Source organism: Thamnophis elegans, chromosome 3 (genome assembly GCF_009769535.1).
Source record: "Thamnophis elegans isolate rThaEle1 chromosome 3, rThaEle1.pri, whole genome shotgun sequence".
Classification (NCBI taxonomy): domain Eukaryota; kingdom Metazoa; phylum Chordata; class Lepidosauria; order Squamata; family Colubridae; genus Thamnophis; species Thamnophis elegans.
This window is the reverse complement of record NC_045543.1, coordinates 122637374-122781552: the sequence shown is the minus strand read 5'-3', so window position 1 is coordinate 122781552 and position 144179 is coordinate 122637374. Positions and strand designations below refer to the sequence as shown.

The 144179-nt window shown below is 39.6% G+C and overlaps 4 protein-coding genes and 1 pseudogene across 4 annotated transcripts; all 5 read left to right on the top strand.

Moving 5' to 3' along the window:
* The first annotated feature begins 161 nt into the window (after window positions 1-161).
* On the top strand, window positions 162-4840 carry LOC116506242 (annotated as a pseudogene).
* Window positions 4841-11215: 6375 nt separating this feature from the next.
* Window positions 11216-21836, top strand: LOC116506240 (chymase-like). The gene is made up of 6 exons (XM_032213889.1): window positions 11216-11248; window positions 12559-12571; window positions 14907-14984; window positions 16683-16821; window positions 20621-20754; window positions 21750-21836. The coding sequence occupies exons 1-6, from the start codon at window positions 11216-11218 to the stop codon at window positions 21752-21754; spliced, it is 402 nt and encodes a 133-aa protein (XP_032069780.1). The 3' UTR covers window positions 21755-21836.
* A 21352-nt stretch (window positions 21837-43188) lies between these two features.
* On the top strand, window positions 43189-62554 carry LOC116506239 (granzyme A-like). The gene is made up of 5 exons (XM_032213888.1): window positions 43189-43249; window positions 43696-43840; window positions 45340-45475; window positions 46369-46635; window positions 62181-62554. Exons 1-5 carry the CDS (start codon window positions 43189-43191, stop codon window positions 62331-62333), a joined length of 762 nt encoding a protein of 253 aa, XP_032069779.1. The 3' UTR covers window positions 62334-62554.
* A 2903-nt stretch (window positions 62555-65457) lies between these two features.
* On the top strand, window positions 65458-125060 carry LOC116506238 (polyserase-2-like). The gene is made up of 17 exons (XM_032213887.1): window positions 65458-65506; window positions 69175-69311; window positions 70276-70542; window positions 71907-72051; window positions 88093-88108; window positions 88484-88645; window positions 90093-90228; window positions 91115-91387; window positions 95684-95828; window positions 103774-103915; window positions 107513-107648; window positions 108513-108779; window positions 119459-119567; window positions 120027-120168; window positions 121894-122029; window positions 122904-123170; window positions 124533-125060. Exons 1-17 carry the CDS (start codon window positions 65458-65460, stop codon window positions 124683-124685), a joined length of 2682 nt encoding a protein of 893 aa, XP_032069778.1. The 3' UTR covers window positions 124686-125060.
* LOC116506517 (granzyme A-like) lies at window positions 103353-110644 on the top strand. Its single transcript, XM_032214307.1, has 5 exons — window positions 103353-103457; window positions 103774-103915; window positions 107513-107648; window positions 108513-108779; window positions 110126-110644. Exons 1-5 carry the CDS (start codon window positions 103397-103399, stop codon window positions 110276-110278), a joined length of 759 nt encoding a protein of 252 aa, XP_032070198.1. The 5' UTR covers window positions 103353-103396; the 3' UTR covers window positions 110279-110644.
* Window positions 125061-144179: the final 19119 nt, after the last annotated feature.

Genomic DNA, 144179 nt, shown 5'->3' with positions numbered 1-144179 from the left:
ATTAACTTAAAGTTGTATTTTATGACTCATGATTAGCTTGCCTTCTTCATTCTATTTAGATCACTGTGCCCAGATCTATAGGAGAAATATCAGTTCCACATTCAAGACCTTTTATGGCCAAGATCACAGCTCAAAGGGCCTTTGTGGGGGGACCCTGATCACAACCAAACTGGGTATTAACAGCAGCTCACTGCAAAATGTAAGTTTGGAAGTTTTGCTAGGTTTTTTTTATTTCTTTTTAAAATCTTGTTTATATATATATATATATATATATATATATATATATATATAATATATATATGTTGTGGTGTGTGTGTGTGTGTGTGTGTGTTGGGTGTGTGTGTGTGTGTGTGTGTTTGTACACATATATACATACACACATATACATACACACACAAACAAACACACATACCACATACATACATACAACATTATATATACACACACACACACACATATCTTTGTTATATAATAAAGCTTGTTATATATTTCATTCAATAGCAATAGCAATAATAGCAATAGCAGTAGACTTATATACCGCTTCATAGGCCTTTCAGGCCTCTCTAAGCGGTTTACAGAGAGTCAGCATATTGCCCCCAACATCTGGGTCCTCATTTTACCCACCTCGGAAGGATGGAAGGCTGAGTCAACCCTGAGCCGGTGAGATTTTGAACCGCTGACCTGCTGATCTAGCAGTAGCCTGCAGTGCTGCATTTAACCACTGCGCCACCTTGGCTATTCAAGCATAACATAGTCCCACAATTTAGGGATGAGCAAAACCTAAGGTTTCAACCCAAGGAAAATTATCAGCTGGGTATCGTCTTTTAGGTAAGTTGTTCACTATCACAGCTTCTTGGCATAAATTCTAGGGGTGACAATGAAAAAAAATCCAATCTCTGTGTATGTGTGTGTACCTATATTACTAGATTTTTCAATACAGTGAATACATACAAAATAGATTGAAAATAGGAAAAGGGGGAAAAACAGAAAAGGAAGAAAATACACATTCTTTCTATCAAGTAATTATCACTTTATTATTTTCACCATTCTCGTTGTCCTTTTTTAGTTCCCAAATGACAAAATCATCAATTTAATCTTCTCTTCTTTCTTCTCTATGTAAGGTTACCAGCTTTTCAAAAAAAAATTTCTTTCTTTCCCTGTATCCAGATTGGAAAGACTTTGCTATTTTTTCAAGTACAGTTAATATTATAGTCCTAACTTCCTTTGTAAATATTTCATTACTTTCCCAACCTCTTGCATGCAATAATCTCGCCACAGTTACCATATGCAAATTGGTTTCTCATACTTCTTTTCTAAATCCATAATCATAAAACCCAATAAAATAATTCTGACCACACAAACACACACACACACACACACACAGAAACACGCACACAGAAACCACAGTAGGAGAAACTGGGATAAACCAAAAACCTTGATAAAATAGCAGACAAGATTGTGCTGGCATATTTACGAGCCAGAGATTGGAATCAACTTTCATAGATGATATTAGAGAATTTAAAACCCTCTCCAATTGTTTCTATTCCATGTCGAGCAAAGCATGACATTAATAGCACAAGCCTCCCTGCACATTATTGGTGTTCTTGTTTTTCTGAAAATTGCAAATAATTTGACCTCCCTTTGATTTTCTACCTCCCGAATATCCATATATAGGTGTGAATATTCATGTATTGTAATTTATTTTTGAACATAGCCAGAAATAGGCCATTGAAAGTATTTTGCATCTTCTATCAAATATATATTTACTTCACTGTTGAAATAACTCCAATGAAAATTGAAATAAAGCCTGCTGTCTCCAAATTTTAAATTTATGTGCCAGGATATAAACATGTTAAATACAGTAGAATTTACTTCGGAAGAAACACGGAAGATTGAACTGCCAAATGATAAAACTTGATATCCTTCTGCTGAGATTATAACATATTCCTTGCTACAAATGAACTTTACTCAATTCTTATTTACCCTCTTTGTTTTTTAGAACAAAGGACACTAAAGTTATTCTTGGAATTCATTCAGAAGAAGACACACAAAACAAGTTTTCAAAGTTAAAAGAACATTCCTCACCCGAATATAAGAATTTCAGAAAGGGGAATGACATTATGCTTCTTCAGGTATATTCTAAAGGATATAAATAAATAATAACATGTGAAGGACAGCAATAATGGTTTTGCCTTTTTTTGGATATCAGGGAGTCCATAACTTACAACCACATTTGGGACTGGAACTAAGCCTTTGTTAAAGGGGGGGCAATTCAGCTACCCTGCTGCTAGCTACCATGGTGGGGGCCAGTGGGGAATTTTTCATTATAGCTTTGCAACTATGGTCTGGCTTTGCTTATTTCTAAGGTTTTTCTTCTAACTTCGGAGGCAGAGCCAGAGTTGGGCTATACAATTAGTTTCATTAGTTTCAATTAATTTACATTCCCTTGCAGAAAGCAGTATACAAGAGATTTAGCTCTAGCCTTGAGAATGGAGGGAGAATAAAAGAAACAATTATTGACTCATGTTGTTGATTTGGCCTACCTCAAAGGGATGACAAGCAGCCCATAAGAGCCTAACAGTTGAGGCCCATTTCATTGGCATAGGAACCACCACTGATGATGGCAGCAGTGGAATAAAGAATATTCTCACACTTATGTGTTGGAAAAAATGCTTTTCCCTTTCATTTCAGAGATGCAGAGCAGGAGGGAGGAATTCTTATTTCTATATAAATGAATAGCAGGTGTGAAATTGCCCATATTGAAGAAGTTCAAAGTATTTATCTTGTTACTATTATAGTTTGTTTTTTTTGCAAGGGGCTCAGATGGTATAAATGTTGCTTCTCAGACACATTGCATCTACACAATATTGTAATGTAGGTCTGGCTGAGATAGGATGACTCTCCAAGGTGCAAGACTACAATATGATACATTGCACACCATATTGACTGTTAATGTAAGGGTTAATCTTTTTTGTCTTCCCTATTGTCTCATTTAAGCTTAAAGAAAGCAAAACTTAACAGGAATGTTACCCTCGTCAAGCTTCCTCAGGAGTATGGTGACCTCGAGGCAAGAACACAGTGTCTGGTAGCTGGTTGGGGGCGTACTGAAAGTCGAAAACTATCAGATGTCCTCCGTGAAGTTAATGTCACTGTCATTGCAAGAACCATCTGCAGTGATAAAATCACTATAATTCCAACCATAGTGACAAAGAATATGGTGTGTGCTGGTGACAAGAGCGGAGGCAAGGATGCATGTACTGTAAGTATATCTATCTACCTGCTCTGAATGTTTGAAATTCAAAATAATATACCAAAAGCAGAATTTGAACGAATGAGTAATCCTACTTGCACGCTTCTAGTGTTCTAAGAAATTGAAGTCCTACACTACCAATATACAACTGTAAAATTAATAAAATCTTCCCATCATAAAGTCAATTGCAAAAAAAATCTGGAATTATATATCCCTCTAAATTGGCAGCATTATGATATGTGATGAATCTTTTTTAAAAAGGACAGGCAGTCTGCTTCCGGTTTGGGAACCAACTGAAGAAAAAAATTCTGTTGCCAAGTGAGACAGTTATTAAGTGAATTTTACTTCACTTTACAAACGTTCTTCCCACAGTTGTTAAGTGAACTTTGCAACTTTGAATGAACTAAATGAACTGTCAAGGACTACCTGTACTTATCGATGGAGCACTTGAGGGGAGGGGGCACAGAGAATGAGAATTTTTCAGAACACTAGCCTGAAGTGTAGCTAGCACCTTGTCTGCCTAAATGTGGCTACATTCTTCACCTATTCAGAATTCACACTTGCAGAATAGATTGTATCTTTAGGCAACTAAAAGTATTTGGTCATTTACTCATCAAGAAAGCAGTGATGGGAGTGAGCTAAAGCACAAACACACAGACAGATACATGCACACAGAAACACTCGCACCTATTTCCTCTCCCCTCCACTTCTCCTTCAAAGGTGTTGGGAAAAATATATATTTGGCTTAAATTCATGTTCTGGAATCGTGAAATAAGGACCAGTATATATGTACGGTCAAGAAATAAAGCTATTTTCTAAACAGTGCCATTTTAGATTTAGGTTTACTTGTCTATTCTGTGGATTTCCATCAAGGATTCCCTTTTCCCATCTTTTCCCACCCCATTAACTCTGCAAGATAGGCTTGATTGAGAGGGGTAAAGAACAGAGAGAGACACTCAGTCTTTTTTTTTGGGTGGGGGGTTGCAGAGTGTGAAAAAAAAACTCAATATGGAAGCCAAAATCAGGCAATAAAGTCCTGCCACCTTTTTACATGCTTCAGGGCAGAAGGTTGATTCTGTGACCAGGATGGGCGTATTTCTCTACTTCTGGGCTTGGAGGGTCAAAGTATACTAGAGTGAAGGGCCTACTGAGAAAGCATCCTCTGGCCCCCTTTCTCCAGTCACCTGAATGGGGCACTTGCAGAGGGGGCTCCCAGCCAGCCAAAATTGGGAAATTGGAAACACTGTATCTGTCCTATGGGCAGCATAGAGATTTAGTGAATAAATAAATTAAATACGACTACTGCAAAAATGCAAAATTTCTCTTCACCCCACCCACCCTTTTTTCTCCCTTGCGCAGGGTGATTCTGGTGGTCCTTTGATTTGCAATGGGGTACAAAGAGGCATCGTTTCCTTTGGTATAGATGTGGAAAGTCTCAGTATCCTGGTGTCTACACCCTTCTGACAAAGGAATATTCTCATTGGATACATAGTGTTATAAAACGCAATTAATAGAATTATCATTTGACATTGACAGTCTTTTCTATTATATTCATTCATTATAACTCCTTTAAGACAATCTTTTCCAGACTTTTCCATCCAGATTATGACTAGGCACACCATACTTAGCCAACACAAAATCATTGAGCCTGCCAGCTAAAAGTAACAGCAATTTCAGGTAAATTCATTTAGAGGGTAACTGATCAGTTTGGGTATTTAGGTTTTCTATTTAAATGCAATTTTTTAAACTAAGTTTTCTTTTCCTTTATAAAAGCTAAGCACAAGTTTCTAGAAATTATTTCTCTTTATTTTTCTCTCTGTGTGTGCACTTAATCTGCTAGATAAATTATTCCCATGTTTATCACAAATGTAATGGTAGCTTATTTCCAGAAAGCAGAAGAAAATAAATCCTTGTTGCAAACCATCTTGTTATTGGTTTTTTTGTTGTTGTTCTTCATTCGTTGTGCATTCCAGTGTTTGCTTGTGGCAAACTTCAGACTTTTTTTTGCATTTGGAAGAATGAATTTCTGTGCTGGGAATGGCTTTTAAATGCATAATAACATAATTGGACTTCTCTTATAATTGGAGGTACCTTGGAATTGCAAAATTACCAAATAACATACATGAGTCCTTTATCGTTTGAGACTTCTTATGGATCTGTACACCACTTTTATGAATGGCGATGTGAGAGCACTTGAAAGCATTGGAACCACTTGTCTTCTGCAGTTAGAAGTTTTCATCATTCAATGTTTTCAAACAAAGGTTGGACAACCATTTGTCTTAGATGATATGAGGCAGGCGATTGACTACAAGAGTAGTTTATCTGCAAGGCGTGACATATATGATAAACATACGGTGGAGGAAGTGAGAGGACACCAAGCCAAAAGCTCAATTTTTTTTTCATGCCCTGCTCGGAAGAAAGAAGTCAAACAGTGATCTTGACTTTTGTTAAGGATTTGGGGAGAAATTAAAACAGAGAGCTGTATACACTTCCTCCAGGATATGTACAGGGGCAACCAAATGCTTATGATAAATGGGATAGGAGTTGCACTCCAGTCACAAATAGGATGTGGAGGAAGGGTTAACAATTTTGGTTCATCTAGTGATGGGCTGGACCTGAATAAGTGGACTGAAAGTGTTCTCAGCTGACAGATTGTATCACCAAAATCATGTAAATGTGCTCTGCAAGTTAAAACAATAATAATGCCAAACCTCAAGCAGACTTGATAGAACCTTTCTTTTTTTAAAAAATTTTTAAAAAGATTTTATTGGTAAAAAGAAAATACAACATCCATAACTTGTAAAAAACAATACAACTACATTTCAAGATATTCCCATACAATCAAATCATTATAAACATCAAAGGTTAGGTATCTTATTCCTTCCCTCCCTCTTCTCTTCCCTCATTTCTTCTTTTCCATACCCTTTTCTTCCCTCCCCCCCTTACTTCCTTCTCCCCTGCCTTCCCTCCTTTCTTTTCTCCTTTCCTCCTTTCCTTCCCCTCCTTTCCCTCCCTCGATCCCCCCCTCCTTCACACATACCTTCCCTCCTTCCCTTCCTCTTTCCCTCCTCCTTTCTTTTCTCTTAATCTCCCTCCTTTCCTCCCTCCTTCCTTCCTTCCTTTCAACACTCCTTCTCTCTTTCTTTCCCTCCCTCTTTCCCTCTTTACTACCCTCTCTTCTTCCCTCCCTCCTTCCTCCCCCGTTTTTCTCTTTCTTCTCTCCTTCTTTCTTCCCACCTTCTTTCCCTTCCTTCTTTCTCTTCCTCCTCTTTATCCTTCCCCCTTTCTTCTGCCTTTCCTATTCCTCTCCTTTCTCCTCTCCATCCTGACTTCCCTACTGTCCTCCTTCCCTCCCTTCTAACCTTTGTTACATTTGCATATTTTCCTCTGCTGAGGACAACCTGGGACTAGAACCTTTCATAATGTATCTACTGGCTTCCAAGATTCTCTGTGAAGCATTTCAAATAGTAGCACCTACCACTGATAAAGGGCGTGGTAAATTTACCTGCTTCCATTTTTCATTTTCCAAAGTTGGTAATCCTCAATAGAGCAGAATAGAGATCCAATTATCTCACAATGAGAGTAGAACTGCAGAGCTTTTTCCTTCTTTCCTTTGAAACTCAGGTCAACCATACCTGATCTACCCTCATCTTAATATTAGCATTAATAAGCCAAGCTTATCACCTGTAGGGAATACATTTTAATAGCCATTTATTGTATAAACATAATAGAAACATTATAGCATTAAACATTACAAATTCAGTTAGAACTTCTAAGGTTAGAGTATAACAGCAACTATGCAAGTAGGACTTTTCTGTTCTTAGACAATATTTCTTTGCAATGTGCATAGTTGTCTCCAGAGCAATTTCATTTTGAATTGAAACCACAAAAGAAATCCAGGTATCAATGGTGTGTTCTATGAATCATTAATACATCACTGAGTAATAGTAATACATCTAACGCAGAGTCATTTAATTCATACATTCTCCAGAGCATCCACTATTAGTGGAAGGAGAATTACACATAGAAAACCATATGTAGAGAATGGGGTAATATTGGAAATAGGCCATTTATGCAGGGGAATGTACATCTAGGAGGATCCCAGCTCATCAAAAGCTTTTGATGACTTCAATCAACACTTAAAGAAGCCATTTAAAAAGTTTAACAGAGGCTGATGGGAATCAAACATATAACCCCTTGGACGATTTACACTACTCTTGTGTTTGGGAACAGTGGCTTATAAGACACATGCTTAACACTCTGTATAGCAAAGCAGCTTTAAATCATGAAGCATTTCATACATGTCTGCTCATAAACTGAAGCAAAAAGAATTTATTTCCTTCTTCACTCAATTCCACATCTGAACCTCTTCCACTGAAGCCACGTTTTAAACAATAATAGGTCTGTGTGCACGCGCGTAATGTTTGAACCCTACCAATACAATTGCAAGAATACAAGAACATATCCCCACATATGTGAGGATATTCTATGCAAGAATAGGATGGACATCTGGGGTTTTTTTTCCTGCAGGTTTGATTCAAGATGCTGGTTCCTATCTATCTATCAAGACACTTGAGATGACAGATCTTTTTCTTTCCAGGATTTGCAATGTGAGGCCAGTCCCATGTCCTGTGATCTAGATAAGTGAAATTGAAGAATGCTTTGCTTTTTTATAGCATTTCCCAACCAAAGACTCTTACCTCGATTAACTTTTAAATGGCTGGTGAAGACAACATTGTTTGGTGGAACTTTTAATAGTCAATCCTTCTTTATGAGTTTATAAATTATTCTTTATTTTCTTTTTTTAATATATTTTATTATTTTTACATTTAAAACAATGCAGTACTACGAAGTCGAAGTGACCATACATTCACATTATTTACAGCTAGTCTCAACCATTAACTATTAGCCTACTTAATACCAGTGATGTGCAGTGACTTATGGCTGGTGAGGCAAAAAGAAAGAAAGCAGCTTCCCCCCCCCCCCACCGCAGCAGCTATGTCCGAAATAGAGGCGTCCCACGGCCCACAGCTATGTCCGACCCAGCTGCGGGGCGCCTCTATGTCAGACAGAAGCAGTGGGACGCTTTCTTTCGGCTTTTGCCTGCCCCGCAGGGAAACACTTCCACATTGCAGGCGCCGGAGCCGCAGGCCACCAGTATGTCCCGCCCACAGCAGAAGAGCGCGGTTCCTGTTCAGGCTGGAGAGCCATGGAGGCGAAAGGCGAAGAGGCGGGGGGATGTTCCAAGAGGCCCCCTCCCCTTTTGGCACTTAGCAAGCCAGGCCCGCAGCGGCAAGAGGCTCAGCTCCGCTTCTATCTCCCCCCCCTCCGCTCCAGAGAAGCCGGCCGTGGGCAAGTCTCCGCAGCCCCAGTTCCCTCTCCAAGCAGCCCCAGGAGGAAACGGGCCAGCCCTGCTTCCCCTCCCCGGACTTTCCGGCAGTGGAGGACCCGCATTCCGCTCCCTCTTCCAAGCCCTGAGTGGCCAGCCTTTCGCCTCCACGGCTCTCGCTCCAGCCTTGTCGGGGCTCCTACTCGGCAGGCCTGCCAGAGCTCTGGAAGAAAGCGGCGGGAGCCGAGGCTGGCTACTCGGGCTTGGAAGGGGAGCGGAATGCGGGTCCTCTGCTGCCGGAAAGTCCGGGGAGGGAAGCGGAGCTGGCATGTTTCCTCCTGGGGCTGCTTGGAGACGGAACCGGAGCTGCAGAGACTCGCCCGCGAACAACTTCTCTGGAGCGGAGGGGCAATAGAAGCAGAGCGTAGCCTCTTGCCACTGCGGGCATGGCTTGCGGAGTGCCAAAAGGGGAGGGGGCCTCTTGGAAACCCCCCACACCCCTCTTCGCCTTTCGCCTCCACGGCTCTCGCTCCAGCCTCATCTGGGCTCTCATTTGAAGAAGTCAGCTTCTTTTTACCACTTTAAATAATCTTCAGGGAACTATTTCTGTTTCAACTAGTGAACCAACCAAATAATACATACATGTTGCAGTGAAGAGTGAGCCTCCTCCTTCTCCCCCACTCCTCTCTCCTCTGAAGCGTGCCCTCCGAAATAACCCGCCCAACGTAAGCGTGCTCAACTGCCAACAAGGCATGATTCGCTGCTCCCAGATCAGGAGGCGGGAGAATCAGGGCCTCCTTTGCATACAAATTTTTTGCTTTTTTAACCCTTTCTTAACTTTTAAAATTCCTTATGCAAAGGAGGCCCCGAGTTCTCTCGCCTACTCCTATAGTTAACACTAAGTCACTGCGACTTGGAGTCTGGTAGCAACTACCTTGGCTTTAATTATTTAAAAAAATTATTTAAAATTCTTTCCTTTTCCTGAGGAGACTGGTGAGGCCCCGCCTCCCCTGCCTCTAGTGACTGCACGTCCCTGCTTAATACATTTTCTATCCTTCTGTCCAATCACAATATACAGTTTGCTCCCGTCTTGTCATCTTGTCTTGTACCAATCATAAAATCTGTTCCAGACTTCAAAATTCTGATTCCCCTTTATTTTTAAGTTATTATTCTTTATTTTCAAGGCATGAAACATTGTTCAGCATTTTCATCTAATAGTTTTTTAGTTATTTATGTTGGTTCATTCTCTTGAGCACTCACTGAGCAGAAAATTACATTATCACATGATTCCGTACTGATGAAATAAATTAAAATGGCTAATCAGGAGTATTTATGATTGTTGACAATTTGGCTCTTCCCAGTCAAATCCAAATTGTGCTCAACAGCAAATTTCTAAGAATTGTCTTTCATCTTTTGATCACAATTAACTCTACAATTACATGAAATGAAACTTTCTGTGCAAATGTTTTATGCTTGCCTAGTCTGCCAACCTCATCTGCTTCTCACCAACTGTCAAGTAATAAATAATGAGGCTTGAAAATGACGGGAATATAGTCTATACTACAGTTCTTTTCATCTGGTTGTTGATCTGTTATCTGTTCCCTAGATAACATTATTTAGATTAGGGTTTTTTATTGTTGCTTTTATAAGTCTTGCGTAAGTCAAGCTGCCCACAGTCATTTGGAAATGGATGGCCTAGGAAGCTGATCAGAAAGAAACAAATCTTATACTCTGTACAAACTAGAAAGAATGTCATTTTAATTTGTTTTTTTTTTAGTTTAGGCAAATAAACATATGTGCTTATGATGCACTAACCTACTTCTTCTATATTTACCTGACTGCATATTGTTAAATAACTTTTCTCTTGTGCCATTTTACATTTCTTTCCATTCCCCCCATTCCATACCAATCAACCTTTTGATCATTCCATCATAAAATAGAGTTTTGATTTTGAAGATTATTCTTCTTAAAGAAGAAAAATGAACTAAAGCAGTAGAAATGCAGCTGTAGGTAAAGGCAACAAGAAGGAAGCAAGAACAGAGTGGCTTTATTATTTGTAGCAGCACAGAATCCAAAGGTGTTTTGTAGAACATTTTTGGACAGAGGTATAACTGAATGCCAATCACAGAAGGGCCAAAACAAGAAGAAATGTCACTCCTTGAATAGCAAAGGTAATTTGTACGTTGGAGGCATTGTTGCAACTAGGAAATGGGGAATCCCAGTTCTGTAAACCTTTTCCCCTTACTCTCAGATCACATTACCAAAAGGAAGTTTTCTTTGATAGCACAGCCATGTGAATAATTGAACCTATTAGGAAGATAAACCAAAGATTTATCTTAGCTACAGAGAAGAGGATCCATTCTCAAAACATTCCTTTTCCAAAAAACCCTCCTTTTTATATTCATCTCAACATTGTTCACTGATAGCAAAAAAATTATTGTAACAATAAAAAGAAGGGAGGATGAGACTTGCATGGAATATGGAGAACCCCATATAATCTCAAAGACATTGTGAGACCATGCCATTATAATACAAGCATATTTAATTAGGTCACTTAAAATCCCAATGGAATTAAAGGCATTTATTTAGCCATTTTAGCCAAAGCAGAAAAGGAGACTAAATAGATCTATTTAGTCATGACGAGCCTTTCTTATGAATGCCCTCAAAAGGTAACAAGCAGACTTCACTATATGCCATACAGTTGTGGAAACTAACCAGTAGAATGCAAAATAAAAGTGTTCATAAGAAATAATCTATAAATAGGGCTTGCAATTTACACAACAACTAGATGGCAACAAAAGAAGACCATTGTCTAAAGGTCATTTGGATTTTTGGAGCCCAGCTATGATAACCTAATACGAATAAATTAAGAAGTGAAAATAATATTTTGATCATTTGTAGCAGCATTGTTCAACATAATGCCTCCAGATTTACCAAGATTACAATACCTAGAGGTTCTCTGATGGTTGGCCATTCTGAACAGCTCCATGTACAGAAGAGTGTATGCAGTTAGATCCCAGCTTATTTTGGTACTACATAGAAGGTGAAGTAAGAATTTGGGGTTAAGAGTAGCCTTGAACTGGAAAAGAAAAAAGAAAGAAGAAAGAAAGAAAGAAAGAAAAGAAAGAGAAGAAAGAAGAAAGAAAGAAAGGAAGGGGGGAGGGAGGGAGAGAGGGAGGGGGAAGGGAGGGAGGGAAGGAAGGAGAAGGAAGAAGAGAAGGAGGAGGAGGAGATGGTTTGCAAATACTCAGCATTCCTTTTATTCAGTTTTATTTCATTATCTGTCATCCTCACCAAGTAAACAAATTAAGCATCACAACCAGATTATATACACATACATACATACATACATACATACATACATACATACATACATACATACATACAAGATATATGTGTTTGTGCAATTTACTATGCTGGTATAAGAATTTTCTAGTCCTTAGCAAATTTTTAACTAGGCTCTAATCTGTAATTGGTCTTAAGCATGACTAGACAACATTTGATTCAATTCTAGGAAGAAGCCACTGAAATAGCTGGTGGCTATTCTTGACTTAAAGGTGCAATTTCCTCTTTATACCCAGCACAGTTTCATTCTGCTGCTGCTTTCATCTCTCTGCTGGTTTAACACATTTCTCTGTACATCTGATCTTTTTATTGACTGACATCTTTGTTCCAACATTCTACCACGAGAAACTAGTTCTCATTTTTTAACTATCATATGGCCAGCAGACTAAGATGCTATTTCAACTGGTAATATGGAAAGGTAAAGGTTCCCCCTCTCACATATGTGCTAGTTGTTCTTGACTCTAGGGGTGGTGCAGATCTCCCTTTCAAAGCCAAGAACTCAGTGCTGTCTCACGAAGTCCCCATGGTCTTGTGGCCGGCATGACTAAATTGCTGAAGATGCACGAATTCTGTTACCTTCCACCAAAGGTGGTTTCCTATTTTTCAACTTGAATGTTTACATGCTGTGTTGCAGAAGCTGGGACAAGGTAATGGGAGCTCACTCTGTTTGGAAATATGGAAAGAGAAAGGCTATAGCCACTGGGAATCCACATAAGAGGAGGACTTCAAGAAAAGATGGTTATTGTGTCTCATTGATCAAAACCCCTCCTCTTTGCATGAGCCTTGTAGCATGACCTACATAAAAACATGTGGAGCTTCAGCTGTGACTCACAGCCACCATCTTGCCTTTTTTAAACCACTCTTCAGATGCCCCTGACCCACGGGTAACCAAATTAACCAAATTAGCTAAAGTCTCTCTATCCCATTTTATTGAACATGAACTAGGATGCTTAGAAGGAGCTTGCCACATTATATTCATAAGGTAGAGAAGGAAGATGCCATCATCTCTGAAACAAATTCACCCATTTGCATTCAGCTTGGCCACCCAGTGAAACTAGCATAATGCCTTTTCTGCAAATGGAGGCACTGATTGCATGGGAAGGCATTTTACAGGAGACTTTTTTTTTGGGGGGGGACAACAACCTTAAGCTAGGCAGATAAATAGATACAGCAGCAGCATGATCCATTGTGGCCAAGATGGCAAATCTGGCCTTCAAATGACCAGCATAAAACTTTCTCAATGGTTTCAAGCATTCCTATGTATGTGCTCTAAATTGATAACAGATGTGGGGGGTATAGCACTGCTTGCTTTATTGAAGCCCTTCTGAACTACATTATATAATGTATCGACAGCATGGAAATTACTACCTGCATGGAATTAGCAATTAAACTCATTTTAGATGAGGCGGAGAGGATTTATAATCCTTGCCTCTTTAAGCAAGGAAAGGAAAGAGAACCAGTTGTCCTCAGCAGAGGAAAATATGTAAATGTAACAAAGGTTAGAGGGGAGGGGAGGAGGACAGTAGGGAAGTCAGGATGGAGAGGAGAAAAAAGAGGAACAGGAAAGGCAGAAGAAGGGGGGAAGGATAAAGAGGAGGAAGAGAAAGAAGAGAAGGGAAAGGAGGTGGGAAGAAAGAAGGAGAGAAGAAAGAGCAGAAACTGGGGAGGAAGGAGGGAGGGAAGAGGAGAGGGTTGTAAAAGAGGGAAAGAGGGAGGGAAAGAAAGAGAGAAGAGAGTTGAAAGGAAGGAAGGAGGGAGGGAGGGAGGAGATTAAGAGAAAAGGAAGAAGGAGGGAAAGAGGAAGGGAAGGAGGGGAAGGTATGGAGAAGGAGGGGGGGGATCCAGGGAGGGAAAGGAGGGGGAAGGAAAGGAGAAAGAAAGGAGGGAAGGCAGGGGAGAAGGAAAGTAAGGGGGGGGGAGGGAAGAAAGGGTATGGAAAGAAGAAATGAGGGAAGAGGAAGAGGGAGGGAAGGAATAAGATACCTAACCTTTGATGTTTATAATGATTTGATAGTATGGGATATCTCGAAATGTAGTTGTATTGTTTTTTTACAAGTTATGGATGTTGTATTTTCTTTTACCAATAAAATCTTTTTTTTTTTAAAGGAAATTTCATGAATATAACAAAAGACACTAACTTTTCTAGGAGGAGATAGAGAGGAGACTATAAAGATGCTATAATGCTGATTTTCTAATGGATATGAAATGCTTAAGATGAGCAAAGGTGCCAGGAGGCAGAGGAGTATGAAAAATCCTTCCAAAACACACCAACTCCATGGATGGCAGCTATACTATAGAGCTTAGGATAGTCACTCTATAACAATCGAGCTATCATTTTGAAAACTGAAGCATTTCAAAAGAAAACTGGAGTTGTCTTTGCTAATGGAAATGATGGGAGAAGAAGACACATAAAACAAGTTATATTTAGAATGACTTTTGTTTCAGCAAAATGGTCCATGCAGAATCATCACTCACCGAATTAATAAGATTTGTCTAGAGAATGTCTTCATTGTATATGATGATATTCTCAAATGGGGCTGGTGGAGCAGCCACACATCAAATGTTTTATCTTCATGTATGTAGACTGGACATTTTAGGAAACTCATATATCTTTTATTAATGCAACCTTTTCTCAGAATAAAGAGGAAATTATCAGCTATATATGTTGTTTTACTTGGTTCAATAGCCTCGTCCTACAATTTTTACTCAGCAAGCCAAACCACGCATCTCTCTCACACACAGTGAAATGCAAACATGAAACTTAACAAGTGTTCTCTCCTATCTTTTGTTTTCCACCTCATTAACCATGTAAGTTAAGTATGATAAAGCGTTCGTACTAGAAATGAAAAGAAAATAACTTTGAATATCTTAGTAGGATTCCACTTTCTCAATGTGTAAAGGAACGCCCTTTGTAGGATGAAGCCAACAACCACTTCCTTACCTTCCTCAACATATATATACATTCTGTACTTTGATGTGGAGAAACACAAAAAAGCAAAGATGGTTCGTCTAATGGGCTTGTGGTTCACTGTTGTGATTTTCTCCTCGGTATTCCAGGAGGTAAGTGCTAAATTATGCTACTTTTTTTCTTTCTTTTTTTCATTTCTTTTCATTTCTGATAACATCAGCTCAGAACAATCAAGGAAAAAGTAAGAAGATAAGCCACAGTTTGTTTCAAATGTATGGATTTCTCCTTGAATTTGGATCACGATGAAGAGGAAATAGCTCAGGTCTCCTTCAGGATGAACTGATACTGATAATAGAAGGCCCACAGGAGAGATTCAAAGCTACAGTTGTTAAGAGGGTAATTTTATTACAGATACTAGAAAAGCCATGAGTAATGAAAAAATGCAACTATTGTAAGATTCAGGATATATATATATACTGCATATAGTTTATGTACATGCACAAACGCAAACATACATATCTACACACAGAAGAGGTCCAAAGTCCAAATCTGACATCTTTTCTTCTGTTAATGCAACCTCATAATTCTCAGTGAGAATTTTGCATTAACTGTGGTTAACCATTAACATTAATATACTGTTGTTGTACCAGAACAAGGAGATTTTTGCTTCTGACCATATATACCTAACCCCATAATACCAGATTTTAGAATTGTATCAGGAAAGGACAACTTGAATAAAATGTCAGGTTTATCCTTGGATACGAATTGCAGTATGTAATTATTAAGGATTTGTATTATTACATCAGAAACCTATCATTTCTAAATATAAGGGCCACACAAAGAGCTCTTATCCATAATGAATAGGTTCACTATCTTTGTATTGGTTTTTTTTTTACTTTGAGTCTCTGCAACAGAGCTGCCCTGACAGTTCTGTTGATTAATTGGAGATGTAGCTGCTGAACATAGTTATTGGGAAAGTGTTGGCAAAGAATAAACACCCAGATGAGAACAGGAAAAGAAAGAAGTGTCACTCCTTCCTCAGCAAGGCCCTGGATGAAGAAGGGAGGGAGGGATGGGGGGGGGAGAGAGAATTTTGTAGTTTTCTTATCTTTTCTGTGTTCCTACTCTTTCATTCTTTCTTTCTGTTCTATTCTTTCAATATATCGGTAGCACAAAATAAATAAAACACTTATTAGATAATTTTGCATTGTATCCATCAATAAAGACTTTGATTTAATATAACTTAGTTTATTAAGTTAATTTAACTTTAATTTAAAATTAATTGGCACCTAATTTTAGGGATTTCATGAGAATCAGGCTTACTCATACAGTCTAGAACGTTTAGCTTTTTAGAATAGGATTGTCAGGCTATTTGGTAACACGTGGAGTAACACATATCACAATTCATTGAGATATTCAGTATACAACATGTCATACAAAAAAAATTACACTTTTTACAGAAGTCTGAAAAGTAATCATTAAATTTAGCTATTACCAAGCACATAGAAGGAACCTAGAATGTCCACATTTTAATATGCTTTCAAGGTATGTAACTGTACTTCTTCAATCCCGGTGTCCTCCAGATGAAATCCCTAAAAATCCAAGATAAGCATGCCAAACTGGAAGTGCTGCAATCTAAACTGTATGAAATGTGTGAAATGTATTAATAAGTGCAAAAAAGCAACATTGCTTTGATCGGTTGATGATACACCACTATAACACAAAGTGTGAGCACTTTGTATGATGAAACATTTACATGTTGTGTTGGCTCCTTTTCCTCTTAGCTAATGGATTAATTTAAAGTTGTATTTTGTGACTCATGATAGCTTGGCTTCTTCATTCTATTTTAGATCACTGTGCCCGGATCTATGGAGGAAAAGAATCAATTCCACATTCAAGACCTTTTATGGCCAAGATCAAATACCCAACACTTTGTGGGGGGACCCTGATCAAATCAAACTGGGTATTAACAGCAGCTCATTGCGAAATGTAAGTTTGGAGTTTTGTTAGGTTTTTATTTATTTCTTTTTTAAAATCTTGTTTTAAATATATATTTGTAGAATTTCACCGGTAGGTATGCTGGTCTTGTTGTATTTGGATCTTTTCCCGTGTAAGTTTCAGATTGTCTGGCAACATTTCAGCAAGGACCCACTCGCCATCTTCAGGCTGGTGTTTTCGGCTTCATGCTTGTGCGAGTAAAGCGTGGTCAGAGCTGCCGTCTTTCTATAAATCTTGGTGGGTGGGTATGGAGTGCTGGCTTTGTTGCTGTAAGTGGGTTGATTGGGCTGGTAGTTGCATCCTGATTGGTAGATGGAGATTGATGTTTGTAGATTGGTCAGCTGTTTCGTATCAAACATCAACTCCATCTACCAAACAGGATGCAACCACAGAGCCAATCAACCCACTTACAGCAACAAAGCCAGCCCTCCTCACACACACCCCACCAAGATTTATAGAAAGATGGCAGCTCCAACCACGCTTTACTCACACAAGCATGAAGCTGAACACACAGTTCAGCTGGGTATCATCTTTAAGGTAAATTGTTCACTGTCCCAGCCTTCTTGGTATAAATTCTAGGGGTGACAATGAAGCAAAGAAATCCAATCTATGTTTCATGTTCATGTGCCTATGTGAATTTTTTCAATACGATAAATATGTACAAATGAGATTGAAAATAGGAAAAAAAGGAAACAGAAAAGAAATTAAAAGAGAAGAAAATACACACTTATTTCTATCAAAGTAATTATCACTTTATTATTTTCACCATCTCTTTGACCTTCTTTAAATCCCAAATGAGAAATCATCAATTTAATCTTTTCTTCTTTCTTCTCTATGTAAGGTAACCAGCTTTCAAAAGAATGTTTTCTTTTTTTTCTTTCCTGTATCCAGACTGGAAGACTTTGCTATTTTTTCAAGTTCACTTAATGTTATAATCCTAACTTCCATTGATATTTCATTACTTTCCCAACCTCTTGCATGCAATAATCTCGCCACAGTACCATATGCAAAATTGGTTTCTCAAACTTCTTTTCTAAATCCATGATCATAAAACCCAATAAGAATAATTCTGACCACACACAAACACGCACACACACACACCCAAACCACAGTAGGGAGAAACTGGGATAAACCAAAAACCTTGATAAAATAGCAGACAAGATTGTGCTGGCATACTTACTAGCCAGAGATTGGAATCAACTTTCATAGATGATATTAGAGAATTTACAAGCCCTCTTCCAGTTGTTTCTATTCCATGTAGAGCAAAGCATGACATAATAGTACAAGCCTCCCTGCACATTATTGGTGTTCTGTTTTCTGAAAATTGCAAATAATTTGACCTCCCTTTCACTGTTCCCTCTAAGGTGCGCACTGTGCGCGGCCGCGCACATGGAAAGAAATCCCCGCGCAGAAGTTTCTAACTGCCGCGCAGAGATTTCTACCAAAGCAAACGTGGGAAGTCCTTTGCAGGCGGCTAGAACTGGCCTCCCGCCAAAGGACCTCCCCAGTCTTGTTTTGATGAGCCGCCAGTCCTCTTGCTTCTTCTCCTTCATCAGCAAAGCTCCCGCTGGCTTCCCCGCCCATGGCAGTGGTGCCACTCCCTCCACGCGGAGCCCCTGAGCTGGCTCCCGCTTTATCCCTCCCCCTTCCTCCTCTGCCGTGCTTTTGAGGCCGCGGGAGCTGGTAGGAAAGCGGCGGAGGTGGAGGCGGACGGCAGGGGTAACCCAGAGCCCAGCTGACTCCACCTCAGCTGGGCTCTGGGTTACCCCTGCCGCCGCCTCCACCTCCGCCACTTCCTACTAGCTCCCGCGGCCTCAAAAGCACGGCAGAGGAGGAAGGGGGAGGGATAACGCAGGAGCCAGCTCAGGGGCTCCGCGTGGAGGGAGTGGCACCACTGCCATGGGCGGGGAAGCCAGCGGGAGCTTTGCTGATGAAGGAGAAGAAGCAAGAGGACTGGCGCTTTGAAATGCAACCCCCATGGTCCCGCCGGCCGCGGATTTGATTCAGCGTAAGGGGGGCCGAACACATGCTGAGCCGACTTTGCGCAGTGAGGCGGAGTAATTAACCCCCCACCAAAGAACGTGTGTGTGTGTGTGTGTGTGTGGTGTGTGAGAGAGAGAGAGAGAGAATTGGATCAAAATTGGTGGCCAAAGGAGTGGAGGGAGGAAGGGAGGGAGGGAGGGAGGGAAGGAAGGAAGGAAGGAAGGAAGGAAGGAAGGGGATGAGCGAGCAGGAGGGAGGAAGGAAGGAAGGAAGGAAGAAAGGGAGGAAGGAAGGAAGGAAGGGAGGGAGGAAGGAAGGAAGCCCTGCCCCTTGTGAAAAAAACTGAAGATGGAGCAGTGAATGAATAAACCATAAAAGCAACAACAGTTAATGCGTAAGTAAGCTGAGGAGCAAGTTCTCAACTAAGGAAGCAATATAAGAAAGAAATATAAAAGCTCAATATGCCAAACACTTATTTTAGTCTTCATTTAATTACTTGTATTGTAGTCTGATGTAACGTCTTTTAAAGTTAACGTTAGTTAGAAAATATAGGGTACAAAACTTAAATAATAAAAAAATTGTACATTCATTTTGAAAATAAATGCAATACTTGATTAATTCATATCTTTATTTAAAATAGTTTTGGCATGGCATATGATTTTATTGACTCAGTTGGAAATGATGTGGATGTTGTATCTGATTCTGAGGTATATATTCTTAAGTAACATAACATATAGCATATTGTCCAAACTTGCTAGACTATTTAATTGATCTTACTACTTTAAAGGGGGAGAGTTTCATGATAAATTATTTTATTACATTTATGTGCATTTATATATTATATTTATTACATTTATATTCCACATTATATATTTGTATTGTTATTTTAGTGTATATTGTCAATTTCGATAGATATTATATTGATATATCAATACTGATTTTAATCATACTAAATAACAATTACTGCTATTATTTATCAGCATTACATATTTACAGTTTTTAATATCGAGTTAGTCGTATTTTAGAATAATAGCGTTATCTTTTAATAGGATAATTGGCAAAATCTAATTCACATGTGATGGGTTGCATTCCAAAGGAATGTGAGAGGACAGGTTGCCTGCAAAATGCCAGGACCCAGGACCCTGTTGGTGCCATGTCTCTCTCTAGCCAGTCTAACAATCTAAAAGCTGAGCAGAGAGCCTTTTTTTTTTTTCAGGGTGAGCGGAAAAGTATAGTCTTTGAGTGGCACTTTTCAGCCTGGCATTCATCAGGCTGAAACCTCGCTAGCAATCGGCGCTTGACGCTTGGTATGTTGCGCAAATGTCCAGCAGACGTGACAGCAGTTCAAACTGTGGCTCTCTTAGGTGCTCAGGCATGAAACTGTGCCGCTCAAACACTATACTTTTCCGCTCACACTGAAAAAAAATTAGAGGGAACATTGCTCCCTTTGATTTTTTACTTCCCGAATATCCATATATAGGTGTGAATATTCATGTATTGTAATTTATTTTTGAACATGGCCAGAATAGGCCATTGAAGGTATTTTGCATCTTCTATCAAAATATATATTTACTTTCACTGTTGAAATAATACTCCAATGAAAATTGAAGTAAAGCCTGCTGTCTCCAAATTTTAATTTTTGTGCCAGGATATAACAATGTTAAATACAGTAGAATTAACTTCTAAGAAACACGGAAGATTGAACTGGCAAATGATAAAACTTGATATCCTTTAGCTGAGATTATAACATATTATCCTGCTACAAATGAACTTTACTCAATTCTTATTTACCCTCTTTGTTTTTTAGAACAAAGGACACTAAAGTATTCTTGGAATTCATTCAGAAGAAGACAAAACAAAACAAGTTTTCAAAGTTAATAAGTACATTTCTCACCCGAACTATAATAATGTCACAAAGGAGAATGACATTATGCTTTTCAGGTATATTCTAAGGGTTATACATAAATAATATACATGTGAAGGACATCAAGAATGGTTTCTCCTTTTCTTTATGGATATAGGAAGTCCATTTGGGACTAGAACTAAAGTCTCTGTTATGGAAGGAGCAAATGTCAGCTACACTGCTACTACCTGCAATGGGGGTGGGGTCAGTGGAGAATTCTCATTACAGCTTTCCAACTACGGTATGGGCTTTGCTTATCTCTAAGGTTATTTCTTTGGTATGCAGAGCCAGAGTTGCCTAGCTACAAGGGGGTTGGGCTATTGAATTAGTTTCAATTTGCTGCTTCACACACTTTTGCCTTCAGATCTTGCCTGAACTTATTGCATTTGGTTCTCTCATAGCAAATGTACCTTTTTTCTAAATCTATGGAGCCAAGGTTTTTTCTTTCCTAGGGAATGGACGGAGGCCTCCCTGACACAGCTATACATACCCCAGAAAGTAATATACAAGGGATTTAGCTCTAGCCTTGAGAAGGGAGGGAGAATAAAAGAAACAATTATTGACTCATGTTGTTGATTTGGCCTACCTCAAAGGGATGACCAGCAGCCCATAAGAGGAGCCTAACAGTTGACGCCCATTTCATTGGCATAGGAACCTCCACTGATGATGGCAGCAGTGGAATAAAGAATATTATCACACTTATGTGTTGGAAAAAATGCTTTTCACTTTCATTTCAGAAATGGAGAGCAGGATGGAGGAATTCTTATTTCTATATAAATGATCAGCAGATGTGAAATTACCCATCTGAAGAAGTTCAAAGTATTAATCTTGTTACTATTATAGTTGTTTTTAATGCAAGGGGCTCAGATGATATAAATGTGCTTCCCGACCCATTGTGTCTGGGAAGCAATGTAGGTCAGACTGAGATAGTGTGACTCTCCAAGGTGCAAGTCTACATACGAGACATTACACACCATACTGACTGTTAATGTAAAGGTTAATCTTTTTTGCCTTCCCTCTTTTCTCATTTAAGCTTAATAAACAAGCACAACTTAACAAGAATGTTACCATCGTCAAGCTTCCTCAGAAGTATGGTGACCTCAAGCCAAGAACACAGTGTCTGGTAGCTGGTTGGGGCTTACTGAAAGTCGAAAAACTATCAGATGTCCTCCGTGAAGTTAATGTCACTGTCATTGCAAGAACCATCTGCAATGATCAAAAGCACTATAATTCCGATCCAATAGTGACAAAGAATATGGTGTGTGCTGGTGACGAGAGAGGAGCAATGATGCATGTAAAGTAAGTATATCTATCTACCTGCTCTGAATGTTGGAAATTCAAAAATAATATACCAAAAGCAGAATTTGAACGAATGAAGTAATCCTACTTGCACGCTTCTAGTGTTCTAAGAAATCAAAGTCCTACACTACCAATATAACAATTGTAAAATTAGTAAAATCTTCCCATCATAAAGTCAATTGCAAAAAAACTTCTGGAATTATATATCCCTCTAGATTGGCAGCATTATGGTATGTGATGAATCTTTTTTAAAAAGTCCTTGACTTATGAGCCTGACTGAAGCCAAAATTTCTGTTGCCAAGTGAGACAGTTAATAAGTGAATTTTACTCATTTTACAAACTTTCTTGCCACAGTTGTTAAGTGAACTTTACAACTTTGAATGAACTAAATGAACTGTACAGGTCATTTATCCTGTACATGATAAGTACAGGACTACCTGTACTTATTGATGGAGCACTTGGGGGGAGGGGCACCAGAGAATGTGAATTTTTCTGAAGTGTAGCTGGCATCTTGTCTGCCTAATTGTGGCTACATTCTTCACCTATTCAGAATTCACACTTGCAGAAAGATTGTATCTTTAGGCAACTAAATGTATTGGTCATTTCCTCATCAAGAAAGCAGTGATGGGAGTGAGCTAAAGCACAAACACACATACAGATACATGCACACAGAAACACTCACACCTATTTCCTCTCCCCTCCACTTCTCCTTCAAAGGTGTTGGGAAAAAATATATATTTTGGCTTAAACTCATTTTCTAGAATTGTGAAATAAGGATAAGTGTTGCGACTCCGTAGCAGTCTTCTGTGAGTCTTTTCAGGATGCAAGATTAATTATGCAGCTGGGGCTCGTTGGGGCATATTCTGGGATAAAAGGACGGATGTGCCACACCCTAGTTGCAGGAGTCAACGTTCCTTCGTGCGTTCCTTGGTTCGTTCAACATTGATGGATCATCAGTCGTGGTTTATGTAAGGTACACTTGGAGAAGTGCTTTGTTTTCTGTAACTCTGATTCAAGGATACACTTGGAGAAGTGCATTGCGTTGTAAGAGTTTTCGTTTAGTATTCTGTTATCTCGTCAGAGACTGTATTTATGTTATTTTTGGGCTCGCAGCCAGTCTGAGCTGAGAACTGATAAAGAGAGTTCCTTTTAAGTTGTTTGCCTGTCATCTGTTTAACGAGCGGAGAAGGGGGGGGACAGAACAGACAAGTATATATGTAGAGGGGGCTACAGAGTATGAAGAAAAGTAAATATGGAAACCAAAACTAGGCAATCAAAGTCCTGCAACTTTTTTACATGCTTCAGGGCAGAAGGTTGATTCTGTGACAAGGATGGGCATATTTCTCCACTTCTGGCCTTGGAAGGTCAAAGTATACTAGAGTGAAGGGGCGTCTACTGAGAAAGCATCCTCTGGCCCCTTTCTCCAGTCACCTGAATGGGGCACTTGCAGGGGGGCCTCCCAGCCAGACAAAATTGGAAAGTTGGAAACGTTGTATCAGTCATATGGGCAAAATATAGATTTGATGAATAAATAAATTAAATATGACTATTGGAATAATGCAAAAAACCTCTTCTCCCCACCCACCCCTTTTTCTCCGTGCAGGGTGATTCTGGTGGTCCTTGATGTGCAAAGGGAACAAAGAGGCATCGTTTCGTTTGGTATACGATGTGGATGTGAATGTTATCCTGGTGTCTACACCCTTCTGACAAAAGAATTTCTCGTTGGATAAAGAGTGTTATAAAAGGCAATTAATAGAATTATCACTTGATGTTGACATTCTTTTTTTATTATATTCATTCATTATAATTCCTTTAAGACAATCTTTTCAAGCCTTTTCCTCTAGATGTATTTGACTAGTCACATCCTACTCAGCCAACACAAAATCATTGAGCCTGCCAGCTAAAAGTAACAGCAATTTCAGATAAATTCATCTGGAGGGTAACTGATCAGTTTGGGTATTTAGGTTTTCTATTTAAATGCAATTTTTTTAACGAAGTTTTCTTTTCCTTTATAAAAGCTAAGCAAAAGTTTCTAGAAATTATTTCTCTTTATTTTTCTCTCTGTGTGTGCACTTAATCTGCTAGATAAAATTATTCCAATGTTTATCACAAATGAAATGGTAGCTTATTTCCCCGAAAGCAGAGGAAAATAAATCCTTGTTGAAAACCATCTTGTTATTGGTTTTTTTGTTATCATTGCTCATCTGTGCTATGTATCCGGTGTTTGATTGTGGCAAACTTCAGACCTTTTTTTTGCATTTGGAAGAATGAATTTCTGGGCTGGGAATGGCTTTAAATGCATAATAACATAATTGGACTTCTCTTATAATTGGAGGTCCTTTGGAATTGCAAAATTCCCAGATATACATACATGAGTCCCTTTATCATTTGAGACTTCTTATGGATCTGTCCTCATAAAAGGACACTTTTATGAGTGGCGATGTGAGAGCACTTGAAAGCATTGGAACCACTTGTCTTCTGCAGTTAGAAGTTTTCATCAATCAATCTTTTCAAACAAAGGTTAGACAACCATTTGTCAAAGATGATATGAGGCAGGGGATTGACTACAAGAGTAGTTTATCTGTAATGTATGACATATATGCTAAACATACGGTGAGAGGACACCAAGCAACAAGCTCAATTTTTTTTCATGTTTGGTGGAACTTTTAATAGTCAATTCTTATTTATGAGTTTATAAATTATTCTTTATTTTATTTTTTTAATATTTTTTTATTATTTTTACATTTAAAACAATGCAGTACCATGAAGTCGAAGTGACCATATATTCACATTATTTACAGCTAGTCTCAACCATTAACTGTTAGCCTACTTAATACATTTTCTATCCTTCTGTCCAATCACAATATATACACTTTGCTCCTGTCTTGTCACCTTGTCTTATACCAATCATAAAATCTGTTCCAGACTTCAAAATATTCTGATTCCCCTTTATTTTTAAGTTATTATTCTTTATTTTCAAGGCATGAAACATTGTTCAGCATTTTCATCTAATATACTTTTTTAGTTATTTATGTTGGTTCATTCTCTTGAGCAATCACTGAGCAGAAAATTACATTATCACATGATTCTGTACTGATGAAATAGATTAAAATGGCTTATCAGGAGTATTTATGATTGTTGACAATTTGGCCCTTCCCCAGTCAAACCTAAATTGTGCTCAACAGCAAATTTCTAAGAATTTTCTTTCATCTTTTGATCACAATTAACTCTACAACTACATGAAATGAAACTTCTGTGAAAATGTTTTATGCTTCCCTAGTCTGCCAACCTCATCTGCTTCTCACCAACTGTCAAGTAATAAATAATGAGGCTTGAAAATGACGGGAATATAGTCTGTACTACAGTTCTTTTCATCTGGTTGTTGATCTGTTATCTGTTCCCTAGATAACATTATTTAGATTAGGGTTTTTATTGTGCTTTTTATAAGTCTTGCGTAAGTCAAGCTGCCCACAGTCATTTGGAAATGGATGGCCTAGGAAGCTGATCAGAAAGAAACAAATCTTATACTCTCTGTACAAACTAGAAAGAATGTCATTTTAATTTGGTTTTTTTTTTTAGTTTAGGCAAATAAACATATGTGCTTATGATGCACTAACCTACTTCTTCTATATTTACCTGACTGCATATTGTTAAATAACTTTTCTCTTGTGCCATTTTGCATTTCTTTCCATTCCCCTCCATTCCATACCAATCAACCTTTGATCATTCCATCATAAAATAGAGTTTTGATTTTGAAGATTATTCTTCTTAAAGAAGAAAAAAGAACTAAAGCAGTAGAAATGCAGCTGTAGGTAAAGGCAACAAGAAGGAAGCAAGAACAGAGTGGCTTTATTATTTGTAGCAGCACAGAATCCAAAGGTGTTTTGTAGAACTTTTTTGGACAGAGGTATAACTGAATGCCAATCACAGAATGGCCAAAACAAGAAGAAATGTCACTCCTTGAATAGCAAGGTAATTTGTACGTTGGAGGCATTGTTGCAAACTAGGAAATGGGGAATCCCAGTTCTGTAAACCTTTTCCCCTTACTCTCAGATCACATTACCAAAAGGAAGTTTTCTTTGATAGCACAGCCATGTGATAATTGAACCTATTAGGAAGATAAACCAAAGATTTATCTTAGCTACAGAGAAGAGGATCCATTCTCAAAACATTCCTTTTCCAAAAAACCCTCCTTTTTATATTCATCTCAACATTGTTCACTGATAGCAAAAAAATTATTGTAACAATAAAAAGAAGGGAGGATGAGACTTGCATGGAATATGGAGAACCCCATATAATCTCAAAGACATTGTGAGACCATGCCATTATAATACAAGCATATTTAATTAGGTCACTTAAAATCCCAATGGAATTAAAGGCATTTATTTAGCCATTTTAGCCAAAGCAGAAAAGGAGACTAAATAGATCTATTTAGTCATGACGAGCCTTTCTTATGAATGCCCTCAAAAGGTAACAAGTAGACTTCATTAATATGCCATACAGTTGTGGAAAATAACCAGTAGAATGCAAAATAAAAGTGTTCATAAGAAATAATCTATAAATAGGGCTGGCAATTTACACAACAACTAGATGGCAACAAAAGAAGACCATTGTCTAAAGGTCATTTGGATTTTTGGGTCCAGCTATGATAACCTAATAAGAATAAAATTTAAGAAGTCAAATAATATTTGATCATTTGTACCAGCATTGTTCAACCTAATGCCTCCAGATTTATCAAGATTACAATACCTAGAGGTCTCTGATGGTTGGCCATTCTGAATGTACAGAAGAGTGTATGCAGTTAGATCCCAGCTTATTTTGGTACTACATAGAAGGTGAATTAAGAATTTGGGGTTAAGAGTAGCCTTGAACTGGAAAAGAAAAAGAAAGAAAGAAGAAGAAAGAAGAAAGAAAGAAAGAAAGAAAGAAAGAAAGAAGAAAGAAAGAAAGAAAGGAGGGAGGGAGGGAGGGAGGGAGGGAGAGAGGGAGGGGGAAGGGAGGGAGGGAGGAAGGGAGAAGGAAGAAGAGAAGGAGGAGGAGGAGATGGTTTGCAAATACTCAGCATTCCTTTTATTCAGTTTTATTTCATTATCTGTCATCCTCACCAAGTAAACAAATTAGGCATCACAACCAGATTATATACACATACATACATACATACATACATACATACATACATACATACAAGATATATATGTGTTTGTGCAATTTACTATGCTGGTATAAGAATTTTCTAGTCCTTAGCAAATTTTAACTAGGCTCTAATCTGTAATTGGTCTTAAGCATGACTAGACAACATTTGATTCAATTCTAGGAAGAAGCCACTGAAATAGCTGGTGGCTCTTTCTTGACTTAAAGGTGCAATTTCCTCTTTATACCCAGCACAGTTTCATTCTGCTGCTGCTTTCATCTCTCTGCTGGTTTAACACATTTCTCTGTACATCTTGATCTTTTTATTGGCTGACATCTTTGTTCCAACATTCTACCACGAGAAACTAGTTCTCATTTTTTAACTATCATATGGCCAGCAGACTAAGATGCTATTTCAACTGGTAATATGGAAAGGTAAAAGGTTCCCCCTCTCACATATGTGCTAGTTGTTCTTGACTCTAGGTGGTAGTGCAGATCTCCATTTCAAAGCCAAAGAAACAGTGCTGTCTCACGAAGTCCCTATGGTCTTGTGGCCGGCATGACTAAACGCTGAAGATGCACAGAATTCTGTTACCTTCCACCAAAGGTGGTTCCTATTTTTCAACTTGAATGTTTACATGCTTCCAAACTGCTGTGTTGGCAGAAGCTGGGACAAGTAATGGGAGCTCACTCTGTTTGGAAATATGGAAAGAGAAATGGCTATAAGCCACTGGCGGATCCACATAAGAGGATGGCTTCAAGAAAAGATGGTTATTGTGTCTCATTGATCAAAACCCCTCCTCTTTTGTATGTGCCTTGTAGCATAACATACATAAAAACATGTGGAGCTTCAGCTGTGCACTCACAACCACCATCTTGCCTTTTTAAACCGCCTCTGCAGATGCCCCTGGACCCACGGATAACCAAATTAAACAAATTAGCTAAAGTCTCTCCATCCCATTTTATTGAACATGAAGCCAATGGACTAGGATGCTGAGAAGGAGCTTGCCACATTATATTCATAAGGTAGAGAAGGAAGATGCCATCATCTCTGAAACAAATTCACCCATTTGCATTCAGCTGGCCACCCAGTGAAACTAGCATAATGCCTTCTCTGCAAATGGAGGCACTGATTGCATGGGAAGGCATTTTACAGGAGACTTTTTTTTGTGGGGGGGACAACAACCTTAAGCTAGCCGATAAATAGATGCAGCAGCAGCATGATCCATTGTGGCCAAGATGGCAAATCTGATCTTAAATGACCAGCATAAAACTTTCTCAATGGTTACAAGCATTCCTATGTATGTGCTCTAAATTGATAACAGACATGGGGGTATAGCACTGCTTGCTTTATTGAAGCCCTTCTGAACTACATTATATAATATATCGACAGCATGGAAATTTCATGAATATAACATGACACTAACTTTTTCTAGGAGGATATAGAGAGGAGACTATAAAGATGCTATAATGCCTGATTTTCTAATGGATATGAAATACTTAAGATGAGCAAAGGTGCCAGGAGGCAGAGGAGTAATGAAAATCCTTCCAAAAACACACCAACTCCATGGATGGCAGCTATACTATAGAGCTTAGGATAGTCACTCTATAATAATCGAGCTATGATTTTGAAACTGAAGCATTTCAAAAGAAAAACTGGAGTTGTCTTTGTTAATGGAAATGATGGGAGAGGAAGACACATAAAACAAGTTATATTTAGAATGACTTTTGTTTCATCAAAATTGTCCATGCAGAATCATCACTCACCGAATTAATAAGATTTGTCTAGAGAACCTCTTCATTGTATATGATGATATTCTCAAAATGGGGCTGGTGGAGCAGCCACACATCAAATTTTATCTTCATGTATGTAGACTGGACATTTTAGGAAACTCATATTTCTTTTATTAATGCAACCTTTTCTCAGAATAAAGAGGAAATTATCAGCTATATATGATGTTTTACTTGGTTCAATAGCCTCGTCCAACAATTTTTACTCAGCAAGCCAAACCATGCATCTCTCTCACACACAGTTAAATGCAAACATGAAAACTTAACAAGTGTTCTCTCCTATCTTTTGTTTTCCACCTCTTTAACCATGTTAGTTAAGTATGATAAAGCCTTCTTACTAGTAATGAAAAAGAAAATAACTTTGAACGTCTTAGTAGGCTTCCACTTTTTTCCCCATTTTCTCAATGTGTAAAGGAACGCCTTTTATTGGATGAAGCCAACAACCACTTCCTTATCATCCTCAGTATATATACAGTGGGTCCTTTGATGTGGAGAAACACAAAAAAGCAAAGATGGTTCGTCTAATGGGCTTGTGGTTCACTGTTGTGATTTTTCTCCTCGGTATTCCAGGAGGTAAGTGCTAAATTATGCTACTTTTTTCTTTCTTTTTTTCATTTCTTTTCATTTCTGATAACGTCACTTAAGAACAATCAATGAAAAGGTAAGCAGATAAGCTACACAGATTGTTTCAAATGTATGGATTTCTCCTTGACTTTGGACCATGATGAAGAGGAAGTAGCTCAGGTCTCTTTCAGGATGAACTGATACTGAGAGTAAAAGGCCCACAGGAGAGATTCAAAGCACAATTGTTAAGAGGGTAGTTTTATTACAGATACAAGAAAAGCCATGAGTAATGAAAAAATGCAACTATTGTAAGATTTGGGATATATATATACTGCATATAGTTTTATGTACATGCACAAACACAAAAATACATATCTACACACAGAAGAGGTCCAAAGTCCAAATCTGACATCTTTTCTTCTGTTAATGCAACCTCACAGGCTGAGAATTATGCATTAACTGTGGTTAACCATTAACATCAATATACTGTTGTTGTACCAGAACAAGGAATAAGTAAGTAAGTAAGTAAGTAAAATCTTTATTACGGTCGAAGACCAGCAATACACATTAGTTTTTATACTATATTAAAAAATACTAACATTAAAATATAATTAAAAAGTATTGACATTAAAAGTGGATAATAACATAATGGTCCAAAGATTGTTAGAGATATGTCCAGATAATTGGTACAAGATGGTACTATACTTCTGTAGCCAATTTTTTTCTTATGGGCATTGCAGCAGCACAGAACTTTGCCACTGCATACGTGGTAACTGGGTTAGTGTCCTGGAGAAGAAAATCTAGATAAAAATTGTCTGCCCTCCCTGGCAATCTCTCTAATAAGGGGAGAATATGTGCAGACCTACAAGCTCTGTATAGCTCGCAGTGTAAAAGAATGTGTGAATTATTTTCCACTTCCCCTTTACCACATATACAAACCCATTCTGCTATGGGTGTTCTCTTATACCTGCCCTGAAGGAGTGCTGATGGAAGAATGTTAAATCTGGCTCTGAAGAAAGCTATTCTTTGTTTTGGGAAGATCAGGTCATTTAGATATCTTGCCGATTCCCACACACCCTGTTTGATTCTGTCCCTACTGTGGAGAGGCAACCTATTTAGTTCTTCTTGGAACTCCACGTCCCTCATTCTATTAATTACTACTTGCTTTGCTTTCTCAAAGCCTAGAGACATTAAGAATAATGGTGAGACCCCATAAGAGCCCAGCTTGTGATCAATTGCTTGTTTCCAGGGGGAAGGGAAATTGTCAGTCAACACTAGTGGGGACAGTCCCTCTGGAAAGAAATGCATTTTAAGCCAATAAATGATCATCATCTTCCAGGCTCTTACTTGAATTTGAGGCATGCCTGACTCAATTCTTAATTGGGCATTTGGAGTTCCATTGGGTGCAGCTAAGATGGCTCGCAGGAATTTTGTTTGTATGGTTTCTAACAAGTCTCTCTTTGCAAGGATTCCTGTTTGAGCCCCGTAAAGAATTTATGCCAATGTTTTGGCCTCAAAAAGTTTTAAGGCAGAAAGTACTAACTGATCTCCACCTGTATAAAAGAAATGTTGGATTGCATTTGAGGACCTAATGGCTACTTGCAATGTGTGATCTAGGTGTGCCTTCCATGTCCCTAATGAGTGGAAAACCACACCAAGGTATCTAAATGTTCTAACCTGTTCCAAACCATATCCTTCTAATTTCCAGGAGTATTGGCTTGGTCTTTTAGCAAAAACTAAAATGTTGGATTTATCGAAGTTAAAGACCAGCTTGTTTTGCCTGCAATAGCCGAGTGTTGCCCTAATTGCTCTCTTCAGTCCTATGGGGGTTTGTGACATGATAGCGGCATCATCAGCATATAAGAGAATTGGCACTTTGCGTTGTGCTAGGTTAGAAGGATGGAAATCAGGGTTCTGTAAAAGATCAATCAGGGGATTAATATAGAAGTTGAAGAGGGAGGGGGACAGGATGCAACCCTGCCGTACCCCTTTTTGTACCCTTACTGAGCCGGTTAAACTCCCTTAGGGGTTATACCTCACTTTCAGGGTGGAATTGGTATACAATTTTTGTATGAGGAAAAAGAGGCGTTTATCGATAGTGGTGCATTTTAACTTCTCCCAGAGGGTGATCCTGGATATTGAATCAAAGGCCTGTTTAAAATCCAGGAAGGCCACAAAAAGAGAGGATTTTTTAATGTGTATTTTTGTACTAAATGGTGGAGTACCAAGATATGATCCACCGTCGATCTTCCTTCTCTAAAACCGGCTTGTTCGTCTTTGATTATCCCCCCTGAAATTAGCCAATCATGAAGTTTATAATTTAGGTGTTTGGCATACAGTTTACTAATAACGCTTAGAAGACTAATGAGTCTATAGTTGCCTGGGTCATTTCTATTCCCTTTTTTATAAATTAGTATGATAATTGCAACTCCCCAATCTCTAGGCATATGGCCTGTTTTGTCTATATATGTAAACAGTGTTGCTAAAAGTGGAGTCCACCAACTGGCGTTCTTTTTAATTATTTCTGGCAGGACATTATCAGCTCCGGGTGCCTTATTAGCCTTTAGGGCTCCAATCAACCGGGTTATCTCTTCTGGTGTAACAGGGGGCCAGTAAGGAGTTTGGTCCAAACTAGCTTGGCTCCTAGTCAAGCTTGGCTTTATACAGATCCTAGTCAGGATCTGTATAAAGCTCCCTAAAATACTCTTCCCAGGCATGAATCGGAACCTGATTTGTTGGGGGTAGGTGAGGTTTTCCCAGTCCCCCTGGTGATGTACCAAAAAAGGAATGTATTTTTTGCCCTGACTGCCGTAATTAGTCTATGCCAAGACTCCTTCAGGGCCGCCCTTTTCTTTTCTTTTAGAAGGTTCTTATATTGTGCTTTCAGCTGCTTTAAGTAGCTCCTCGGAGGGGGCACTTTTACTTTTCTTGTATTCCTCATTATATATCTTTTTTAGTTGAACGCAATCTCTATCAAACCATTTTTTTGTTTTTTGAAACTAGCATTTTGGGGTGAGCTAGTGATCTGTTACTGAGAACCGAATTCAAATTTAAAATTAAGGATTCAAACCTCTCTAGGTAAGATCCCCCACAGTTATTTCTTAGTAGAGATGTACGTAACTCTATGGTTTCAGGGGCTAACATCCATTTGGTAACTTCCTTAGCATTTTTCTCGTTCCATTTAATTTTTACCTGGGTATTTTGAGTCTCTAACCTGGGTAGGTAGGCTGTGCCTGCCCTTAGAGAATTCTGGTGCAATGTGAGAGTAAGGAGTATTGTATTATGATCACTTTCCAATCGCGAGTCTACCTCCATCTTCTGTAAGAACTTCAGGAGGTCATATGATATTATCCAGTAATCAACTGTGGATTTTCTTCCTGCTCCCCGATAAGTATATTCTGCTGGGAAGTTGCCCCATGGGGACCCGTTAAGGATACAAAGATCCAAACGTTCAGTCATTTGTCTTACACATAAGCCTGCCCGATTAGCTTTAGGGTCTTTAAATTGTCTGGCATGCAAAGATTCATCTGTTACATTTTCATCATAGTGAATCTTAAACTGCTTATATAATGCTTGATCATTTGGACGCATCCTAGCGTTTAAGTCCCGCCCTATAATTATTGCAGCTTTGGGGAATTTGGCTGAACAGCCAAGAATAAAATCTTCTATGCTGTCCCAAATCTTGTTAATCACATTATTCTTATTAAGTGGAGGAATATAGATATTAAAAAGCAAAATCTCTACCTGTTTAAATAAGAGTAATGTAGTTAAAACCCATGGCTGGAAAGGTGGCAGTGGTACACAATTAAAATGGAAGGATGTATTAACTAATGTCACAATACCCCCTTTAGCTCTCCCCCCCACCCCCACCTTGCTTGGGACAGCTGGAATTGAGTTAACCCAATAGCCATCTAATTGAATCTCTGTGGAGGCCCAGGTTTCCTGCAAGAAGAGGATGTCAAATTGTGATATATAGTCAAAAAAGAGTTGGTCTTTTGATGGAACAGACCAACCTGCTATATTCCAGGTTATAAGGGAAAGTGGGTCAACTTTTAGAGCTCATCAGGAAACTTGATTAATACAAAGGGAAGTTGTTTGGTTGTTACCATGGATTGAGGTGTCATCGCACACTGAATTGGCCTTCTTTAAAAATAGGGAGGACTCATCTAGGTCATGGCTTGACTCTTGAGAAACCTGTTCAGGGTAAGAGGTATTAGCACCAGCTAACAGAGCTTGCCATTTTCAAAGCCTCTTCTCTGGTTGTAGGACAAGGCATTATTGGGTCATCTTTCCTTCTTTGCAATGGTGGCTCTGACGTGGGTCGACTCTCGGTATCTTGGTTTGGAGCTGGCGGTGCTGAAGGTGTCATGGGATTTTCACACAGGGATGAAAACATCTCCATCTCTATTGGGGTCTCTAATACACCCTTTGGGTCTTGGCTTCTATTTTCTATGATCTTGTATTCATGTAATCCCTTGTCCTCTGGGGGGGAAGTGAGAGGGTCAATTATAGGAGAAACCAGGTCTATAAGTGGCTCTGCTGTGTTCATTGTGACCAATAAGGATTTCTTTAAATTTTCTAACTTGTATAATATATTGTCTTGTTCTTTCCTTGGGAGAGCACCAAAAGCGTTAATGAGGCCAGCTTCTGTGCTGTTAAGTATCACTTCTCTGGGCAAGACTGGTTGACTCCCACTATCATTCTCTTTCTTTTCCAAGGTTGAAAATGAGGTGGTGTCAATCACCTTGGAGGCTCGCATGTTAGCTATTAACGGAGTAACCCTTTCCTCACCAAAGACTCTGATGGGAAAGATTTGGAAGGAGGCTTAATATGCCTTCATCTTGATAACATCTGGTGGGCTGTTTGAAAGACAGAAGGATCCGCTTCCAATTTGGGGCCTCAGGTAACCACTCCACAGCACGGAGATCAATCCTGCCCCTGTGACAGTGAAGAAGCTGGCTTAGGGAATTTAATATTGCACTTCTGGAATTCCAACGTCCATAATTAAGTCCGTTCATATGGATTCTAAAAGCTATCCTTTGTGTTTGTAGTGAGCGATGTGATTGCTGTAATTGAGGGAGGATGTTTTCCTGAATTCTTCTTTATTGCTACCTTTTCCTCTCATTGCCTTGTCGGGGGGGGGGGCTGTTTTTCTGAGAGGATTGCCACCTTTTATCCGACTCTTTAACTGTTTCTATGGCTCTTTGCTCTATTTCCTTTTCCTTATCCTGCGAATGGGAGTAAATCAAATCTTCTGCCAGAACTATAGTGGGAGTACTTGGGGCCCGATATTGTATTTGAAGAAAAACAGCTAAATCTTTTTTCAGTGACTCTACATCATGTTGGATGGCAATTAATTGTTCGAATATTGAAACCACCGTTTGCGCTGTGAGAAGGCATTGCTTTGCCATAAACTCGGTTGAATTTTCCCAGGGTAAACTCTCCATACTCTGAATTATCTGGTTGTTCTTTGCCTTTTTAATCTTTAACTTAGATTCCATAAAGGAAGTAATTGGACTAGTTGTTTGTGAGAAGAGGTGGCTTTCATTTTGTTCCCCCCCTCACCAGATCGGAAAATCTAGTAAATGCTGATTTGCCATATCTTTTTGCCGGTCCTGTTCTATTCTCTCCAGATTGTTGGAGATGGGTGGGGGGTTAGTTTTACTTACAGATCTCTTGCCAACAAAGAACTCCTCAATTCTTGGTTGTCTTCACTGGAGGGAGAGATCCTGGGTTGGTGCCAAGGTGTTTCTTTCTTTTTCCCATGCTTATTTAATTCTTCGGCAGCAACAAAAGTTTTTGTTTGTATTATGTTCTACGCCGTTATCTCCACCAAAAATGTTAATTAAATAAAAAGGAATCCAATAGGAGTACTAAAAATTGATAAAATAAAATAAAACCGGGAGGCCCTACTGCAAACACGCTCCAGCTGCACCGGCTGCATCTCCGCCCCCTCATTCTCCCAGAACAAGGAGATTTTTGCTTTTGACCATATAATACCTAACCCACATAATACCAGATTTTAGAATTGTATCAGGAAAGGACAATTTGAATAAAATGTCAGGTTTATCCTTGGATACGAATTGCAGTATGTAATTATTAAGGATTTATATTATTACATCAGAAACCTATCATTTCTAAATATAAGGGGCACACGAATAGCCCTTATCAGTAATGAATAAGTTCACTATATTTGTATTGTTTTTGCACTTTGAGTCTGACAGTTCTGTTGATTAATTGGAGATGTAGCTGCTGAAATAGTTATTGGGAAAGTGTTGGCAGAGAATACAAACCCAGATGAGAACAGGAAAAAGAAAGAAGTGTCAATCTTCCTCAGCAAAGGCCTGGATGAAGGAGGGAGGGAGGGATGGGGAGGGAGAGAGAATTTTTATTGTTTTCTTATCTTTTCTGTGTTCCTTACTCTTTCATTCTTCTTTCTGTTCTATTTCTTTCAATATATCGGTAGCACAAAATAAATAAAACAATTATTAGATAATTTTGCACTGCATCCATCAATAAAGACATTTGATTTAAATATAAACTTAGTTTATTAAGTTTAATTTAAACTTTAATTTAAAATTAATTGGTACCTAATTTTAGGGATTTCATGAGAATCCGGCTTGCACACTATTGTCTAGAACGTTTAGCTTTTTATTTTTTATTTTTTTATTTTAAACACATAAAGACATCAACAAAAACAAACACATGACTTAAAACTACATAAGAACAAGAAGTTCCATCATATATCCTACAGCAGTTCTGTATTGGTTTCTTTACAGTCAGTGTTTTCCCTTCTATACATTTCTATCTTGCATTCATGGTCCCCTTATTCGTTATCCATTTTTATGTACTATTTTATATTTATTTATACTTAGCTATTTATAACAAAATATTGTTTACCTATATTGTGCTTTATATTCTTACTATCATTTATTCTCTTATATACAATTATAGGTATACATTCACATAGTTATTCTTTTTCTTTTCTTTGCCATTCTTATACTTTTGTTATTCCATTTAAAAGATTATAATATACAGTCCGGGTTGCTTTGTTTACCCTCCTTTCCTCTTGTTGTAACATCACCTTATTTTCCCTTTCTTTTCTCCCTCCCTTCCTTCTCTACTTCCTTCCTTCCTCCTCTCCTTCCCCTTCCTTCTTCCCTTACCTCTCTCCTACTCCTACTCCCTCTCTTCCCCTTCCTGCCCTCTCTCCTTCTCTTTCTCTCCCTTCCACCCTCCTCTCCTTTCCCTTCATTCTTCCCTCTCTTCTCTACTTCCTTCCTCCTCTCCTTCTCCTTCCTTCTTCCCTTACCTCTTCCCTACTCCTCTCTCTATTCCCCTTCCTATCCACTCTCCTTCTTTTTCTCTCCCACCCTCCTCTCCTTCCCTCTTTCTTCTTCCCTTACCTCTCCTCCACTCTTCCTCTTCCCTTCCTATTATCTCTCCTTCTCTTTCTCTCCCTTCCACTCCCCTCTCCTTTTCCTTACTTCTTCCCTCCCTTCTCTACTTCCTCCTCTCCTTCTTCCTTTTTTCCCTTACCTCTCCCCTGCTCTTCCTCTTCCCCTTCCTACCCTCTTCCTCTCCCTTCCACCCTCCTCTCCTTCCCTCTTTCTTCCTTCTTTCTTGTTCCTCTCCTCCTCTCTCCCTTTCTTTTTCTGTTGTTATAGGTGTCTCTTTCAAATCTCAGTTTATGTTTTCTTGGGGATGGTATTTCCACAAACCCAGATAGTTTCGTATCATTTCCTTTTTTCTCTTTCGTTCTACAGTCTATATGCCAGCCATCGTCCTGGTTTGTTGGCTTGTTCCAAGTAATTCAGTCTGACTACTTTAATTTTCTGTGCTAATTCCTTTTGAGTTATTAAATTGATCTGCCCACTCATTTGGTTCTATTTCAATTTCGTCTACTTGATTACATAGCCCAGATGAAATCCAAGCCCTGTCGATTCTTACTTCCTGTATAAAGGCTATATCTACTTTAAATTTCTTAAGTTTATTAAACATCTGGGCTCTTTTTTTATGCATTCAGTCCATTCAAATTTATCGAGATAATTGTTATTTCTTGATCCATCTTTAGCTGGGGTTGTTTTCTTTTTTACTTCTAGTTTGTATCTGACTTTTCCCTCTCGTACCTTCGTTCTCTGCTCTCTCTCTTTCTTGCCTTTGTTCTTTTCTCCTGTTTCTTTCCTTGTCTCCTAATGTTTCTTCCTCTCGACCCCTACTTTCTAGTCCCTTGCAATATTCTTCATAGAATTTCTGTGCTTCTTCTATATTCTCTATCTTATATCTTTTTCCTTGCCAAGATACCAGAACCCCTTCTGGTACCAACCATCTGTACATTGTTCTATTTTTATTCAACTGATTTGTTAAAAATTGGTACTGCCTACGTTGTTCCCGAATTCTCTGTGGAATCTGTTTAAGCGTGATCAACTCTTTTCCCTGTAATGTAATCGTCTCTTCCCTGTTTTTTTTTTTGTACACTTAATCTCTCACAGTTATTTTAGCAAATCTTACATGCACGTCTCTCGGGAGTCTATGTCTTCTGGCATAGTTAGTATGCACCCAATAAGCTTCATCAACGTCTCCTCTCAACTCTTGTTCTTTTCTTTGAAGAATTTCAGTGAAGATTTCAATCATTTTTCCTTTCAGGTCTTCCTTCTTCTCTTCCGGTATGTTTTGGAATCTTAGGTAGAATGCAGCTCTTTCATTTTCAAGTCGGGTTATTAATATTTCTAATTCTTTATTAAGTTGTTTACATTCCAATTCCATTTTTCCCATCTTCTGATCTGCTTGTTCTATTTTTTCTTCCAAACACTGGATTTTCTGTTCATTGATTGCTAAGGCATTCTGTATCCTTTCAATTTTGTCATCTATATTTTTGATAGTTCCTTTCAATTCTACCATTTCATTATTCATTTCTTCATGATTCCTCCTTGTCTCTTCATGATTAGTAGTTGTCACTTCTTGGCTTTTCACCAATGTCTCTTGTATCATCTGGAGCATCAATTGCATACTCTGCATCGTTGGAGCTGGCCCCATTGTTCTTGCCATCTTTTCACCTTTCTCCAACCCCAATGCACTCCCAATTGATCTTTGATTTGAGGAGGGGTGTGTGGCTGAAATCACATTGGGTGTAGTTTTTTTCACTAATTTTATTGAAGTTGCCATTTTTATCCCCCTATTTATCCTTGCCCACAATTGCGTATAAGTTTTACTTTACTTCTACTTTATCAGTAATATCAATAATATAAGTAATTGTATATTTCAATATTTAACAATAATTAACCTTCCTTAATATCACATTTCAATACCTAAACATTCCTGGAAAGAGTGCAGAGAAGAGCAACAAAGATGATTATGAGGCTGGAGATTAAAACATATGAAGAATGGTTGTAGGAACTGGGTATCTCTAGTTTAATAGAAAGAAGGACTAGGGGAGACATGACAGCAGCATTCCAATATCTCATGGGTTGCCACAAAGAAGAAGGAGTCAAACTATTTTCCAAGGCACCTGAGAGGAGAACAAGAAGCAATGGGTGGAAACTAATCAGGGAGAGAAGCAACTTAGAACTGAGGAGAAATTTCCTGACAGTTAGTACAATTAATCAGTGGAACAGCTTGCCTCCAGAAGTTGTGAAAGCCCCAACACTGCAAGTCTTTAAGAAGATGTTGGATAGCCATTTGTCGGAAATGGTATTGGGTTTCCTGCCTAGGCAGAGGGTTGGACTAGAAGATCTCCAAGGTCCCTTCCAACTCTGCTATTGTATTGTATTGTCTCCAAATTTTTAATGTATGTGCCAGGATATAAACAATGTTAAATACAGTAGAATTTACTTCTGAAAAACTGCCAAATGATAAAACTTGATATCCTTCAGCTGACATTATAACATACTATCCTTGCTAGAAATGAACTTTACTCAATTCTTATTTACCCTCTTTGTTTTTTAGAACAAAGGACACTGAAATTATTCTTGGAATTTGTTCAGAAACAGACATAACAAAACAAGTTTTCAAAGTTAATAATTCCTTTTCTCCCAAGTATGATAATGTCACAAAGGAGAATGACATTATGCTTCTTCAGGTATATTCTAAGGGTTATACATAAATAATATACATGTGAAGGACATCAAGAATGGTTTCTCCTTTCTTTATGGATACAGGGAGTCCATTTGGGAGTGGAACTAAAGTCTCTGTTATGGGAAGGGGCGAATGTTACCTACCCTGCTACTAGCAGCAATGGGGTGGGGTTAGGGGAGAATTTTTCATTGCAGCTTTACAACTATGGTATGGCCTTTGCTTATCTCTAAGGTTATTTCTTCGATATGCAGAGCCAGAGTTGCCTAACTACAAGGGGGTTGGGCTATTGAATTAGTTTCAATTTGACCTCCCTTTGATTTTCAACCTCCAGAATATCCATATATAGGTGTGACTGTTCATGTATTGTAATTTATTTTTGAACATAGCTGGAAATAGGTTATTGGAAGTATTTTGCATCTTCTATCAAAATATATATTTACTTTCACTGTTGAAATAATACTCCAATGAAAATTGAAATGAAGCCTACTGTCTCCAAATTTTATTATTTTTATTATTTTTTCATTATTTTATAATAATATTTTGATCATTTGTACCAGCATTGTTCAACATAATGCCTCCAGATTTATCAACATTCCAATACCTAGAGGTCTCTGATGGTTGGTCATTCTGAACAGCACCATGTATAGAAGAGTGTATAAAGTTAGATCGCAGATTATTTTGGTACTACATAGAAGGTGAATTATGAATTCGTGTTTAAGAGTAGCCTTGAACTGGAAAAGAAAGAAAAAGAAAGAGAGAGAGAGAGAGAGAGAGAGAAAGAAAGAAAGAAAGAGGAAAGGAGAGAGGGAGAAAAGAAGAGAAGAAGGAAGGGGAGGGGGAGAAGGTGGTTTCCAAATGCTCAGCATTCCTTTCATTCAGTTTTATTATCTGTCATCTTCACCAAGTAAACTAAATAGGTATCACAACCAGATAAAATAATTCCATTTTTATAAAGCTAAATTGACAGAATCATGCAAGTCTAAAACTTCAATTCTCCCACATCTCCTTTACAGCCCAAGAAACTAGGGGGGGGTCTCTCCTGAGGCTCTTGCTCTGCCTATCATGTAACTGTGGGTTTTTCTGACTCTTACCTAAGCATTCTCTTTGCATTGTCACTTTGCTTGGTCTCCCAGGTCTTTCCCACCTCCCCACCTTTACATCACCAGAATGCCCTATATTTTTTACACTAACAAGGCAAAAGTTTAGTCTTCAGCACAAGGACATTTTTTTCACAAATGATTATTAAGTTGTAGACTGCAACCTTCTTTCTAAAAAAAAGTACATTTATGGTATCTTCTGCAACATGTTGGAAATAAGGCAGGTAAACTTGGATAGAGTATAACTTGTGTAATCTCTGAAACTCTTTGGAAACGCAGTTTATTTGAAAGATGGTAAAATGTCCCATCTAACTAGAAAGGGATAACGGAACAATGTAATCCAGCAACATGACTGAATATACAAGATATATATGTGTTTGTGAGCCTTCTTGTGGGCAGAAAAATATGTGGCATTAAATCGGTGTTGCTCTGAGGTAATTTCTCCACCAGTGATTTATAACAATTTATAACAAATGGTATAAGAATTTTCTAGTCCTTAGCAAATTTTAACTAGGCTCTAAACTCATATTGGTCTTAAGCATGACTAGACAAGCATTTGATTCAATTCTAGGAAGAAGCCACTGAAATAGCTGGTGGCTCTTTCTTGACTTAAAGGTGCAATTTCCTCTTTATACCCAGCACAGTTTCATTCTGCTGCTGCTTTCATCCCTCTGTTGGTTTAACACATTGCTCTATACATCTTGATCTTTTTATTGGCTGACATCTTTGTTCCAACATTCTGCCACGAGAAACTAGTTCTCATTTTTTAACTATCAAATGGCCAGCAGACTAAGATGCTATTTCAAGTGGTAATATGGAAAGGTAAAAAGTTCCCCCATGCACATATGTGCTAGTTGTTCTTGACTCTAGGGGGTGGTGCAGATCTCCTTTTCAAAGCCAAAGAGCCAGTGCTGTCCAAAGACGTCTCTGTGGTCATTTGGCCGGCATGACTAAACACCACAGGAACATGGAACACTGTTACCTTCTACCAAGGGTGGTTCCTATTTTTTGACTTGCATTTTTACATGCTTTCGAACTGCTGTGTCGGCAGAAGCTGGGACAAGTAATGGGAGCTCACTCTGTTTGGAAATATGGAAAGAGAAACGGCTATAGCCACTGGGGAATCCACATAAGAGGAGGGCTTCAAGAAAAGATGGTTATTGTGTCTCATTGATCAAAACCTCTCCTCTTTTGTATGTGCCTTGTAGTACGACATATGGAAAAACATGTGGAGCTTCAACTGTGCACTCACAGCCACCATCTTGCCTTTTTAAACCTCCTCTGCAGATGCCCCTGGACACATGGGTAGCTAAAGTGTCTCCATCCCATTTTATTGAACATGATGGCAATGGACTAGGATGCTTAGAAGGAGCTTGCCACATTACATTCATAAGGTAGAGAAGGAAGATGCCATCATCTCTGAAACAAATTCACCCATTTGCATTCAGCTGGCCACCCAGTGAAACTAGCACAATGCCTTCTCTGCAAATGGAGGCACTAATTGCATGGGAAGGCATTTTAAAGGAGACTTTTTTTGCGGGGGGAAACAACAACCTTAAGCTAGCCAGATAAATAGATGCAGCAGCATGATTCATTGTGGCCAAGATGGCAAATCTGGTCTTCAAATGACCAGCATAAAACTTTCTGAATGCTTACAAGCATTCCTATGTACGTGCTCTAAATTGATAACAGACATGGCGGTATTGCTTTATTGAAGGCCTTCTGAACTACATTATATAATGTATCGACAGCATGGAAATTTCATGAATATAACAAAAGACACTAACTTTTTCTAGGAGGATATAGAGAGGAGACTATAAAGATGCTATAATGCCTGATTTTCTAATGGATATGAAATGCTTAAGAAGAGCAAAGGTGCGAGGAGGCAGAGGAGTAATGAAAAATCCTTCCAAAAACACACCAACTCCATGGATGGCAGCAATATTAGAGCTTAGGATAGTCACTCTATAACAATCAGGCTATCATTTTGAAATTGAAGCATTTCAAAAGAAAAACTGGAGTTGTCTTTGTTAATGGAAATGATGGGAGAAGAAGACAGATAAACAAGTTATATTTAAAATGACTTTTGTTTCATCAAAATTGTCCATGCAGAATCATCCCTCGCCAAATTAATAAGAGTTCTCTACAGAATGTCTTCATTGTAGCTGGAGGATCAGCCACACACCAAACATTTTATCTGCATGTATGTAGACTGGGAAACTCATATTTCTTTTATTAATGCAACCTTTTCTCAGAATAAAGAGTTAATTATCAACTATATATGATGTTTTGCTTGGTTCAATAGCCTCGTCCTACAATTTTTACTCAGCAACCAAAACCACACATCTCTCTCATGCACAGTTAAATGCAGACATGAAAATTTAAGTATTCTCTCATATCTTTTGTTTTCCACCTCATTAACCATATTAATTAAGTATGACAAAATAACCACTTCCTTACCTTCCTCAATATATATACATTCTGTACTTTGATGTGGAGAAACACAAAAAAGCAAAGATGGTTCGTCTAACGGTCATGTGGTTCACTGTTGTGATTTTTCTCCTCGGTATTCCAGGAGGTAAGTGCTAAATTATACTTCTTTTCATTTCTGATAATGTCACTTCAGAGCAATCAAGGAAAAGGTAAGAAGATAAGCTACACAGTTTGTTTCAAATGTATGGATTTCTCCTTGAATTTGGACCGTGATGAAGAGAAAATAGCTCAGGTCTCCTTCAGGATGAACTGATACTGACAGTAAAAGGCCCACAGGGGAGATTCAAAGCTACAGTTGTTAAGAGGGTAGTTTTATTGGAGATACTAGAAAAGCAATCTAAAGGGGTGAAATGTATTAATAGGTAAAAAAGGAAAAGATTGCTTTGATCGGTTGGTGACAAGTCATCATAACACAAACTGTGAGCACTTTGTATGATGAAACATTGGCTCCTTTTTCCTCTTTAGCTAATGGATTAATTTAAAGTTGTATTTTGGGACTCATGATTAGCTTGTCTTCTTCATTCTATTTAGATCCCTGTGCCCAGATCATTGGAGGAAAAAAATCAGTTCCACATTCAAGACCTTTTATGGCCAAGATCAAAGACTCAAAGGGGGGCCTTTGTGGGGGGACCCTGATCAAATCAAACTGGGTATTAACAGCAGCTCACTGCAAAATGTAAGTTCGGAAGTTTTGCTAGGTTTTTATTTATTTCTTTTTAAAATCTTGTTTTTTATATATATGATATGTATGTATGTATGTATGTATGTATGTATGTATGTATGTATGTACGTGCATATACATATACACACACACACACACACAAACAAACACACACACACAATACACACACACAATTCAAGCATAACATAGTCCTGCAATTTAGGGATGAGCAAAACCTAAGGGTTCAACCCAAGCAAAATTGTCAGCTGCGTATCGTCTTTTAGGTAAGTTGTTCACTATCCCAGCTTCTTGGCCTAAATTCTAGGGGTTACAATGAATGAAAGAAATCCAATCTCTATGTATGTGTATGTACCTATATGTTACTAGGATTTTTCAATACAATGAATACGTACAAAAAGAGATTGAAAATAGGAAAAGGGGGAAGAACAGAAAAGAAAGAAAATACACAATATAGAAGCTCTTTCTATCAAGTAATTATCACTTTATTATTTTCACCATTCCCTTTGTCCCTTTTTAGTTCCCAAATGACAAAATCATCAATTTAATCTTTTCTTCTTTCTTCTCTATGTAAGGTTACCAGCTTTTCAAAAGATTTTTCTTTCTTTCTTTCCCTGTATCCAGATTGGAAAGACTTTGCTACTTTTTCAAGTATAGTTAATGTTATAGTTCTAACTTCCTTTGTAAATATTTCATTACTTTCCCAACCTCTTGCATGCAATAATCTCGCCACAGTTACCATATGCAAAATTGGTTTCTCATACTTTTTTTCTAAATCCATGATCATAAAACCCAATAATAATTCTGACCACACACACACACACACACACACACACACGAACACACACACACACGCCTCTACGGTTGGGGTCTAGCCAGATGAAGGGCCATAAACCACAGTAGGGAGAAACTGGGATAAACCAAAAACATTGATAAAATAGCAGACAAGATTGTGCTGGCATACTTACTAGCCAGAGATTGGAATAACTTTCATAGATGGTATTAGAGAATTTAAAAGCCTCTTCCAATTGTTTCTATTCCATGTCGAACAAAGCATGACATTAACAGCACACACCTCCCTGCACATTATTGGTGTTCTTTTTTTTCTGAAAATTGCATTTGACCTCCCTTTGATTTTCTACCTCCTGAATATCCATATATAGGTATGAATATTCATGTATTATAATTTATTTTTGAACATAGTCAGAAATAGGCCATTGAAAGTATTTTGCATCTTCTATCAAAATATATATTTACTTTCACTGTTGAAATAATACTCCAATGAAAATTGAAATAAAGCCTGCTTTCTCCAAATTTTAAATTTATGTGCCAGGATATAAACAATGTAAAAAAACAGTAGAATTTATCCCCGGAAGAAACAGAGAAGATTGAACTGCCAAATGATAAAACTTGATATTCTTTAGCTGAGATTATAACGTATTATCCTTGCTAGAAATGAACTTTACTCAATTCTTATTACCATCTTTGTTTTTTAGAACAAACGACACTGAAGTTATTCTTGGAATTCATTCAGAAGAAGACAAAACAAAACAAGTTTTCAAAGTTAAAAAGAACATTTCTCACCCGAAGTATAATAATGTCACAAAGGAGAATGACATTATGCTTCTTCAGGTATATTCTAAAGAATATACATAAATAATATACATGTGAAGGACAGCAAGAATGGTTTCTCTTTTCTTTATGGATACAGGGAGTCCATAACTTACAACCACATTTGGGACTGGAACTAAAGCCTTTGTTATGGGGGGCCGAATTCAGCTACCCTGCTGCTAGCTACCATGGTGGTGGGGCCAGTGGAGAATTTTTCATTACAGCTTTGCAACTACGATCTGGCTTTGCTTATTTCTAAGGTTATTTCTTCTAACTTCGGAGGCAGAGCCAGAGTTGCCTAGCTACAAGGAGGTTGGGCTATACAATTAGTTTCATTAGTTTCAAATAATTTACATACCCTTGCAGAAAGCAGTATACAAGGGATTTAGCTCTAGCCTTGAGAATGGTGGGAGAATAAAAGAAACAATTATTGACTCATGTTGTTGATTTGGCCTACCTCAAAGGGATGACAAGCAGCCCATATAAGGAGCCTAACAGTTGAGGTCCATTTCAATGGCATAGGAGCCACCACTGATGATGGCAGCAGTGGAATAAAGAATATTCTCACATTTATGTGTTGGAAAAAATGCTTTTCCCTTTCATTTCCGAGATGGAGATCAGGAGGGAGGAATTCTTATTTCTATATAAATGATCAGCAGATGTGAAATTACCCATATTGAAAAAGTTCAAAGTATTAATGTTTTTACTATTATAATTTGTTTTTATTGCAAGGGACTCAGATGATATAAACGTTGCTTCTCAGACACATTGCGTCAGCACAATATTGTAATGTAGGTCTGGCTGAGATAGGGTGACTCTCCAAAGTGCAAGTCTACCATATGATGCATTGCAAACCATATTGACAGTTAATATAAGGGTTAATCTTTTTTGCCTTCCCTCTTCTCTCATTTAAGCTTAATAGAGAAGCACAACTTAACAAGAATGTTTCCTTCGTCGAGCTTCCTTGGGTGTATAGTGACCTCGAGCCAGGAACACAGTGTCTGGTAGCTGGTTGGGGGATTACTGAACGTCCAAGTCCATCAGATGTCCTCCGTGAAGTTAATGTCAGTGTCATTGCAAGAACCATCTGCAATGATCAAAAGCACTATAATTCCACGCCAATAGTGACAAAGAATATGGTCTGTGCTGGTGATGAGAGAGGAGGCAAGGATGCATGTACTGTAAGTATATCTATCTACCTGCTCTGAATGTTTGAAATTCAAAAATAATATACCGAAAGCAGAATTTGAATGAATGAGTAATCCTATTTGCATGCTTCTAGTGTTCTAAGAAATCAAAGTCCTACACTACCAATATAACAACTGTAAAATTAGTAAAATCTTCCCATCATAAAGTCAATTGCAAAAAAACATCTGGAATTATATATACTCCAGACTGGCAGCATTATGGAATGTGATGAATCTTTTTTAAAAAGTACAGGCAGACTGCTTCCAGTTTGGGCGGGGCCTGAGGGGGTTGTTGTTTTTAACAGCTCCGGATCCTTGGCTGCATTAAGCTGTCTAAACAGTATCCATCAACTGTTTGACAGTTTGATTACCTCTTCTCCGGGCATAGGAGGAGGCGAATAAGCTATGTTTGGGCAGCGCTCCATTTAACCCTCCCAGAACATAAATCTGGGGTGGAAAGAGGGAGCCGCCCGGTAACATGGTGGATTCTCCGTGTCAAGGACTTCTGCTTTTTTTGCAGAACAAAGGCACACGTCCACCCTCCCAGAACATAAATCTGGGGCGGAAAGAGGGAGCCGCCCGGTAACATAGTGGATTCTCCGTGTCAAGGACTTCTGCTTTTTTTGCAGAACAAAGGCACACGTCCACCCTCAGCTCAAGGATTGATTTATTACTGATTCAAAAACAGGCAGAACTGATACTGGTGAACTTCTAATTGTATGTATAAAGACTTTAACTCCATTTTTTAAAGAATTCCTTCTGACAAATTACTTGCTAGAAATACACAGAAAATGGCCCCAAACAGCTTTGTAGGAAGGGTCAGACTCTGATGACACAGATTTCTATGGAGCTCAGAACATTTAAAGATCATTAAATCAGTAGTGATTTATTACCAAACTGCTGGACAAGCTGGTTACCTGGATTTAGTAATTGGGTGGAGAAGATTAAATGTGGAATGGCTTCTAAGCAGAAAAAGCTTGCCCCTAATGCCTCTAAAAGTGCTGGTAATTCACCTGCTCCCAGGACTAAATTACAGTCACTACTCCCCCCCAATCCCTTCCTACCCCTGCAGGGGAGCCTTTGACCTGAGAAATACTGCAAAAAGACCTAAGCATGTCCTTAGCCGAGGCCTTAAAAAATCATGTAGCTGTGATGGAAATTAAAATAAAGGAAGAGATATCTGCTGCTCATAAGGAATTGTCAGAAGAACTTATGAACTCGGTTCAGACTCTGAACCAGCAAATTAGAGACAATATTCTTGAAGCTTTTAAGTGCCTATCTGGTTATGTCTTTCAAATCAAAGATTAATTGGAAGATCTTAGTGATTCCAATATTAATCTGGTAACGAAAATGGATGTGGTTCAACAAAAGGTTGGTGATGCAGAAAATGAAATTATAATGTTGCAGTATAGACAGATGGAATTTGCCTTAAGGATAAGAGGCCTCAAAGAGAAAAATCAAGAAAATTCAAAGCAGATTTTCTCAGAATATTTTGATCAATTCAGGAGGTCAGGAAGGAATTTTGACTGGCAGATTGACAAGATATATCATGTTAATTCCTGGCTTGCCAGACAAAAGCAACTCCCAAGAGATATTGTGGTGTATTTTGCTACGATAGATACGAGGAATTTGATATTGTGAGAGTCTTACAAAACTAAGCTTCAAATTGGGGGTCAGGAGGTGACTGTTTTGAAGGAAATACCACCCAAAATGTTGAGATCGAGGAAAGACTATGCCTTCTTAGTCGATGAGCTCAAAAATCGTCAGCTACAGTTCAGATGGGAGGCCCCAGCCAGGCTTGCAGTTACTTACCAGGGGCAAAGATATCGTCTCAACTCAGTATGGAAGGCTCAAGATTTTTACAATAATATACTGAAGGCTGGACATCCCCCACCCTCCAGGACCCAGAGAAAGAGAACAAGAAGGACAGGATAGACAGCAAGCTACCCAAGGATCACCAAGGCTGGACCAACTTCCTCTCTCAGAACTACAAGGAGTGAAGGAGCAAAGTCAAACCCGCATGATTACCAGGCGAATGGAACAAGAGCTAAAAAAGCAACAAGCTTCACAACAAACACATGCTACCGTGCAAGAATTCACAGGTTTTAGTTCAGAAGCAGTGGGTGGAGCCAGGCCAAAAGCCAAACTACAGGATTTCCAGATGGCTCGTAAAAAGCTTCAGGGAGCTAAAGATGACAACTAAGTTTTTAACCTGGAACGTTAATGGTTTAAACTCCCCACAGAAAAGGAGGAAAATAAATCATTATCTGAAACAATTTAAGAATGACATAATTTGCCTGCAAGAGACTCATATTAGATCAACTGACCAGAAATACTTGATTAATACAAGACTTGGACAACACTTTGTAGCTTCTGCTCCTGAGAAGAAAAATGGTATATTTATTTACTTAAGAAAGGACATGAAAGCCGAATTAATTGAAGCAGACTCTCAAGGAAGATATATTGCAATAGAACTGGTATTAGAAGGGAAAAAGATACTCCTATTGGAAATATATGCTCCCAATCAACAGCAAGATAAATTTTATAAAAAGCTCCATACTAAGTTAGTATATTGGGACTATAGATCTTGCATATTACTGGGTGACTGGAACGGTGTTATGGATACCAAGAAAGACAAGAGGGGTCTCCGGCAAAATATCCAAATGCGAGCGAAACTACCCAAGTCCTTTTTCGATATGATGGATGATTTTGAACTGAGAGACATCTGGCAAGAAAAGAATGCAGAAGAATATGACTTTACATTTTTCTCCGATAGACATCAATCCTTTTCTAGGATTGATTTCATACTAACAACCAATGATTTGCTTTCTAGGATAAAGAAGATGAAGATATGTTCCAGAGCTTTATCAGATCATAATCCGGTTTGGATGGAGCTGGAACTTGGGACGCAAGCAAGAAGAACTTGGAGATTGAATGAAAACTTATTTAGATATGAGAATGTAAAAAATTGCTAAGATAATATTTTGTTTTTAATATGAACAAGGGTACATCTATGGAAATGGTTTGGGATGCAAGTAAAGCGTATATGCAAGGAGTTCTAATAAATTTAAATAGGTTACATAGACGTAAACAGGGGGGAAAAAGAATCAAACTAGAGGAAGAAATCAGGAAGAGAGAACAAAAGTTAACACTAAACCCAGGAGATAAGAAGATTAAAGAAGCAATTATTTTATTAAGAGAGCAATTTAATATGCTGATGTCAGACCAGGTGGATACTAACTTGCTATACGCAAAACATAACACTTTTTGTAATGCAAATAAATCTGGTAGATGGTTAGCATATCTGATTAGGAAGAAACAGAAATCTCGCAATATATCGAAATTACATTATAAAGGGAAGAAAGTGTATCAACAGGATGAGATTCAAAAGGTTTTTCGTGAATTTTTCACAGGATTGTACATGAATGACAAAATACAAGGTTTAGATATAGATAGATACCTGGATAAAGAAAAAATACCCATAGTTAAAGATGAGCAGAGGGAGAGATTGAATCAACCAATAACTTTAGGGGAAATTCTCCAGGTAATTAAACAGATAAAGGTAGGGAAAGCACCAGGTACAGACGGGCTGACATTGGCTTATTACAAAAATTTACAATTAGAAATGGTAGAACCTCTTAAGGAACTATTTAATAAGATCCAAAGGGAAGGGAAGGTACCCCCATCTTGGAAGATAGCCTTCATATCTTTGATACCAAAAGAAGATCAAGATCTTAGTCAACCAAAAAATTATAGACCTATATCATTACTTAACACAGATTATAAAAATTTTACTAAAATACTAGCGAATAGGTTAATGTTGGTTATTCAGCAACTGATTCATAATGATCAAACAGGTTTTATACAAGGGAGACAAATGAGAAGTAATGTAAGACAAATTGTTAATATACTGGAATATTTGGGAAAGAATAACCAAATCCCTGCTGCGCTTATATTTCTAGATGCCGAGAAAGCCTTTGATAGAGTGAATTGGCAATTTTTATTGAAAATAATGCAAAAAATGCAAATAGGAGAGCACTTTTTACAATCAATTAAAGCAATATATCAGGAACAAACAGCTCAAACCATAGTCAATGGAAGCTTATCAGATTCATTTAAAATTGAGAAAGGTACAAGGCAGGGTTGTCCCTTATCCCCATTATTGTTTATCATAACTTTGGAACTATTGTTGAACAAAATACGGGGTTCAGATGATTTACAGGGAGTCAAGATTAGGCATCAAGAATATAGAGTACGTGCTTTCCCAGATGACTTGGTTATAACATTAACCCAACCATAGGAATCTAGTAAGGTTTTAATGAATATGATTAATCAATACAGCCAAATGTCCGGATTTAAAATAAATATAGGGAAAACAAAGATGCTAGTTAAAAATATGAACACTAAACAAAGAGAAGAATTCGAAGGAATGACAGGATGTGAAATAGTTAAATATCTAGGAGTCTATATCTTAATCTCAAATGGGAAGTTATATAAGTATAATTATGAGCCACTATGGCACAGCAGTCAGTCAGAGATGAAAAATGGGGAAAAATTACAATTATCTTTGTTGGGAAGAATAGCAGCAGTGAAAATGAATGTTCCACCTAAATTTTTATTTCTTTTTCAAATGATACCAATACTTTAAAAACAGGCAAATTTGCTAGAATGGCAGAAGGGCATTAATAAATTTGTATGGGCAGGGAAAAAGCCAAGAATAAAACTAAAAATAATGCAAGATCTGCGTGAGAGGAGGTTTGAAATTACCAAATTTAAAATTATATTATGAAGCAGTAGTTTTATCAGTAATCAGTGATTGGATTAACTCAACAGATGGTAGAATATTTAATATCAAAGGGCATGATTTAGTATATGATTGGCATGCTTACTTACTATATGATAAAAAGGTGGATAAGAACTTTAAAAGTCAAATTTTAAGGAATGCTCTACTACTGGAAAAATATCAATACAAACTAAATGAGAAGATACCCATGTGGGCAATTCCTAGACACGCAATAGAAAACATAAATATAGTACAAAAACAGGATGTAATTACATACAGACAGCTTCTCACCTTAGAAAGAGGTGTATTACAATTAAAACCCGTGAATGTACTAAAAGAGGAAAAGGCAATTCAAACATGGTTTCAGTATGGGCAGTTACAGGCCAGAAGGAAAAAAGATCAAAAAATCGGTTTTACGCAAAATGAGGATAATTTACTAAAACAAATTAGGGATCAAAGTCCAATGTATATAAAGAGACTATATAATGCATTAATAGAAATGGACTCGGAAACAGAATTAGTTAAAGACTGTATGATAAAGTAGGCACAAAATTTTGAAAAACCAATAATGCTGGATACATGGGAAAAGATTTGGGTAAGAAATGTAAAGTTTATACAAGCCCAAAATTTGAGAGACAACTTTTATAAGATATTTTATAGATGGCATTTAGATCCTAAAAAACTGGCCTCTATGTATCCAAATTTACAACCTAAATGCTGGAGATATGATTGTGCTGATGCTACATACTATCATATATGGTGGACTTGTAAAAAGGTTAAAGTATTTTGGATAAAAATATGGTGGATAATGCAAAATGTTCTTTAAAAAAGGATAAAGTTTACCCCTCAGTTATTTTTGTTAGGTATAATTACTGATTGTACAGTTATAGAGACTAACTTGATTTTGCATTTAATAACTGCAGCAAGACTTTGGTGGCGCAATACTGGAAGAAGGAAGATTTACCTACTATTCAAGAATGGACATTAAAAGTAATAAACCTAGCAGAGATGGCTAAAATATCAGCATATCTCAAGGACCATTCAAATGAGAGATATAAACTGGAGTGGAGAAGATGGATTGACTATACTCAAAATAAATATGGGACTAAGAAATTCCAGATATGACTGAAGAAACAAGGAATGATATAATCTGTTTAGAGCTAGCCTAGCAAAGAGGAGTTAAAGCTCAATGATACTAACTCTTCCGCGTGGTGACATCATCGTGCTTAGAGCGGAGGAAAAGAGAGCTCTCCTAACCTCTAACTCTAACTTCTTCGTTTGGGCTCATTTTTGAGCGCTGTTGATCCTGAAGGGGCCAGCAGATTAAGGGAGATACTCTGTAGACCCTGGGGTGATAAAGCAAATCCTCCTGAGGATAAGAGAAACCCCCTAAACAGATGAGGAATTATCCTGCTATTTGATTAGGACCAGAACGATGGCGACCGCATAAGAAGGAAAGAAACAGAGATAGAAGCAGTTGAAATCGGATACTTGTTACTATTGCTGACAACCCAAAGGGGAAGGCAACACGAAACTGGCAGAGAGGGTGAGCTGGAAAGAAGAAGGCGCCGGGAGGGAGGCTGTTTTTGCAGTTCAATTTAGCTGAAAAGAAGTGGAGCAGAGATGCTGAGATGCTGAGATGCTGAGTTGGAAGGGACAGCCAGAAGAAGCGGAAGGAATTAGCCACAGTGAGAAAGAAAACCAGACATGGACATCAGGAGTGGAAAATAATATTTGCCGAAAGAATTTGGAAAGTTCAAAAAAGAGATTGTTTAACAGTTGGGTTGGTATACTGAGTTCCTTTTTTTCTGCTCACTCTTCCTTCTGCTGCTTTGTTGAACTTTTAAGTACTTGGTATTTATTTGCCTTGGAGCTTGGAACAGTGCCAGAGATAATAGATAGAGGACTGGCTTGGAAGGAGACCTTTGCTTCGTGGATACTAACAGTGACACTGAGGAGAGGGTGACACTTAGTGGACTGTAAATCCAAACCGTGAAGTCTGATGCAAGAAAACTATTGGTGACATAAGCTGATACATATATATACATAGAGAGACTAATTACTAGAGTTGAATACTTGTATAACTGATAAAATTGAGAGACATTTATTGGTATAAGATAATAGTGTGATATATAAATCTATGATATATATTAATCAAATTAATTAAAGACCAAAAATCAAATAACCAAATAGGGTAGAATACTACATAGGAATGTTTAGGTATTGAAACGTGAATATTAAGGAAGGTTAATTATTGTTGAATATTGAAATATACAATTATTTACATAATTGATATTACTGATAAAGTAGAAGTAAGGTAAAACTTATAGGCAATTGTGAACAAGGATAAATATGGGGGTAAAAATGGCCACTTCAGTAAAATTAGTGAAAAAAACTACTCCCAATGTGATTTCAGCAACACCCCCCTCCTCAAATCAAAGATCAATTGAGAGCACGTTGGGGTTGGAGAAAGGTGAAAAGATGGCAGAAACAACAGAACCAGCACCAACGATGCAGACTATGCAATCGATGCTCCAGATGATACAAGAGACATTGGCGAAAAGCCAAGAAGTGACAACTACTAATCATGAAGAGACAAGGAATGAAGAAATGAAAAATAAAATGGGAGAATTGAAAGGAACTATCAAGAATGTAGATGATAAAATTGAAAAGATACAGAATGCCTTAGCAATCAATGAACAGAAAATCCAATGTATGGAAGAAAAAATAGAACAAGCAGATCAGAAGATGGGAAAAATGGAATTGGAATATAAACAATAAAGATTTAGAAATATCAATAATCCAACTTGAAAATAAAAGAGCTGCATTCTACCTAAGATTCCAAAACATACCGGAAGAGAAGGAGGAAGACCTGAAAGGAAAAATGATTAATATCCTCACTGAATTTCTTCAAAAAAAAGAACAAGAGTTGAGAGGAGACATTGATGAGGCTTATCGGGTGCATACTAATTATGCCAAAAGACATAGACTCCCGAGAGAAGTGCATGTAAGATTTGCTAAAATAACTGCGAGAGATGAAGTGTACAAAAAAAACTAGAGAAGAGACGATTATACTACAGGGAAAAGAGCTGACCACGCTTAAACAGATTCCACGGAGAATTCGGGAACAACGTAGGCAGTACCTATTTTTAACAAACGAGCTAAATAAAAATAGAATAATGTACAGATGGTTGGTACCAGAAGGTGGTTCTGGTATCTTGGCAAGGAAAAAGATATAAGATAGAGAATATAGAAGAATCACACAAATTCTATGAAGAATACTCGCAATAGCGAAGGAGAACAAGGAAGCAAGAGGAATTAGAAAGTAGAGGCCAAGAGGAAGAAACATCAGTAAGACAACGAAAAGAAGCAGGAGAGAAGAACAGACGGCAAGAAACAGAGAGAGCAGAGAAGGAAGGTGAGAGGGGAAAAAGTCAGATACAAACTAGAAGTAAAAAAAAAAACCCAGCTAAAGATGGAACCAAGAAATAACAATTATTTCAATAAAATTGAATGGACTGAATGCACCAAAAAAAGAGCCCATATGTTTAATAAACTTAAGAAATTGAAAGTAGATATAGCCTGTATACAGGAAGTGAATATTAAAAGGGAACATCGGAACTTACTGGAACACAAAAACTAGGGAAATTATATACAGCATTGGCAGATAAAAAAAAAAGTGGGATAGCAATCTATATAAAGGAAAAAATAAACTCCAAAGACGGTCTACTCAGATGAAGAAGGCAAAACCCTAATGATTGAATTAAACAGAAAAACCGATATTATTAATAGTTCCTATATGCCCCAAACCAGAAACAAGAGGAATTTTATAGGAAATTACATAATAAAATAAATGAATTAGAATATGAAAACATTTGCTTAATGGGATTATAACGCAATAGTGGATTAAAAAATGGACTATGAAAACAAAAAGAAAAATAAAGCAAAAAAAAAAAATACATTACCCAAATCCTTTTTGAGATGGCAATGGAATATAAATTACAGGATATTTGGAGAGAAAGGCACAAAACAAGAAAGTAATATACCTTTTATTCGAACCCCCAATCAATCTCTATCAAGAATCGACATGGTTTGGATCTCATCTGGGCTATGTAATCAAGTAGACGAAATTGAAATAGAACCAAATGAGGTGGGCAGAGCATAACCCAATAAAATAAGATGGAAAGGCCAAAGAAGAAGAAAAAGATGGATGATGAACTCAAGTATTGTAAATGAGATAGAATACACTGAAATGCTAGAGAAAGAATTAAAATTGTTTTTTAAAATAAATAAAAAGGAAGACACCTCAATTCAAATCTCTGGGATACTATGAAAGCATACACAAGAGGCCTTACGATTGCCTATATGGTGAGAAAACTAGAAAGCAAAAAGAGCAACAAGAAAGCATGCAAAAGAAATTAAGGAAGCCAAGAAGAACTACAGAAAGATCCAAGATAAAACTAAAAGGAAAAAATGGAGGTGATAAACATAAGATCAATTTTAATAACTCAAAAGGAATTAGCACAGAAAATCAAAGCAGTCAGACGAATTATTTTGAACAAGCCAACAAATCAGGACGATGGCTGGCATATAGATTGAAGAATGAAAGAGAAAAAAGGACGATATATCAATTAAAGGATGATGTGGTAAAAATCCACTACAAAGCATAAGAAAAGAAGCATATCATTCATAATACTTCACAAAATTATTCACACAAGAAAGTATGGAGGAAATCAAAATAAAGCAATATTTAATATAGAAAAGATAACACCAATCTCAAAAGAACAAAGGGAGGCAATAAACAGACCACTAACATTAGCTGAAGTGGAATTAGCCCTGAAAATCAAGAAAAATAATAAACCCCAGGACCAGATGGAATACTGGTGGAACTATACAATATAACAAAATAATATTGGAAGAGCTAGGAGTGGAAGGTTTAATGAGGTTTTAGGAAAAGCCCAAGATACCTGACTGAAGCAATAATATCCCTAATCCCAAAAAAGAGGAAACCATGTACAAGAAGTTCAAAATTACAGACCAATTTCATTATTAAACTCCGATTACAAAATATTTGCAGGCAATTATGGCAGGAAGCATTAACAGGTGTTAAATGAACAAATACATCCAGACCAAAATGGATTTTTACCCCACAGACACATGAAAAATAATACGAGAGTTATTCTAGACTAATAGAGTAGTACGATGGCCCATCCCTGAAAAGCAAATGGTACTGGTTTTCCTTGATGCACAAAAAGCATTTAACAACATAATTTGAAAATTTATAACAATACTATTGGATGAGATGGAACTTTGGAGAAAAAATTTATAAAATGATTTAGAAGGATTTTATAACACTCAGACAGCCAAAGTTCTGATGAATGGAGATCTAACAGAAAGATTGAAATAAAAAAAGGAGTCAGACAGGGATGCCCCTCTCTCCTTTGCTATTTATATTGACTTTGGAAACTTACTAAATGAAATTCGGAAAGGACCCAGGGAATAAAGGTTTAAGACTCAAAAATGAAGAATATTATGTCCAAGCCTATGCCGATGACTTAATATTTGCTTTAGAGGACCCATTAGAATCCAGCTTAAAATTAATTCAAAAATTAGTAGAATATGGCGAAGTGGCAGGACTAAAGATCAATAAAGACAAAAAAAAATGATAACTAAGAACATGACAAAAAAGCAAGAAGAGGAATTGGAAGTAGCAACCGGATTGCAGTTAACTAAGAAAGTAAAATATTTGGGGATCTGGTTGTCAGCAAAATGTTCCACAATTAAAGACAATAATTATAATAAATTAGTGATACAAATAAAGAAAGATTTAGAAAATTGGAAGAATATTCAGTAATCACTGATAGCAACAATTAAAATGAATATCTTACCAAGAATCCTATTCCTGTTGCAAGCCACTCCTATTAATCCAGGTAAAAAATTCTTTCAAGAATTAAAGAAAATGAAGCTGAGTTCAATGTAGAGATATTTTAGACTGTGATTGTTCAAAAGTTATACCACGTATGGTCTTTGGGAAGTCGGGGGGAGGCAAGGGAGGTGGGGATTTAGGGGGAGGGGGGGAGGGGGGAAATACAATATGTGTAAATTCCAAGATTGTATTTGTATATACTGTGGCTTTTCAATGTTAGTGCGAAAATAGAACAAACGAATATACTGGAAGGTAATAGATACCGAAGGAAAGAGTCGAGTGAAAGAAGAAGGAGGGGTGGAGAGGGTGAGAGCGAGGAGGAGGAGAAGGAGGGAGGGAATGGAGAGGGAGTGATAGGGTTAAGGTTAGAAAGAAGGGGAGGGGAAGTAGGCGTAGAGGGGGTGTGAGAAGGAAGAATGAAAGTGGAGGGGGTTGAAGCGGGTGTATGGCAGGCCAAGGTGGTATACTGGGTTTGTATTGTAGAGGGCATTTTCTATATAAGTGAGGGCCGTGTTTATTACCCAATGTTATATGCCCTGATTAAGCACAGTGAATATGTGATTGTATAGAATGAAAACATAATAAAATATATATTAAAAAAAAAAGAATTAAAGAAAATAACCACTAGATTCATTTGGCAGGGACGTAAACCGAGGATTAAACTAAAGTCAATGCAAGATAGCAAGGAGAGGGGAGGCTTAGCATTACCAAATTGGGATTTATACGCATCAGCAGTAACAATAACAATGGTGAAGGACTGGATAGAACTAAAGAATAAAAGAATTCTGACCTTAGAAGGCCATGACCTGCAGCGGGCTGGCATACTTTCCTATGGATGACAAAATAAAACACACAAATACTTTCAAAATCATTTAATTAGAAGAGCGCTGACTGAAACAATGGTTCAAAATCAAAAAAATCCACTATGTGAAAATCCCAAATTGGCTATCACCAACAGAAAGGACGACACACCCAAATTTGATAGATTGGAACAAAATCCTAAAATACAGAGACTTAATTGATAGACAGGGAAATTAAAAACAATTGAAGAATTGGTAGATCAGAATATGAAAGTTGATTGGCCTAACTTACCTCCAAATCAGAGGTGGGTTCCTACCAGTTCGCACCTATTTGGTAGAACCGGTTCGTCAAATCCACCGAACCGGTAGAAGAGGTTCCACCAGTGGACCGAAAATCAGGCCACACCTACAGACGAGGTTCCAAAAATTTTTGAAACCCACCATGGTCCCTTGGATATGATATTTCTCCACTATCATGCTCATATTTATAAAACTCAGTGCCTCTGTAGGGCACTGAGGGTACGGATGACTCCTGTGTTTGTGGTTGGCAATCAGAACATTGCTGTGTGTTGAAGTTGTTTTAACGCAAACCAAAGATGCCTTTTAAAAAACACAGTATTACATCATATTCTTTTCTTTTTTTTAAGATATTTTTATTTTTTAAGTTTACATATATTCTTATGCATGCCGTGCTGTGTGTGAGGTTAATTTAAGGTGGTTCGGACAAGTGTCGTCGGCATCTTCATATCAGTCAATGGGTGGCAAGCCACTCCCATCCAGTCCATGGGTGGCCAGCCACTCCCACAAAGGAGGCCACACCCACAGAGTAGGTCTCGAACAATTTTTGAAACCAACCACTGCTCCAAATCAAAACTAAATACAATAAAGATACTAAAATATATGCATTGAAAACAGAACCACACCGAATTGGATTTAAAACTTATTCCAAAGTCCAAGACAGAAAGATTGATAGGGAGTAATATATACAATTCCTTCCTGAAGTATCAAATGGCAAGAGGAATTGTGAAAGAGGAAACTGATTAAAATGGTGTTGCAGAACATTGGCTATAATATTTCATTAGACAAATGGAGAAAAATTTGATTGGGCAACTAAATTTAAAATAGACACTATCAGTGCCATAACAAGGAAACCAGTACAAAATGTTTTAGAGAGGCACTGGCAATCACCAAGGTGGCCGCTAATCTCACACAAATACCTCCCCAAAATGCTTGGAAATGTGATTCGGTACATGAACCTATTATCCATTTATGGTGGACCTGTGAAGAGGCAAAAAAATTCTGGAAAAGGATCAAAAATTGGCTGGAGGCAATAACAAGGGTTAAAATAGATTGGAAACCTGAAGTTTTTCTATTAGGAATTATGTCGATGAAATACAAAAAAGAAACCCAGTATTTAATACTACATATACTTACAGCAGCAAGGATCGCTTTTGCCCAGAAATGGAAAAACAAACTAACCCCAAATGAAGATGAAATAATAAGAAAGATTATGGACTGTGCTGAAATGGATAAATTAACGAAAGAAATACAGGGAAAGGAAGAATCAGAATTCTACCAGATATGGAATAAATGGTACAGCTGGATGGAGGAAAGAAACAAAAAGCAATGAAAGAATATAACAACACTCAAAAATAATAGTTATGAGTAGAACAAGAGGGTTAAGATTGGTGAAAGCAAATCAGGACGATAGCTGGTATATAGACTGTAGAACGAAAGAGAAAAAAGGAAATGATATGAAACTATATGGGTTTGTGGAAATACCATTCCCAAGAAAACATAAACTGGGATTTGAAAGAAACACCTATAACAATAGAAAAAGAAAGGACGGGAAGAAGGAAGGAAAGGAGAAGAGGAAGGAAGTAGAGGAGGGAGGGAAGAAGGAAGGGAAAGAAGTGGAGGGTGGAAGAGAGAGAGAGAGAAGGAGAGATAGTAGGAAAGGAAGAGGAAGAGTGGAGGAGAGGTAAGGGAAGAAGAAAGAGGTAAGGAGAGGTGGGTGGAAGGGAGAGAAAGAGAAGGAGAGTGGGTAGGAAGGGGAAGAGAGAGAGGAGTAGGGAAGAGGTAAGGGAAGAAGGAAGGAGAAGGAGAGGAGGGTGGTAGGGAGAGAAAGAGAAGGAGATAGGGCAGGAAGGGGAAGAGAGAGGGTAGGAGTAGGGGAGAGGTAAGGGAAGAAGGAAAGGGAAGGAGAGGAGGAAGGAAGGAAGTAGAGAAGGAAGGGACGGAGAAAAGAAAGGGAAAATAAGGTGATGTTACAACAAGGGGAAAGGATGGTAAACAAAACAATCCAAACTATACCTTATAACCTTTTAAATGGAATAACAATAGTATAAGAATGGCAAAGAAAAAGAATAACTATGTGAATGTATACCTATAATTGTATGTAAGAGAATAAATGACAGTAAGAATATAAAGCACAATATAGGTAAATAATATTTGGTTATAAATAGCTAAGTATAAATAAACATAGAATTGTACATAAAAATGGATAACGAATAAGGAGATCATGAATGCAAGATAGAAATGTATTGAAGGGAAAACACTAACTGCAAAGAAACCGATACAGAACTGCTGTATGATATACGATGGAACTTCTTGTTCCTATGTTGTTTTAAGTCATGTGTCTGTTTCTGTTGATGTGTTTATGTGCTTAAAATAAAAATTTATATAAAGAAATCATAAAAAAAAAGAAAGAGGATACTAACTTTTTTTTTAAAAGTTATCTTCGAATATCTTTATTAAGATTTATACTCGTATTGGTTCTGGGAAGCCGGGGGGGGGGGAAGGTTGGGGGAGGGGAGCGGGAGGGGAAGGGAGGGGAGGGGAGGGGATGGGAGGGGGAGGGAGCGTAAATATTTGTAAAAGTTTTTTTCTTCAAAATTTTCAATTAAAAAAAAAACAGTACAGGCAGTCCTTGACTTATGAGCCCGACTGAAGAAACAAATTTCTGTTGCCAATTCATTATATGTGAATTATGCCATTATTAAGTGAATTTTACTTCATTTTACAACTTCTTGCCATAGTTGTTAAGTGAACTTTGCAACTTTGAATGAACTAAATGAACTGTCAAGGACTACCTTATACTTGGTAGGGGCCCCTCTTGGGGGGAGGGGGCACCAGGGAATGTGAATTTCTTCAGAACACTAGCTGAAGTGTAGCTGGCACCTTGTCTGCCTAAGTGTGGCTACATTCTTCACCTATTCAGAATTCACACTTGCAGAATAGATTGTATCTTTAGGCACTAATGTATTTCGTCATTTTCCTCATCAAGAAAGCAGTGATGGGAGTGAGCTAAAGCAACAAACACACAAACAGATACATGCACACAGAAGCAACTCGCACTTTTTTCCTCACTCCTCCACTTCACCTTCAAAGGTGTGGGAAAAAATATATACTTTTGGCTAAAATTCATGTTCTGGAATCGTGAACTAAGGACCAGTATTATGTACGGTCAGAAATAAAGCTATTTCAAACAGTGCCATTTTAGATTTAGGTTTATATTGTCTATCTGTGGATTTCCATCAAGGATTCCCTTTTCCCATCTTTCCCCCACCCCATTAACTCTGCAAGTAGGCTTGATGAGAGGGGTAAAGAACAGAGAGAGGACACTCAGTCTTTTGGGGGGGGTGGGGGTTGCAGAGTGTGAAAAAAAACTCAATATGGAAGCCAAAATCAGGCAATCAAAGTCCTGCCCACTTTTAACCACTGCTTCAGGGCAGAAGGTTGATTCTGTGACCAGATGGGCATTTTCACCACTCTGCCTTGGAGGGTTCAAAGTATACTAGAGTGAAGGGGACGCCTACTGAGAAAGCATCCTCTGGCCCCTTTCTCCAGACACCTGAATGGGACACTTGCAGGGGGGGGGCTCTCAACCAGCCAAAATTGGAAACTTGGAACGCTGTATCTGTCCTATGGGCAGCATAGAGATTTAGTGAATAAATCAATTAAATACGACTACTGCAAATAATGCAAAATTTCTCTTCTCCTCACCCACCCCTTTTCTTTCCTTGCGCAGGGTGATTCTGGTGGTCCTTTGATGTGCAAAGGGGAACAAAGGGGCATCGTTTCCTTTGGTAAAGAATGTGGAGAGGCTCAGTATCCTGGTGTCTACACCCTTCTGACAAATGAATATTCTCTTTGGATAAATAGTGTTATAAAAGGCAATTAATAGAATTATCATTTGCTGTTGACATTCTTTTTTATTATATTCATTCATTATAATTCCTTTAAGACAAACTTTTCCAGCCTTTTCCCTCCAGATGTATTTGACTAGGCACAGAAAAGTAACAGAAATTTCAGATAAATTCATCTAGAGGATAACTGATCAGTTTGGGTATTTAGGTTTTCTATTTAAATGCAATTTTTTTAACAAAATTTTCTTTTCCTTTATAAAAGCTAAGCACAAGTTTCTAGAAATTATTTCTCTTTATTTTTCTCTCTTAATCTGCTAGATAAAATTATTCCCATGTTTATCACAAATGAAATGGTAGCTTATTTCCCGAAAGCAGAAGAAAATAAATCCTTGCTGCAAAACATCTTGTTATTGGTTCTTTTGTTGTCGTTGTTCATTTGTGCTATGTATCCAGTGTTTGCTTGTGGCAAACTTCAGACTTTTTTGCATTTGGAAGAAAGAATTTCTGTGCTGGGAATGGCTTTTAAATGCATAATAACATAATTGGACTTCTTTTCAAACAAGGGTTGGACAACTATTTGTCTTAGATGATATGAGGCAGGGGATTGACTACAAGAGTAGTTTATCTGTAAGGCATGAAATATATGATAAACATACGGTGGAGGAAGTGAGAGGACACCAAACCAAAAAGCTCAATTTTTTTTCATGCACTGCTCAGAAGAAGCCATGTTTCAAACAAGAATGAATAGAGAGGGGATGGGTGTGTGTAGTTTAGTGTAATGTTTGAACCCTGCCAATGCATTTGAAGGAATACAATATACTATGAAAGAATATTCTATGCTGGGATCTGATAGATATCTGAATTTTTTCTCAGGCTTGATTCAAGATGTTGGTTTCTATCTATCTATCAAGACATTTGAGATGACAGATCTTTTTTTCCCCAGGATTTGCAATGTGAGGCCAGTCCCATGTCCTCTGTTCTAGATAAGTGAAGTTGGAGAATGTTTTCCTTTTTTACAGTATTTCCCAACCAAGGACTCTTACCTCGATTAACTTTTAAATGGCTGGTGAAGACAACATTGGTGAAACTTTTAATAGTCAATCCTTCTTTATGAGTTTTTAATTATTTTTATTTTTATTTCCAAGGCAAAACCTAATATAGAATAAACATTTAAGAAGTTAAAATAATATTTTGATCATTTGTACCAGCATTGTTCAACCTAAAGCCTCCAGATTTATCAAGATTACAATAACTAGAGGTCTCTGATGGTTTGCCATTCTGAACAGCACCATGTACAGAAGAGTGTATGCATTTAGATCCCAGCTTATTTTGGTACTACATAGAAGGTGAATTAAGAATTTGTATAAAGGAAAATGAAAATGTAATAAAAGATCTGGAAAGAAAAAAAAAGAAAAAAAGAAAAAAAAGAATTTGGGTTTAAGAGTAGCCTTGAACTGGAAAAGAAATAGAAAGAAAAGGAAGAGAGAGAGAGAGAAAGAAAGAAAGGAGAAGGAAAGGAGGGAGGGAGGGAGAAAAAAAAGAGAAGAAGGGAGGGGAGGGGGAGGAGGTAGTTTGCAAATGCTAAGCATTCCTTTCATTCAGTTTTATTATCTGTCATCCTCACCAAGTATCACAACCAGATAAAATAATTCAATTTTTAGGAGGCTAAATTGACAGAATCATGCAAGTCTAAAAGTTCAATGTTCCCCCATCTCCTTTACCAAGAAACTAGGGAGGGTCTCCCCCGAGTCTCTTGCTCTGCCTATCATGTAACTGTGGGTTTTTCTGTCTCTTACCTGTTCTTTCTCTTTGCATTGTCTCTTTGCTTGGTCTCCCAGGTCTTTCCCACCTCCCCACCTTTACATCACCAGAATGCCCAATATTTTTTACACTAAAAAGGCAAAAGTTTAGTCTTCAGCACAGGAACATTTTTTTCACAAATGACTATTAGGTTGTAGACTGCATCCTTCTTTCTAAAAAAAAGTACTTTTATGGTATCTTCTGCAACATGTTGGAAATAAGGCAGGTAAACTTGGATAGAGTATAACTTGTGTAATCTCACAAACTGTTTGGAAACCCAGTTTATTTGAAAGATGGTAAAATGTCACATCTAACTAGAAAGGGATAAGGGAACAATGTAATCCAGCAACATGACTGAATATCCAAGATATATATGTGTTTGTGAGCCCTCTTGTGGGCAGAAAAATATGTGGCATTAAATCGGTGTTGCTCTGATGTAATTTCTTTACTGGTGATTTATAACAATTTACAACAAATGTTATAAGAATTTTCTAGTCCTTAGCAAATTTTAACTAGGCTCTAAACTCATATTGGCCTTAAGCATGACTAGACAACATTTGACTCAATTCTAGGAAGAAGCCACTGAAATAGCTGGTGGCTATTTCTTCACTTAAAGGTGCAATTTCCTCTTTATACCCAGCACAGTTTCATTCTGCTGCTGCTTTCATCCCTCTGCTGGTTTAACACATTGCTCTGTTCATCTTGATCTTTTTATTGGCTGACATCTTTGTTCCAACATTCTGCCACAAGAATCTAGTTCTCATTTTTTAACTATCATATGGCCAGCAGACTAAGATGCTATTTCAACTGATAATATGAAAAAGTAAATGGTTCCCCCATGCACATATGTGCTAGTTGTTCCTCCCTCTAGTGGGTGGTGCAGATATCTGTTTCAAAGCCAAAGAGCCAGCACTGTCCAAAGACGTCTCTGTGGTCATTTGGCTGGCATGACTAAACACCAAAGGCACACGGAACGCTGTTACCTTCCACCAAAGGTGGTTCCTATTTTTTTGACTTGCATTTTTACATGCTTTCGAAACTGCTGTGTTGCAGAAGCTGGGACAAGTAATGGGAGCTCATTCTGGTTTGGAAATATGGAAAGAGAAATGGCTATAGCCACTGGGGATCCACATAAGAGGAGGGCTTCAAGAAAAGATGGTTATTGTGTCTCATTGATCAAAACCTCTCCTCTTTTGTATGTGCCTTGTAGCACGACATATGTAAAAACATGTGGAGCTTCAACTGTGCACTCATAGCCACCATCTTGCCTTTTTAAACCTCCTCTGCAGATGCCTCTGGACACATGGGTAACCAAATTAAACAAATTAGCTAAAGTGTCTCCATCCCATTTTATTGAACATGAAAGCAATGCCTTCTCTGCAAATGGAGGCACTAATTACATGGGAAGGTATTTTACAGGAAACTTTTTTTTTGCTGTGGGAACCAACCTTAGCCAGATAAATAGATGCAGCAGCATGATCCATTGTGGCCAAGATGGCAAATCTGGTCTTCAAATGACCAGCATAAAACCTTCTGAATGGTTACAAGCATTCCTATGTATGTGCTCCAAATTGATAACAGACATGGGGGTATAGCACTGCTTGCATTATTTAAGCCCTTCTGAACTACATTATATAATGTATCGACAGCATGGAAATTTCCTGAATATAACAAAAGACACTAACTTTTTCTAGGAGGAGATAGAGAGGAGACTATAAAGATGCTATAATGCCTGATTTTCTAATGGCTATGAAATGCTTAAGATGAGCAAAGGTGCCAGGAGGCAGAGGAGTAATGAAAAATCCTTCCAAAAACACTCCAACTCCATGGATGGCAGCAATATTAGAGCTTAGGATAGCCACCCTATAACAATCAGGCTATCATTTTGAAATTGAAGCATTTCAAAAGAAAAACTGGAGTTGTCTTTGTTAATGGAAATGATGGAAGAGAAAGACACATAAAAAAATTATATTTAGAATGACTTTAGTTTCATCAAAATTGTCCATGCAGAATCATCACTCCTTGAATTAATAAGAGTTGTCTAGAGAACCTCTTCATTGTAGCTGGAGGAGCAGCCACACATCAAACATTTTATCTTCATGTATATAGACTGGGAAACTCATATTTCTTTTATTAATGCTACCTTTTCTCAAATAAAGAGGAAATGATCAGCGATATATGTTGTTTTACTTGGTTCAATAGCCTCATCCTGCAATTACTCAGCAACCAAAACTACACATCTCTCTCATGCACAGTTAAATGCAGACATGAAAATTTAAGTATTCTCTCATACCTTTTGTTTTCCACCTCATTAACCATATTAGTTAAGTATGACAAAATAACCACTTCCTTACCTTCCTCAATATATATACATTCTGTACTTTGATGTGGAGAAATACAAAAAAGCAAAGATGGTTCTTCTAATGGGCATGTGGTTCACTGTTGTGATTTTTCTCCTCGGTATCCAGGAGGTAAATGCTAAATTATACTTCTTTTCATTCTGATAATGTCACTTCAGAACAATCAAGGAAAAGGTAGAAGATAAGCTACACAGTTTGTTTCAAATGTATGGATTTCTCCTTGAATTTGGACCATGATGAAGCGGAAATAGCTCAGGTCTCCTTCAGGATGAACTGATACTGACAGTGGAAGGCCCACAGAGGAGATTCAAAGCTACAGTTGTTAAGAGGGTCGTTTTATTAGAGATACTAGAAAAAGCAATCTAAAGGGGTGAAATGTGTTAATTGGTGCAAAAAAGAAAAAGATTGTTTTGATTGGTTGGTGATAAGCCACCATAAAACAAAGTGTGAGCACATTGTATGATGAAACATTTGCATGTTGTGTTGGCTCCTTTTTCTTCTTTAGCTAATGGATTAACTTAAAGTTGTATTTTATGACTCATGATTAGCTTGGCTTCTTCATTCTGTATAGATCCCTGTGCCCAAATCATTGGAGGAAAAGAATCAGTTCCACATTCAAGACCTTTTATGGCCAAGATCAAAAACCCATTTTGTGGGGGGACCCTGATCAAATCAAACTGGGTATTAACAGCAGCTCACTGCAAAATGTAAGTTTGGAAGTTTTGCTAGGTTTTTATTTATTTATTTTTAAAATCTTGTTAGATAGATAGATAGATAGATAGATAGATAGATAGATAGATAGATAGATAGACAGACAGACAGACAGACAGACAGACAGACAGACAGACAGACATAGACATAGACATAGACATAGACATAGACATAGACATAGACCGACTGACCGACCTACGTACCTACCTACGTACCTACCTACGTACCTACCTACCTACCTACCTACCTACATACATACATACATACATACATACATACATACATACATAATATATATATATATATATTATATATATATATATATATATAAACAGTAGGCTTCCTCCCATATTTAGGCATACCAGGGGTTGTGACACTAAATACATACCTATTTCCCTGGCTCAGCTGATAAAGGAGGAGAACCTTGTGGCTTAGTGGTTAACACATCTGCCTAAGATGTAATACAGCACAGGTTCTAATCCCAGTAAGGGTATGGCTAGCTGATGAGAGCTAAATAGCTTGAAATAAATCTATACTAGTCTCCCTTTATTTATTTATCAGCACAAATACAACATATATATGTGTGTGTGAGTGTGTGTGTGTGTATACATATACATACACACACACAAACAAACACAGACACACAATATGTATACACACACAGACAGACTGACAGACAGACAGACACACAGATAGATAGATAGATATTTCATTCAAGCATAACATAGTCCTGCAAATTAGGGATGAGCAAAACCTACGGTTTCAACCCAAGCAAAACTGTCAGCTGGGTATCGTCTTTTAGGTAAGTTGTTCACTATCTCAGCTTCTTGGCCTAAATTCTAGGGGTTACAATGAATCAAAGAAATCCAATCTCTGTGTATGTGTATGTACCTATATGTTACTAGGATTTTTCAATACAATAAATACGTACAAAAATAGATTGATAATAGGAAAAGGGGGAAAAACAGAAAAGGAAGAAAATACACATTCTTTCTATCAAGTAATTATCACTTCATTATTTTCACCATTCTCCTTTTTTAGTTCCCAAATGATGAAATCTTCAATTTAATCTTTTCTTCTTTCTTCTCTATGTAAGGTTACCAGCTTTTCAAAAGATTTTTCTCTTTTTTCTTTCTTTCCCTGTATCCAGATTGGAAAGACTTTGCTATTTTTTCAAGTACAGTTAATGTTATAGTCCTAACTTCCATTGCAAAAATTTCATTACTTTCCCAACCTCTTGCATGCAATAATCTCACCACAGTTACCATATGCAAAATTGGTTTCTCAAACTTCTTTTCTAAATCAGTGATCATAAAACCCAATAAGAATAATTCTGATCACACAGACACAGATACACACCTCTACGGTTGGGGTCTAGCCAGATGAAGGGCTATAAACCACAGTAGGGAGAAACTGGGATAAACCAAAAACCTTGATAAAATAGCAGACAAGATTGTGCTGGCATACTTACTAGCCAGAGATTGGAATCAACTTTCATAGATGGTATTAGAGAATTTAAAAGCCCTCTTCCAATTGTTTATATTCCATGTAGAGCAAAGCATGACATGAATAGCGCAAGCTTCCCTGCACATTATTGGTGTTCTTGTTTTTCTGAAAATTGCAAATAATTTGACCTCCCTTTGATTTTCAACCTCCAGAATATCCATATATAGGTGTGAATGTTCATGTATTGTAATTTATTTTTGAACATAGCCAGAAATAAGCCATTGAAAGTATTTTGCATCTTCTATCAAAATATATATTTACTTTCACTGTTGAAATAATACTCCAATGAAAATTGAAATAAAGCCTGCTGTCTCCAAATTTTAAATTTATGTGCCAGGATATAAACAATGTTAAATGCAGTAGAATTTACTTCTGAAGAAACACGGAAGATTGAACTGCCAAATGATAAAACTTGATATCTTTTAGCTGAGATTATAATGTATTATCCTTGCTAGAAATGAACTTTACTCAATTCTTATTTACCCTCTTTGTTTTTTAGAACAGAGAATACTGAAGTTATTCTTGGAATTCATTCAGAAAGTGAAAAAAACCAAACAAGTTTTCAAAGTTAATAAGACATTTCCTCACCCGAAATATAAGAATGTCAGAAAGGGGAATGACATTATGCTTCTTCAGGTATATTCTAAGGGTTATACATAAATAATATAATGTGAAGGACATCAAGAATGGTTTTTTCTTTCTTTATGGATACAGGGAGTCCATTTGGGACTAGAACTAAAGCCTCTGTTATGGGAAGGTGCGAATGTACCCTGCTACTAGCTTACATGGGGGTGGGGTCAATGTAGAATTTTTCATTACAGCTTTGCAGCTTTGTATGGGCTTTGCTTATCTCTAAGGTTATTTTTTCAGTATGCAAAGCCAGAGTTGCCTAGCTACAAGGGGGTTGGGCTATTGAATTAGTTTCAATTTGCTGCTTCACATGCTTTTGCTTTCAGATCTTGCCTGAAACTTATTGCAGTTCTCTCATAGCAATCATATCTTTTTCCTAAATCTATGGAGCCAAGAGTTTTTCTTTCCTAGGGAATGGACGGAGGCAGCCCTGACACAGCTATACATACCCTAAAAAGCAGTATACAAGGGATATAACACTAGCCTTGAGAAGGGAGGGAGAATAAAAGAAACAATCATTGACTCATGTCATTGATTTGGCCTACCTCAAAGGGATGACAAGCAGCCCATAAGAGGAGCCTAACAGTTGAGGCCCATTCAATTGGCATAGGAACCACCACTGATGATGGCAGCAGTGGAATAAAGAATATTTTCACACTTAAATGTTGGAAACATGCTTTTCCCTTTCATTTCAGAAATGGAGAGCAGGAGGGAGGAATTCTTATTTCTATATAAATGAATAGCAGGAGTGAAATTGCCCATATTGAAGAAGTTCAAAGTATTAATGTTGTTACAGATGGTATAAAGGTTGCTTCTCAGACCCTTTGCGTCTGCACAATATTGTAATGTAGGTCTGGCTGAGATAGGGTGACTCTCCAAAGTGCAAGTCTACCATATGATGCATTGCACACCATATTGACTGTTAATGTAAGGGTTAATCTTTTTTGCCTTCCCTATTGTCTCATTTAAGCTTAAAGAAAAAGCAAAACTTAACGAGAATGTTTCCTTCGTCGAGCTTCCTCAGGAGTATGGTGACCTCAAGCCAAAAACACAGTGTCTGGTAGCTGGTTGGGGGATTACTGAAAGTGGAAGACGATCAGATGTCCTCCGTGAAGTTAATGTCACTGTCATTGCAAGAAACATCTGCAATGATCGAAAGCACTATAATTCCAAGCCAAAAGTGACAATGAATATGGTCTGTGCTGGTGACAAGAGAGGAGGCAAGGATTCATGTTCTGTAAGTATATCTATCTACCTGCTCTGAATGTTTGAAATTCAAAAATAATATACCGAAAGCAGAATTTGAATGAATGAGTAATCCTACTTGCACGCTTCTAGTGTTCTAAGAAATTGAAGTCCTACACTACCAATATAACAACTGTAAAATTAATAAAATCTTCCCATCATAAAGTCAATTGCAAAAAAAAAACATCTGGAATTATATATCCCTCTAGATTGGCAGCATTATGGTATGCAATGAATCTTTTTTAAAAAGTACAGGCAGTCCTTGACTTATGAGCCTGACTGAAGCCAAAATTTCTGTTGCTAAGTGAGACAGTTATTAAGTAATCTTACTTCACTTTACAAACTTTCTTCTTCCCCAGTTGCTAAGTGAACTTTGGCAACTTTGAATGAACTAAATGAACTGTCAGGACTACCTTGTATTTATCGATGGAGCACTTGGGGGGAGGGGGCACCAGGGAATGTGAATTTTTCAGAACACTCTCCTGAAGTGTAGCTGGCACCTTGTCTGCCTAAATGTGGCTACATTCTTCACCTATTCAGAATTCACACTTGCAGAATGGATTGTATCTTTAGGCAACTAAATGTATTTGGTCATTTCCTCATCAAGAAAGCAGTGATGGGAGTGAGCTAAAACACACAAACACACACACAGATATATGCACACAGAAACACTCACACTTTTTTCCTCACTCCTCCACTTCACCTTCAAAGGTGTTGGGAAAAATATATATTTTGGCTAAAAATTCATGTTCTGGAATCATGAAATAAGGACCAGTATATATGTACGGTCAGAAATAAAGCTATTTTCTAAACAGTGCCATTTTAGATTTAGGTTTATTTGTCTATTCTGTGGATTTCCATCAAGGATTCCCTTTTCCCATCTTTCCCCACCCCATTAACTCTGCAAGATAGGCTTGATTGAGAGGGGTAAAGAACAGAGAGAGACACTCAGTCTTTTTTGGGGGGTGGGGTTGCAGAGTGTGAAAAAAAACTCAATAAGGAAGCCAAAATCAGACAATCAAAGTCCTGCCACTTTTTTACATGCTTCAGGGCACAAGGTTGATTCTGTGACCAGAATGGGCATTTTTCACCACTTCTGGCCTTGGAGGGTCAAAGTATACTAGAGTGAAGGGACGTCTACTGAGAAAGCATCCTCTGGCCCCCTTTCTCCAGACTTCTGAATGGGACACTTGCAGGGTGGGGGCCTCTGAGCCAGCCAAAATTGGAAAATTGGAAACACTGTATCTGTCCTATGGGCAGCATAGAGATTTAGTGAATAAATCAATTAAATACGACTACTGCAAATAATGCAAAATTTCTCTTCTCCCCACCCACCCCTTTTTCTCCCTTGCGCAGGGTGATTCTGGTGGTCCTTTGATGTGCAAAGGGGAACAAAGAGGCATCGTTTCCTTTGGTGAAGGATGTGGAAGTCAAGATTATCCTGGTGTCTACACCCTTCTGACAAAGAAATATTCTCGTTGGATAAATAGTGTTATACAAGGCAAATTATTGTTTGCTGTTGACATTCTTTTTTATTATATTCATTCATTATAATTCCTTTAAGACAATCTTTTCCAGCCTTTTCCCTCCATATGTATTTGATTAGGCACACCATACTTAGCCAACACAAAATCATTGAGCCTGCCAGCTAAAAGTAACAGCAATTTCAGATAAATTCATCTAGAGGGTAACTGATCAGTTTGAGTATTTAGGTTCTCTATTTAAATGCAATTTTTTTAACTAAGTTTTCTTTTCCTATATAAAAGCTAAGCAAAAGTTTCTAGAAATTATTTCTCTTTATTTTTCTCTGTGTGTGTGCACTTAATCTGCTAGATAAAGTTATTCCTATGTTTATCACAAATGAAATGGTAGCTTATTTCCAGAAAGCAGAAGAAAATAAATCCTTGTTGAAAACCATCTTGTTATTGGTTCTTTTGTTATCATTGTTCATCTGTTCTATGTATCCAGTGTTTGCTTGTGGCAAACTTCAAACTTTTTTGCATTTGGAAGAATGAATTTCTGTGCTGGGAATGGCTTTTAAATGCATAATAACATAATTGGACTTCTTTTACAATTGGAGGTACCTTGGAATTGCAAAATTACTATATATACTTACATGAGTCCTTTATCATTTGTGACTTCTTATGGATCTGTACACCACTTTTATGAATGGCGATGTGAGAGCACTTGAAAGCATTGGAACTACTTGCCTTCTGCAGTTAGAAGTCTTCATCATTCAGTGTTTTCAAACAAAGGTTTGACAACCATTTGTCTGAGATGATATGAGGCAGGGGATTGACTACAAGAGTAGTTTATCTGCAAGACATGACATATATGATAAACATACGGTGGAAGAAGTGAGAGCTCTTTTTTTTTCATGCACTGCTCGGAAGAAGAAAGTCAAGGAGTGATCTTGACTTTTGTTAAGGATTTGGGGAGAAATTAGAACAGAGAGCTGTATGCACTTCCTGCAGGATATGTACAGAGAAAGCCAAATGTTTACAATAAACTTGATAGGACTTGCACTCCAGTCACAAATAGGATGAGGAGGAAGAGATGACCATTTTGGTTCATCTAGTGAGGGGCTGGACCTGAATAAGTGGACTGAAAGTGTTAATTTCATTTATTAGATTTATAGGCCACCCAATCCCGGAGGACTCAGCTGACAGATCATATCACCAAAATCATGTGAATGTGCTCTGCAAGTTAAAACAAAAATAATGCCAAACCTCAGAGCAGATTTCACTAGAACGTTTCGTAATGTATCTATTGACTTCCAAGATTCTCTGTGGAGCATTTCAAATAGTAGCGCCTAGCACTGATAAAGGGTGTGGTAAATTTACCTGCTACCGTTTTTATCATTTTCCAGAGTTGGTAATCAGAATAGAGATCCAATTATCTCACAATGAGAGTAGAACTGCAGAGCCATGTTTGAAACAAGAATGGATAGAGCTCGCTCTCTCTCTCTCTCTCTCTGTCTCTCTCTCTCTCTCTCTCTCTCTCCTTCCCTCCCTCCCTCCCTCCCTCTCTCACTCTCTCTCTCTCTCTCTGGTGTAATGTTTGAACCCTGCCAATATATTTGAAAGAATATAAGAATATACTACGTGAGAACATTCTATGCCGGGATTAGACAAGCATCTGGTTTTTTTCCCAGGATTGGATCAAGATTCTGGTTTCTATCTATCTATCTATCTATCTATCTATCTATCTATCTATCTATCTATCATCTATCAAAACGCTTGAGATGACAGATCTTTTTCTTTCAAGGATTTGCAATGTGAGGCCAGTCCCATGTCCTGTGTTCTAGATAAGTGAAATTGGAGAATGCTTTGCTTTTTTATAGCATTTCCCAACCAAGAATTCTTACCTCGATTAACTTTTAAATGGCTGGTGAAGACAACATTGTTTGGTGGAACTTTTAATAGTCAATCCTTCTTTATGAGTTTATAAATTATTCTTTATATTCAAGGCATGAAACATTGTTCAGCATTTTCATCTAATATACTTTTTTAGTTAATTATGTTGGTTCATTCTCTTGAGCGCCCACTGAGCAGAAAATTACATTATCACATGATTCTATACTGATGAAATAAATTAAAATGGAGTATGATTGTTGACAATTTGGTCCTTCCCCAGTTAAACCTAAAATGTGCTCAACAACAAATTTCATTGGAACCACTTGTCTTCTGCAGTTAGAAGTCTTCATCATTCAATGCTTTCAAACAAAGATTGGACAACTATTTGTGTGATATGATATGTGGCAGGAGATTGACTACAAGAGTAGTTTACCTGTAAGGCATGACATATATGATAAATATACGGTGGAGTGAGAGGACACCAAGCCAAAAAGCACTTTTTTTTTCCATGCACTGCTTGGAAGAAAGAAGTCAAGAAGTGATCTTGACTTTTGTTAAGGATTTGGGGAGAAATTAAAACAGAGAGCTAGACTCCTTTCAGTCTGGTTTCAGGCCTGGGTACAGCATGGAAACCACTTTGGTCGCCCTGACCGATGATCTCTGGCGGGCCAGGGATAGAGGATATTCCTCTATCCTGATGCTTCTTGACCTCTCAGTGGCTTTCGATACCATTGACCATGGTATCCTTCTGCGACGCCTAGGGGAGGTGGGAGTGAGAGGCACCGTTTTACAGTGGTTCTTCTCTTACCTCTCTGACAGGTCACAGTCAGTGTTGGTCGGGGGGCAAAGGTCGACCCCTAGGCCCCTCAAATGCGGTGTGCCACAGGGTTCGGTCTTGTCCCCCCTCCTATTTAACATCTACATGAAGCCGCTGGGTGTGATCATGCAACAGCATGGGGTAAAGTACCATCAGTATGCCGATGATACTCAATTATGTCTTTCTGCCCCTTGCCAGCTCAGTGAAGTGGTGGACGTGATGTGCCGATGCCTGGAAGATCTAGATGGGGGTGAACAAACTTGTGCTCAATCCCGATAAGACTGAGTGGCTTTGGATGTTGCCCCCGAAGCACTGCTTGGACAGTCCATCCTTAACCCTGGGGGGTGAAAATTTACGCCCCTCAGAGAGGGCTCACAATTTGGGAATCCTCCTGGATTCGTAGCTGAAATTGGAACATCATCTGTCAGCTGTGACCAAGGGGGCCTTTGCCCAAGTTCGTCTGGTGCAGCAATTGTGGCCCTATTTGGACCGGGATGTGCTTCTAACAGTCACTGTGCTGTCCCAACAGTATATAGCTAATATAGGAATTAAGAGCTCTCTCCTTTAAGAAACTACCTCATGGGAAATGTAACTACCTTATGGGAAATGTAGTCCCATAACATGTGACCACATCTGTGCTCCCTGATTGGGCAGTGGGGTACTCTGCCCGGGAAATTGATTTATTACTGGGTACTCACTGAATCGCCATCGGCTCTACCAGAAGCAGCTTTGCACCAGCAGCATGGGTTAGAGGAATTAATGTCTTTTTACACTACATGATGGGACAGATCATGGAAAGTCAGAAGAATCTTAACACTGAACAGTAAGTTTTGCTATTAAGGATGCCTGATAATAAACGTGATCTGAAAGATATTCCTAAGCGTGGAGTTAACTGGCTGCCCGAGCAGAATCTCATTGCCCGGGGCAGAACAGTAAAAAGACATTAAAACTCCTTTAACCTCCTTTGTCTTCTTCTGTGAGCTCCGAAGCAAAAGACACTAGAAATCCTTTAACCTCCTCAGAGTGAAAAAAGCTTTGAAGTTTATTCCCCTCAAGTAAAAAGATGATGAATGATTTGCCCCCATCCAGAAGCTCCTGAGTAAATAAGACGTTGAGGTGGAGTCCCAAACTCTGTTTGCATTTTAACTGAGAAAAGCTGTCAGGATTTTCCCACCCACCCCTTTGGAGCAAAGAGAAACATCCCATTTCAGTGAGAAAGGCTGATTATCTCTCCTGAGATGAAGGACATTGTTGTGATTAAGAAAGTGTGTTAAAAGGAAATCAGGATTTGCATGATAAAGCAACCCCCCTTTCGTTCCCAAAACTAACAAGAAGAGAAGTTCTTTGTGTAGTAAATGCCTCATGGAAAAATCTCCATGCAAACAAAATTTGAGTAAGGAAGAGGTCATCAGCCCAGAGCAGACCTCCCAACTCCTTTGAACTTTATTGATGAGTTGTCCTGGCAACGGGAGGCAATAAAGAGGCCAACTGATGCAAACCTGCAGACAGCCAAAAGAGACATAAGGCAGAGGCAGACCAGCTGAATGAATTAAAAGAGAGTGCATGTTATGTTCTTGCTGATTTGTTATTGTTTGTGAAGTGGGAAAGGTATTAGGAGGTATCAAGCCAGCCAGGTCCAAGAGGGGTTCCGAGTCCGGGTCCTCACCCTTAGGAATCCCAACATTGGAGAGAGGCAGCTGAGCAAAATCCTCAATAGGAAACAGCCATTGCCCGTCATTCCAAACGATAGACACAAGCATTGCCATCTAGTGGCTACTCTAGAACTGCAGTCCAGTACCTTAAGCCAGTGTTTTTCAACCTTTTTTGTGCAAAGGCACACTTTTTTCATGAAAAAAATCACGAGGCACACCACCATTAGAAAATGTTTTAAAAAATTAACTCTGTGCCTATATTGACTATATATAACACAAGGTGTTATATAGCAAATCAGATACTAAGGCCTAATGCCATAGAGGAGAGAAAAATTCATAAGTTTTCAAGATTTCCTGCACTGCTTCAAACATATACACTTAATACCAATGAATCCACAGCTATTATTTGATACAAGAAGATGGGTATGGAGAACAGAAAGAAATTTAAATTAATAAAAAAGATGCCACTGAAATCATCTGTTTTAAATTATAATCCCTCTTCCTGACATTGGATCAATAAAAAAAGATTATGCCCAATTCAAACTGGAAAACTACATTTAGCTCAAAAAAACAAGATCACCATGGTAATGAAAGAACATGGCAAGTATCCCTAGGAATTATCTATCTCCATTTTTTATCAAAGGGCTACCAGCGGCCGTGTGCGTGTACGTTACTCCACGTTATAAAGCTGTATAAAACCCCATCCAATAGGCAAATAAGGAAATACCTGTTGCTCTGGTCTTTAGATTTAGATTTAGATTTAGATTTTATTAACATTTGTAGGCCGCCCTTTTCCCTGAGGGGACTCAGGGCGGCTCACATAAAATCAGGGAGGGGGAACACAAACAATGACATAGACACATAAAATAAAAGTAATAAGCAACATACATTCATCATTCGGGAGGGGCGGCTATCCTTATCCCCAGGCCTGACGGGCTAGCCAGTTCTTAAGGGCTGTGCGGAAGGCCTGGACGGTGGAGAGGGTACGAATCTCCACGGGGAGCTCGTTCCAAAGGGTCGGGGCTACTACTGAGAAGGCCCTCCTCCTTGTAGTTGCCAGCCGGCACTGGCTGGCCAATGGAACACGGAGGAGGCCCAATCTATGAGATCGAATTGGTCGCAGGGAGGTAATTGGCAGAAGGTGATCTCTCAAGTACCCAGATCCACTACCATGCAGGGCTTTATGGGTGACTAATAGCACCTTGAAGCGCATCCGGAGATCGACAGGTAGCCAGCGCAGCTCGCGGAGGATAGGTGTTATGTGGGTGAACCGAGGTGCACCCACAATCACTCGCGCGGCCGCGTTCTGTACTAGCTGAAGTCGCCGGATGCTCTTCAAGGGCAGCCCCATGTAGAGCACATTGCAGTATTCCAGCCTAGAGGTCACAAGGGCCCGAGTGACTGTTGTGAGAGCCTCCCGATTCAGGTAGGGTCGCAACTGGCGCACCAGGCGAACCTGGGCGAATGCCCCCCTGGTCACAGCCGTCAGGTGGTGGTCAAACGATAGCTGTGGATCCAGGAGGACTCCCAAGTTGTGAACCCTCTCTGAGGGGTATAGAATTTGACCCCCCCAGCCTGAGTGATGGAATATTGATCGAATCTTTGGGAGGGAAGCACAACAGCCACTCGGTCTTTTCTGGGTTGAGCACAAGCTTGTTTACCCTCATCCAGTCCATAACGGCCTCAAGGCCTTGGTTCATCACGTCTGCCGCTTCATTGAGTTGGCACGGGGCGGACAGATACAACTGGGTATCGTCCGCATATTGATGGTATCTGATCCCGTGCCTGCGGATGATCTCTCCCAGCGGTTTCATGTAGATGTTGAATAGTAGGGGGGATAAGACCGAGCCCTGAGGCACCCCATATGTTAGGGGCCTAGGGGATGATCTCTGCCCCCCCACTAACACCGACTGCGACCTGTCCGAGAGGTAGGAGGAGAACCACCGCAACACGGTGCCTCCCACTCCCACCTCCCGCAGTCGTCGCAGAAGGATACCATGGTCGATGGTATCGAAAGCCACTGAGAGGTCAAGGAGGACCAGGATGGAGGAATGTCCTCCATCTCTGGCTCTCCAGAGATCATCGGTCAATGCGACCAAAGCGGTTTCTGTGCTGTAACCGGGTCTGAAGCCTGACTGGAAGGGGTCGAGATAGTTTGCTTCCTCCAAGGACCGTTGGAGCTGGAAGGCCACCACCTTCTCAACAACCTTCCCAAGGAAGGGAAGGTTGGAGACTGGGCGATAGTTATTAAGAACAGCTGGATCCAGAGATGGCTTCTTTAGGAGGGGTCTCACCACCGCCGCTTTCAGTGCGGCGGGGAAGTTCCCCTCCCGAAGAGAGGCGGTAACAACCGCCTGGATCCAGCCTCGTGTCACCTCACTGCTGTTAGTAACCAGCCATGAGGGACACGGGTCCAGTACGCAGGTGGAGGCACTTACAGCCCTCATGGCCTTGTCCACATCCCCGGGGGTAACATCCTGAAACTCAACCCAGAGATGTTCTACTTGATCCTCCTGTGCCTCGGCTGGAACTGCGGGGATGGAGTCCAAGTCCGACCGAAACCGAGCAATTTTGTCCGCTAAGAATTGGGCATAGTCCTCAGCTCTGCCCTGCAAGGGTTCCCCCGCTTCCCTTTTATTCAATAGGGAGCGGGTTATCTTAAACAGGGCGGCTGGGCGAGACTCAGCGGACGCAACCAAGGTGGCTATGTGAGATCTTTTCGCTGCCCTAAGTGCCCTGGTGTATTCCTTGGTGCAGGTGGTTACCATTGCTCGGTTCGATTCGGACTTATCGGACCTCCATCGGTGCTCTAGGCATCTCCTCCGGCGCTTCATCTCCCGGAGTTCCTCGGTGAACCAAGGAGGTCTCCGGGATCCGCCGCCTCGGAGGGGCCGTAGTGGCGCAATCCGGTCGAGGGCCTCCGATGCTGCCGAGTGCCAAGCAGCAACCAGAGTCTCTACCGGACTGTGGGCGAAAGTATCAGGAATGACCCCAAGCTCCGTCTGGAACCTTAACGGTTCCATAAGTCGCCTGGGGCGGAACCACCTGGTCAGTTCCTCCTCCCTACAGTGGGGGTTTGGTCTCCGGAAGTCGAGCCTCAGTAGGCAGTGGTCTGACCACGACAGGGGTATGATGTCGTTACCCCTCAGACCAAGATCACAAATCCACTGCTCCGAGAGGAATACGAGGTCGAGCATGTGACCCGCCGAATGGGTTGGGCCCCGAATTACTTGGGTCAAGCCCATGGCTGTCATGGAAGCCATGAACTCCTGCGCCCCATCAGAGTTTTCACCGAGCGACGGCAAATTAAAGTCCCCCAGGACCATCAACCTAGGGAACTCAATTGCCAGCTCGGCTACCGACTCGAGGAGCGAGGGGAGGGCTGCTGCAACGCTGTTGGGAGGCAGGTACGTTAACAGCAGACCCACTTGACCCTTGAGGTCCAACTTTATCAGCAGAGACTCACACCCGACAAGCTCCGGAGCAGGGACCCTACGAGGAACTAACGACTCCCGGATAACAATGGCCACACCCCCACCCCTTCTCTGGGCTCTCGGCTGGTGTAGCACCTGAAATCCTTCTGGGCACAGCTCTACAAGGGGGACTCCTCCCTCTGGGCCCAGCCAGGTTTCAGTAATACATGCCAGGTCTGCCCTCTCGTCTAAAATTAAGTCCCGGACAAGAGGAGCTTTGTGTACAACAGACCTGGCATTTAGCGACAACAGTCTGAGACCAGGGTCCTGATTACTTGCGCCATCTGGTCTCGGAGTGGGACTCATAGGGCCGGAAGGAGGGATCTCTGTAATGTAGTGAACCCTCCTTCCCCGGTAATGGCCTGCCCTAAAGTCCCCGCCGTATCTGCCCCTCCCTGTTATGACCGTAATACCCCGACCCTCTCCCGTGTCTCTGGTCCCCTCAACCACCCCCATGGCCCCCGCATCTCCCGGCAGGTCCTCCGAATCACACATACTCATGCACTCCCCCAAACAGTCCCCACGTAAGAGTTAAAAACACAAAAATTTACAACAATATGATAATAAAAAGTGGGACATTCATTCATCTCATACGTATCTCATGCATATCCCATACAAAGAGAGAAGAGAAAGATGAAAGAAAAGAAAGAAACTAAAAATAGTTGCGCAGTTGATTAAAATTTAAGGTGTGAGTTCAGATGGCAAAATTGGCTCTTAATGTTCGGAGTTAAAGTGGCTAGGGACCAGTTATAGTTCAGATGGAATATACGGGGGAGTGTCTTGTTGCCCCTCTCTTCTTTTGCAAATTTGTTGATCAAAAGGTCCTGCGGGGGTTCAGTGCGAACACACAATACTGCCGTCGTCTGTCCACCCGCAGCCCGGGTCCAAAATTTCCTTCTGGGGGTAAAACCAGTATAATAGTGATGGTAACAGTCAGGGCTAAGAAAGACAGGATCACAGGCCCTAAATATATGGGTGAGGGAAGTCAGACAGTCAAAGTCCAGAGTGGCAGGAAACCAATGTTGGTAAAAAAGGTAGCGTTGAAACCAATGTTGATGGAAAAGGCAGCGTTGGAGAAGATGGTAAAGATGGTATAGATGGTATTGGGATAGAAGCTCCAAAGTGGCTAAGATGGAGTCTCTTAACAACAACGGGCGGCAATGATCGTACCAACCAGGACTAGATCGTGAGTCCAATGTCCAATGTCCAGTAGCCGTGAGTAAGGAACCATATGGTAAAGTCCCGTATAAGTAAGAGCAAACTGAAGGCCAGGGAAAAAAGGAGAGGCCGTGCTGTAAAAAAGGCCTAGGGGGTAGATTAAGGGGTTGTGATAATGGCCGCAAGGCCAGCTGCCAGGTCTTATACCGCCCCATATCAAACCAACTACCCCTCTATAAAGTCAGCAACAGAGTCTAAAGAGATTCCAAGGAAAACAGGGCCAAAGATGTCGAAAAACGCCAAAAACATCCAGTAATATAATCCACCAGAGTAGAAAGGGAGGGGGGGGCGCCTAAAGAGACTACAGCAGCCGGGAGAAAACCAGCTGCCTTGCCTCCTCCAGCATCGTTCGAATCACCCACCTCCTTTGAATAACAATAGTCCTCCGGAGACAACTAAGCACCAGGGTCCTCCCAATCAGCAAAGGAAATAGGGCTAAAGCTAGGACCATAAAAGATCGTGAAACGCTGGTCCAAAGCTGCTTGTGGGTGACTAAAACGCCTAAGGCTTAAAAACGCCGAAGCAAAGCCTTTAGCGCAGCGCCGCCATTCCGCCAGCCTAAACGAGTGCTGCAAAGCACACTCCGGGCTGCCGCGTGGGACAGAGAACGTTTGGGAGCGTCGACCCTCCGAAAGATTGTTTGTTCAGCTCCCCAGGATCTCGCTCTGTTGCAGGGACCCTGTTTTGTAAGGCTCCGATCCAGAACGGCGGTTTATTTCGGCGTTTTTTTTCTCCACCGGACGGAGCAAAGGAAACCAGCGGCCATCCTGCCTCGCACATGCGCCAGTGCAATTAATGCAATTCTTGCTTAAGGCAGAGCCCTCCTCCTGCCCCAAAAGACGAGGCAAGCCACGTTAAAGCAAACAGCCTCCGCCACAATTTTTTTTAAAAAAAAACCATGCAGTGGCAGAAATGTCAGTTGTAGGAAAGGGGAAGAATGGCTGGAGGGGGAAGGGATTTTATGAATTACCTCTCTCTCTCTCTCTCTCTCTCACACACACACACACACACACACACATTCTCCCACGCACAGAGCGGGAAAGGCAGGACCAAAGCCCGGCCGCGAGCGAGGGAGCGCGCGGTGAGCAGCGACGCCGGGCTGCTTCGTCCTCCGCCGCTGCCGCCTTCACTACCCAGCAGACAAAAGCAAGGGCCGGCCAGCGGGGGCTGCTTTTGCCGCGGCTGTCAGTCCCGGCGAAGGCCGCGCGTTGCTTAGCCGCCGGACCCGCTCCTAGCCCTTCTGGAGAGCGCGGCGCATTTGCGGGAAGGAAGCCCACCCTGGGTCAGAGAAGGCGACGACATGCATCCCTCCCTGACACTAACACGCGCAACGTGCACATTCCCTCTCTCTCAATTTCTCTTGGCTTGCAGCTGCAGCTACTCTCAGGCAGGGTCAGCCGAGAGCCTGCAATGACAAGCCCCACCCTGAAGTTGGAACAATGCACCAGCCTTGCGCGGCTCCCTCTTCCTCGGGCTCGTCGTCCCCTGGAGAAAATAGGATCGCGCACGTGTGCAACGGCCACGGGGCTTGCCCTAGCTCTGGTTCGGGTGAAAGGGACGAAGTGCTTTTCCTCAACTTTTAGTTTTGCCACGGCGGCAGGAGATTAAGCGAATTCGCCCCGAAGGCTCCCAAGACAACAGAGGCCGAGTTCAGAAAGCGCATTTTAAAAACGATTTTTTGGGGAGGGGGGGTGAAATCGTACTGCGCACCTCTCATTTGACTTAAGCGTATCGGTTCTCTGCTATCGCGGTTCGGGTGCTGTCCTCCCCCTCCCTTCTCCTTTCATTGTCGCCCTTCCTCCCTTAACGGTTAGAGATGTCAGAGATATCAGAGATGTCCCGAGGCAAAAACACCTGGCGGGTGTTTTTCCCACGGCACACCTTACACTATGTCACAGCACACTAGTGTGCCGCGGCACAGTGGTTGAAAAACACTGCCTTAAGCCAACACTAGCAACACACTCTAGAGGCTGGCAGGTGAACTGCGCCTGCATCTCCAAAGCTTCTCAATGCACTCTAGTGGCTGGCAGGTGAACTGCGCCTGCATCTCCAAAGCTTCTCAACGCACTCTAGTGGTTGGCAGGTGAACTGTGCCTGCATCTCCAAAGCTTCTCAACGCACTCTAGTGGCTGGCAGGTGAACTGCGCCTGCATCTCCAAAGCTTCTCAACGCACTCTAGTGGCTGGCAGGTGAACTGCGCCTGCATCTCCAAAGCTTCTCAACGCACTCTAGTGGCTGGCAGGTGAACTGCGCTTGCATCTCCAAAGTTTCTCAATGCTCTCTAGTTGACTTGGGTCAAGTCCATGGCTGTCATGGAAGCCATGAACTCCTGCGCCCCATCAGAGTGTTCACCGAGCGAAGGCAGGTTGAAATCCCCCAGCAACATAAGCCTGGGGAACTCGACTGCCAGCTCAGCTACTGACTTGAGGAGCGAGGGGAGGGCTGTTGCAACGCTGTTGGGAGGAAGGTACGTCAACAACAAGCCCACTTGACCCACAAGGTCCAACTTCACCAGCAAGGACTCACACCCGACAAGGTCCGGAGCAGGGATCCTACGAGGAACAAATGACCCTCGGATGATGACAGCCATTCCCCCACCCCTTCTTTGGGGTCGCAGCTAGTGGAGCACCTGAAATCCTTCTGGGCACATTTCAGTGAGGGGGACTCCTCCCTCTGGGCCCAGCCAGGTTTCAGTAATACATGCCAGGTCTGCCCCCTCGTCTAATATTAGGTCCCAGACAAGGGGAGCCTTGTGAACCACAGACCTGGCATTTAACAACAACAGCCTGAGACCAGGGCCCTGACCACTCTCGCCATCTGTCCCTGGAGTGGAACTAACAGGGCCAGAAGGAGGTATCACTGTGACATAGCGGACCCTCCTTCCCCGGTAATGGCTAGCCCTGAAGTTCCTGTAATACCTGCCTCTCCCCATCATGACCATAATGTTCCAGCCCACCCCCGTACCCACGGACCCCATTTCCCCTCCCATAGCCTCCACTCTCCCCAGCAGGCCATTTATCACAGTCATTCTCGGATGGGAGATAGGCCTGGGCCCCCTACCACTTCTGCAATAGCACTCAGTGGAGGAGGCATCAGGCTGTACTCCCAGTCCGCTCTCACATACGCAGTCACTCACTCATACAGTCCCCACATGAGTCAATTTAAAATTACAGGGACAACAACAATAAAATTAATAAAAGTGGGTACAGACATCAACCATCCATCACTTGCATATCACATACATAACCCATACAAAGAGGGGGGGAAATCATGCGGCTGTTAGAAAGTGCAGGGTTCGCACACAGTTTGTGGCGGATTCGTAAAAGTCTGGTCTGCTGAAGATGTAGAAAAGGAGCAAAAGTCTGGAATAGCAGAGGTGGCATCTCTAGGGTGGCCGAAGGTAATAATAGTCAAGCAAATGGGACTAGTTCATAAGTCCAGAAGCCCAAGGTCCGCGAGCAGAGGGAACCAGATGGTAGGAGAGGAGACCTTGCAATGGCAGGAGAGGGGGCCTCGTAGATGGCAGGAGAAGAGGCCTCACAGCCGTAGAGATAGTGCAGAGGAGAGGCCGCACCACAAAGAAGGCCGCAGAGACGGCCCAATCGAGTGGGGCGGAGGGGGGAAGGCGCCCAAGAGGGCTGCGGCAATAACAAAGAAAGCCAGTTGCCCGATCTCATCGGCACCATAACAGATCACCCACCCCCTCTCTGAAGCAAAACAAGCTGGTAACAGTCCGGGGGCTCCTCCAGGCTCCTCTCCAGTGTGAAAAACAGAGCCAGAAGATGTCCGGAACGTCGCAAACAAAAGTGATGGGGGGGCACCTGGAAGGAACACGATGGTGGCAGCAAGTAGGACCAGCCGCCTGGTCTCTTCAGTGCCATCCCGGATCAGCCACCCCCTCTCTGGCACAGTAGTCCGCTAAGAGTCTAAGTCCAAGGCTTCCCCCAGTCACGGAATCAGAGAGCGAGCTGGGGCCATCCACAAAGAAAAAAAAAAACCCTGAGGACGAAGGCGGGGGGGGAGAGGGTGAGGGCGACCGGAGAAACACGCCACCAGAAGGCAAGCCCACATCGCCCCGAAAAGGCCAGCCCAAGAAAATAGTGGGTGGCGGCAGCAAATAGTAGTGGGAAGGCAATAGGGTGGCCTGGTGTTTTAGGAGGCCAAAGATCACAGCAGCCGGAGTGTGGATAAACAAAAAGTCTGCAGCGGTGGTAGTAAAAGAGCAGAGGGCCGCGATGGAGAAAGAGGGGGGGAGGGACATTGGCGACGGCAATAAAGAAACCAGCCACCCAGTCCCCAACCCCTCCGAGGAAATGGAACTCCAAGGATGAAAAACCATGTCTCAATGTAGCTCAGCGGCGCCCAGTGTTAAAGAGCTGAGGCTGCGGCGGTTTGGAATTGGCGCTGGGAATGTCGTCCGATAGAATGCCGCCAGAAGGAAGCTGCATCACCTGGGGGCCCTTCTATGCCGATCGGAGCCGATCGGTGCCGCTCAAACTTGTTTGGAGCAGCGTTCTTTCAAGTAAGCGGCTTTTTCAGGACCCTCTTGGTTCTCTCTCCCAAAGCCTTCATCTCAGTGAGTCTGGTGCCAGCAGAGGATTCAAATTTTTTGTTTCTTTCTGCTCTCTCCGAGCCTGAGCGGCAAGCTCAGGCAGCCATTTTCCGCATTCACATCATGTGAATGTGCTCTGCAAGTTAAAACAATAACAATGCCAAACCTCAAAGCAGACTTGACTAGAACCTTTCATAATGTATCTATTGGCTTCCAAGATTCTCTGTGGAGCATTTCAAATAGTGGCACCTAGCACTGATAAAAGGTGTGGTAAATTTCCCGCTTCCATTTTTATCATTTTCCAAAGTTGGTAATTCTCAATAGAGCTGAACAGAATAGAGATCCAATTATCTCACAATGAGAGTAGAACTACAGAGCTTTTTCTTTCTTTCCTTTGAAGCTCAGGTCAACCATACCTGATCTACCCTCATGTTAATGTTAGCATTAATAGGCCAAGATTATCAGCAGTAGGGAATACATTTTAATATCCATTTATTGTATAAGCATAATAGAAACCTTATAGCATTAAACATTATAAATTCAGTTAGAACTTTTAAGATTACAATATAACAGCATCTATGCAAGTAGGACTTTTCTGTTCTTAGACAATATTTCTTTGCAGTGTGTATAATCGTCTTCAGAGCAATTTCATTTTGAATTGAAACCACAAAGGAAACCCAGGTATCAACGCTGTGTTCTATGAATCATTATGACATCACTGAATAACAGTAATCCCTCTAACGCACCATCATTTAATTCATAAATCCTCCAGAGCATCCACTATTAGTGGAAGGAGAATTACACCTACAAAACCATATGTAGAAAATGGGGTGATATTGGAAATAGGACGTTTATGTAGGGGAATGTACATCCAGGAGGATCCCAGCTCATCCAAAGCTTTTGATGACCTTGGTCAACACCTAAAGAAGCCATTTAAAAGAGGTTTAACAGAGGCTGATGGGAATCAAACAGATAACCCCTTGGATGATTTACACTACTCTTGTGTTTGGAAACAGCGGCTTATGAGAAACACACCTAACACTCTACATAGCAAGAGCAGTTTGAAATCATGAAGCTGTAGGAAGTTAAAGCCCACTCCCCTCCTAGAAAAATGAAATATCCTAGGAAATATTGAAGAGGCAGAATATTATGTTTCTCTGGATCAGAAATGGAAAGACATGTTTTTAGGCAGGAAACAGACTCACTCTTAATAGCCCCCACTTTTCTTCATGGGGCATTAAAATGCCCAAGCCAGTCTATTCTTCATAATAAAGAGTTTTCCCCTTCAGCTCCAGGGTGATTGGATTAAGGCATGATAGCATTAGCCCTTTGCCCCATTGACTACATGACATCTGGAAACTCAAACTTGACCCCACGGGAGTCTGACAATCAATCAGAATATATTTTATAACACAGGAACTAGGAAACAGAGAAGTGGGGCTAAAGAGGGAGTATAAAGCTTTCACCCCATCTTTCCCTCTTTCTTGTACTTCACCCAACATGGAAGCACGTGATCACCATTTCTGTTCAGGACTCAAGTCATGTGATCATGTCCACCATTAAACCAACTTTCCAAGCAGACTCCATGTCTCCATGTATCGACAGCATGGAAATTTCATGAATATAACAAGACACTAACTTTTTCTAGGAGGATATAGAGAGGAGACTATAAAGATGCTATAATGCTTGATTTTCTAATGGCTATGAAATGCTTAAGATGAGCAAAGGTGCCAGGAGGCAGAGGAGTAATGAAAAATCTTCCAAAAACACACCAACTCCATGGATGGCAGCAATACTAGAGCTTAGGATAGCCACCCTATAACAATCGGGCTATCATTTTGAAACTGAAGCATTTCAAAAGAAAAACTGGAGTTGTCTTTGTTAATGGAAATGATGGGAGAGAAAGACACATAAAACAAGTTATATTTAGAATGACTTTTGTTTCATCAAAATTGTCCATGCAGAATCATCACTCCTTGAATTAATAAGAGTTCTCTACAGAATGTCTTCATTGTAGCTGGAGGAGCAGCCACACATCAAACATTTTATATGCATGTATATAGACTAGGAAACTCATATTTCTTTTATTAATGCAACCTTTTCTCAGAGTAAAGAGGAAATTATCAGCTATATATGATGTTTTACTTGGTCCAATAGCCTCGTCCTACAATTTTTACTCAGCAACCAAAACCACACATCTCTCTCATGCACAAATTCAGAAATGAAAACTTAAGTATTCTCTCATACCTTTTGTTTTCCACCTCATTAACCATATTAGTTAAGTATGACAAAATAACCACTTCCTTACCTTCCTCAATATATATACATTCTGTACTTTGATGTGGAGAAAGACAAAAAAGCAAAGATGGTTCTTCTAATGGGCATGTGCTTCAATGTTGTGATTTTTCTCCTCGGTATTCCAGGAGGTAAGTGCTAAATTATACTTCTTTTCATTTCTGATAATGTCACTTCAGGACAATCAAGGAAAAGGTAAGAAGATAAGCTACACAGTTTGTTTCAAATGTATGGATTTATCCTTGAATTTGGACCGTGCTGAAGAGGAAATAGCTCAGGTCTCCTTCAGGATGAACTGATACTGACAATAAAAGGCCCACAGGGGAGATTCAAAGCTACAGTTGTTAAGAGGGTAATTTTATTAGAGATCCTAGAAAAAGCAATCTAAAGGGGTGAAATGTGTTAATAGGTGCAAAAAAGGAAAAGATTGCTTTGATCGGTTAGAGATAAGTCACCATAACACAAACTGTGAGCACTTTGTATGATGCAACATTTACATATTGTGTTAGCTCCTTTTTCCTCTTTAGCTAATGGATTGACTTAAAGTTGTATTTTATGACTCATAATTAGCTTGTCTTCTTCATTCTGTATATATCCCTGTGCCGAGATCATTGGAGGAAAAGAATCAGTTCCACATTCAAGACCTTTTATGGCCAAGATCAAAAAACCATCACTTTGTGGGGGGACCCTGATCAAATCAGACTGGGTATTAACAGCAGCTCACTGCAAAATGTAAGTTCGGAAGTTTTGCTAGGTTTTTATTTATTTCTTTTTAAAATTTTGTTTTTATGTGTGTGTGTGTGTGTGTGTGTGTGTATCTTGTTTTATATATATATATATATATATGCGTGTGTGTGTGTGTGTGTGTGTGTGTGTGTATGTATGTATATATATATAAAATCTTGTTATATATATTTCATTCAAGCATAACATAGTCCCACAATTTAGGGATGAGCAAAACCTAAGGTTTCAACCCAAGGAAAATTATCAGCTGGGTATCGTCTTTTAGGTAAGTTGTTCACTATCACAGCTTCTTGGCATAAATTCTAAGGGTGACAATGAATCAAAGAAATCCAATCTCTGTGTATGTGTATGTACCTATATGTTACTAGGATTTTTCAATACAATAAATACGTACAAAAATAGATTGAAAATAGGAAAAGGGGGAAAAACAGAAAAGGAAGAAAATACACATTCTTTCTATCTAGTAATTATCACTTTATTATTTTCACCATTCTCTTTGACCTTTTTTAGTTCCCAAATGACAATATCATCAATTTAATCTTTTCCTCTTTCTTCTCTATGTAAGGTTACCAGCTTTTCAAAAATTTTTAATTTCTTTCTTTCCCTGTATCCAGATTGGAAAGACTTTGCTATTTTTTCAAGTACAGTTAATATTATAGTCCTAACTTCCTTTGTAAATATTTCATTACTTTCCCAACCTCTTGCATGCAATAATCTCGCCACAGTTACCATATGCAAAATTGGTTTCTCATACTTCTTTTCTAAATCCATAATCATAAAACCCAATAAGAATAATTCTGACCACACAAACACACACACACACACACATACAAACACACACACAGAAACCACAGTAGGGAGAAACTGGGATAAACCCAAAACCTTGATAAAATAGCAGACAAGATTGTGCTGGCATATTTACGAGCCAGAGATTGGAATCAACTTAGATAAATGGTATTAGAGAATTTAAAAGTCCTCTTCCAATTGTTTATATTCCATGTAGAGCAAAGCATGACATTAATAGCACAAGCCTCCCTGCACATTATTGGTATCCTTGTTTTTCTGAAAATTGCAAATAATTTGACCTCCCGAATATCCATATATAGGTGTGAATATTCATGTATTGTAATTTATTTTTGAACATAGCCAGAAATAGGTCATTGAAAGTATTTTGCATCTTCTATCAAAATATATATTTACTTCACTGTTGAAATAATACTCCAATGAAAATTGAAATAAAGCCTGCTGTCTCCAAATTTTAAATTTATGTGCCAGGATATAAACAATGTTAAATACAGTAGAATTTACTTCTGAAGAAACACGGAAGATTGAACTGCCAAATGATAAAACTTGATATCCTTTAGTTGAGATTATAACATATTAACCTTGCTACAAATGAACTTTACTCAATTCTTATTTACCCTTTGTTTTTTAGAACAAAGGACACTGAAGTTAGTCTTGGAATTCATTCAGAAAAAGACGGCACAAAACAACTTTTCCAAGTTAAAAAGTACATTCCTCACCCGTGCTATGATAATGTCACAAAGGAGAATGACATTATGCTTCTTCAGGTATATTCTAAAGGATATAAATAAATAATATACATGTGAAGGACAGCAAGAATGGTTTTGCATTTTCTTTATGGATACAAGGAGTCCATAATTTACAACCACATTTGGGACTGGAACTGAAGCCTTTATTATGGGGGGGGCAATTTAGCTACCCTGCTGCTAGCTACCATGGTGGTGGTGCCAGTGGGGAATTTTTCATTATAGCTTTGCAACTACGGTTTTGCTTTGCTTATTTCTAAGGTTATTTCTTCTAACTTCGGAGGCAGAGCCAGAGTTGGGCTATACAATTAGTTTCATTAGTTTCAATTAATTTACATACCCTTGCAGAAAGCAGTATACAAGGGATTTAGCTCTAGCCTTGAGAATGGAGGGAGAATAGAAGAAACAATTATTGACTCTTGTTGTTGATTTGGCCTACCTCAAAGGGATGACAAGCAGCCCATATGAGGAGCCTAACAGTTGAGGTCCATTTCAATGGCATAGGAACCACCACTGATGATGGCAGCAGTGGAATACACTTATGTATTCTACTCTATTCACACTTATGTGTTGGAAAAAATGCTTTTCCCTTTCATTTCAGAATTGGAGAGCAGGAGGGAGGAATTCTTATTTCTATATAAATGACTAGCAGGTGTGAAATTGCCCATATTGAAGAAGTTCAAAGTATTAATGTTGTTACTATTATAATTTGTTTTTATTGCAAGGGGCTCAGATAGTATAAATGTTGCTTCTCAGACCCTTTGCGTCTGCACAATATTGCAATGTAGGTCAGACTGAGATAGGGTGACTCTCCAAGGTGCAAGTCTACCATATGATGCATTGCACACCATATTGACTGTTAATATAAGGGTTAATCTTTTTTGCCTTCCCTATTGTCTCATTTAAGCTTAAAGAAAAAGCAAAACTTAACGAGAATGTTACCTTCGTCAAGCTTCCTCAGGAGTATGGTGACCTCAAGCCAAAAACACAGTGTCTGGTTGCTGGCTGGGGGATTACTAAGCCTGGAAAACAAAGTCCATCACATGTCCTCCGTGAAGTTAATGTCACTGTCATCGCAAGACACATCTGCAATGATCAAAACCACTATAATTACAATCCAATAGTGACAATGAAAATGGTCTGTGCTGGTGACGAGAACGGAGGGAAGGATGCATGTGATGTAAGTATATCTATCTACCTGCTCTGAATGTTTGAAATTCAAAAATAATATACCGAAAGCAGAATTTGAACGAATGAGTAATCCTACTTGCACGCTTCTAGTGTTCTAAGAAATTGAAGTCCGACACTACCAATATAACAACTGTAAAATTAATAAAATCTTCCCATCATAAAGTCAATTGCAAAAAAAATATCTGGAAATATACATCCCTCTAGATTGGCAGCATTATGGTATGTGATGAATCTTTTTTTAAAAGTACATGCAGTCCTTGACTTATGAGCCCAACTGAAGAAAAAATTTCTGTTGCCAAGTGAGACAGTTATTAAGTGAATTTTACTTCATTTTACAAACTTTCTTGCCACAGTTGTTAAGTGAACTGTGCAACTTTTAATGAACTAAATGAGCTGTCAAGGACTACTTTGTACTTATCGATGGAGCACTTGGGCGGAGAGGGCACCAGAAAATGAGAATTTTTCGGAAAACTAGCCTGAAGTGTAGCTGGCACCTTGTCTGCCTAAATGTGGCTACATTCTTCACCTATTCAGAATTCACAGGCTTCGGGGGGTGGAGCCTGCCGCCGTCGGGAGCTCAACAAAGCTCCTGCCAGGACTCTGGTTCGTATATCTTATAAGATCTATAGATATCTCCCCTTTCTGGCAGAAAGGGGCAGGGAGAGGGTCAGTCGTTAGGATCTCTTTGTAATTCATAGCTTTTCTTTTTGCTGTGAATGGAGAAGAGGTTCAACATTAGCTGAGCCTTTACTCCGGCCAGTTTTCCGCGCTGCCTTTTTTGCAGCCTAGGCAGATTGCCCCCCCCCCCAGGACAAAGCTAAGCTATTTAAAAGTCAATCCGGGCGGGGACCATTCCTGAGGAATTTCTATTATTACTAGCTAAAATACCAGCTTCAATTTTGCAAAAGGCTCCCTTCCTTTTTTTAGCTGCGTCACAAGATGGCGATCTCGTAGTTTTTGTGTTTGATGTGACGTACTTAGCCAGCCCTACCCTCCTGAAGGCTTCTCCGTACTAATTGCTAAAAGATTAACTGAGGGGAGCAGAGACTTTGATTTTTGGCTCGCTTGATTGCTTGTCTTTTATTTCTACTTTGGAATGGCTCCCAAATCTAAACAGAAGCGCTTCCTTAATAACATATCTCTTAAAACTGCTATGAAGCCGCTACCCTTGCCTCCCACACCCTCCACGGGAGATTTGTTAACACAAGAATTTCTTCTCAAAACGCTTAATGACTTCAGACAGGAAATTAATCAACTGATATCGGATTTATATGATCAATTTGATGCTAAAATTGCTCAGGCAAAGAAGGATATGATCGGAGTAGTGACAGTCATGACAGATTATATTGCTGAAGCGGAGGACAAATTGGAACTTTTGGAAGAAACTAACCTTAATTTGATATCCAAAATTCAAACGTTACAACAGGAAATGGAAAATGCTCAGAAACAACTTGTCATGATAAATTATAATAAGACTGCCTCTGCCATAAGAGTTAGAGGACTGCGTGAAAACCAACAGGAGAATTTGAAACAGGTCTTCTTTGAGGCTTTCAGCCGCTTGGTGGGAAGTCCGGGATTTAACTTTGATTGGCAGATTCAAAGAATTTATCGCCAGAATTCCTGGGTAGCAAAACAGCGACAGCTTCCGAGGGACATAATTATATACTTTACCACAAGGGAATCCAGAAATGAGATAATACAGAGGCTTTACAGCAAGAGGTTGAGAATTGACGGACAGGACTTGATTGTTTTTAAAGAGATACCATTTCAAATATTAAGAACAAGGAGAGAGTACGCTTTCTTAACCGAAGAACTCAGAAATTCTCAGATTCCATACAAATGGGAAGTCCCAGCTGGTATTACAGTTACATTTGGCAACCAAAAACACCGCATTAATTCTGTCTGTGAAGCCCGAGATTTTTACTACGAGACCCTGAAGGCGGGACTTCCTGATTCATCCGGACCTGGAGAGAGACAAGGAGAAGGAGGAGACAAACAGCGAGACACGTGGCTACAAGGCGGAGGGTGTTGCCTTCCTCTTCCGGAAGGGCAGAAGACTAAAGAATAAAGACTAAGCGATGTTCTTAAAGCTTTATGATCTCCGTCTGGGATAAAATGGAAAAGTGGCATATCGATGATGAGACATGGAGACTGAAAGAAGCGTTGCTGATTGTGGACATATATTGTACATAAGATTTGTCTGAACTCTAACTCAAATTGCGCATGAACTATTTTCTTAGGCGAGGAGAGCGGAAATTGTGATCTTTTTGAGTTGTGGTTTGGGACGAACGGAGTTGGGAGGTGCGTGGGAGAGGGAAGGGTAGCGAAAGCTTAATTAGATTACCTGGGGCTAGAATGCAAGCTGATGATTGTTTGAGTTGCTATTTCAATATAAGGTTAAGAAAGATTGGTCGGAGAATCTTCAGGAAAGTGGAGTAAATATGGGAGGAGCAATGAATGTGGATAGAATATATATGTGGACATGGATAAAGGCAGGGTGGAAGGTAAAAAAATTTATATGTGGAGGTGGGTAAGGATAGAAAGGGAGGTGTTGGAAATGAAAAATGAAAGAAGTACTTGAGTTTAATGGTGTTATAGAAAGGTTTGGATATTTGGATAAAAAAGAGATAAATTAAAGGTCTGAATAGATTGACAAAGCAATGAGACTTTTAGTTGGGGAATCCTAATTGATCAACTTACCTGGCTCTAATACAGTTTGAAACCCTGTAAGTAGCAAAATAACCGAAATTTGGAACGAGCTACATTGTTTAAGATTTACAGATAATGGGAAGCTGTGTTAACGTAGTGGGTTTATTGACCCTTTTTGTTTCTTTTTTCTTTTTGTGTGTGAGTGTGTGGTTTTTTTTTTTTTATTTCTTATTTTCTACTATTTTTCTTTTTTCTTTTTGGCTTTACTTTTATCTCATTTTTTTAACTTTAAAGTTAGCTGGCCTTATTATACTCAAATGCTTGTTAAAGAATTATGCCGGGTATGGGACCTGCGAAGCCGTAAGGGGGTTAGGGAGGGGGGATTATAGGGGGGAGGGGGGAGGGTGGAATTACAGTTTCAATCCTTAGAACAATAAGTATTCACTTGTATACTGCGGCTTGTTTTCCTTTTTTCTTTTTTTTTCTTTTTCTACTTTTATTTTAAAAACAAACTGAATTGTATGGATACACCAAAGTGAGGAGAAGAGGGAAAGAGAAGGGAGAAGTAAAGAGGGAGTGAGAGGGAATGTAAGGAGGGTGAGATGGAGGGAGGGGGAGATGTCTGAGGGGGAAGGGAAGTAGAAGAGGGGAATGCTGGAGGGGTGAAAGGAAAGTTGGAGGGGGAGAAGAGAGGGTGTATGGGGGAATGAAGTGTTATGTTGGGGTTTTTTTTTTTCTCCTTTTTTTTTTTTTTTTTTACGCACAGTATATAAGTGATTGTATAAAATGAAAATGAAATAAATAAAATGTATTTAAACAGAATTCACACTTGCAGAATACATTGTATCTTTAGGCAATGAAATGTATTTGGTCATTTCCTCATCAAGAAAGCAGTGATGGGAGTGAGCTAAAGCACAAACACACACACAGATATATGCACACAGAAACACTCGCACCTATTTCCTCTCCCCTCCACTTCTCCTTCACAGGTGTTGAGGGAAATATATATATTTTGGCTCAAATTCATGTTCTGGAATCGTGAAATAAGGACAAGCATATATGTACTGTCAGAAATAAAGCTATTTTCTTAACAGTGCCATTTTAGATTTACGTTTACTTGTCTATTCTGTGGATTTCCATCAAGGATTCCCTTTTCCCATCTTTCCCTACCCCATTAACTCTGCAAGTTAGGCTTGATTGAGAGGGGTAAAGAACAGAGAGAGACACTCAGTCTTTTTTTTTGGGAGGGGGGGTTGCAGAGTGTGAAAAAAAACTCAATATGGAAGCCAAAATCAGGCAATCAAAGTCCTGCCACTTTTTTACATGCTTCAGGGCAGAAGGTTGATTGTGTGACCAGGATGGGCATATTTCTCCACTTCTGGCCTTGGAGGGTCAAAGTATACTAGAGTGAAGGGACGCCTACTGAGAAAGCATCCTCTGGCCCCCTTTCTCCAGATACCTGAATGGGGCACTTGCAGGGGGGCCCTCTCAGCCAGCCAAAATTGGAAAATTGGAAACACTGTATCTGTCCTATGGGCAGCATAGAGATTTAGTGAATAAATAAATTAAATACGACTACTGCAAATAATGCAAAATTTCTCTTCTCCCCACCCACCCCTTTTTCTCCCTTGCGCAGGGTGATTCTGGTGGTCCTTTGATTTGCAATGGGGTACAAAGAGGCATCGTTTCCTTTGGTATAGGATGTGCAAAGCCTAAGTATCCTGGTGTCTACACCCTTCTGACAAAGGAATATTCTCGTTGGATAAATAGTGTTATACAAGGCAATTAATAGAATTATCATTTGATGTTGGCATTCTTTTTTATTATATTCATTCATTATAATTCCTTTAAGACAATCTTTTCCAGCCTTTTTCCTCCAGATGTATTTGACTAGGCACACCATACTCAGCCAACACAAAATCATTGAGCCTGCCAGCTAAAAGTAACAGCAATTTCAGATAAATTCATCTAGAGGGTAACTGATCAGTTTGGGTATTTAGGTTTTCTATTTAAATGCAATTTTTTAAACAAAGTTTTCTTTTCATTTATAAAAGCTAAGCACAAGTTTCTAGAAATTATTTCTCTTTATTTTTCTCTCTGTGTGTGCACTTAATCTGCTAGATAAAATTATTCCCATGTTTATCACAAATGGAATGGTAGCTTATTTCCAGAAAGCAGAAGAAAATAAATCCTTGTTGAAAACCATCTTATTATTGGTTCGTTTGTTATCGTTGTTCATTTGTGCTATGTATCCAGTGTTTGCTTGTGACAAACTTCAGGCTTTTTCTGCATTTGGAAGAACGAATTTCTGTGCTGGGAATGTCTTTTAAATGCATAATAACATAATTGGACTTCTCTTATAATTGGAGGTACCTTGGAATTGCAAAATTCCCAAATAAACATACATGAGTCCTTTATCATTTGAGACTTCTTATGGATCTGTACACCACTTTTATGAGTGGCGATGTGAGAGCACTTGAAAGCATTGGAACCACTTGTCTTCTGCAGTTAGAAGTCTTCATCATTCAATGCTTTCAAACAAAGGTTGGACAACTATTTCTCTGATATGATATGAGGCAGGGGATTGACTGCAAGAGTAGCTTATCTGTAAGGCATGATATATATGATAAATATACGGTGGAGGAAGTGAGAGGACACCAAGCCAACAAGCTCAATTTTTTTTCATGCACTGCTCGGACGAAAGAAGTCAAGGAGTGATCTTGACTTATGTTGGGGACAAATTAGAACAGAGAACTGTATGCACTTCCTCCAGGATATGTACAGAGAAAGCCAAATGTTTACAATAAACTTGATAGGACTTGCACTCCAGTCACAAATAGGATGAGGAGGAAGAGATAACCATTTTGGTTCATCTAGTGAGGGGCTGGACCTGAATAAGTGGACTGAAAGTGTTCTCAGCTGACAGATCATATCACCAAAATCATGTGAATGTGCTCTGCAAGTTAAAACAATAATAATGCCAAACCTCAAAGCAGACGTGACTACAACCTTTCATAATGTATCTATTGACTTCCAAGATTCTCTGTGGAGTATTTCAAATAGTAGCACCTAGCACTGATAAAGGGTGTGGTAAATTTACCTGCTACCATTTTTATCATTTTCCAGAGTTGGTAATCAGAATAGAGATCCAATTATCTCACAATGAGAGTAGAACTGCAGTGCCATGTTTGAAACAAGAATGGATAGAGCGCTCCCTCTCCCCCGTCTCTTTCTCTCTCTTTCTCTCTCTCCCCCCCCCTCTCTCTGTAGTGTAATGTTTGAACCTTGCCAATATATGTGAAAGAATATAAGAATATACTACGTAAGAACATTCTATGCCGGGATTAGACAAACATCTGGGTTTTTTCCCAGGATTGGATCAAGATTCTGGTTTCTATCTATCTATCTATCTATCTATCTATCTATCTATCTATCTATCTATCTATCTATCTATCTATCTATCAAAACAGTTGAGATGACAGATTTCTTTCTTTTCAGGATTTGCAATGTGAGGCCAGTCCCATGTCCTGTGTTCTAGATAAGTGAAATTGAAGAATGCTTTGCGTTTTTATCGCATTTCCCAACCAAAAATTCTTACCTCGATTAACTTTTAAATGGCTGGTGAAGGCAACATTGTTTGGTGGAACTTTTAATAGTCAATCCTTCTTTATGAGTTTATAAATTATTCTTTGTTTTCAAGGCATGAAACATTGTTCAGCATTTTCATCTAATATACTTTTTTAGTTAATTATGTTGGTTCATTCTCTTGAGCACTCACTGAGCAGAAAATTACATTATCACATGATTCTGTACTGATGAAATAAATTAAAATGGAGTATTTATGATTGTTGACAATTTGGCCCTTCCCCAGTCAAACCTAAATTGTGCTCAACAGCAAATTTCATTGGAACCACTTGTCTTCTGCAGTTAGAAGTCTTCATCATTCAATGCTTTCAAACAAAGATTGGACAACTATTTGTGTGATATGATATGTGGCAGGGGATTGACTACAAGAGTAGTTTATCTGTAAGGCATGACATATATGATAAATATACAGTGGAGGAAGTGAGAGGACACCAAGCCAAAAAGCACAATTTTTTTTTCATGCACGGCTCAGAAGTAGGAAGTCATGGAGTGATCTTGACTTTTGTTAAGGATTTGGGGAGAAATTAAAACAGAGACCTGTATACACTTCCTCCAGGATATGTACAGGAACAACCAAATGCTTATGATAAATGGGATAGGACTTGCACTCCAGTCACAAATAGGGTGAGGAGGAAGAGATAACAAATTTGGTTCATCTAGTGAGGGGCTGGACCTGAATAAGTGGACTGAAAGTGTTCTCAGCTGACAGATTGTATCACCAAAATCATGTGAATGTGCTCTGCAAGTTAAAACAATAATAATGCCAAACCTCAGAGCAGACTTGACTAGAACCTTTCATAATGTATCTATTGGCTTCCAACGTTCTCTGTGGAGCATTTCAAATAGTAGCACCTACCACTGATAAAGGGTGTGGTAAATTTACCTGCTTCGGTTTTTATCATTTTCCAAAGTTGGTAATCCTCAATAGAGCTGAACAGAATAGAGATCCAATTATCTCACAATGAGAGTAGAACTGCAGAGCTTTTTCCTTCTTCCCTTTGAAACTCAGGTCAACCATACCTGATCTACCCTCATTTTAAGATTAGCATTAATAAGCCAAGCTTATCACCAGCAGGGAATACATTTTAATATCCATTTATTGTATAAACATAATAGAAACATATAGCATTAAACATTATAAATTCAGTTAGAACTTCTAAGGTTACAGTATAACAGCAACTATGCAAGTAGGACTTTTCTGTTCTTAGACAATATTTCTTTGCTGTGTGTGTAATCGTCTTCAGAGCAATTTCATTTGGAATTGAAACCACAAAGGAAACTCAGGTGTCAATGCTGTGTTCTATGAATCATTATGACATCACTGAATAACAGTAATCCCTCTAATGCACCATCATTTAATTCATAAATCCTCCAGAACATCCACTATTAGTGGAAGGAGAATTACACCTACAAAACCATATGTAGAAAATGGGGTGATATTGGAAATAGGCCGTTTATGTAGGGGAATGTACATCAGGTTTCAGGTTTCAGGTTTCAGGTTTCGTTTTATTTATATGCCGCCCTATTCCCAGCGGGACTCAGGGTGGCGCACAAACCCAAGGGGGGAAGGGAAACACAAAAACTACAAATACAAGCATTTAAAAATAACCAACAGACACACAAATCGAGAGGGAAAGGGAACTCATCAACCCCAGGCCTGCCGACACAGCCAGGTTTTAACGGCTTTTTGGAAGGCCTGGAGAGAGGTGAGGGTCCGAATCTCTGCAGGGAGCTCCTTCCAAAGGGCAGAGCTGCCACAGAGAAGGCCCTCCCCCAGGTAGTAGCCAGATGGCATTGGCTGGTAGACGGAACCCGGAGGGGGCCAGCCCTGTGTGATCTAATGGGTCTTTGGGAGGTAATTGGCAGCAGGCAGTCTCTCAAGCACCCAGGTCCAATACCATGAAGGGCTTTATAAGTGACGACTAGCACCGTGAAGCGTATCCTGAGACCAATCGGTAACCAGTGCAGCTCGCGGAGGATAGGTGTAATGTGGGTGTACCGAAGTGCACCCACAATCGCTCGCGCGGCTGCATTCTGGACGAGCTGAAGTCTCCAAATGCTCTTCAAGGGCTGCCCCATGTAGAGCGCATTGCAGTAGTCCAGTCTTGAGGTCACGAGCGCATGAGTGACTGTTGCAAGTGCCTCCCGGTTCAGGTAGGGACGCAATTGGTGCACCAGGCGAACCTGGGCAAATGCCCCCCTGGTCACAGCGGACAAATGATGTTCTAAGGTCAGCTGTGGGTCCAGGAGGACTCCCAAATTGTGAACCCTGTCTGAGGGGCGTAAAATTTCACCCCCCAGCCTGAGTGATGGAATACTAACCAAATTTTTGGGAGGGAAACACAACAGCCACTTGGTCTTGTCTGGATTGAGTGCAAGCTTGTTAACCCCCATCCAGACCCTGACAGCCTCCAGGCACTGGCACATCACGTCAACCGCTACACATCCAGGAGGATCCCAGCTCATCAAAAGCTTTCGATGAACTTGATCAACAGCTAAACAAGCCATTTAAAAGAAGTTGAACAGGGGCTGATGGGAATCAAACCGATAACCCCTTGCATGATTTACACTAGTCTTGTGTTTGGAAACAGCGGCTTATGAGAAACACACCTAACACTCTACATAGCAAGAGCAGTTTGAAATCATGAAGCTGTAGGAAGTTAAAGCCCACTCCCCTCCTAGAAAAATGAAATATCCTAAGAAATATTGAAGAGGCAGAATATTATATTTCTCTGGATCAGAAATGGAAAGAGATGTTTTTAGGCAGGAAACAGACTCACTCTTAATAGCCCCCACTTTTCTCTATGGGGCATTAAAACCAGGAACTTTCACCCCTTCTTTCCCTCTTTCTTCTACTTCACCCAACATGGAAGCATGTCCACCATTAAACCATCTTTCCAAGCAGACTCCATGTCTCCAGTGTCTTTTTCCAACTTGGAGCTGAACCCAGAAGGACATTTCTTCCAACAAAGCCTTCCAGATATTTCTGCTCATAAACTGAAACAAAAAAGAATTTATTTCTTTTTCATTCAATTCCATATCTGAACCACTTCCTCTGAAGCCATGTTCAAACAAGAATGAATAGAGAGGGGATTGCTGGGGGGGCGTTGTAATGTAGTGTAGTGTAATGTTTGAACCCTGCCAATGTATTTGAAAGAACTTTTAATAGTCAATCCTTCTTTATGTATTTTTAATTATTTTTTTCATTTCCAAGGCATAACCTAATAAGAATAACATTTAAGAAGTTAAAATAATATTTTGATCATTTGTACCAGCATTGTTCAACATAATGCCTCCAGATTTACCAAGATTACAATACCTAGAGGTTTCTGATGGTTGGCCATTCTGAACAGCACCATGTACAGAAGAGTGTATAAAGTTAGATCCCAGCTTATTTTGGTACTACATAGACGGTGAATTAAGAATTTGGGTTTAAGAGTAGCCTTGAACTGGAAAAGAAAGAGAAAGAAAGAAAGAAAAAAAGAAAGAAAGAAAGAAAGAAAGAAAGAAAGAAAGAAAGAAAGAAAGAAAGAAGAAAGGAGGGTGGGAGGGAGAAAGAAGAAAAGAAGGAAGGGGAGGGGCAGGAGGTTGTTTGCAAATGCTAAGCATTCCTTTCATTCAGTTTTATTATCTGTCATCCTCACCAAGTAAACCAAATAGGTATCACAACCAGATAAAATAATTCCATTTTTATAAGGCTAAATTGACAGAATCATGCAAGTCTGAAAGTTAAATTTCCCCCCATCTCCTTTACAGCCCAAGAAACTAGGCAGGGTCTCTCCTGAGTCTCTTGCTCTGCCTATCATGTAACTGTGGGTTTTTCTGACTCTTACCTGTTCTTTCTCTTTGCAGTGTCTCTTTGCTTGGTCTCCCAGGTCTTTCCCACCTCCCCACCTTTACATCACCAGAATGCCCGATATTTTTTACACTAACAAGGCAAAAGTTTAGCCTTCAGCACAAGGACATTTTTTCACAAATGACTATTAGGTTGTAGACTGCAACCTTCTTTCTAAAAAAAAGTACTTTTATGGTATCTTCTGCAACATGTTGGAAATAAGGCAGGTAAACTTGGATAGAGTATAACTTGTGTAATCTCACAATACAAGAACTCTTTGGAAACCCAGTTTATTTGAAAGATGGTAAAATGTCCCATCTAACTAGAAAGGGATAAGGGAAGAATGTAATCCACAACATGATTGAATATACAAAATATATATGTGTTTGTGAGCTCCCTTGTGGGCAGAAAAATATGTGGCATTAAATCGGTGTTGCTCTGACGTAATTTCTTCACCGGTGATTTATAATAATTTATAACAAATGGTATAAGAATTTTCTAGTCCTTAGCAAATTTTAACTAGGCTCTAAACTCATATTGGTCTTAAGCATGACTAGACAAGCATTTGACTCAATTCTAGGAAGAAGCCACTGAAATAACTCATGGCTGTTTCTTGACTTAAAGGTGCAATTTCCTCTTTATGCCCAGCACAGTTTCATTCTGATGCTGCTTTCATCCCTCTGCTGGTTTAACACATTGCTCTGTACATCTTGATCTTTTTATTGGCTGACATCTTTGTTCCAACATTCTGCCACGAGAAACTAGTTCTCATTTTTTAACTATCATATGGCCAGCAGACTAAGATGCTATTTCAACTGGTAAAAAGGAAAGGTAAATGGTTTGCCCATGCACATATGTGCTAGTTGTTCTTTCCTCTAGGGGGTGGTGCAGATCTCCATTTCAAAGCCAGAGAGCCAGCGCTGTCCAAAGAAGTCTCCGTGGTCATTTGCCCAGCATGACTAAACACCACAGGCACATGGAATGCTGTTACCTTCCACCAAGGGTGGTTCCTATTTTTTGACTTGCATGTTTACATGCTTTCAAACTGCTAGGTTGGCAGAAGCTGGGACAAGTAACGGAAGCTCACTCTGTTTGGAAATATGGAAAGAGAAATGGCTATAGCCACTGGGGGAGCCACATAAGAGGAGGGCTTCAAGAAAAGATGGTTATTGTGTCTCATTGATCAAAACCCGTCCTCTTTTGTATGTGCCTTGTAGCATGACATACATAAAAACATGTGGAGCTTCAGCTGTGCATTCACATCCACCATCGTGCCTTTTTAAACCCCCTCTGCAGATGCCCTGGACCCACGGGTAACCAAATTAAACAAATTAGCTAAAGTGTCTCCATCCCATTTCATTGAACATGATGGCAATGGACTAGGATGCTTTGAAGGAGCTTGCCACATTATATTCATAAGGTAGAGAAGGAAGATGCCATCATCTCTCAAAATTGTCCATGCAGAATCATCACTCCTTGAATTAATAAGAGTTCTCTACAGGATGTCTTCATTGTAGCTGGAGGAGCAGCCACACACCAAACATTTTATATGCAGGTATGTAGACTGGGAAACTCATATTTCTTTTATTAATGCAACCTTTTCTCAGAGTAAAGAGGAAATTAACAGCTATATATGATGTTTTGCTTGGTTCAATAGCCTCGTCCTACAATTTTTACTCAGCAACCAAAACCACACATCTCTCTCATGCACAGTTAAACGCAGACATGAAAACTTAAGTATTCTCTCATATCTTTTGTTTTCCACCTCATTAACCATTTAAGTTAAGTATGACAAAATAACCACTTCCTTACCTTCCTCAATATATATACATTCTGTACTTTGATGTGGAGAAAGACAAAAAAGCAAAGATGGTTCTTCTAATGGGCATGTGGTTCACTGTTGTGATTTTTCTCCTCGGTATTCCAGGAGGTAAGTGCTAAATTATACTTCTTTTCATTTTTGATAATGTCACTTCAGAGCAATCAAGGAAAAGGTAAGAAGATAAGCTACACAGTTTGTTTCAAATGTATGGATTTCTCCTTGAATTTGGACCGTGATGAAGAGGAAATAGCTCAGGTCTCCTTCAGGATGAACTGATACTGACAGCAGAAGGCCCACAGGGGAGATTCAAAGCTACAGTTGTTAAGAGGGTAGTTTTATTAGAGATCCTTTTCTTTAGCTAATGGATTAATTTAAAGTTGTATTTTGTGACTCATGATTAGCTTGCCTTCTTCATTCTATTTAGATCACTGTGCCCAGATCATTGGAGGAAAAGTATCAGCTGCACATTCAAGACCTTTTATGGCCATGATCAGAGGCTCACTGGAATTTTGTGGGGGGACCCTGATCAAACGAAACTGGGTATTAACAGCAGCTCACTGCCAAATGTAAGTTCAAAAGTTTTGCTAGGTTTTTATTTATTTCTTTTTAAAATCTTGTTATATGTATTTCATTCATGCATAACATAGTCCTGCAATTTAAGGATGAGCAAAACCTAAGGTTTCAACCCAAGCAAAATTGTCAGCTGGGTATCGTCTTTTAGGTAAGTTGTTCACTATCCCGGCTTCTTGGCATAAATTCTAAGGGTGACAATGAATCAAAGAAATCCAATCTCTGTGTATGTGTGTGTACCTATATATTACTAGGATTTTTCAATACAGTGAATACATACAAAAATAGATTGAAAATAGGAAAAGGGGGAAAAACAGAAAAGGAATAAAATACACATTCTTTCTATCAAGCAATTATCACTTTATTATTTTCACCATTCTCTTTGACCTTTTTTAATTCCCAAATGATTAAATCGTCAATTTAATCTTTTCTTCTTTCTTCTCTATGTAAGGTTACCAGCTTTTCAAAAGATTTTTTTTCTTTTTTTCTTTCTTTCCCTGTATCTAGATTGGAAAGACTTTGCTATTTTTTCAAGTACAGTTCATGTTATAATCCTAACTTCCATTGGAAATATTTCATTACTTTCCCAACCTCTTGCATGCAATAATCTCTCCACGGTTACCATATGCAAAATTGGTTTCTCATACTTCTTTTCTAAATCCATGATCATAAAACCCAATAAGAATAATTCTGACCACACACAAACACACACACACACACACACACACACACACACACACCTACGGTTAGGGTCTAGCCAGATGAAGAGCCATAAACCACAGTAGGGAGAAACTGGGATAAACCAAAAACCTTGATAAAATAGCAGACAAGATTGTGCTGGCATACTTACGAGCCAGAGATTGGAACCAACTTTCATAGATGATATTAGAGAATTTAAAAGCCCTTTTCCAATTGTTTCTATTCCATGTAGAGGAAAGCATGACATTAATAGCACAAGCCTCCCTGCACATTATTGGTGTTCTTGTTTTTCTGAAAATTGCAAATAATTTGACCTCCCTTTGATTTTCTACCTCCCAAACATCCATATATAGGTGTGAATATTCATGCATTGTAATTTATTTTTGAACATAGCCAGAAATAGGCCATTGAAAGTATTTTGCATCTTCTATCAAAATATATATTTACTTTCATGTTGAAATAATACTCCAATGAAAATTGAAATAAACCCTGCTGTCTCCAAATTTTAAATTTATGTGCCAGGATACAGGGACCTGCAGTCAGGGGAGGCAGGGCCTCACCAGTGTCATGAGGAAAAGAAAAGAAAATTAAATTAAAAGGGAAAAGACTAAGGTAGTTGCTGCCAGAATGACTCTGCTTAGTGCTAACTGCAGGGGGAGGCGAGAGAACTACGGGCCTCCTTTGCATAAGGAATTTTTCGCCTTTTAACCCTTGTTCAGAGTTAAGCAAGGAAAATTCCTTATGCAAAGGAGGCACATGGTTCTCTGCCTCCTGATCTGGCAGCAGCAAATCGTGCCTAAGTTGCCTTTTTATTTAATTTTTTACATTTTCATCATGGCGGGCGGACAAGAGGAGAGTTGAAATCCTCTGACACAGCTGGAAAAGCCAGGTATGTGGGTCCGAGGGAGGGGACAGGGGGAGGAATTCAAAATTATTGTAAGTTAATTTGTAAGTAATTTTTTATTATGAGTAATTTGTGTTTGTGTGTGGATATATGCGTGTGTTTCTTCATTCAAACAAACTCTCTCTCAATTTGAGAGAGAGTTTGTTTGAGAAGAGAGGGAAGGGGGAGAAGCAGGGAAGGCAGCTTGTTTGAGAAGAGGGGGCAGCCCACCAGCAGAGGCGGGTCCTTTACCCACCTCTGCTGGCGGGCTGGCGCTTTCTTTCTTTTGCCAGGCCCGCACACCCATGTCCAACCCGCTGGAGCTCGCCGTGCCAGGGGAGGAATGGGCTAGGTGGGCTGGCAGAGAGAGGCGCAGGCTGTCAGGACAAGCACCACAGCAGTGCCCAGTCCGGAGCGGAGTGCTCGCCTCATGACAGCACATGGGAGAAATTCTGGCAGATGGGACAGAGTGAGCCGGAGGGGGGGGTGAGGCTTACCGGGCCGTCTGGAGAGGCAAGCTTCCCAGAGGCTGGTCTCCCGCACCCCACACCCTCCCTCCAGCCGGGCGACGATGCTGAGCTCTTTGCCACCAGCAACTCTCAGTGCTGCTGCAAGAAAGAGGTGGGTATGGAGTTTGGCCACCTCCATTGCCTGATCCCTACTGGCCCCGCAGCCCCCGCCACTTCCCTTTTACCCACACTGCCTCTGTCATGCCCCAGCCTAGGATGACCACGGCCACTCGTGGCTCTGCCAACCTCTCACCCTCCCCTCGACCTGGGCTCTTCTCATGGTCTCTCATCTTGTGTCCGAAGGGGAGAGGTCTGTCGGCACCCACAGCCTGTCACCCTTTCACCCTCCACTCATCCCCTCCTGAGAAAGGAAGGAAGAAAGGAGGGAGAAGGAGACTGAGAGAGAGATGGAGATAGCAAAGGAGGCAAGAAAAGAAGGAAAGAAGGAAGGTGTTAGGAATAAGAAAGAAAGAGGGAAGGAAAGGAAGGAACAAAATGAGGAAGAGGAGGAGACAGAGAAAGAAAGGAAGGAAGGAAGGAAGGAAGGAAGGAAGGAAGGCTCCTCAGTGGCAGATCTACAGAGATCTACTGCACATGGGAGAAGTTCTGGCAGATGGGATGGAGAGAGCCGGAGGGGGTTGTAGGGCTTACAGGGCCGTCCAGAGAGGTGAGCTTCCTGGAGGCTGGTCTCCTGCACCCCACTCCCTCCCCTCCAGCCGGGCGACGACACCGAGCTCTTTGCCACCAGTGACTCTTAGTGCTGCTGGAAGAAAGAGGCGGGCATGGAGTTTGTCTGCCCCCCCGACTCCACCTTGCCTGGTCACACCCCCTTGCCCGGCGGAGGGCTTGCCCAGTGAAGAAGAAGCCTGGAGCGTCGGTGCCAGCTGGCGGGTAGGCAGGGTACAGAGGGAGGGAAGCGCCGCTGCAGATAGCTCGAGGCGGCGCGCCTTGTCACAAGCGGCTCTCCAGCCACCTGGAAGGAAACAGCGAGTCGAAGGGTGGGCTGTTGCACCCCATGAGCAAAGGGGCCGCTGGGAGCCACAAGACTGCTTTGTTTCTGGTGGGTAGTTCTAGGCGAGGCGGCAAGAGCGTGCCAAAATCAGTGCCCTGTCAACCCCTCGGTTGCCCCCCCTCTCTCAAACGCACGTCTGGTTTGTTTGTTTTTTTACATAAAAGCATAAAGGAAAACCGCCCCCAAAGCCCCGACGTGTCCTGCTCTGTGGCCGTCGTCCCGCTCTATGACGGATGCAGCGGCCATAGAGCGGGACACGCTGGCAGACATAGGGCGGCTTTTGCCTGCTTGTCTCACCAGCCATGAACCTCACCGCACGTCACTGCCAGGATATAAACAATGTTAAATACAGTAGAAGTTACTTCTGAAGAAACACAGAAGATTGAACTGCGAAATGATAATACTTGATATCCTTCAGCTGAGATTATAACATATTATCCTTGCTAGAAATGAACTTTATTCAATTGTTATTTACCCTCTTTGTTTTTAGACAAAATGGAGATGAAGTTTTTCTTGGAATTAATTCAGCAAGAGACATGCCAAAACAAGTTTTCAAAGTTTCTAAGATAGTTCGTCATAAGGACTATAATAGTGTCACAAAGGAGAATGACATTATGCTTCTACAGGTATATTCTAAGGGTTATACATAAATAATATACATGTGAAGAACAGCAAGAATGCATTTCTCCTTTTCTTTATGGATACAGGGAGTCCTTAACTTACAACCATATTTGGAACCTCCCTTTGTTATGGGGGGCCGAATTCAGTACCCTGTTGCTAGCTACCATGGTGGTGGGGCCAGTGGAGAATTTTTCATCTACGGTCTGGCTTTGCTTATTTCTAAGGTTATTTCCTCTAACTTCGGAGGCAGAGCCAGAGTTGCCTATCTACAAGGGGATTGGGCTATATAATTAGTTTCAATTAGTTTACATACCCCTGCAGAACGCAATGTACAAGGGATTTAGCTCTAGCCTTGAGAAGGGAGGGAGAATAAAAGAAACAATTATTACTCATGTTGTTGATTTGGCCTACCTCAAAGAGATAACAAGCAGCCCATATAAGGAGCCTAACAGTTGAGGTCCATTTCATTGGCATAGGAACCACCACTGATGATGGCAGCAATGGAATAAAGAATATTCTCACACTTATGTGTTGGAAAAAATTGCTTTTCCCTTTCATTTCAGAGATGCAGAGCAGGAGGGAGGAATTCTTATTTTTATATAAATGAATAGCAGGTGTGAAATTGCCCATATTGAAGAAGTTCAAAGTATTAATCTTGTTATTATTATAGTTTGTTTTTACTGCAAGGGGCTCAGATGGTATAAATGTTGCTTCTCAGACCCATTGCATCTACACAATATTGTAATGTAGGTCTGGCTGAGATAGGATGACTCTCCAAGGTGCAAGTCTACAATATGATACATTGCACACCATATTGACTGTTAATGTAAGGGTTAATCTTTTTTGTCTTCCCTATTGTCTCATTTAAGCTTAAAGAAAAAGCAAAACTTAACAGGAATGTTACAATCGTCAAGCTTCCTAAGAAGTATGGTGACCTCGAGGCAAGAACACAGTGTCTGGTAGCTGGTTGGGGGCGTACTGAAAGTCGAAAACTATCAGATGTCCTCCGTGAAGTTAATGTCACTGTCATTGCAAGAAACATCTGCAATGATAAAAATCACTATAATTCCAAACCAATAGTGACAATGAATATGGTCTGTGCTGGTGATGAGAGCGGAGGCAAGGATGCATGTACTGTAAGTATATCTATCTACCTGCTCTGAATGTTTGAAATTCAAAAATAATATACCAAAAGCAGAATTTGAACAAATGAGTAATCCTACTTCCACGCTTCTAGTGTTCTAAGAAATTGAAGTCCTACACTACCAATATAACAACTGTAAAATTAGTAAAATCTTCCCATCATTAGGTCAATTGCAAAAAAAATCTGGAATTATATATCCTCCCAGACTGGCAGAATTATGATACTTTTTTTAAAAGTACAGGCAGTCCTTGACTTATGAACCTGAGTGAAGCCAAAATTTCTGTTGCCAAGTGAGACAGTTATTAAGTGAATTTTACTTCATTTTACAAACTTTCTTGCCACAGTTGTTAAGGGAACTTTGCAGCTTTGACTGAACTAAATGAACTGTTTTAAGTCAAGGACTACCTGTACTTATCAATGGAGCACTTGGGGGGAGGGGGCACCAGAGAATGTTAATTTTTCAGAACACTAGCCTGAAGTGTAGCTGGCATCTTTTCTGCTTAAATGTGGCTACATTCTTCACCTATTCAGAATTCACACTTGCAGAATAGATTGTATCTTTAGATAACTAAATGTATTTGGTCATTTCCTCATCAAAAAAGCAGTAATGGGAGTGAGCTAAAGCACAAACACACACAGAGATACATGCACACAGAAACACTCGCACCTATTTCCTCTCCCCTCTATTTCTCCTTCAAAGGTGTTGGGAAAAATATATATTTTAGCTAAAATTCATGTTCTGGAATCGTGAAATAAGGACCAGTATATATGTACGGTCAGAAATAAAGCTATTTTCTAAACAGTGCCATTTTAGATTTAGGTTTATTTGTCTATTCTGTGGATTTCTATCAAGGATTCCCTTTTCCCATCTTTCCCTACCCCATTAACTCTGCAAGATAGACTTGATTGAGAGGGGTAAAGAACAGAGAGAGACACTCAGTCTTTTTGGGGGGGGGTTGCAGAGTGTGAGAAAAGAGTCAATATGGAAGCCAAAATCAGACAATCAAAGTCCTGCCACTTTTTTACATGCTTCAGGGCAGAAGGTTGATTCTGTGACCAGGATGGGCATATTTCTCTACTTCTGGGCTTGGAGGGTCAAAGTATACTAGAGTGAAGGGACGCCTACTGAGAAAGCATCCTCTGGCCCCCTTTCTCCAGTCACCTGAATGGGGCACTTGCAGAGGGGCCTCCCAGCCAGCCAAAATTGGGAAATTGGAAACACTGTATCTGTCCTATGGGCAGCATAGAGATTTAGTGAATAAATAAATTAAATACGACTACTGCAAATAATGCAAAATTTCTCTTCACCCCACCCACCCTTTTTTCTCCCTTGCGCAGGGTGATTCTGGTGGTCCTTTGATTTGCAATGGGGTACAAAGAGGCATCGTTTCCTTTGGTATAGGATGTGGAAAGTCTCAGTATCCTGGTGTCTACACCCTTCTGACAAAGGAATATTCTCATTGGATACATAGTGTTATAAAACGCAATTAATAGAATTATCATTTGACATTGACAGTCTTTTCTATTATATTCATTCATTATAACTCCTTTAAGACAATCTTTTCCAGACTTTTCCGTCCAGATGTATTTGACTAGGCACACCATACTTAGCCAACACAAAATCATTGAGCCTGCCAGCTAAAAGTAACAGCAATTTCAGGTAAATTCATTTAGAGGGTAACTGATCAGTTTGGGTATTTAGGTTTTCTATTTAAATGCAATTTTTTAAACTAAGTTTTCTTTTCCTTTATAAAAGCTAAGCACAAGTTTTTAGAAATTATTTCTCTTTATTTTTCTCTCTGTGTGTACACTTACTCTGCTAGATAAAGTTATTGCAAATGAAATGAAATTATTTCCAAAAAGCAGAAGAAAATAAATCCTTGTTGCAAACCATCTTGTTATTGGTTTTTTTGTTATCGTTCATCTGTGCTATGTATCCAGTGTTGTTTGCTTTTTTTGCTTTGGAAGAACGAATTTCTGTGCTGGGAATGGCTTTTAAATGCATAATAACATAATTGGACTTCTCTTATAATTGGTGGTACCTTGGAATTGCAAAATTCCCAAATAAACATACATGAGTTCTTTATCATTTGAGACTTCTTTTTGAGTGGCGATGTGAGAGCACTTGAAAGCATCGGAACCACTTGTCTTCTGCAGTTAGAACTCAATCAATGTTTTCAAGCAAAGACTGGACAACTATTTGTCTGATATGATATGAGGCAGGGGATTGACTACAAGAGTAGTTTATCTGCAAGACATGACATATATGATAAACATACAGTGAGAGAACACCAAGCCAACAATCTCTATTTTTTTTCATGCACTGCTCAGAAGAAAGAAGTCAAAGAGTGATCTTGACTTTTGTTAAGGATTTGGGGAGAAATTAGAACAGAGACCTGTATGCACTTCCTCCAGGATATGTACAGAGAAAGCCAAATGCTTATGATAAACGTGATAGGATTTGCACTCCAGTCACAAATAGGATGAGGAGGAAGGGTTAACAATTTTGGTTCATCTAGTGAGGGGCTGGACCTGAATAAGTGGACTGAAAGTGTTCTCAGCTGAAAGATTGTATCACCAAAATCATGTGAATGTGCTCTGCAAGTTAAAACAATAACAATGCCAAACCTCAGAGCAGACTTGACTAGAACCTTTCATAATGTATCTATTGGCTTCCAAGATTCTCTGTGGAGCATTTTAAATAGTGGCACCAGGCACTGATAAAGGACATGGTAAATTTACCCGCTTCCGTTTTTATCATTTTCCAAAGTTGGTAATCAGAATAGAGATCCAATTATCTTACAGCCGAGGTGGCGCAGTGGTTAGAGTGCAGCACTGCTGGCTACTTCAGCTGACTGCAGTTCTGCAGTTCGGCTGTTCTAATCTCACCGGCTCAAGGTTGACTCAGCCTTCCATCCTTCCGAGGTGGGTGAAATGAGGACCCAGACTGTTGGGGGCAATATGCTCACTCTGTAAACCGCTTAGAGAGGGCTGAAAGACCTATGAAGCGGTATATAAGTCGAACTGCTATTGCTATTGCTATCTTACAATGAGAGTAGAACTGCAGAGCTTTTTCCTTCTTTCCTTTGAAATTCAGGTCAACCATACCTGATCTACCCTCATCTTAACATTAGCATTAATAAGCCAAGCTTATCACCAGTAGGGAATACATTTTAATATCCATTTATTGTATAAACATAATAGAAACATATAGCATTAAACATTATAAATTCAGTTAGAACTTCTAAGGTTACATTATAACAGCAACTGTGCAAATAGGACGTTTCTGTTCTTAGACAATATTTCTTTGCAGTGTGCAAAGTCGTCTTCAGAGCCATTTCATTTTGAATTGAAATCACAAAGGAAACCCAGGTGTCAACACTGTATTCTATGAATCATTATGATATCACTGAATAACAGTAATCCCTCTAACGCACTGTCATTTAATTCATAAATTCTCCAGAGCATCCACTATTAGTGGAAGGAGAATTACACCTACAAAACCATATGTAGAAAATGGGGTGATATTGGAAATAGGCCGTTTATGTAGGGGAATGTACATCCAGGAGGATCCCAGCTCATCAAAAGCTTTTGATGACTTCAATCAACACTTAAAGAAGCCATTTAAAAGAAGTTTAACAGAGGCTGATGGGAATCAAACAGATAATCCCTTGGATGATTTACACTACTCTTGTGTTTGGAAACAGCGGCTTATGAGACACACACCTAACACTCTACATAGCAAGAGCAGTTTGAAATAATGAAGCTGTAGGAAGTTAAAGCCCACTCCCCTCCAAGAAAAATGAAATATCCTAGGAAATATTGAAGAGGCAGAATATTATATTTCTCTGGATCAGAAATGGAAAGACATGTTTTTAGGCAGAAAACAGACTCACTCTTAATAGCCCCCACTTTTCTTTATGGGGCATTAAAACCAGGAACTTTCACCCCTTCTTTCCCTCTTTCTTCTACTTCACCCAACATGGAAGCATGTCCACCATTAAACCATCTTTCCAAGCAGACTCCATGTCTCCAGTGTCTTTTTCCAACTTGGAGCTGAACCCAGAAGGACATTTCTTCCAACAAAGCCTTCCAGATATTCCTGCTCATAAACTGAAACAAAAAAGAATTTATTTCTTTTTCATTCAATTCCATATCTGAACCACTTCCTCTGAAGCCATGTTTCAAATAAGAATGAATAGAGAGGGGGTGGGAGTGAGGGGTGTAGTGTAGTGTAATGTTTGAACCCTGCCAATGTATTTGAAAGAATACAATATACTATGAAAGAATATTCTATGCTGGGATCTGATAGATATCTCAGTTTTTTCTCAGGCTTGATTCAAGATGCTGGTTTCTATCTATCTATCAAGACACTTGAGATGACAGATCTTTTTTTCCCCAGGATTTGCAATGTGAGGCCAGTCCCATGTCCTCTGTTCTAGATAAGTGAAGTTGGAGAATGTTTTCCTTTTCTACAGCATTTCCCAACCAAGGACTCTTACCTCGATTAACTTTGAAATGACTGGTGAAGACAACATTGTTTTGTGGAACTTTTAATAGTCAATCCTTCTTTATGAATTTATAATTATTTTTTTCATTTCCAAGGCATAACCTAATAAGAATAACATTTAAGAAGTTAAAATAATATTTTGATCATTTGTACCAGCATTGTTCAACCTAATGCCTCCAGACGTATCCAGATTACAATACCTAGAGGTCTCTGATGGTTGGCCATTCTGAACAGCACCATGTACAAAAGAGTGTACAAAGTTAGATCCCAGCTTATTTTGGTACTACATAGAAGGTGAATTAAGAATTTGGGTTTAAGAGTAGCCTTGAACTGGAAAAGAAATAGAAAGAAAGAAAGAAAGAAAGAAAGAAAGAAAGAAAGAGAGAGAGAGAGAGAGAGAGAAAGAAAAAAGAAAGAAAGAAAGAAAGAAAGAAAGGAGAAGGAAAGGAGGGAGGGAGGGAGAAAAGAAGAGAAGAGAAGAAGGGAGGGGAGGGGAAGGAAGTAGTTTGCAAATGCTAAGCATTCCTTTCATTCAGTTTTATTATCTGTCATCTTCACCAAGTAAACCAAGTAGGTATCACAACCAGATAAAATAATTCCATTTTTATAAGGCTAAATTAACAGAATCATGCAAATCTAAAAGTTCAATTTTCCCCCATCTCCTTTACAGCCCAAGAAACTAGGCAGGGTCTCTCCTGAGTCTCTTGCTCTGCCTATCATGTAACTGTGGGTTTTTCTGACTCTTACCTGACCATTCTCTCTGCAGTGTCTCTTTGCTTGGTCTCCCAGGTCTTTCTCACCTCCCTACCTTTACATCACCAGAATGCCTGATATTTTTTACACTAACAAGGCAAAAGTTTGGCCTTCAGCACAAGGACATTTTTTCACAAATGACTAATAGGTTGTAGACTGCAACCTTCTTTCTAAAAAAAAGTACGTTTATGGTATCTTCTGCAACATGTTGGAAATAAGGCAGGTAAACTTGGATAGAGTATAACTTGTGTAATCTCACAAACTCTTTGGAAACCCAGTTTATTTGAAAGATGCTAAAATATCCCATCTAACTAGAAAGGGATAACGGAACAATGTAATCCAGGAACGTGATTGAATATACAAGATATTGAGCCCTCTTGTGGGCAGAACAATATGTGGCATTAAATTGGTGTTGCTCTGAGGTAATTTCTTCACCGGTGATTTATAACAATTTATAACAAATGGTATAAGAATTTTCTAGTCCTTAGCAAATTTTAACTAGGCTCTAAACTCATATTGGCCTTAAGCATTACTAGACAAGCATTTGACTCAATACTAGGAAGAAGCCACTGAAATAGCTGATGGCTCTTTCTTGACTTAAAGGTGCAATTTCCTCTTTATACCCAGCACAGTTTCATTCAGCTGCTACTTTCATCCCTCTGCTGGTTTAACACATTGCTCTGTACATCTTGATCTTTTTATTGGCTGACATCTTTGTTCCAACATTCTGCCACGAGAAACTAGTTCTCATTTTTTAACTATCATATGGCCAGCAGACTAAGATGCTATTTCAACTGGTAAAAAGGAAAGGCAAAAGGTTCCCGCATGCACATATGTGCTAGTTGTTCTTGACTCTAGGGGGTGGTGCAGATCTCCCTTTCAAAGCCAAAGAGTCAGCTCTGTCCAAAGACATCTCCGTGGTCATTTGGCCGGCATGACTAAACACCAAAGGCACACGGAACGCTGTTACCTTCCACCAAAGGTGGTTCCTATTTCTTGACTTGCATTTTTACATGCTTTCGAACTGCTAGGTTGAACTCCCAGAAGCTGGGACAGGTAACGGGAGCTCACTCTGTTTGGAAATATGGAAAGAGAAATGGCTATAGCCACTGGGGGATCCACATTAGAGGAGGGCTTCAAGAAAAGATGATTATTGTGTCTCATTGATCAAAACCCCTCCTCTTTTGTATGTGCCTTGTAGCATGACATACATAAAAACATGTGGAGCTTCAGCTGTGCACCCACGGCCACCATCTTGCCTTTTTAAACCGCGTCTGCAGATGCCCCTGGACCCACGGATAACCAAATTAAACAAATTAGCTAGAGTGTCTCCATCCTATTTTATTGAACATGATGGCAATGGACTAGGATGCTTAGAAGGAGCTTGCCACATTATATTCATAAGGTAGAGAAGGAAGATGCCATCATCTCTGAAACAAATTCACCCATTTGCATTCAGCTGGCCACCCAGTGAAACTAGCATAATGCCTTCTCTGCAAATGGAGGCACTAATTGCATGGGAAGGCATTTTAAAGGAGACTTTTTTTTGGGGGGGGGACAACAACCTTAAGCTAGCCAGATAAATAGATGCAGCAGCAGCATGATCCATTGTGGCCAAGATGGCAAATCTGATCTTCAAATGACCAGCATAAAACTTTCTCAATGGTTACAAGCATTCCTATGTATGTGCTCTAAATTGATAACAGACGTGGGGGTATAGCACTGCTTGCTTTATTGAAGCCCTTCTGAACTACATTATATAATGTATCGACAGCATAGAAATTTCATGAATATAACAAGACACTAACTTTTTCTAGGAGGATATAGAGAGGAGACTATAAAGATGCTATAATGCCTGATTTTCTAATGGATATGAAATGCTTAAGAAGAGCAAAGGTGCCAGGCGGCAGAGGAGTAATGAAAAATCCTTCCAAAAACACACCAATTCCATGGATGGCAGCAATACTAGAGCTTAAGATAGGCACCCTATAACAATCAGGCTATCATTTTGAAACTGAAGCATTTCAAAACAAAAACCGGAGTTGTCTTTGTTAATGGAAATGATGGGAGAGAAAGACACATAAAACAAGTTTTATTTATTTATTTATTTATTTATTTATTTATTTATTTATTTATTTATTTATTTATTTATTTATTTGTCTTGTATGCTGCCCACTCCCGGAGGACTCCGGGCGGTTCACAAAAGACAAGGGAAAGGAGGGAACGAGACAACATATTAAAAACAAAGCCAACATTCACAATTTCCGTGGAGGTAGATGCTTCTCAGCTCCCCCCAGCCTGCTGGAACAGCCAGGACTTGGTGGCTTTGCGGAAGGCCGGGAGGGTAGTAAGGGTCTGGATCTCAACAGGGAGCTCGTTCCAAAGGGCCGGAGCTGCAACAGAGAAGGCTCTCCCCCGGGGAGTCGCCAGCCGACATTGGCTGGCAGATGGAATCCGGAGGAGACCTAACCTGTGCGATCTAATTGGTCTGAGAGAGGTAATCGGCAGGAGGCGGTCTCTCAGGTACCCAGGTCCGATGCCATGTAGGGCTTTATAGGTAGTGACCAGAACCTTGAAGCGGATTCGGAGACTAATAGGTAGCCAGTGCAGCTCGCGGAGGATAGGTGTAACGTGGGTGTACCTTGGTGCACCCACAATCGCTCGCGCGGCTGCATTCTGGACTAATTGGAGTCTTCGAACACTCTTCAAGGGCAGCCCCATGTAGAGCACATTACAATAATCCAGTCTTGAGGTCACAAGGGTGTGAGTGACTGTCTGAAGAGCCTCCCGATCCAGGTAGGATTGCAATTGGTGCACCAGGCGGACCTGAGCAAAGGTCCCCCTGGTCACAGCCGACAAATGGTGTTCTAGAGTCAGCTGTGGGTCCAGGAGGACTCCCAAATTGCGAACCCTCTCTGAGGGGCATATAATTTCGCCCCCCAGCCTGAGAGATGGAACAGTTAGACAATCTTTGGGTGGGAACATCAGAAGCCACTCGGTCTTGTCTGGATTGAGTGCCAACTTGTTTGCTCCCATCCAGACTCTAACAGCCTCCAGGCACTGGCACATCACTTCTACGGCTTCGCTGAGTTGGCACGGGGCAGACAGATACAGCTGCGTATCATCTGCATATTGGTGATACTTAATCCCATGCCGGCATATGATCTCACCCAGCGGCTTCATGTAGATGTTAAATAGGAGGTGGGACAGGACCGAAACCTGTGGCACCCCATACTTGAGGGGCCTTGGGGTCGATCTCTGCCCTCCGACCAACACCGACTGCGACCTGTCCGAGAGGTAGGAGGAGAACCACCACAAAATGGTGCCTCCCACCCCCACCTCTCGCAACCATCGCAGAAGGATACCATGGTCGATGGTATCGAAGGCCGCTGAGAGGTCAAGAAGCACAAGGATAGGGGGGGTGACTCCTATCCCTGGCCCGCCAGAGATCATCGATCAGTGCGACCAAAGCAGTTTCTGTGCTGTAACCAGGCCTGAAACCCGACTGAAAAGAGTCTAGATAATCGGCTTCATCCAAGGACCATAGGAGTTGCAGGCCACCACTTTCTCAACAACCTTCCCTACAAAGGGAAGGTTGGAGACTGGACGATAGTTGCTCAAAATGGCTGGGTCCAGAGACGGTTTCTTCAGGAGGGGTCTCACCACCGCATCCTTTAGGAGGGGTGGGAAGATTCCCTCCTGGAGAGAGGTGTTCACAATCGTCTGGATCCAGCTGCGTGTCACCTCCCTGCTGGTCAAGACCAGCCAGGAGGGACACGGGTCCAGTATACAAGTGGAGGCACTCACCGCTCCCATGGCCTTGTCCACTTCATCAGGAGAAGCCTGTTGAAACTCAATCCAAAAAGCATGCTCAAGACCCTCCCCCGGTACCTCGGCTGGTATCGTGCAATTGGAGTCCAGCTCTGTCTGAATCCGAGCGACTTTATCCGTCAAATACTGAACAAATTCCTCAGCTCTACCCTGTAGAGGATCACCCACATCCCTCCCTTTCAAGAGGGAGCGGGTTATTCTAAACAAGGCGGCTGGGCGCGATTCGGCGGATGCAATAAGGCGGCAAAATGCCAACATTTCGCCGCCCGTATTGCCACGACATAGGCTCTAATAAAAGCTCTCATCAGTGCTCGGTCTGACTCAGATTTACTGGCCCTCCAGTGGCGCTCTAGGTGTCTCTTTTGGTGCTTCATCTCCCGGAGTTCCTCGGTGAACCAAGGAGCCCTCCTGGATCCGCCGCCTCAGAGAGGTCGCAAAGGCGCAATCCGGTTTAGAGCCCCCGCCACCACTGTATTCCAAGCAGCGACTAAGGACTCCACCGGATTGTGGATGATAGTGCCAGGTATTTGTCCAAGTGCCGTCTGAAACCCCATTGGGTCCATCAGGCGCCTGGGGCGGAACCACCTAATCGGTTCCTCCTCCCTACAGTGGGGGATTGGCTTCCAAAAGTCAAGCCTCAGCAGGAAGTGATCTGACCATGACAAGGGCAAGGTTTTAATGCCCTTCAGCTCTAGATCACATCTCCACTGCTCCAAAAGAAATACAAGGTCAAGTGTGTGACCCGCTGAATGAGTTGAACCTCGAATTACTTGGGTCAAGTCCATGGCTGTCATGGAAGCCATGAACTCCTGCGCCCCATCAGAGCGTTCACCAAGTGTAGGCAGGTTGAAATCCCCCAGAACCATAAGCCTGGGGAACTCCACCGCCAACTCGGCTACTGACTCGAGGAGCGAGGGGAGGGCTGTTGCAACACTGTTGGGAGGTAGGTACGTTAGCAACAGACCTACTTGACCACCAATGTCCAGCTTCATCAACAGGGACTCACACCCAACAAACTCTGGAGCAGGGATCCTACGAGGAACTAAAGACCCTCGGACGATGACAGCCACTCCCCCACTCCTTCCCTGGGGTCGCGGCTGATAAAGCACCTGAAAATCTTCTGGGCACATTTCAGTGAGGGGGACTCCTCCCTCTGGGCCCAGCCAGGTCTCAGTAATATATTTAGAATGACTTTTGTTTCATCAAAATTCTCCATGCAGAATCATCACTCGCCGAATTAATAAGAGTTCTCTAGAGAACCTCTTCATTGTAACTGGAGGAGCAGCCACCCATCAAATATTTTATCTGCATGTATATAGACTGAGAAACTCATATTTCTTTTATTAATGCAACCTTTTCTCAGAATAAAGAGGAAATTATCAGCTATATATGATGTTTTACTTGGTTCAATAGCCTCGTCCTACAATTTTTACTCAGCAACCAAAACCACACATCTCTCTCATGCACAGTTAAATGCAGACATGAAAATTTAAGTATTCTCTCATATCTTTTGTTTTCCACCTCATTAACCATTTTAGTTACATATGACAAAATAACCACTTCCTTACCATCCTCAGTATATATACAGTCTGTCCTTTGATGTGGAGAAAGACAAAAAAGCAAAGATGGTTCTTCCAATGGGCATGTGGTTCACTGTTGTGATTTTTCTCCTCGGTATTCCAGGAGGTAAGTGCTAAATTATACTTCTTTTCAATTCTGATAATGTCACTTCAGGACAATCAAGGAAAAGGTAAGAAGATAAGCTACAGTTTATTTCAAATGTATAGATTTCTCCTTAATTTGGACCGTGCTGAAGAGGTAATAGCTCAGGTCTCCTTCAGGATGAACTGATACTGACAGTGGAAGACCCACAGGGGAGATTCAAAGCTACAGTTGTTAAGAGGGTAGTTTTATTAGAGATACTAGAAAAAGCAATCTAAAGGGGTGAAATGTGTTAATAGGTGCAAAAAAGAAAAAGATTGCTTTGATCGGTTGGTGATAAGTCACCATAACACAAACTGTGAGCACTTTGTATGATGAAACATTTACATGTTGTGTTGGCTCCTTTTTCCTCTTTAGCTAATGGATTAACTTAAAGTTGTATTTTATGACTCATGATTAGCTTGCCTTCTTCATTCTATTTAGATCACTGTGCCCAGATCTATGGAGGAGAAATATCAGTTCCACATTCAAGACCTTTTATGGCCAAGATCACACGCTCAAAGGGCCTTTGTGGGGGGACCCTGATCACACCAAACTGGGTATTAACAGCAGCTCACTGCAAAATGTAAGTTTGGAAGTTTTGCTAGGTTTTTATTTATTTCTTTTTAAAATCTTGTTTTTATATATATATATATATATATATATATATATATATATATATATATATATATATGTGTGTGTGTGTGTGTGTGTGTGTGTGTGTGTGTGTGTGTGTGTATGTGTGTGTGTGTGTGTGTGTGTGTTTGTACACATATATACATACACACATATACATACACACAAACAAACAAGCACACATGCACACAATACATACATACATACATACATACATACATACATACATACATATATATATATATATATATATATATATGTTTTATTTGTGCTGATAAATAAATAAATAAAAATAAATATATATATATATACACACATATATCTTGTTATATATATAAAAGCTTGTTATATATATTTCATTCAAGCATAACATAGTCCCACAATTTAGGGATGAGCAAAACCTAAGGTTTCAACCCAAGGAAAATTATCAGCTGGGTATCGTCTTTTAGGTAAGTTGTTCACTATCACAGCTTCTTGGCATAAATTCTAGGGGTGACAATGAATCAAAGAAATCCAATCTCTGTGTATGTGTGTGTACCTATATATTACTAGGATTTTTTCAATACAGTGAATACATACAAAAATAGATTGAAAATAGGAAAAGGGGGAAAAACAGAAAAGGAAGAAAATACACATTCTTTCTATCAAGTAATTATCACTTTATTATTTTCACCATTCTCGTTGTCCTTTTTTAGTTCCCAAATGACAAAATCATCAATTTAATCTTCTCTTCTTTCTTCTCTATGTAAGGTTACCAGCTTTTCAAAAAAAAATTTCTTTCTTTCCCTGTATCCAGATTGGAAAGACTTTGCTATTTTTTCAAGTACAGTTAATATTATAGTCCTAACTTCCTTTGTAAATATTTCATTACTTTCCCAACCTCTTGCATGCAATAATCTCGCCACAGTTACCATATGCAAAATTGGTTTCTCATACTTCTTTTCTAAATCCATAATCATAAAACCCAATAAGAATAATTCTGACCACACAAACACACACACACACACACACACACACACACACACACACAGAGAGAGAGAGAGAGAGAGAGAAACACACACACAGAAACCACAGTAGGGAGAAACTGGGATAAACCAAAAACCTTGATAAAATAGCAGACAAGATTGTGCTGGCATATTTACGAGCCAGAGATTGGAATCAACTTTCATAGATGATATTAGAGAATTTAAAAGCCCTCTTCCAATTGTTTCTATTCCATGTCGAGCAAAGCATGACATTAATAGCACAAGCCTCCCTGCACATTATTGGTGTTCTTGTTTTTCTGAAAATTGCAAATAATTTGACCTCCCTTTGATTTTCTACCTCCCGAATATCCATATATAGGTGTGAATATTCATGTATTGTAATTTATTTTTGAACATAGCCAGAAATAGGCCATTGAAAGTATTTTGCATCTTCTATCAAAATATATATTTACTTCACTGTTGAAATAATACTCCAATGAAAATTGAAATAAAGCCTGCTGTCTCCAAATTTTAAATTTATGTGCCAGGATATAAACAATGTTAAATACAGTAGAATTTACTTCGGAAGAAACACGGAAGATTGAACTGCCAAATGATAAAACTTGATATCTTTTAGCTGAGATTATAATGTATTATCCTTGCTACAAATGAACTTTACTCAATTCTTATTTACCCTCTTTGTTTTTTAGAACAAAGGACACTAAAGTTATTCTTGGAATTCATTCAGAAGAAGATGACACAAAACAAGTTTTCAAAGTTAAAAAGAACATTCCTCACCCGAAATATAAGAATTTCAGAAAGGGGAATGACATTATGCTTCTTCAGGTATATTCTAAAGGATATAAATAAATAATAAACATGTGAAGGACAGCAAGAATGGTTTCTCTTTTCTTTATGGATACAAGGAGTCCATAATTTACAACCACATTTGGGACTGGAACTGAAGCCTTTATTATGGGGGGGCAATTCAGCTACCCTGCTGCTAGCTACCATGGTGGTGGGGCCAGTGGGGAATTTTTCATTATAGCTTTGCAACTACGGTTTTGCTTTGCTTATTTCTAAGATTATTTCTTCTAACTTCGGAGGCAGAGCAGGAGTTGGGCTATACAATTAGTTTCATTAGTTTCAATTAATTTACATTCCCTTGCAGAAAGAAGTATACAAGAGATTTAGCTCTAGCCTTGAGAATGGAGGGAGAATAAAAGAAACAATTATTGACTCATGTTGTTGATTTGGCCTACCTCAAACGGATGACAAGCAGCCCATAAGAGGAGCCTAACAGTTGAGGACCATTTCATTGGCATAGGAACCACCACTGATGATGGCAGCAGTGGAATAAAGAATATTCTCACACTTATGTGTTGGAAAAAAATGCTTTTCCCTTTCATTTCAGAGATGCAGAGCAGGAGGGAGGAATTCTTATTTCTATATAAATGAATAGCAGGTGTGAAATTGCCCATATTGAAGAAGTTCAAAGTATTAATCTTGTTACTATTATAGTTTGTTTTTATTGCAAGGGGCTCAGATGGTATAAATGTTGCTTCTCAGACCCATTGCATCTACACAATATTGTAATGTAGGTCTGGCTGAGATAGGATGACTCTCCAAGGTGCAAGTCTACAATATGATACATTGCACACCATATTGACTGTTAATGTAAGGGTTAATCTTTTTTGTCTTCCCTATTGTCTCATTTAAGCTTAAAGAAAAAGCAAAACTTAACAGGAATGTTACCCTCGTCAAGCTTCCTCAGGAGTATGGTGACGTTGAGGAAGGAACACAGTGTCTGGTAGCTGGTTGGGGGCGTACTGAAATTGAAAGCGAATCAGATGTCCTCCGTGAAGTTAATGTCACTGTCATTGCAAGAACCATCTGCAATGATCAAAACCACTATAATTACAATCAAAGAGTGACAATGAATATGGTCTGTGCTGGTGATGAGAGCGGAGGCAAGGATGCATGTGATGTGAGTATATCTATCTACCTGCTCTGAATGTTTGAAATTCAAAAATAATATACCAAAAGCAGAATTTGAACGAATGAGTAATCCTACTTGCACACTTCTAGTGTTCTAAGAAATTGAAGTTCTACACTACCAATATAACAACTGTAAAATTAATAAAATCTTCCCATCATAAAGTCAATTGCAAAAAAAAATCTGGAATTATATATCCCTCTAAATTGGCAGCATTATGATATGTGATGAATCTTTTTTAAAAAGGACAGGCAGTCTTCTTCCGGTTTGGGAACCAACAGAAGAAAAAAATTCTGTTGCCAAGTGAGACAGTTATTAAGTGAATTTTACTTCAGTTTACAAACGTTCTTCCCACAGTTGTTAAGTGAACTTTGCAACTTTGAATGAACTAAATGAACTGTCAAGGACTACCTGTACTTATCGATGGAGCACTTGAGGGGAGGGGGCACAGAGAATGAGAATTTTTCAGAACACTAGCCTGAAGTGTAGCTAACACCTTGTCTGCCTAAATGTGGCTACATTCTTCACCTATTCAGAATTCACACTTGCAGAATAGATTGTATCTTTAGGAAACTAAAAGTATTTGGTCATTTACTCATCAAGAAAGCAGTGATGGGAGTGAGCTAAAGCACAAACACACAGACAGATACATGCACACAGAAACACTCGCACCTATTTCCTCTCCCCACCACTTCTCCTTCAAAGGTGTTGGGAAAAATATATATTTTGGCTTAAATTCATGTTCTGGAATCGTGAAATAAGGACCAGTATATATGTACGGTCAAGAAATAAAGCTATTTTCTAAACAGTGCCATTTTAGATTTAGGTTTACTTGTCTATTCTGTGGATTTCCATCAAGGATTCCCTTTTCCCATCTTTTCCCACCCCATTAACTCTGCAAGATAGGCTTCATTGAGAGGGGTAAAGAACAGAGAGAGACACTCAGTCTTTTTTTTTTGGGGGGGGGGGGTTGCAGAGTGTGAAAAAAAAACTCAATATGGAAGCCAAAATCAGGCAATAAAAGTCCTGCCACTTTTTTACATGCTTCAGGGCAGAAGGTTGATTCTGTGACCAGGATGGGCATATTTCTCTACTTCTGGGCTTGGAGGGTCAAAGTATACTAGAGTGAAGGGACGCCTACTGAGAAAGCATCCTCTGGCCCCCTTTCTCCAGTCACCTGAATGGGGCACTTGCAGAAAGGCCTCCCAGCCAGCCAAAATTGGGAAATTGGAAACACTGTATCTGTCCTATGGGCAGCATAGAGATTTAGTGAATAAATAAATTAAATACGACTACTGCAAATAATGCAAAATTTCTCTTCACCCCACCCACCCTTTTTTCTCCCTTGCGCAGGGTGATTCTGGTGGTCCTTTGATTTGCAATGGGGTACAAAGAGGCATCGTTTCCTTTGGTAGAGGATGTGGAAAGTCTCAGTATCCTGGTGTCTACACCCTTCTGACAAAGGAATATTCTCATTGGATACATAGTGTTATAAAACGCAATTAATAGAATTATCATTTGACATTGACAGTCTTTTCTATTATATTCATTCATTATAACTCCTTTAAGACAATCTTTTCCAGACTTTTCCGTCCAGATGTATTTGACTAGGCACACCATACTTAGCCAACACAAAATCATTGAGCCTGCCAGCTAAAAGTAACAGCAATTTCAGGTAAATTCATTTAGAGGGTAACTGATCAGTTTGGGTATTTAGGTTTTCTATTTAAATGCAATTTTTTAAACCAAGTTTTCTTTTCCTTTATAAAAGCTAAGCACAAGTTTCTAGAAATTATTTCTCTTTATTTTTCTCTCTTAATCTGCTAGATAAAATTATTCCCATGTTTATCACAAATGTAATGGTAGCTTATTTCCAGAAAGCAGAAGAAAATAAATCCTTGTTGCAAACCATCTTGTTATTGGTTCTTTTGTTATCGTTGCTCATCTGTGCTATGTATCCAGTGTTTGCTTTTGGCAAACTTCAGACTTTTTCTGCATTTGGAAGAATGAATTTCTGTGCTGGGAATGGCTTTTAAATGCATAATAACATAATTGGACTTCTCTTATAATTGGAGGTACCTTGGAATTGCAAAATTACCAAATAAACATACATTAGTCCTTTATTGTTTGAGACTTCTTATGGATCTGTACACCACTTTTATGAGTGGCGATGTGAGAGCACTTGAAAGCATTGGAACCACTTGTCTTCTGCAGTTAGAAGTCTTCATCATTCAATCTTTTCAAACAAAGATTGGACAACCATTTGTCTGATATGATATGAGGCAGGGGATTGACTACAAGAGTAGTTTATCTGTAAGGCATGACATATATGATAAACATACGGTGGAGGAAGTGAGAGGACACCAAGCCAAAAAGCTCAATTTTTTTTTCATGCACTGCTCGGAAGAAAGAAGTCAAGGAGTGATCTTGACTTTTGTTAAGGATTTGGGGAGAAATTAAAACAGAGAGCTGTATACACTTCCTCCAGGATATGTACAGGGGCAACCAAATGCTTATGATAAACGGGATAGGAGTTGCACTCCAGTCACAAATAGGATGTGGAGGAAGGGTTAACAATTTTGGTTCATCTAGTGAGGGGCTGGACCTGAATAAGTAGACTGAAAGTGTTCTCAGCTGACAGATTGTATCACCAAAATCATGTGAATGTGCTCTGCAAGTTAAAACAATAATAATGCCAAACCTCAAAGCAGACTTGACTAGAACCTTTCATAATGTATCTACTGGCTTCCAAGATTCTCTGTGAAGCATTTCAAATAGTAGCACCTAGCACTGATAAAGGGCGTGGTAAATTTACCTGCTTCCATTTTTATCATTTTCCAAAGTTGGTAATCCTCAATAGAGCTGAACAGAATAGAGATCCAATTATCTCACAATGAGAGTAGAACTGCAGAGCTTTTTCCTTCTTCCCTTCGAAACTCAGGTCAACAATACCTGATCTACTCTCATCTTAATATTAGCATTAATAAGCCAAGCTTATCACCTGTAGGGAATACATTTTAATATCCATTTATTGTATAAACATAATAGAAACATTATAGCATTAAACATTACAAATTCAGTTAGAACTTCTAAGGTTAGAGTATAACAGCAACTATGCAAGTAGGACTTTTCTGTTCTTAGACAATATTTCTTTGCAATGTGCATAGTTGTCTCCAGAGCAATTTCATTTTGAATTGAAACCACAAAAGAAATCCAGGTATCAATGGTGTGTTCTATGAATCATTAATACATCACTGAGTAATAGTAATACATCTAACGCACACTCATTTAATTCATACATTCTCCAGAGCATCCACTATTAGTGGAAGGAGAATTACACATAGAAAACCATATGTAGAGAATGGGGTAATATTGGAAATAGGCCATTTATGTAGGGGAATGTACATCTAGGAGGATCCCAGCTCATCAAAAGCTTTTGATGACTTCAATCAACACTTAAAGAAGCCATTTAAAAGAAGTTTAACAGAGGCTGATGGGAATCAAACATATAACCCCTTGGACGATTTACACTACTCTTGTGTTTGGGAACAGTGGCTTATAAGACACACGCTTAACACTCTGTATAGCAAAAGCAGCTTTAAATCATGAAGCATTTCATACATGTCTGCTCATAAACTGAAGCAAAAAAGAATTTATTTCCTTCTTCACTCAGTTCCAGATCTGAACCTCTTCCACTGAAGCCACGTTTTAAACAATAATAGGTGTGTGTGTGCACGTGCGCAATGTTTGAACCCTACCAATACAATTGCAAGAATACAAGAACATACCATACTTTCCGGCAGTGGAGGACCCGCATTCCGCTTCCTCTTCCAAGCCCTGAGTGGCCAGCCTTTCGCCTCCACGGCTCTCGCTCCAGCCTTGTCGGGGCTCCTACTCGGCAGGCCTGCCAGAGCTCTGGAAGAAAGCGGCAGGAGCCAAGGCTGGCCACTCGGGGCTTGGAAGGGGGAGCGGAATGCGGGTCCTCTGCTGCCGAAAAGTCCGGGGAGGGAAGCGGGGCTGGCATGTTTCCTCCTGGGGCTGCTTGGAGACGGAACCGGAGCTGCAGAGACTCGCCCGCGAACAACTTCTCTGGAGCAGAGGAGGGGCAATAGAAGTGGAGCGGAACCTCTTGCCACTGCGGGCCTGGCTTGCGGAGTGCCAAAAGGGGAGGGGGCCTCTTGGAAACCCCCCACACCCCTCTTCGCCTTTCGCCTCCACGGCTCTCGCTCCAGCCTCATCTGGGCTCCTCATTTGAAGAAGTCAGCTTCTTTTTACCACTTTAAATAATCTTCAGGGAACTATTTCTGTTTCAACTAGTGAACCAACCAAATAATACATACATGTTGCAGTGAAGAGTGAGCCTCCTCCTTCTCCCCCACTCCTCTCTCCTCTGAAGCGTGCCCTCCGAAATAACCTGCCCAACGTAAGCGTGCTCAACTGCCAACAAGGCATGATTCGCTGCTCCCAGATCAGGAGGCGGGAGAATCAGGGCCTCCTTTGCATACGAAATTTTTTGCTTTTTTAACCCTTTCTTAACTTTTAAAATTCCTTATGCAAAGGAGGCCCCGAGTTCTCTCGCCTACTCCTATAGTTAACACTAAGTCACTGCGACTTGGAGTCTGGTAGCAACTACCTTGGCTTTAATTATTTAAAAAAATTATTTAAAATTCTTTCCTTTTCCTGAGGAGACTGGTGAGGCCCTGCCTCCCCTGCCTCTAGTGACTGCACGTCCCTGCTTAATACATTTTCTATCCTTCTGTCCAATCACAATATATACACTTTGCTCCTGTCTTGTCACCTTGTCTTATACCAATCATAAAATCTGTTCCAGACTTCAAAATATTCTGATTCCCCTTTATTTTTAAGTTATTATTCTTTATTTTCAAGGCATGAAACATTGTTCAGCATTTTCATCTAATATACTTTTTTAGTTATTTATGTTGGTTCATTCCCTTGAGCACTCACTGAGCAGAAAATTACATTATCACATGATTCCATACTGATGAAATAAATTAAAATGGCTAATCAGGAGTATTTATGATTGTTGACAATTTGGCTCTTCCCAGTCAAATCCAAATTGTGTTCAACAGCAAATTTCTAAGAATTGTCTTTCATCTTTTGATCACAATTAACTCTACAATTACATGAAATGAAACTTTCTGTGCAAATGTTTTATGCTTCCCTAGTCTGCCAACCTCATCTGCTTCTCACCAACTGTCAAGTAATAAATAATGAGGCTTGAAAATGACGGGAATATAGTCTATACTACAGTTCTTTTCATCTGGTTGTTGATCTGTTATCTGTTCCCTAGATAACATTATTTAGATTAGGGTTTTTATTGTTGCTTTTAGAAGTCTTGCGTAAGTCAAGCTGCCCACAGACATTTGGAAATGGATGGCCTAGGAAGCTGATCAGAAAGAAACAAATCTTATACTCTCTGTACAAACTAGAAAGAATGTCATTTTAATTTGGGTTTTTTTTAGTTTAGGCAAATAAACATATGTGCTTATGATGCACTAACCTAGTAACCTACTTCTTCTATATTTACCTGACTGCATATTGTTAAATAACTTTTCTCTTGTGCCATTTTGCATTTCTTTCCATTCTCCTCCATTCCACACCAATCAACCTTTTGATCATTCCATCATAAAATAGAGTTTTGATTTTGAAGATTATTCTTCTTAAAGAAGAAAAAAGAACTAAAGCAGTAGAAATGCAGCTGTAGGTAAAGGCAACAAGAAGGAAGCAAGAACAGAGTGGCTTTATTATTCGTAGCAGCACAGAGTCCAAAGGTGTTTTGTAGAACTTCCTTGGATAGAGGTATAACTGAATGCCAATCACAGAAGGGCCAAAACAAGAAGAAATGCCGCTCCTTGAATAGCAAAAGTAATTTGTAAGTTGGAGGCAAACTAGGAAATCCCAGTTCTGTAAACTTTTTTCCCTTACTCTCAGATCACATTACCAAAAGGAAGTTTCTTTGATAGCACAGCCATGTGAATAATTGAACCTATTAGGAAGATAAACCAAGATTTATCTTAGCTACAGAGAACAGGATCCATTCTCAAAACATTCCTTTTCCAAAAAACCCTCCTTTTTATATTCATCTCAGCATTGTTCACAGACAGCAAAAAAAATATTGTAACAACAAAAAGAAGGGAGGATAAGATGGAGGGAATATGTAGAGCCCCATATAATCTCAAAGACCTTGTGAGAACATATCATATAATATAGCATATTTAATTAGGGCACTTAAAATCTCAATGGAATTAAAGGCATTTATTTAGCCATTTTAGCCAAAGCAGAAAAGGAGACTAAATAGGTCACTCTATTTAGTCATGACGAGCCTTTCTTATGAATGCCCTCAAAAAGTAACAGGTAGACTTCACTAATATGCCATACAGTTGTGGAAACTAACCAGTAGAATGCAAAAATAAAAGTGTTCATAAGAAATAATCTATAAATAGGGCTGGCAACTTCCACAACAACTAGATGGCAAAAAAAGAAGACCATTGTCTAATGGTCATTTGGATTTTTGGAGTCCAGTTATTAGCTATAACCTAATAAGAATAAAATTTAAGAAGTTAAAATAATATTTTGATCATTTGTACCAGCATTGTTCAACATAATGCCTCCAGATTTATCAACATTCCAATACCTAGAGGTCTCTGATGGTTGGCCATTCTGAACAGCACCATGTACAAAAGAGTGTATGCAGTTAGATCCCAGCTACATAGAAGGTAATTTAAGAATTTGGGTTTAAGAGTAGCCTTGAACTGGAAAAGAAAGAGAAAGAAAGAAAGAAAGAAAGAAAGAAAGAAAGAAAGAAAGAAAGAAAGAAAGAAAGAAATGAGGGAGGGAGGGAGGGAGGGAGGGAGGGTAGGAGAAGAGCAGGAGGAGGACGTGGTTTGCAAGTGCTCAGCATTCCTTTCATTCAATTTTATTACATTATCTGTCATCCTCACCAAGTAAACTAATTAGGTATCACAACCAGATAAAATATATATGATATATAATGTATGATATATGATATATATATATATACACAAGATATATATGTGTTTGTGAGCCCTCTCGTGGGCAGAAAAATATGTAGCATTAAATCGGTGTTGCTCTGAGGTAATTTCTTCACCAGTGATTTATAACAATTTATAACAAATGGTATAAGAATTTTCTAGTCCTTAGCAAATTTTAACTAGCTGTAAGCTCATATTGGCCTTAAGCATGACTAGACAAGCATTTGCCTCAATTCTAGGAATAAGCCACTGAAATAGCTGGTGGCTCTTTCTTGACTTAAAGGTGCAATTTCCTCTTTATACCCAGCACAGTTTCATTCAGCTGCTGCTTTCATCTCTCTGCTGGTTTAACACATTGCTCTGTACATCTTGATCTTTCTATTGGCTGACATCTTTGTTCCAACATTCTGCCACGAGAAACTAGTTCTCATTTTTTAACTATCACATGGCCAGCAGACTAAGATGCTATTTCAACTGGTAAAATGGAATGGTAAAAGGTTCCCCCTCTCACATATGTGCTGGTTGTTCTTGACTCTAGGGTGCGGTGCTCATCTCCATTTCAAAGACAAAGAACCAGTGCTGTCTGAAGACATCTCCATGGTCATGTGGCCGGCATGACTAAATGCCGAAGATGCACAGAATGCTGTTACCTTCCACCAAAGGTGGTTCCTATTTTTCAACTTGAATGTTTACATGCTTCCAAACTGCTAGGTTAGCAGAAGCTGGGACAAGTAACAGGAGCTCACTCCTATGGAAATATGGAAAAATAAATTGCTATAGACACTGAGGGATCCACCTAAGAGAAGGACTTCAAGAAAATCAAGATGGTAAATGTGTCTCAATGATCAAACCTTTTTCATATGCCTTGTAGCACGACACATGTAAAAATGTGTAGAGCTCAACAGTGCACTCACAGCCACCATCTTGTCTTTTTAAACCCCCTCTGCAGATGTCCCTGGACCCACAGGTAACCTAATTAACCAAATAGTTAAGGTCTCTCCATCCTGTTTTATTGAACATGAAGCCAATGGACTAGGATGCTTAGAAGGAGCTTGCCACGTTGTATTCATAAGGTAGAGAAGAAAGACGCCATCATCTCTGAAACAAATGTGCTCATATTCACTTAGCTACCCACCCAATGAAACTGGCATAATGCCTTCTCTGCAAATGGAGGCACTAATTGCATGGGAAGGCATTTCATGGGATATTTCATTGGATGGGGAAAAATAATAAACCTAAGCTAGACACATAAATGGATGCAGCAGCATGATCCATGATGCCCATGATGGTAAACCTGATCTTCAAATGATCAGCATCAAACTTTCTCAATGGTTACAAGCATTCATACAGATATGCTCCAAATTGATAACAGACTTGGCGGTATAGCACTGCTTGCTTTACTGAAGCCCTTCTGAGCTACAGTAAATACCGTATCGGCAGCATGGAAATTTCATGAATATAACAAAAGACACTAACTTTTTCTAGGAGGAGATAGAGAGGAGACTGAATAAAGATGCTATAATGCCTGGTTTTCTAATGGATATGAAATGCTTAAGATGAGCAAAGGTGCCAGGAGGCAGAAGAGTAATGAAAAATTCTTCCAAAAACAGAGCAACTCCATGGATGGCAGCAATACTAGAGCTTAGTATAGTCACCCTATAACAATCGTGCTATCATTTTGAAAACTGAAGCATTTCAAAAGAAAAACTGGAGTTGTCTTTGTTAATGGAAATGATGGGAGAGGAAAACACATAAAACAAGTTATATTTAGAATGACTTTTGTTTCAGCAAAATGGTCCATGCAGAATCATCACTCACCGAATTAATAAGATTTGTCTAGAGAACCTCTTCATTGTATATGATAATATTCTCAAAATGGGGCTGGTGGAGCAGCCACACATCAAATGTTTTATCTTCATGTATGTAGACTGGACATTTTAGGAAACTCATATTTCTTTTATTAATGCAACCTTTTCTCAGAATAAAGAGGAAATTATCAGCTATATATGATGTTTTACTTGGTTCAATAGCCTTGTCCAACAATTTTTACTCAGCAAGCCAAACCACGCATCTCTCTCACACACAGTTAAATGCAAACATGAAAACTTAACAAGTGTTCTCTCCTATCTTTTGTTTTCCACCTCTTTAACCATGTTAGTTAAGTATGATAAAGCCTTCTTACTAGTAATGAAAAAGAAAATAACTTTGAACGTCTTAGTAGGGTTCCACTTTTTTCCCCACTTTCTCAATGTGTAAAGGAACGCCTTTTATTGGATGAAGCCAACAACCACTTCCTTATCACCCTCAGTATATATACAGTGCGTCCTTTGATGTGGAGAAACACAAAAAAGCAAAGATGGTTCGTCTAATGGGCTTGTGGTTCACTGTTGTGATTTTTCTCCTCGGTATTCCAGGAGGTAAGTGCTAAATTATGCTACTTTTTTTCTTTCTTTTTTTTTCATTTCTTTTCATTTCTGATAACGTCACTTAAGAACAATCAATGAAAAGGTAAGCAGATAAGCTACACAGATTGTTTCAAATGTATGGATTTCTCCTTGACTTTGGACCGTGATGAAGAGGAAATAGCTCAGGTCTCCTTCAGGATGAACTGATACTGACAGTAAAAGGCCCACAGGAGAGATTCAAAGCACAATTGTTAAGAGGGTAGTTTTATTACAGATACTAGAAAAGCCATGAGTAATGAAAAAATGCAACTATTGTAAGATTCAGGATATATATATATATATATACTGCATATAGTTTTATGTACATGCACAAACACAACATACATATCTACACACAGAAGAGGTCCAAAGTCCAAATCTGACATCTTTTCTTCTGTTAATGCAACCTCACAGGCTGAGAATTATTCATTAACTGTGGTTAACCATTAACATCAATATACTGTTGTACCAGAACAAGGAATAAGTAAGTAAGTAAGTAAGTAAAATCTTTATTACGGTCGAAGACCAGCAATACACATTAGTTTTTACACTATATTAAAAAATACTAACATTAAAATATAATTAAAAAGTATTGACATTAAAAGTGGATAATAACATAATGGTCCAAAGATTGTTAGAGATATCTCCAGATAATTGGTACAAGATGGTACTATACTTCTGTAGCCAATTTTTTTCTTACGGGCATTGCAGCAGCACAGAACTTTGCCACTGCATACGTGGTAACTGGGTTAGTGTCCTGGAGAAGAAAATCTAGATAAAAATTGTCTGCCCTCCCTGGCAGTCTCTCTAATAAGGGGAGAATATGTGCAGACCTACAAGCTCTGTATAGCTCGCAGTGTAAAAGAACGTGTGAATTATCTTCCACTTCCCCTTTACCACATATACAAACCCATTCTGCTATGGGTGTTCTCTTATACCTGCCCTGAAGGAGTGCTGATGGAAGAATGTTAAATCTGGCTCTGAAGAAAGCTATTCTTTGTTTTGGGAAGATCAGATCATTTAGATATCTTGCCGATTCCCACACACCCTGTTTGATTCTGTCCCTACTGTGGAGAGGCAACCTATTTAGTTCTTCTTGGAACTCCATGTCCCTCATTCTATTAATTACTACTTGCTTTGCTTGCTCAAAGCCTAGAGACATTAAGAATAATTGTGAGAGCCATTAATAATAATAATAATGGTGAGAGCCATAAGAGCCCAGCTTGTGATCAATTGCTTGTTTCCAGGGGGAAGGGAAATTGTCAGTCAACACTAGTGGGGACAGTCCCTCTGGAAAGAAATGCATTTTAAGCCAATAAATGATCATCATCTTCCAGGCTCTTACTGAATTTGAGGCATGCCTGACTCAATTCTTAACTGGGCATTTGGAGTTCCATTGGGTGCAGCTAAGATGGCTCACAGGAATTTTGTTTGTATGGTTTCTAACAAGTCTCTCTTTGCAAGGATTCCTGTTTGAGCCCCGTAAAGAATTTATGCCAATGTTTTGGCCTCAAAAAGTTTTAAGGCAGCAAGTACTAACTGACCTCCACCTGTATAAAAGAAATGTTTGATTGCATTTGAGGACCTAATGGCTACTTGCAATGTGTGATCTAGGTGTGCCTTCCATGTCCCTAGCGAGTGGAAAACCACACCAGGGTATCTAAATGTTCTAACCTGTTCCAAACTATATTCTTCTAATTTCCACGAGTATTGGCTTGGTCTTTTAGCAAAAACTAAAATTTTGGATTTATCGAAGCTTGTTTTGCCTGCAATAGCCGAGTGTTGCCCTAATTGCTCTCTTCAATCCCATGGGGGTTTGTGACATGATAGTGGCATCATCAGCATATTAGAGAGTTGGCACTTTGCGTTGTGCTAGGTTAGGAGAATGGAAATCAGGGTTCTGTAAAAGATCAATCAGGGGATTAATATAGAAATTTAAGAGGGAGGGGGACAGGATGCAACCCTGCCGTACCCCTTTTTGTACCCTTACTGAGCCGGTTAAACTCCCTTGGGAGTTGTACCTCACTTTCAGGGTGGAATTGGCATACAATTTTTGTATGAGGAAAAGGAGGCGTTTATCGATAGTGGTGCATTTTAACTTCTCCCAGAGGGTGATCCTGGATATTGAATCAAAGGCCTGTTTAAAATCCAGGAAGGCCACAAAAAGAGAGGATTTTTTTTATATATATGTGTATTTTTGTACTAAATGGTAGAGTACCAAGATATGATCCACCGTCGATCTTCCTTCTCTAAAACCAGCTTGTTCGTCTTTGATTAACCCTCCTGAAATTAGCCAATCATGAAGTTTATAATTTAGGTGTTTGGCATACAGTTTACTAATAACGCTTAGAAGACTAATGAGTCTATAGTTGCCTGGGTCATTTCTATTCCCTTTTTTATAAATTAGTATGATAATTGCAACTCCCCAATCTCTAGGCATATGGCCTGTTTTGTCTATATATGTAAACAGTGTTGCTAAAAGTGGAGTCCACCAACTGGCATTCTTTTTAATTATTTCTGGCAGGACATTATCAGCTCCGGGTGCCTTATTAGCCTTTAGGGCTCCAATCAACCGGGATATCTCTTCTGGTATAACAGGGGGCCAGTAAGGAGTTTGGTCCAAACTAGCTTGGCTCCTAGTCAAGCTTGGCTTTATACAGATCCTAGTCAGGATCTGTATAAAGCTCCCTAAAATACTCTTCCCAGGCATGAATCGGAACCTGATTTGTTGGGGGTAGGTGAGGTTTTCCCAGTCCCCCTGGTGATGTACCAAAAAAGGGATGTATTTTTTGCCCTGACTGCCGTAATTAGTCTATGCCAAGACTCCTTCAGGGCCGCACTTTTCTTTTCTTTTAGAAGGTTCTTATATTGTGCTTTCAGCTGCTTTAAGTAGCTCCTTGGAGGGGGCACTTTTACTTTTCTTGTATTCCTCATTATATATCTTTTTTAGTTGAACGCAATTTCTATCAAACCATTTTTTTGTTTTTTGAAGCTAGCATTTTGGGGTGAGCTAGTGATCTGTTACTGAGAACCGAATTCAAATTTAAAATTAAGGATTCAAACCCCTCTAGGTAAGATCTCCCACAGTCATTTCTTAGTAGAGATGTACATAACTCTATGGTTTCAGGGGCTAACATCCATTTGGTAACTTCCTTAGCATTTTTCTCATTCCATTTAATTTTTACCTGGGTATTTTGAGTCTCTAATCTGGGTAGGTAGGCTGTGCCTGCCCTTAGAGAATTCTGGTGCAATGTGAGAGTAAGGAGTATTGTATTATGATCACTTTCCAATCGCGAGTCTACCTCCATCTTCTGTAAGAACTTTAGGAGGTCATATGATATTATCCAGTAATCAACTGTGGATTTTCTTCCTGCTCCCCGATAAGTATATTCTGCTGGGAAGTTGCCCCATGGGGACCCGTTAAGGATACAAAGATCCAAACGTTCAGTCATTTGTCTTACACATAAGCCTGCCCGATTAGCTTTAGGGTCTTTAAATTGTCTGGCATGCAAAGATTCATCTGTTACATTTTCATCATAGTGAATCTTAAACTGCTTATATAATGCTTGATCATTTGGACGCATCCTAGCGTTTAAGTCCCGCCCTATAATTATTGCAGCTTTGGGGAATTTGGCTGAACAGCCAAGAATAAAATCTTCTATGCTGTCCCAAATCGTGTTAATCACATTATTCTTATTAAGTGGAGGAATATAGATATTAAAAAGCAAAATCTCTACCTGTTTAAATAAGAGTAATGTAGTTATAACCCATGGCTGGAAAGGTGGCAGTGGTACACATTTAAAATGGAAGGATGTATTAACTAATGTCACAATACCCCCTTTAGCTCTCCCCCCCCACCTTGCTTGGGACAGCTGGAATTGAGTTAACCCAATAGCCATCTAATTGAATCTCTGTGGAGGCCCAGGTTTCCTGCAAGAAGAGGATGTCAAATTGTGATATATAGTCAAAAAGAGTTGGCCTTTTGATGGAACAGACCAACCTGCTATATTCCAGGTTATAAGGGAAAGTGGGTCAACTTTTAGAGCTCATCAGGAAACTTGATTTATACAAAGGGAAGTTGTTTGGTTGTTACCATGGATTGAGGTGTCATCGCACACTGAATTGGCCTTCTTTAAAAATAGGGAGGACCCATCTAGGTCATGTGTAGACTCTTGAGAAACCTGTTCAGGGTAAGAGGTATTAGCACCAGCTAACAGAGCTTGCCATTCCAAAGCCTCTTCTCTGGTTGTAGGACAAGGCATTATTGGGTCATCTTTCCTTCTTTGCAATGGTGGCTCTGACGTGGGTCGACTCTCGGTATCTTGGTTTGGAGCTGGCAGTGCTGAAGGTGTCATGGGATTTTAGCAATAGCAATAGCAGTGGACTTATATACCGCTTCATAGGCCTTTCAGGCCTCTCTAAGCGGTTTACAGAGAGTCAGCATATTGCCCCCAACAATCTGGGTCCTCATTTTACCCACCTCGGAAGGATGGAAGGCTGAGTCAACCCTGAGCCGGTGAGATTTGAACCGCTGAACTGCTGATCTAGCAGTAGCCTGCAGTGCTGCATTTAACCACTGCGCCACCTTGGCTCTTCACACAGGGATGAAAACATCTCCATCTCTATTGGGGTCTCTAATACACCCTTTGGGTCTTGGCTTCTATTTTCTATGATCTTGTATTCATGTAATCCCTTGTCCTCTGGGGGGGAAGTGAGAGGGTCAATTATAGGGGAAACCAGGTCTATAAGTGGCTCTGCTGTGTTCATTGTGACCAATAAGGATTTCTTTAAATTTTCTAACTTGTATAATATATTGTCTTGTTCTTTCCTTGGGAGAGCACCAAAAGCGTTAATGAGGCCAGCTTCTGTGCTGTTAAGTATCACTTCTCTGGGCAAGACTGGTTGACTCCCACTATCATTCTCTTTCTTTTCCAAGGTTGAAAATGAGGTGGTGTCAATCACCTTGGAGGCTCGCATGTTAGCTATTAACGGAGTAACCCTTTCCTCACCAAAGACTCTGATGGGAAAGATTTGGAAGGAGGCTAAATATGCCTTCATCTTGAATAACATCTGTGGTATGGTGGGCTTTTTGAAAGACATGAGAATCTGCTTCCAATTTGGGGCCTCAGGTAACCACTCCACAGCACGGAGATCAATCATGCCGCTGTGATAGTGAAGAAGCTGGCTTAGGGAATTTAGTATTGCACTTCTGGAATTCCAATGTCCATAATTAAGTCTGTTCATATGGATTCTAAAAGCAATCCGTTGGGTTTGTAGTGAGTGATGTGATTGTTGTAATTGAGGGAGGGATGCTTTCCTGATTTCTTCTTTATTGATACCTTTCCCTCTCGTTGCCTTGTCTGGGGAGGCACTGTTTTTCTGAGAGGACTGCCACCTTTTATCCGACTCTTTAATTGTTTCTCTGGCTCTTTGCTCTTTTTCCTTTTCCTTATCCTACGAATGGGAGTTAATCAAATCTTCTGCCAGAACTTTAGTGGGAGTACTTGGGGCCCGATATTGCATTTGAAGAAAAACAGCTAAATCTTTTTTCAATGACTCTACAGCATGTTGGATGGCAATTAATTGTTCAAATATTGAAACCACTGTTTGCGCTGTGAGAAGGCATTGCTTTGCCATAAACTCGGTTGAATTTTCCCTGGGCAAACTCTTCCATACTCTGAATTATCTGGTTGTTCTTTGTCTTTTTAGTCTTTAACTTAGACTCCATAAAGGAAGTTATTGGACTAGTTGTTTGTGAGAAGAGCTGGCTTTCATTTTGTGTCCGCCCCCCCCCCCCCAAGATCGGAAAAGTCTAGTAAATGCTGATTTGCCATATCTTTTTGTCGGTCCTGTTCTATTCTCTCCAGATTGTTGGAGATGGGGGGGTTAGTTTTACTTACAGATCTCTTGCCAACAAAGAGCTCCTCAATTCTTGGTTGTTTTGCTGTCTTCACTGGAGGGAGAGATTCTGGGCTGGTGCCATGGCGTTTCTTTCTTTATCCCATGCTTATTTAATTCTTCAGTAGCAACAAAAGTTTTTGTTTGTATTATATTCTACGCTGTTATCTCCACCAAAAATGTTAATTAAACAAAAAGGAATCCAATAGGAGTACTAAAAATTGATAAAATAAAATAAAACCGGAAGGCACTACTGTAAACACGCTCCAGCTGCACCGGCTGCATCTCTGCCCCCTCATTCTCCCAGAACAAGGAGATTTTTGCTTTTGACCATATAATACCTAACCCACATAATACCAAATTTTAGAATTGTATCAGGAAAGGAGAATTTGAATAAAATGTCAGGTTTATCCTTGGATACGAATTGCAGTATGTAATTATTAAGGATTTATATTATTATATCAGAAACCTATCATTTCTAAATATAAGGCCACACGAATAGCCCTTATCAGTAATGAATAAGTTCACTACCTTTGTATTGTTTTTTCACTTTGAGTCTGACAATTCTGTTCATTAATTGGAGATGTAGCTGCTGAAATAGTTATTGGGAAAGTGTTGGCAGAGAATACAAACCCAGATGAGAACAGGAAAAGGAAAGAAGTGTCAATCTTCCTCAGCAAAGGCCTGGATGAAGGAGGGAGGGATGGGGAGGGAGAGAGAATTTTTTTGTTTTCTTATCTTTTCTGTGTTCCTTACTCTTTCATTCTTCTTTCTCTTCTATTTCTTCCAATATATCGGTAGCACAAAATAAATAAAACAATTATTAGATAATTTTGCACTGTATTCATCAAAAAAAACATTTGATTTAAATATAAACTTAGTTTATTAAGTTTAATTTAAACTTTAATTTAAAATTAATTGGTATCTAATTTTAGGGATTTCACGAGAATCCGGCTTGCTCACTATTGTCTAGAACATTTTTTTTTTATTTTAAGCACATAAACACATCAACAAAAACAAACACATGACTTAAAATTTCCTGTATCCAGACTGGAAAGACTTTGCTATTTTTCAAGTTCACTTAATGTTATAATCCTAACTTCCATTGCAAATGTTTCATTATTTTCCCAACCTTATGCATGCAATAATATCACCACAGTTACCATATGCAATATTGTTTCTCATACTTCTTTTCGAAATCCATGATCATAAAACCCAATAGGAATAATTCTGACTTTACCACCACTCCACAAAAAAAATCTAGCTTATATGGTTGGGGTCTAACAGATGAAGGGCCAGAAGCCACAGTAGAGAGAAACTGGGATAAACCAAAAACCTTGATAAAATAGCAGACAAGATTGTGCTGGCATACTTACGAGCCAGAGATTGGAATTAACTTTCATAGATGATATTAGAGAATTTAAAAGCTCTCTTCCAATTGTTTCTTTTTCATGTAGAGCAAAGCATGACATTAATAGCACACGCCTCCCTGCAAATTATTAGTTTTTCTGAAAATTGCAAATAATTTGACCTCCCTTTGATTTTCAACCTCCAGAATATCCATATATAGGTGTGAATTTTCATGTATTGTAATTTATTTTTGAACATAGCCAGAAATAGACCATTGAAAGTATTTTGCATCTTCTATCAAAATATATATTTACTTTCACTGTTGAAATAATACTCCAATGAAAATTGAAGTAAAGCCTGCTGTCTGCTTGCACAGGTACAGTATAGGTGGTACCTTGCTCAACAGTAGTAACTGTGAGAGGAATCTTGAAGTCCTAGTGGACAACCATTTAAATATGAGCCATCAGTGTGCAGGCGCTGCCAAAAAAGCCAACACAGTTCTAGGCTGCATAAACAGAGGGACAGAATCAAGATCACGTGAAATGTTAATACCACTTTATAATGTCTTGGTAAGGCCACACTTGGAATACTGCATTCAGTTTTGGTCACCACGATGTTGAAAAGATGTGGAGACTCTGGAAAGAGTGCAGAGAAGAGCAACAAAGATGATTAAGAGACTGGAGACTAAAACATATGAAGAAGGGTTGTAGGAACTGGGTATCTCTAGCTTAATAGAAAGAAGGGCTAGGGGAGACATGACAGCAGTGTTCCAATATCTCATGGGTTGCCACAAAGAAGAAGGAGTCAAACTATTCTCCAAGGCACCTGAGGGTAGAACAAGAAGCAATGGGTGGAAACTAATCAGGGAGAGAAGCAACTTAGAACTGAGGAGAAATTTCCTGACAGTTAGTACAATTAATCAGTGGAACAGCTTGCCTCCAGAAGTTGTGAAAGCCCCAACACTGCAAGTCTTTAAGAAGATGTTGGATAGCCATTTGTCTGAAATGGTATTGGGTTTCCTGCCTAGTCAGGGGGTTGGACTAGAAGACCTCCAAGGTCCCTTCCAACTCTGCTATTGTATTGTATTGTATTGTCCCCAAATCTTTAATTTATGTGCCAGAATATAAACAATGTTAAATTCAGTAGAATTTACTTCTGAAGAACTGCCAAATGATAAAACTTGATATCCTTCAGCTGACATTATAACGTACTATCCTTGCTAGAAATGAACTTTACTCAATTCTTATTTACCCTCTTTGTTTTTTTAGAACAAAGGACACTAAAGTTATTCTTGGAATTTGTTCAGAAACAGATATAACAAAACAAGTTAATAATTCCTTTTCTGCCAAGTATGATAATGTCACAAAGGAGAATGACATTATGCTTCTTCAGGTATATTCTAAGGGTTATACATAAATAATATACATGTGAAGGACATCAAGAGTGGTTTCTCCTTTCTTTATGGATACATGGAGTCCATTTGGGAGTGGAACTAAAGCCTCTGTTATGGGAAGGGGCGAATGTCAGCTACCCTGCTACTAGCTGCAATGGGGGTGGGGTCAGGGGAGAATTTTTCATTACAGCTTTACAACTACGGTATGGGCTTTGCTTATCTCTAAGGTTATTTCTTCAGTATGCAGAGCCAGAGTTGCCTAACTACAAGGGGGTTGGGCTACTGAATTAGTTTCAATTTGACCTCCCTTTGATTTGCAACCTCCAGAATATCCATATATAGGTACATAGCCGGAAATAGGTTATTGGAAATATTTTGCATCTTCTATCAAAATATATATTTACTTTCACTGTTGAAATATTACTCCAATGAAAATTGAAATGAAGCTTGCTGTCTCCAAATTTTATTATTTTTATTATTTTTTCATTATTTTATAATAATATTTTGATCATTTGTACCAGCATTGTTCAACCTAAAGCCTCCAGATTTACCAAGATTACAATACCTAGAGGTGTCTGATGATTGGCCATTCTGAACAGCACCATGTACAGAAGAGTGTATAAAATTAGATCCCAGCTTATTTTGGTACTACATAGCAGGTGATTTAAGAATTTGGGCTTAAGAGTAGCCTTGAACTGGAAAAGAAATAGAAAGAAAAAAAAATGAATGAATGAATGAATGAAAGAAAGAAAGAAAGAAAGAAAGAAAGAAAGAAAGAAAGAAAGAAGGAGGAAAGGAGGGAGGGAGGAAGGGAGAAAGAAGAGAAGAAGGAAGGGGAGGGGAAGGAGGTAGTTTCCAAATGCTAAGCATTCCTTTCATTCAGTTTTATTATCTGTCATCTTCACCAAGTAAACCAAATAGGTATCACAACCAAATAAAATAATTCCATTTTTGTAAGGCTAAATTGACAGAATCATGCAAGTCTAAAAGTTCAATTTTCCCCCATCTCCTTTACAGCCCAAGAAACTAGGGAGGGTCTCTCCTGAGTCTCTTGCTCTGCCTATCATGTAACTGTGGGTTTTTCTGACTCTTACCTGACAATTCTCTCTGCAATGTCTCTTTGCTTGGTCTCCCAGGTCTTTCCCACCTCCCTACTTTTACATCACCAGAATACCCTATATTTTTTATACTAAAAAGGCAAAAGTTTAGTCTTTAGCACAGGAACATTTTTTTCACAAATGACTATTAGGTTGTAGACTGCATCCTTCTTTCTAAAAAAAAGTACTTTTATGGTATCTTCTGCAACATGTTGGAAATAAGGCAGGTAAACTTGGATAGAGTATAACTTGTGTAATCTCTGAAACTCTTTGGAAACCCAGTTTATTTGAAAGATGGTAAAATGTCCCATCTAACTAGAAAGGGATAACGGAACCATGTAATCCAGCAACATGACTGAATATACAAGATATATATGTGTTTGTGAGCCTTCTTGTGGGCAGAAAAATATGTGGCATTAAATCGGTGTTGCTCTGACGTAATTTCTTTACTGGTGATTTATAACAATGTATAACAAATGGTATAAGAATTTTCTAGTCCTTAGCAAATTTTAACTAGGCTCTAAACTCATATTGGCCTTAAGCATGACTAGACAAACATTTGACTCAATTCTAGGAAGAAGCCACTGAAATAGCTGTTGGCTCTTTCTTGACTTAAATGTGCAATTTCCTCTTTATACCCAGCACAGTTTCATTCTGCTGCTCCTTTCATCCCTCTGTTGGTTAACCCATTGTTCTGTACATCTTGATCTTTTTATTGGCTGACATCTTTGTTCCAACATTCTGCCACGAGAAACTAGTTCTCATTTTTTAACTATCATATGGCCAGCAGACTAAGATGCTATTTCAACGTAATATGGAAAGGCAAAAGGTTCCCCCTCTCACATATGTGCTAGTTGTTCTTGACTCTAGGGGGTGGTGCAGATCTCCCATTCAAAGCCAAAGAGCCAGCACTGTCCAAAGACGTCTCCGTGGTCATTTGCCTATGACTACACAGAACGCTGTTACCTTCCACCAAGGGTGGTTCCTATTTTTTGACTTGCATTTTTACATGCTTTCGAACTGCTAGGTTGGCAGAAGCTGGGACAAGTAACGGGAGCTCACTCTGTTTGGAAATATGGAAAGAGAAATGGCTATAACCACTGGGGGATCCACATAAGAGGAGGGCTTCAAGAAAAGATGGTTATTGTGTCTCATTGATCAAAACCCCTCCTCTTTTGCATGTGCCTTGTAGCATGACATACATAAAAATATGTGGAGCTTCAGCTGTGCACTCACAGCCACCATCTTCCCTTTTTAAACCTCCTCTGCAGATGCCCCTGGACCCACGGATAACCAAATTAAACAAATTAGCTAAAGTGTCTCCATCCCATTTCATTGAACATGATGGCAATGGACTAGGATGCTTTAAAGGAGCTTGCCACATTATATTCATAAGGTAGAGAAGGAAGATGCCATCATCTCTGAAACAAATTCACCCATTTGCATTCAGTTGGCCACCCAGTGAAACTAGCATAATGCCTTCTCTGCAAATGGAGGCACTAATTGCATGGGAAGGCATTTTACAGGAGACTTTTTTTTGGGGGGGGGGGAAACAACAACCTTAAGCTATCCAGATAAATAGATGCAGCAGCAGCATGATCCATTGTGGCCAAGATGGCAAATCTGGTCTTCAAATGACCAGCATAAAACTTTCTGAATGGTTTCAAGCATTCCTATGTATGTGCTCTAAATTGATAACAGACGTGGGGGTATAGCACTGCTTGCTTTATTGAAGCCCTTCTGAACTACATTATATAATGTATCGACAGCATGGAAATTCCATGAATATAACAAAAGACACTAAC

Bases quoted from the DNA above. Each gene is read 5' to 3' on its own strand.
- LOC116506239 (XM_032213888.1), top strand. From the start codon at position 43,189: ATGGTTCGTCTAACGGTCATGTGGTTCACTGTTGTGATTTTTCTCCTC. The intron at 43,250-43,695 runs GTAAGTGCTAAA...CATTCTATTTAG, and splicing joins TCTCCTCGGTATTCCAGGAG to ATCCCTGTGCCCAGATCATT. The intron at 43,841-45,339 runs GTAAGTTCGGAA...TTTGTTTTTTAG, and splicing joins ACAGCAGCTCACTGCAAAAT to AACAAACGACACTGAAGTTA.
- LOC116506240 (XM_032213889.1), top strand. From the start codon at position 11,216: ATGACGAGCCTTTCTTATGAATGCCCTCAAAAG. The intron at 14,985-16,682 runs GTAAGTGCTAAA...ATTCTATTTTAG, and splicing joins TCTCCTCGGTATTCCAGGAG to ATCACTGTGCCCGGATCTAT. The intron at 16,822-20,620 runs GTAAGTTTGGAG...TTTGTTTTTTAG, and splicing joins ACAGCAGCTCATTGCGAAAT to AACAAAGGACACTAAAGTAT.
- LOC116506238 (XM_032213887.1), top strand. From the start codon at position 65,458: ATGAAAGCAATGCCTTCTCTGCAAATGGAGGCACTAATTACATGGGAA. The intron at 91,388-95,683 runs GTAAGTATATCT...TCCCTTGCGCAG, and splicing joins GAGGGAAGGATGCATGTGAT to GGTGATTCTGGTGGTCCTTT. The intron at 122,030-122,903 runs GTATATTCTAAA...GTCTCATTTAAG, and splicing joins ATGACATTATGCTTCTTCAG to CTTAAAGAAAAAGCAAAACT.
- LOC116506517 (XM_032214307.1), top strand. From the start codon at position 103,397: ATGGTTCTTCTAATGGGCATGTGGTTCACTGTTGTGATTTTTCTCCTC. The intron at 103,458-103,773 runs GTAAGTGCTAAA...CATTCTATTTAG, and splicing joins TCTCCTCGGTATTCCAGGAG to ATCACTGTGCCCAGATCATT. The intron at 108,780-110,125 runs GTAAGTATATCT...TCCCTTGCGCAG, and splicing joins GAGGCAAGGATGCATGTACT to GGTGATTCTGGTGGTCCTTT.